This window comes from Rattus rattus, chromosome 4 (assembly GCF_011064425.1).
Source record: "Rattus rattus isolate New Zealand chromosome 4, Rrattus_CSIRO_v1, whole genome shotgun sequence".
NCBI classification, from domain to species: domain Eukaryota; kingdom Metazoa; phylum Chordata; class Mammalia; order Rodentia; family Muridae; genus Rattus; species Rattus rattus.
Window position 1 is genome coordinate 86085502 of NC_046157.1, and position 125051 is coordinate 86210552.

Here is a 125051-nt window from a genome sequence, read left to right on the forward strand (position 1 = left end):
AATGTGCTCGTTTTCAAATGAAGACAACGCATCCTGACTAATGAGTAAACAGGACGGTGGTTTCTGTCAAAGGAAGAGTTTTCATACTGTATAGGTAGGAAGGAGGGCTAATCAGGCCCGAGACTAGGTTAGGATTTGAACATGATCCCCCATTCTTTGAGGACGTACCTGTCTTACTCCTGCGTGGGTCCCCCTTGGAAAACTGTTCTCAGCTCCAGTTGAAATTGCAGAACCCGACAAGACCTCATCGATGTCTTTCTCTTCCTTTCATATTGTGGCCCTCAGTGCACCTCTGTCCATCCATCCACACACCTGCCCGAGTTTTCTCTGCAAGCTTTCCTACAACCAAACTCCATCTATCATCAGTGTTTCCGTACTGAATTGGGTTTATGCATTTCCTTTCTTCCTGTTTCCTATAGCAGAAGCCACAAGAGAAAAAGGAAAGAAAACCTATTATGGAATTCCAAACATGAATTCCTCCTTGTTTGTTCAGATCCCTTCCTGGCTTTGGTTTTAAAAGCTCGAATTTGTGTTATTAATTGATGGATACCTGACATCCACCAAACATTCTGGATTAAATGCAAAACTGATTTCTGTGGGAATTCAGAATCACAAAACAAGCTCCATACAAAACTCGTGAGGACTCACAAATAGGACAGGAAACCTTGAGATAGGTATCAAAATATTCCAACACATTTCATCTATTGATTGATAAATCATGTTAGATAAATTCCTAATCCCGTATAAATTAATTTGGTAGTACTTTAGTTTTCTTCAAGACCATGGAAATAGTTTTCAAGTGATGTTAGCGTTTCCTCTTAAGATTTTTAATCTTTAAAATCTTTAGATTTTTAATCTTTAATTTTTAGGTGTATGAGTGTATGCATGTATATGACCATGTGCATTCAGTGCCCACAGAGGCCAGAGGAGGACATCGGATACCCTGGAACTGGAGAGGCACAGGGGTGGGTGTTGGGAATTGCATCCAGGTCCCCTGGAAGACATACCAGTGCTCGTAACTGCTGAGCCATCTCTCCAGACCTGAAATTGACACTTATTTACATCTGATCCAAAGGACAACACATTTAAATTTTGTTCATAACTCTAATACAAACACACACGACGCATCATCTGCTGCTACTAAATACGCCCAACTTTATTTGCTTAACAATGCAAAAGTCTACATTGTGTTTCTGTAGTGTAGTGGTCCTCATGGCTGCCTAACAGTGTATAAGTGTATTGCTTGTTATGCTTGTTGCAACGTAGGCTCTGGTTCAAGGAACCCCTCTCTATGTGGTCATTCAGAATCCAATCTTCTTCTGTTTAGGGCTACTCTATAGCTAGCCACATCCCAGAACACTCACTCCTTGAATCCTGCTGGCAGAGAGAGGAAGGACGCTGAGTTGGGATACACAAAGTCTGCTGTAGGCCTATGCTTGGAGGCATGGACATTATCAATGTGTTCGCGTCCCATTGCTCAGTCACTGGTTATGCTGAGCTACAAAGGAATCTGGGAAACCCACTCATGCCACATTTCCAAGAGGTGAAAGGCATTCAGTTGGTAGGAGCATTTGGGAGACCCTGAGTGATAGGGAAAGGTACCTCGCTCTGCAGAGGAAAAACAGGTATAGAAAAAAGTGGCTCCATATGAGAGGCACAGAGGGTCTCCAGCTTGAAATGTTTTCTGGGTTAAAAGATGCAGTGGAGATATACACATATACATACACACACTCTTACACATACACATACACATACACATGCACGCACACATACACACACATACACTTACACTTACACATACACAAATGTACATGCACACTTACACACCCACATACACATACATGTACACTTACACATCCACATCCATGTACATGCACACTTACACATATACTTACATGTACACTTACACATACATGTACACATACACATACACGTACACATACATGTACATGCACACATACACATAGACTTACATGTACACTTACACACACACTTACACTTACACATACACTTACATGTACACATACACATATACACACATACATGTACACATACATATACACATAGACTTACATGTACACTTACACATATACATACACATACATGCACACTTAGACATATACTTACACGTACACATACACTTATACATAAACATACACATATACATACACATATGCATACACATATACATATATGTGTGTATACATATACATGCATGTATCTGACTGCAAATACCCCATTGGTTAGAGAATCTCCTACAGATTCAGGAAGTCATGGCTGTGACACTGACCACTGAAAGGGACACAACTGTCGAGCCACTCTTCTGCACAGCAACAGTTCCTTAAACATCCCCATATGCACACAGATGTCTGCATTCTATTGCTGTCTACATTGAGAAAGGACAAAACTGACTCATATATCTTTAGGATTCATACTAATATTTCAAAAACATCTCAGGGCTGGGATAGAGAGAGAGAGTATGAGAGAGAGAGTACACACATAGCAGGAAGTAACAGATGGCTATTGTAGAGGCAAGCAGAGAGCTGGGCTAGACTAGCGAGGAATAATCGCAAGAATGAATTGTCTAGGAGGATTTCTGGAAGGCGAAAAGGCCATTCACTTCCCCTGCAACTATACCGTCAGGTAGCAGCAGCTTATGGAACGTAGAAAGTTTTGGGTATGTTTGTGATTTTCGTGGTGCTTGTGATTGATTACTTAGTCTTTAGAAGTGTGGGGATGTGAGGGCTCTGACCAAGGTGTCTGAATGTCCCTGTGACTCATTCTTTGGGGGTTCAGTGCTGACAGTAAGTATAGATGAGGAAAAAGAGGTAAAGCTAATCGGTGTTTACATTGGATCCTGATTCTCCATCTGCTGCCTGATCTTAGCCATTTGACTTCGCTGTGCGTCACTCTCTTCTGAAAATGCAGAGAAAGTAAGTGCCTCAGCTTTCACAGGTATATGTCATGCTGGCAGGAGACATGCACTCTCTCTCTCTCTCTCTCTCTCTCTCTCTCTCTCTCTCTCTCTCTCTCTGTGTGTATGTGTGTGTGTGTGTGCATGTGTGTGTGTCCCTTTCTCTCTCCCTCTCCCTCTCTGCTTATTTCTGGCACTGACTATCTTGCCCCATTCTAAGTGATGTACCAGCACTTGATGTACAAGTGTAAGGGTGTGAGCTTGAACCCCAGAACCTACATAGAAATTGAGAACTGGAAGGTAAGGCATGGAGGCTTGTAATTCAGTTTTGGTACAGATGAAGTAACAGGTGTTTCCCCAGAACTTGCTAACCAGCCAGCCTGGCCTCGGAGAGTCCCAGGTCTGTCTCCAAAACCAAGGATTTTGCACACAGGTGCACACACACACACACACACACACACACACACACACACACACACACACACACACACAGAGAGAGAGAGAGAGAGAGAGAGAGAGAGAGAGAGAGAGAGAGCATGCACCACCCCTGCATAGCACAGAGCAAATCACTAATCCATTCTCTTAACAGCTGCATGTCCTGCATGGTCCGTGTCCTACGCAGTACCTTGTAACTAGCTTCTTTCGCTTAGCAGGATGTTTTCAAAGCCAAGTATTTAATCATTTCTTTCTTTTCTTCTGCTGACGTTTTTTCCCTGACCACTTCGAAATTCATAATGCAATTGAAGTGACATGAAAGTTTTATATGCCCTTCTTTATTGCCAAGTGTTATTTAGTGTGTGAGGAAACTGGCACTCGGCGATACAATGTTATCAGCTCACTCTCCTGCAGAACTGTGTGGCCACATGGAATCTATGTCTCTGCAACAGATTTCTCATCAACAGAACCCGTACATCCCGCTTTTGAATGGCTTGCTTTATTTAAGGAGTGGATGGAGATAGACCCCCGCTAGATTACTTTCTCCATAGTAGGTATATGAAGAATAGATGGGAAAACTTCATTAACCGTGATGGACATGATTTATGCAATGCACGGACCAAATCAATAAAACACACTGGGAAAACAAGTTGAGAGAAGAAAAAATTAAGCACTTTGGTTTGGGCCAAGGAGATTTGAGATCTATCGAGTGGGTTTGATGCAGAGAGAGCTGGAGAGACAAAGTGTCCCTGGTTGTCAGGTAGGAAGATGTCTTCGATCTTACAATGTGCTAACAGAGTGGTACTTTATCTTTACTTACGACAAGAAACTGTGGGGTAATTCCAGCCAGGCTTCCTTATAAAACAGAAGTATAGTTTCCATTAGAAGGCAGAGGGGGCTGAAACTACCCAGTCCATAAGAATGCTTTGTTTTACACTGATTGTGAGTGTTGTTTTATGTACCAACTCAAGCCACAGCAAGTGGTCCCATGCCGGGCTCAAATCAGGGAGGCTGAGGGACTTGCAGACTTCCTCACATGCAGAAAATGATAAAGTTAAGTTGAACACAACAAGGGACCCAGGTGCATATTTTACATATCAAAGCAGCCAGCCCTGGCCTCCAGGTTCTCCCAGCATCCCTCAGTCCTTACCTGGATTACCTTGCTCCCAACTTTGAACTTTCCAGCCCAGGGGGCTATGTAGCTGCTTACATTACAAATGTTAATCATGTTTCCTCAAAACTGTTTGCACTAGAGTGGCTGCATTTAGATTCTGGGACCCTGCCCCCAGTTGGTTCTGATTGGTAAATAAAGATGCCAGCAGCCAATGGATGAGCAGGGAAGGGGAATTTCCTGGCTTGGGAGTGGATGAGAGAAGGAAGGAGATTTGCCTTGGTGGGAGAGTGTGAAGGAGACAGGAGAGGCCAGCCTGAGAAGGTACAGGACAGGGCAGCATGACAACCATGTGAAGGAGCCGGGAGAGTGCAGCCCAGAGAGTGGTCCAGTTGGGCAGCACTCTGTGTCCACAAGAGCCAAGGTACAATGTAGATAGAGTTTAGTAAATGATAACTCGGGATTATTGGAGGGAGGTGGGTGAACTACATTGAGGTTAGGCAGTGGCCTCACTATTGCATATTAAGGCATATTAAAATATAAAGGCCGTGTGTGTGTGTGTGTGTGTGTGTGTGTGTGTGTGTGTGTGTGTGTGTGTGTGTTTCATTCAGGAACCCAAAATACTGGGATGGGTAGCATGGAACCCACTGCTGGGATTTATCATTTAAAAATACTACTACAGGCCTGGGCTGCCCTTCCCCCAGAGGCTTTTTCTTATGTAACCTAGACATTTGGTCTCTCTCACTCTCTTCCTTCTCTTCTCTCCCTGTGCACACCCTTTTTCCAACCTTACCTCCTCCTCCCCCATGGTGACTTCCCTGGTCTAGGTCCTTGGGGGTCATTGGCTTGCCTGCTTGAGAGCGGCTCTTCAATAAACCCGCCTTAACTATAATCTAATCTGGTTTGAATTGACTCATTTCACCATCCGCGGAAAAATATCCTATCATGTTCTACTCTCTGAGTGTAAGAACATGCATGATCCTGTTACACGTTCAATGAACCTGTTGTTAAATGTCCATGACAAGAGTTAGTAGCCTGAGTGACTCATGGATTAATCTGCGTAGAAATTATTTTCTAAGTAGTAAGCCAACTAAATGCTTAGAAAATGAAGTAAAATACCGAACATATAATTTTGGTTGCAAATGTTATGATTTAAAAAAAAATAGATCCCTGGTAGCATATCCATGATAACAATTTGATACAAACGTGCTGATTCTTTTGATGAGAGCACATGACCTCTATAAGCAGCTCAGCATACCCTACCCATACATTGTAGATGACGTCATTCCCCAAAATCAAAAGATTGATCTAAATGAAACCAGATTAGATAAAAGAGGATTAAAACCATAAGGAAGGAATGCGCTTTTCAACTCCCAGACTGCCCAGGTAGGTTCTGATATCACACCCTGTGTCTCAGTGCAGGCTGGGAGATTTCCCCTTCTCAATGGTACCAGGAGCAAGCAGAGGAACGATCTGCTGGGTTGCTCCCCCACCATGTCAGAGGAGAAAGGAAGAGGTCAACTTATACCCACATGGCATTGAAACATGTGCCACAGTTGGGCAGTGGCCCTGTAGATATTCTTAAAGCCAAACAGAACGTCTGTACTGCTAGCCTGTGTCTGCATAAGGAACTTACCCAATATCTGGAAGCCCCCAAGGTTTGCCAGGTTTTGTTGTTTGGTTTGGTTTGTTTTATGTACAAACAACGACATCCTGGTTGGCACACCTTGGTAAGCAAAAAACAATTACCAAGAAACAAAACTAAAACAGCCAAAAAAAAAAAAAAAAAAAAAGCAAGGTTAAGTCAGTACATTTTGGGACATTCCTGGATCCCAGATATGGACTAGGTTTTCCATGGCTTAGGTCTTTGTGTTTATTTTGGCAGGTGTTGATGGCTACGTGCTGGGTTCTAAGGTCAGAATGGTACCTCGAACATGGAGTCACTTGTGCTAAGGTCTGGGGGGACCTGTTATACCACCACAGACATTTCTATTTTTATCATTTTGAAAGGAAAAAAAAATAGTGATCTGACAGCCTCCTGGGCACAGTTCACACCTATCCTGTGTGAACAGGGGGTGAATAATGGCTGCCATCCCAGGGTTGCTTGGAGCTCAGTTCCCCGTGAGAGGAGTAGGTTCTAGATACACTACAAGTTAGTTCTCGGCTCACCCTTGAGTTCAACTTAAAATAGGTATGGGAGCAGTTTCAGGCCAACCTGAACGACTTCTTTTGGTCATCGTCTAAAACCCGAAAGATAAAAGCAGATGTGGGACATCATATCACCCATTGCAAACAGCAAATAGCAGAGCAAAAGGGGGCTGCAAGGTGGGAAGAAGGAAAAAGAAAAGAGTAGGTAAAACCATCACAAAACAAATAAACTTAGAAAAACTCCCCTAAAACAAACTGGATAACTTTAAGCTATATCTGCCTTGGTTTTTCTTTTGTTTTGTTTTGTTTCTTCTCTCTCCCTGCCTTCCTTCCCTCCCTTACTCCTTCCCTCCTGTCCTTTGTCCTGAATGTCCTTTCAGGACTATGGCAGGGGAGATTTCCATACTAGGCTGACTTGGTTCGGTTGAAAGTTTTCTGGTTTTAGATGAAAGGTCTTTTGGGAAGATTTGAATGTTTGCATTGACCGTGCATCTTGGTTCTTTACTGCCTTGATGAGACACTTTGGCCAAGACACCTTATGTGAGAAAGCATTTAAAATTGTGAGCTTGCTTATAGTTTCAGAGGGTGAGGCCACACCCATGACAGCGGGAAGGCAAGCATGAAGCTGGAGCAGTGGCTGAGAGCTTACATCTGATCCAGAAGCAGGAGACAGAGAGAGAGACTCAAAGCCCAGTCAACCCATAGGGACACACCTCCTAATCGTCCTCAATCAGTACACCAACTAGGAACCACACATTAAACTATATGAGCCTGCTGGGGCCATTTTCATTCAAACCACCATGCTGGATGACATTGCAGTGCAAGGCATTCGAGTATGGCTTGGCTAGTTTATTGGAGCCGAATCGAGCAGCTCAAATCAGTCAGATTCTTTGATTTGAAGGACCTTCCACTTTGGGGGAAGAACATGACAGGGACATTGTATATTATCCTCAACATACCCTTTATATATTATGGGATATGCCATGCATTCTTTGCATGTGGATGTTTGAAACTTGAGAAGATGGCACACAATAACGCTGCTGTGGTTGCCATCAGAAATTCATTACCATTGGCTTAACAATAAGAAGCGTGCTCTTTAGGAAGGAACCCCACAGGCCTCACCAATCCAAAAGGATTCAAGAGCGAGCTAGATGAAGAAGGATCTGTTACTTCAACCTGCAAGGGAGTCTGTCAAATTCCACCTGCACCAAGAAATGCCAATCACTGTCAACCCAGGTCCTTCCACGTGTTCCAGTAGGCAATCGACAGCCTATTATTGAAAACAATTTTAGCATGAGGATTTTTTTTTTTTTTACAAAATGTCTATTGTGCAACCAAAGCCTCAGTAGTAGTCTGTTATAGGGCCTGTTGGGGTGTGGATCAATCCCTCTTGTCATAGATCAGGCACTCTCCCAGCCTGCCTTCAGGCTGGCTCAATGCCAGCACCTTACATCATCACCCACTGCTGCTAGGTGGCATGCATTTCCACTGTCACTAAAAGTTGCATATTTTCCTTTGCAATACATACACCCTTCAAAAGACCCCTCTCAACATCATGGCCCCTCTCTCATTCTCTGCCCATCTCTCTGTCTTTCATTCGCTGTCTCCTGGTCTCTCTGTCTGCTTCTATCTTTCTCATGTCCCCATTCTGAGATGGTGTCTCACTCCTCCCCTCCTCAATAACGCTCTTGCATTAGGTCTGTTGCATGGTATAATCTCTTAGTGCCACACCTTGTCCATGGTCCATCAAGATACCTTACACTGATTAATCCCAACACCTACAACCTCACTTATTTACTTCAAGGCATGGAAGATATGACAGGCTATCTAGAAGGGATAATGCTTTTCCTCTGTGTTCTCTACCATGTAACACATAGATAAAGGGAAGTGTTTCTGGAACAACCAATTTACCATTAAATTGCATAACCAATACTTGTACTTAATCTTATATCTCTCAAAGTATGAGATTGCAGGTGTAAGGTACGCTACGAAATCTTCCATGCTCTAGTGGTGAACACAAGACTACCACACCAGCTCCTTTCTTCACAGACACGTTGCTTGGAGAGGTATTGTTAGTATCATTGAGCTAGGAATCTGAGATGATGATCATGTGGGCTAAGGGGCAAATAAGACCATTTGCTTTGGGGTCCAAACATGTCTTGAGAAATCCTCATTGGACCTGGTCTTTGTATCCCAGTTTGTGAGTTAACATAAAAACCTGGAGGTCTGTAAATTGCATCACAGAAAGTGGGGGAGACTGTACTTCCTCAAAGCTCACACTCAGTAATACACCTCCTCCAGGAAGGCTACACCTCCTTAGGTTCCATGGTCACTAAGAACAGAGGCATCTGCTAGGGAATCAAATACTCAGATACACGAGTCTGTGAGAACAGAGACTCTCAATATAGTCCCTCAACAGTCTCTCAAGCCAAGCCACCACAGCCTTCCTACGTGGAAAATACTATAAATTTAGAAATCCAATTTTGAGGTAATTTTTAGGAGTATGTTTTCACATAAAACAACTTTTGTTTTATTATTATTCTTATTTGAGGATCTCATACACAAAGAGAATACATTCTGATCCTATCCCATTTCTCACTTCCCCTGCCTCCAGCTCTTTTCAGGGCTCCAAGGTATCTCTCCTCTCAAATTTACATCTTCTGTTGCTTTTGAACACTTAGCACTGCTCACACGTACATGGGTGTAGGGCTGACCACTAGAGCATGAGCCATCCAACAATGGCCATGCCCCTGAAGAACACTGACCGCCCCTACTGCGGCTACCAACTGTCTGTGGCTCCCCATCCAGGTTTAGGGTCTTGCAATCCCTTCCCCATCCTGGCTGGAATGCTGACTGGTTTTATCTTGTGCAAGTCTTGTACAGTCAACCGCAGCCTTTGAGAGTCCTGGGTACAGCATCCTGGTCAGATCAAGAAGGCACTGTTTGCAGTAGTGTACCTGGTCCTGTGTCAGTCTTTCAATCTTTCAATGTCTCCTGAACCTTGAGGGGAAGAGGTATGTTATAGATATCCCATTGAAGATGGTCTGTACTCCATAATCATTATCTATGCACTTTGACCTACTTTAACAACCCTAAGTACATTTAGCGACTTTCAACCATATAAAAGCAAAATGCCAAAATACATAAACTTTTGAGTTATATTTAATAATTAACATCTTAATAGTTTTTAATTTGGTGGGAAATAACCCCGATACCAAATGGACATCTATTATTTCACTTTGTGTCAAGGCCTTAAGTTACCACACGGATTTCTGGAATATGAAATGATTATTTATAAATGTTTATGTCATTTATAGTTACCCAGTTTAGTCAATTTTTCTGAGTGTTAAATTTGAATTGCTTGTGGTAAACAATGCTCATCTTAGTTATTAAATTTCATCTCATTTTATTCTTTTCAAATAGCAAAGTCAAGCTAAAACTCCATTAGCCAGCTCTATGCTCTTGAGAAAAGAGATACAGACACCTAGTGATTATGACACCCTCCACGGTTGTTCTGGGTCATGAGTCCCTATATGCTATCCTCCTCCTCTTCCTCCTCCTCCTCCTCCTCCTCCTCCTCTTTCTTCTTCTTCTTCCTCTTCCTCTTCCTCTTCCTCTTCCTCTTCTTCTTCTTCTTCTTCTTCTTCTTCTTCTTCTTCTCCTTCTCCTCCTTCTCCTTCTCCTCCTCCTTCTTCTTCCTCTCTCTCTCTCTCTCTCTCTCTCTCTCTCTCTCTCTCACACACACACACACACACACACGCACACACTCCCTCCCTCCTCTACCCTCTTCCCTCTTTTCCCCATGATGACTTCCCTGGCCTCCTTGGGAATAGTTTATACACAAGGTGATAAACCCATAATAACTAGGGACAAGAAACTGTGGTGATGATGTCTAGAGAATCTAACCCAACAGTTTCCAGCAAGGGCAGCAAGGAGGCAATTCTAGGCAGAAAAACATAGAAGCAGCTACAGCTGGCCTGGTTCACTTGGTAGCTGGCAGCCAGGTACTACAGAAACATCCATATCCCAAGACCTCACACTGATCACCTCCCCAGATCCCAGGACCTCCCAACCATATATGCAAACTTGTATACAATTCATCCAAGGACTGAGGAAGCCCTGTGGCTGGTCCTACCTTTGTAGGTCTCAGCTCATTAAGAAATTAAGGGAGTATCAAAAACTCCATAAATGGAGTCAGCCATGTTTGTGCATGCCTGTAATATCTGGATTTGGGATGCGGGCACAAGGAGGATCAGTAGTTCAAAGACAGCATTATCAGATAGTAAGTTTCATGCCAGACTGGACAACAGGAAGCCCTATCTAACAATGATCAAATACAAACCTCACAGAGGTAAAGAGACTCAACCCCAAGAGTCAAACACAAATCCCTTTCCTCTTTCCATTCTCACAGATTGTATGTATGAAAGAATTCCTCCCTGCACATTGTAGTCCATGGCTAAACCCTCATCTTCGTGGCCTAATATATAAAGGGTATAATACAGTTTGTTTAACTAGTAAATTGATCTGTAATTAGGAGCTGAAGAGATGGCTCATTGGTTAAGATTCTCTTCCAAAGGACAGGAATTCACACTCACACAGCAGCTCAAAACTGTAACTCTAGTTTTAGTGACTCTCTCTCTCTCTCTCTCTCTCTCTCTCTCTCTCTCTCTCACACACACACACACACACACACACACACACACACACACACACCTAAGAAGTACACCAAAGTACATAAAATAAAAATAAGTCATTAAAGATCATTTTGAAAACCTGTAATTAACAACTAGCTTTGAACACCTTTTCCCCTTTACTTCAGTTAAGCAGAGCTCTAGGATGGTTTGAAAGAGAATTATCTTCCATGGGCTCAGGTATTTGAATATGGTCACCAGTCGGCACTGCATGGGAAGTAGTGCAGCATTTGCAGGAAGAAGTATGTTACCTGGGATGGACTTTTATAGTTCATAGCCTCACCCTTCTTCCGGTGCATGCTCTCTGTTTTCTCTCTGCTGTTTAACTAGAGCTCTGAGCTTCCTACTCCTGCCGCCATGGTTCCCGGTCATGATGGAGTCTAATCCCTCTGGAACCATAAGTAGAAATAAACTCCTCTGTGTATAATTTGCTTTGGTTATGGTGTCTTATCACAGCAAGAGAAATAATATAATAAGCTTTTCATATATTTTTGTAAGTTCACACATACACATCCCACATGTTAGTGTACATAACCCAGAAATGCAGACAGATGCAGATCTGATAGTTCCCCCTTTCCATCCTCAATTTGCGAGGGTTTAAGAAGCCTGTCATATTCCTCCGTAGGCAAGAAAAACAGAGGCTAGAACACGAAGTCCCTGCAAATTCTGGAAAGCCAGGATTCCCATTTCCCTCAGTAAGTGCACTTACCGTCAGTGTCTGTCGCAACCAGTTAGATAGCTGAGACCTCCAATTGGATCCAATCCAATTACTCATAGGACCCAGTGCAATCCAGGAGCTACTCCAGTTTTTAACAGGGGCCTCCAATGCTCGCCAGTCTCAAGGGAGCAGCAGACTCAAAAGCCAAAAGACAGAAGCCAAAAAGATTTGGTGCTTAATGCACAGCACGAATGCTAAGAGGAAAACAACTCCTTAAGACAGAGGGACCCCCAAAGGGATTGGAAGAGCCTCACCTGCATCCCTCAGGATGCTTGGGAGTTCCCAGCACTTCTTTCTCGCTCCTCATCTGCTCTAAGGTCTCTGAGACTGTCAGGAGATTACAACAAGCATGATGCTGCAGGCTTCGGTTTGACTTGCAATGCTGCAAGCAGATAGAAGTCTGGATTGAAAACTGTAGAGGCGGCTGTACCCCACCACCTCACAGCTCATGCCTGTCTTATCTGGCCACTATAAAGTTTGGCTTAGACTCAGCAACACATTCTAAGGGTGAGTTATGGTGGGTCTTCATCATGAGTGGAGAAACTTAGGCCCATCTTAAAACACTATGAAGGCCACATTAGCCAAACCTAACGAGTCTCCCTTTGGCAGCCACCATGTTGACTACGGTGTAGCGGATCTAAGCAAGGCAGTAACAGATCTGAGAAAGGAAAGGAGGAGAAAACATCAGATGTCACTGTACCTTTATGCCAGGTCTCCTCAGCCCAAGCCCAGTTCACAGAGCTCAGCAAATCCAGGCTCATTTGCTCACTTCGCTGGAGAGTATCCCATCATGCAAAGCTGTAGGGCCTGCAGGCTCCTGACCTCAGAGCATAGCTTAACATCTTCAGCGCAGTCACCTTGCCTCATACCCTTCAGCTGAACAATGGCTGGAGGCTTCTCATATGGTCCCAAAAGGAACCCTTGAGGCTACAACACACAGCCTGCTAATACAGCCTTTGGGCTTATCAGCTCCCTGCCCTTTGTCTCCTGCCTCCCAAGTAAGCCATCTTCATACAAGTCTGCCTCAGGATTTGCCTCCAGGAAACTCCAGTTAATACAAGAATATTACATATGATATAAATACCCAGTGAGATATATATTTTAAAAAGCATGGGATCTCCAAATATTAACTTCATTATTCTAAACACCAACAGACTTCCTTTTCTACAATGGTTCTTAGAGTACATAGACAGATTAGCACACAATGACCCTTATGAAGGAAGAATAAGCCAACATCAGTCTGTGAAATTTAGTTCAGCTGTATGCAAATATATGCAAATATATGCAAATATATGCAAACACAGCATCTTATTGTGGGCCTTGGCTGTTGGACAGTGAATACACCTTCCCTCAGAACACAACTGTTACTGCAGCAGAACCTCCCAGGCTGGGCTGCAAAGCTGAGCTGCTGTGGACTTCCGGCACTGCCTTCTCCCGACCGCTGAGCCTGCTGAGGGAAGCTGTGAGCAGCTGGGTGAGCTTCAAATTCAATCACTCCCTGCAGAGAGTGAGCACTCTTGAAAGCACCCACCAGTCTTCTGGAGACCTGTGTCCTTGTTGGTGAAGGAAAGAAGAGTCAACAATTTCCAACTTCCGGAGCTGGGGCTGGGACAGGTAAGGGAAGAAGCCTAAGAAGAGCTATACAGCCACCATGCAACATCAGAAATGAACTCGGTTTTGGATTCTGGCGGGTAAAGGATGACACCATTGTTAGGAAAACCATAGGTTCCCGTGGACCCACTGGGTTTTCTCTCCAGAACTTAATGGCAAATATCCCACTGTCCTAAGACTCGAAAAACAGACTCATGTGCAGCTATTTACCTGGCACAAAACCAGATGTGTATTTTATTCATCCATTCATTTACTCATCTCTCATACAATACATTCCGACCCCAGTTTTCCCTCCCTCTGCTCCCCTCCCCACCTTCTCTCTCCCACAGATCCACTGCTCCTCTGTTTCACTTCTGAATAAAGCAGGTCTCCCAGGGATATCACAAAAACATAAGATATAATAAGACTGTGCATTTTACACAGGAGTAAAAAATATTATCTCTGTCAAAGGATAAGTAAAGATACTTTGAGTCAAAAGAGTGCTTCCCCCTTAACTAAAATACAAATCGATACTTCAGTCAATGTGTACTGATTAGTATCCCCAAGTGGAAGATACTACCCTGGACATAAGAGAGTGCAGGAATGAACGCAGCATGGGGACCCATTCCCAGCGTCATAAACCATGGTTTTATTCAAATTTTGAGCACTAGGCATTCTGCAATGATTGGTATCAATAAGCCTAACATGTCCAAGGTCTAGTTAAATATCACATTTTTAAACTACAAAATATCTAGAAATGATCTAATTTTTCAGTGTCCTGCACTGTAGTTATTTTGCGAAAGGGAAATTGTAAGTATGTTGTCTTCACAGGGAACTTAACATACCAATAGTTCGATTAAAGCGACAATTCTACTTGAGGTTTTGATACGCCTATGTATGGAGCCAAATTCTAACGTTTTATCAACTTTTCCAAATCATCTGAACCCTTTCTGTAAACCTTGAATTGGGGTTTCTGTGTTCCTGAGAGTGAACCACGGTGCACGGTCTTCAGATTTGAAATGCGTGTGCCACAAGGATGTCTTCAGGTCAAGATGCTGGGAGGACTGTAGCTCTGTAGATGACTTCACTCCTCTGGAAGGTTCTGAATCTCTTGAGTCCCAATGAAGGTCATACTCTTTGTTTATATTCAATTCGGCATTTCCCTGCTGGCTGGGGGACACCCACCAAATGAAGAGAACTCTAAAAGCAGAGACGCAGAAGAGACACAGAAACTCAGACACAGAAGTCAACAGTTTTAGACCTAAGTCTCCCCTGACTGATTTCTTCTAAAAGGTGCAGAGGGGAGGCAGAAAGGCTGGGGAATGTTCCTATGGCCGAGATCCAAAACATCAAGCATCCACTTTACCATCTGCAGAGCAGAGAAGTGATAGAGACCTTATTCTAATAATCTCTTGGCTCCATAACACTCACCAGGGCCTACAGGCTTGCCAGCTCCCTACCCTTTACTTTATCGGACTGACGAAGATGCCATAAATAAACTCATGTCCCTTCAGGAACTACTGCATCTACATTGAGTTAAGCCTGAGTGATATCCTTTTCCTTTCTGTTTACTGTCTTTAGTAGGAGGATTGGTTGTCCTGCACCATTTCAAATGGATCAATGACAACATCCAAAACAAAGAGTTCATTTCTAGACCCACAGAAGTCCTCTCTGGATAGAGTTAAGGTCAAATGTAAGGAAATCTCTCAACACATGGCCAGTATTGAAAGCCACATGTTTAGAGTTTTGTGTCATATCTGAGGTCATAGTAATGTTTAAAGTTCTAAAAGCACTTGCCTGCTTTGGTAATGGATCCAGAAGACTGCACTCATACTTATAAAGCACTAAGATAATACACAGTTGAATCTCTAAGAGAGCAAACCACCTGAAAGGAAAACATAAAATGATTACTTGTCCATAAAAGATGCATGAATACATAACTCTATTTTCTAATACCACATACTCCCCTGAGTGAGTGGCATAGCTCAGATGCTTTTGATGTAAAAAATGCTTAGTCAGGAGACCAGCACAGTAAGTGTAAGTCTATGTTTTTAAAGATTTATTTTATCTTTATTTGTACATATCGGTATATCTCTGTGTCTGTGTGTGCAATGCACATGTGCATAAGAGTGTGTGTGCATGTACATGTGTGTGCGTGCCCTGAGAGACCAGAAGATAAGCAGACACACAGACCCATGCACGTATGTATAAAGAAAAGCAGATCAAAAATTTTACATTGTTATTTTAGCTAAAGATAAGAAAATATGATATTACCCAAATTTAAATATTTAAAATTTCTAGTAGAATTTTTCTCAAGTATCCACTGAAGGCAAATTTTTGGCAACGGCTAAATAAAACTTTTGGGCATTTAATGTTGAGTTTTCTTCCATGGATGAGTCTAGAATCTTACCAATTGTGGCACTTCAGGAAAGAAACTTCTTCCTAAGTCTGTTTTCTTCCCCAGAGTTCCTCAGAAGCCAGCTGAGCTATGCTCATACTAAGAATACTTGCCCAACACTTCCAATGTCAAAACAGTGAAAATAATGAGGTGTACTGTTTATAACAGATTCAGTTTTTACACTAAAAGGAAGAAGAATGCACAACTAGAAAGAAAATTCATTAAAGTACAAACATGTTGAAAATTCCTCAAATACTTAGCACTTGTAGATTTCCCAATTGTAAATACTTGTCTGGACATAGCTGCAGGGGCTTAGAGAAACATGATGTCCCAGCAAACACAATGCCAGGTCTGAATGGAGGGAAATGGAAATGGTAACAACCAGGGTGAGGGGAGAAGGCAAAGGCAGTCACAAAGATGCTGCAGAAACCTAGTGTCTGGAGAGCACACTGACCTGGATATTCCTGAAGGCGAAACTTGAGACAGACCTTGAGGAAGGACAGGCTTTAAATAAGCAGGGATGGCATCTGAGGGCATTTTAGAGCCAGTGTACCAGGACAGAGAGCACAGGGGTCTGGGAACAGCAGGATAACCCTTCAGAGTTGGGGAGGTAACCAGGACCTTACAGAGGTACAGCTGGGGTCAGATTATGGAGAGCCAGGGTTCCTGACAGGATAAGGGGGTCTGACTGGCAGCTATGGTGTCAGGCTCTGAATGAGAGAGTGGTATTCATAGGCTTGTTCCAAGAAAAGTCATCAGTGCACAGTAGTAAAGACGGAGGAAAAAAAGAGAGTGAGTGGGGGGGCTGGGTGAGAGGCAGTAGACCATCACCTGGGATGCCAGAGTGGGGGTGGGGTGTATAAAAGACACCCCCAACCATCAGGTATCTCGGAGGATAGCCATATATATCAAAGAAACAGAATGCCTAAGGGATGCTAGGATCAGATGGAATTACTAACTTCCATTTCAGACTTTTTGGTTTTGAGTTGACATTTATTGTTGTTGCTGTTGTTTTTTCTTGCTGCTCCTGTTGGTCTGAAGCCCCAGGGGTCCTAGAACACCATATGTAAGCCTAGGATGCCCTCAAACCTCCTCAGTCTCCTGAGTACGTGAACTACAAATGTGAACCATCACATCTGCCTTCCCTCTGACTTTTGTAGAGGGGAAAAAAAAAACCTTTCTTTTTCCCTCCTAGAAGTCATTACAGGCCATGCCAGCGCAGGCTGGAAAACTGTGCCCGTTGCCAGGAGCAGGAGCTCTGCCGTGTATTCCTGGTTGCTATCAGCTGCAGCTCATGAAAATAGAATGCTCTCGCCCTGGAATTTGGAGAACGCAGCAGGCGGGCATAGCTTCAGAGACACTATGCATTGAAGCATGGCTATTCAAGTTCAAGGTGAGGTGGTTTTCCCATAATCTCACTCTCCTTAGAAATTGTTGAGAAAGATCAAAATCAACTATGTGGCAGGAACACAGATTCAATGGTTGGAAACTTTAGGGCCTATCAGGATACCCTGTGGGAATTGGGAAGGCACAGCTCATTGCACTTTATCCTCTGGGTTGATGACTCCAGAGATCTGGGTCAAGACACATGTATCTGAGTTTTGTGCAGATTTCTGGGTAGTATTTCCACTGGTGGTGAACCCCAACAATGTGGAAATTGAAAGTCTAGATAAATTTAGTGAAGAGAAGGAAAAAAATACATACTAGGAGTTTTAAATTTATCATTCTTCTTAATATTATTACACAAAAATAATTCAGTGGCCATATGAATCAGTAATGGATATGGCACCAAGCTTTTGACTGGAGATAACAGTAAGCACAAACAGGAAGGATGAAAGGATGAAAGGATGAAAGGTAGATGCTTTGTACTGCGTAAGGAAACTCAAATGAAAGAAAAACACAGAGACAAGAATGGGGTAGGAGTAAGGTTGAAGGGGTAAGAAATAGTGAAAAGGGTAAGAATGCTTGCTGCTCTGGCAGAGAACTGGCCTTTGGTGCCTGCTGAGTGTACTTTTACTCAGTGAGCCATCTTGTTGCCCTTATTTTTTGAGACAAGTTATTATGTAGAGCAGGGTAGCCTGGAACTCACAGAGGTCTATCTGTCTCTGCCTCCCTCCTGACTGCTGGGGTAAAAGCATGGGCCACCATGTCCAGCCAATCTGAAAGGGATGCTGCCGAATGCTGTTCTGAGCATCTGGTTAAGATGTATTTTTAAAAATGTGATTTTTTTAAAAAAATTTTCATTATTTTTATTTTTGTGTATGGATGTTTTGCCTGCATATATGCAGTGCCAGCTGAGGGCAGAAGAAAGCATAGATAGGGTCCTCTCTAAGTAGTTATTACTATCTATGTGGGTGCTGGGCACTGAACATGAGTCCTCCTCAGGAATAGCAAATACCCTTAACCTCTGAGCTGTCACTCAGATTTTTTCACATCAATTATTCATAAAAATGTTGATCTGTCTGCTGCTTGTTTTGTAGTGTCCTTGTGTGGCGTGGAGGGTAGAAATGCTGACTTGTCAAATGAATTAGGAAATTTTCTCTCCGTGTTTTGAAAGAGCGGATACTACTTAACCATGCACCAGAAGGCTTTGGGTAAAGGAGAATAAACATCACCTGAAAGCAGTTGATGGAAAGAGAGATTCAGAATCAGGGACAAAATTAATAAAATAGAAATGAAAAATACAAATTATCAATTAAACAAAGAGTTGGATCTTTAAAGAAAGATGAAGAAACTTTTAGCCAAATTAGAGAGAAAAGACCAAAATTAATAAAATCAGAAATGAACAGGGAGAGATTACCACAGACATTGAGAAAATTCAGAGAATCATAAAGACAAACTTGGGACACAAAATAATATCAAGTACCTACAATATATAAGACTTAGAACATTAAGGGAACACACCATACCCTCCTGAATTCTGTGCTATGGCCCTGATCAGTCTTGGGGTGTGCATTAAATAAACCATCTCTGTCTGACTGAGATTGGTGTTTGTGGGGTAACTCCTGGACCCCAACATTCTTAACAATTTTCAAAAATTAATGGAGGATATTAATTGGCTATAGTCTACCACTGGATTAACTACTTAAAGGTAAGCAATTTGTTTCAAATGTTACAAGGAAATCCAGACTTAAACAGTCCAAGATGGTTAACAGCAAAGAGAGACTTAACAGCAAAGAAAAAAGACTTAAGAGATGGCTTAGTGGTTAAGAGCACTGACTGCTCTTCCAGAGGTCCTGAGTTCAATTCCCAGCAACCACATGGTGGCTCACAACCATCTGTAATGGAATCTGATGCCCTCATCTGGTGTGTCTGAAGACAGTCACAGTGTACTTATATACATGAAATAAATAATTCTTTTTAAAAATTTTCTGATTTAATCATAAAAGGTAGACTAAGACCATGTCAACTGTCAGGAACAGACCTGGCAGAAGTCATACCTTATACTAATGCTGAGATTATGTCATTATGGGTAATCAATGAAGATTGACAATGAGATTGTAAGCAACTATTTGGGAGAACTTAAGAGCAAATATCCCAAAAGCAAATGTATTCAGTTTATAAAAAGAACTATTAGGGTTGGGGATTTAGCTCAGTGGTAGAGCACTTGCCTAGCAAGCACAAGGCCCTAGGTTCGGTCCCCAGCTCCGGAAAAAAAAAATTAAAAAGAACTATTTGGATTCTTCCATGTATTGTAAAAGGAATGCCAACCCCTGAGGCACCTACATTTTATACTGATGCAAAGAATTTGGGAATGGCAGACTATAAGTCATACGAAAAAATAAAATAAAAGTAATTAATTCAAAGCCCATATATTTCCGATAAAAAATCAGAGCTGTATGCAATTCTTATGGTATTATTAGATTTTCCTGAATCCTTTAATATAATTACTCGCTCTCAACATAAAGAAATAGTTGTTCTGCATATAGAAACTGCTGAATTTGTTCCAGATAATTCAAAATCAACTTTGTTATTTATATAGCTGCAATAGGCAATTAGAAAAGGAAACTATCCACTATATATCACTCATAGTTGGTTTCATACATGTTTGGCAGGTCTATTAGCCCAAGGAAATGAAGAAATTGGTCAATTATTAATAGAAAATGTGTTGGAAGCCTAAAATTTTGATGAAAAACACCCCTGTTAACAGGAGAGGTTTAAAGAAAATCCTATCACCTGGCAACAAGTCAAAGAAACTGTAAGAAAAGAATGAGTAGACTCATTCACTGTGTAGCCAAACTCCATTGCCTACTGGAACTAACTCTAGGGGTACAAAAAGAAATGAAATATGGCGAATAGGTGTGTTTCGCTTTGCAGAATTTGGACAGCTAAGGTACATATACCATATGATACATATTCAGGATGTCAATGGGCCACTGCTTTGAGTTCTGAGAAGGCTGAATCTGTAATGGCTGGAAGTAATGGTTATTATGGGCATGCCTGAACAATAAAGACTGACATATATGTCATGAAGTATCTCTTTGAGTATTATAATATAAAGCACGTTGCAGGTACACTACACAATCCTACAGGACAAGCAGAAAGATCTAATTGAACCTTAAAGGAAATGCGTATTTGTAATAGCCTGAAACTGGAAACAGCCTAAATGTCCCTCAACTGAAGAATGGACACAGAAAATGTGGTTCATTTACATAATGGAGTACTATTTAGCTATTAAAAAATAAAGACATCACGAATTTTGCAGGCAAATGGATGGAACTAGAAAATATCATCCTGAGTGACCCAAAAGGACATGCATAAGTGGATACTAGTCATAAAGTACAGGATACCCATAATATACCCCACAGACCCAAAGAAGTTAAACAAGAAAGGCTAAAGCAAAGATGTGAGAGTCTCACTTAGAACAGGGAATAAAATAGGAGGTAGAAGGAGGGAGGGAATTGGGTGGGATAGGGGAAGGGGATGGGGGGCAGGAGCAGGTATGAGGAGAGACGGGAGAGAATGCTAGAGGGGCAGGAGAATGAATGGAAACCTGCAGTTTCTGTGTGTGTGAAGGTGGGAGGAATCTCTATGCTGTGTGTGGGGAGGTGGGAGGAATCTCTATGCTGTGTGTGGGGAGGTGGGGGGAATCTCTATGCTGTGTGTGGGGAGGTGGGGGGAATCTCTATGCTGTGTGTGGGGGAGGTGGGGGAATCTCTATGCTGTGTGTGGGGTGGTGGGAGGAATCTCTATGCTGTGTGTGGGGAGGTGGGAGGTGGGAGGAATCTCTATGCTGTGTGTGGGGAGGTGGGAGGAATCTCTATGCTGTGTGTGGGGAGGTGGGGGGAATCTCTGTGTGTGTGGGGGAGGTGGGAGGAATCTCTATGCTGTGTGTGGGAGGTGGGGGGAATCTCTATGCTGTGTGTGGGGAGTGGGGGAATCTCTGCTGTGTGTGGGGGAGGTGGGGGAATCTCTATGCTGTGTGTGGGGGTGGGAGGAATCTCTATGCTGTGTGGGGGGAGGTGGGAGGAATCTATGCTGTGTGTGGGAGGTGGGGGAATCTCTATGCTGTGTGTGGGGAGGTGGGGGGAATCTCTATGCTGTGGGTGGGGAGGTGGGAGGAATCTCTATGCTGTGTGTGGGGAGGTGGGGGGAATCTCTATGCTGTGTGTGGGGAGGTGGGAGGAATCTCTATGCTGTGTGTGGGAAGGTGAGAGGAATCTCTAGGAACCTCCAGAGGCCTGGAATTGGGGAGGCTCCCAAGAGTCAATGTAGATGGCCTTAGCCTAGATGGGGACATGGAACCTGAAAAAGCCACCTCCTGTCGTCAAGCAGGATCCCCAGTGGAGGGATAAAGACACCAACCCATGCACAAAACTTCTGACCCCAAATTAGTCTTGTCTAAAAGAAATGCAAGGACAAAGAATTGAGCAGACTGAGGGAATGGCCATCCAATAACTGGCCCAACTTGAGACCCATTCCATGGGCCAACATCAACCTCTGACACTAATAATTATACTCTATTACACTTGTAGATAGAAACCTAGCATAACTGTCCTCTGAGAGGTTCTACCCAGCAGCTGACTGAAACAGATACCAACAGTCAAACATTGGAGAGAGGTTGGGGATTCTTATAGAAGAGATGGGGGAAAGATTGGAGGCCATGAAGGAGACAGGAACTCCACAGGAAGACCAATAGACTTAAGTAACCTGGACCCCTGGGAGCTCTCAGAGACCGAGCCACCAACCAAAGAGCTTATACGGGCTGGACTGAGGCCCCCAGCACATAGGTAACAGACATGCAGCTCAGTCTCCATGGCTGCCTTGTCTGGTCTCAGTGGGAGGGGCTGTGCCTAATCCTGCAAAGACTTGATGCACCAGGGTGCTGATATACCCTGGGGTGGGGCTGCCCACTCAGAGGTGAAGTTCAGGAGGATGAAGGAAGGGACACTACTGTGAGGGGGACTGGGAGAGGAGCAGTGTGTTTGGATACAAATAAAGTAATTAGTTTTCAAAATGAAAATGCATATAAAACAAAAAGGAAGAATAAAGACCCCCAGAGATAGGTTAAACAGTGCTCTGTTAACTTTAAATTTTCTGAATGTTAATGAAAAAGGAACAACAGCAGTTGAGACACACACAGGGTTATAGGGAAGAAACTGTGTAATTAAATCAACTTATATACGATTAGGATGTGTTAATATCAGAATGGAAGGCATGGAAAGTTTTGTGTTGAAGACACAGATGTGTTTATATTTCCACAGGAAATTGAAAACTGTGGATACCCTCAGACTTATAAAGACTAGAATTGGGCAGCAGGGGTCTCCTGAAAACCTTGCCCTCTGACCCAAAAAGTGCTTAGTTGGTTGAAAAATGCATCTGTTTATAATTTCCCACTACATCCATCACAATTAGTGACTTAAAACAGAAAAGGGAAAACAAAGTGAGGATTTTGGAATTCTGGTTTCTTTATAAAACACAGAAATATTATCATAAGAGTATGTTTTCGTTTCAATCCCAAGTGTGGGGGTCTAGAGTCGCTTCGAAGCAGCTGATTATGATTTGACCCATGCTGTAGCAGAGGCATGTTTTTTCCAGCTGCAGAGTTTCTGCAATTGTGTGACAGGAATTCTGGGAATTTTTCATAGGGTATATAAATGCCAGAGTCCTAATAGGTGGATTGGGTGCTTGTTGGTCATTCAGTGGGGCTGGTTGTGATTTGTTAGTAGTCATGCTCAAGAGAGAAACAGGAAGAAAGAAATTAGATTTAGAGATCTCTATGCTTCCACAGACAGTGGGAGCTGGAGCATTGGTTTTGTTTGCTACTCCTCGATATTCTTCACTAACGACACACATGTATTGGTTCGCTTTACACAGCATTATTGAGCTCTGCTTTTGATAACACTTCCAGTGAGAAAAACTTGCCAAAGAACTGCTACTGAGGTTCCTGTAGCTTTTTGCCTTGGTGGCCTTGGGCTGGTTGGGTGTTTCTTCAGGATTGAACTACAGCTGCTGGTTCATGTGTGATGTCTGCCTGCTGAGAGGACTGCACTATAGCTGCTGGTTCGTAGTTGGTGTTTGCTATGGGACTGGGCTGATAATGAACTAATAACTTTTCTTTTCTACTACCTCTGATGGGTAGCGGGCAAGAGGAGAGGCTGAATGTTCATTAAAGTGGTCTGGAAAAATGCATCACCATATCTGTCTCTAAAAGCCTCTCTCTGAACAGGAGAGATACACAAATAACAAAAGAACTTCAGTAGCTCAGTTAAATGACAGGAGACATCCACACACCCCACCAGAACTGTCTCCTTTCTCTCCATAGACAAAAACACCGCATTGCACCACAAAGGGTCCAGGTTCTATTTTGCATACGAAGAGAGAAAAAGATCTTTTCTGAAAATTTTGCTCAGAAAAGTACATGTCTTGCCTTGGGAGCATCCTCCTCTCAGTGCTGGAAGGCCACCCATGCAGCAGAGCTCTCAACAGACTTAAATTTCAGCCTCCTGATGAAGTAGCAGAATTAAGTGGCCAGGAGAATAATGACTGCCATTCTGCTAGTGGCTTCTATGCTCTTTTCAGTGAGGCACTGATCCTTGGCAAGACACTGACAAAAGAGAAGCATAGCTTAAAATTAATAAGGCGCTCTGGCAGCCCGGCTCAGAGCTTTGGCCTTAATGGCACATGAATATCTTCTGCCCTCATTCCTAATCCATTTTTATAGACCCTAGCAGACATACTCATGCTTTGTGAAAATATTAGAATGCATTTCTAAATGTTAGGGAAATGTTAAAAATTATATATGAGTGAATGCTTCCGTTTTATTGTATTTACCTAATGGCATTTAAGGAACATTTTTATTTACAGAACACATTACTCAGAATAACAGGTAATTTCATTCTTTGCCCATTAAATCCATGGGGATTTGAATTTGCTCATTCTTTAAAAGCAATGTGCCATTTCTATGCATAAAAGGGTAAAAGCTATTCATGACCCTTCTCGAATGTGGTATTATGCAAAACTAATTTACTAATATATAACCATAAAATAATATTATGTAAATTATAAATATATAGAAACAAATGTGTCTAGAGCTTCACAAATCCTAAATATATAATAGATTTGATATTAACATCAGGTACATTGAACTCCTGTGGGTGCTTTTTAATTTTTTTAATTGCTTTGTAGATTGACAGGAAGACAGATCTTTATTGAATATTTTTAAAAGAATATTTTTATTGATTAAAAAAGCCTTTCCTAACTCCACACTGATATAGAAATTATTTGACATGTAAGTCCCCTATCTTTTACCATGTGCCATCTCCCTTTAAGTAGCGCTAATGTTTTATTTATGTTTGTCTGTGCACACATGCATGTAGAAAAACAGAAACATGTGAAAGTCAGACTCAGTCTTTGGTAGCCAGTCCTGCCCTTCCACCGGTGTATGGGTTCTAGGAATTGAGCTCAGATGATCAAGCTGGCATAGCAGGTTTGAGCCTGGAGAGGACCAGGACTATCTTTGTATCTTGTCACATCTAATCTCACCAACCACAATAAAGTATTCAGGAACATTTGGTACCTTTATGTGCAGTGTTTAAGAAAGTGACCTGAGTTAGGACACAGACAGTTCTAGGGAGGAAGGGCTTTCATCTGACTTGTTTTCAATGGTAGCATTAGTTCAGAACCCTACAATGAGACATAGCATATATTCAGAGAGTAGTTAATCAGTGAGTGGTCGTGTTGATGTTGGTTACTCAAGAGCTATTTTATTGGTTGACTAACAGTACTTCTAATCAATATTAACTAGGTTCTAACAGTACTTCTAATCTATATTACTTGGGTCCTAACAGTACTTTTAATTAACTGCGTCCAGACTTTTAAGTCATTTTTTCAATAGTTGCATGGTTTCCATTAGTAATGCAACATACATCAATGACTTTGTAGCTTAGCATTGTCCTGGGATACATGAACAGACCTCCCCACCCACCCTGTGTGCAACACCCCCCAACACACACACACACACACACACACACACACACACACACACTATTAAATATTTTATGTGCCTGACCCTTTAAATCATTCTATTTTCTCCAGTGTCAGTTGCCCCTTGGACTTCTGGGAACAAGAGAGGAAAAAGCCAGCAGAGGCTGAGAGTAGGAGACAGTAGAAAGATTAGGGAGTAAGTAGGAGTAGGGTTCAGGAGACAGAAGAGTAGGGTTGGAGAAGACAGCTGATGCAGGAAGAAAGAAGAGAAGAGAAGAGAGGAGGGGAGGAGAGGGGAGGGGAGGGAAGGGAAAGGAAGAGAAGAGATGGGAAGAGGAGATGGATCACAGTGAAAATAAAAGACAGTAGAAAGTGAATTGGGTTAGTAGACTGAGAAGACAGTTGGTGGCCGTTGAGTCAAGAGAAGCTGAGCTGAGCCGGAGAAGATATTGTTAGGAGACAGATAAAAGAAGATTCCATGAAGAACCCACAAACAACGTAGCTAAAAATAAAAAAAATCAGTAAAAACTACACCCCTCAAAGTGCAACCAATTCCCATCCTTGAAAGATAAATTCCTGGTTTTTATATTTCAAATATTAAGATCTTTCTATTATCACCCCATCTTATCCAAGTATTTATTTCTTGCTTGCTGTAGGTCAGTTTAATTCTTGCTAAAGATCGGCATCTTTAAAAGCATTATTTATGGCTTGTGTATCTTCATGAGTTTATATGAGCCACATATATGCAGTTACTCTTGGGGGCCCGGATTCCAGGAAACTCAGTTACAGGCAATTGTGAACCACCTGTGGTGGGTGCTGGGCACTGAACCTATATCTGCTGGAGGAATGGGAAGCACTCTTAACTGCTCAGCCAACTCTTCAGCCCCAGGTTTACCCTGGAATTTACCCATATCATTGTGTACAACCAAGCAGTTATCTTCTCGTAAATGTGGGGACCAAGTAAAGCCAGCTTTTGATGAACATCCCATGGAGCAAATAGAGAAATCATGGCCCCTTGCAAGATCACCAGCTCCCAGAGAGTCCCATGCAAGAAAAATTCTCAACAAATAATTCCACCTTTCTCTTCAAGAGGAGCCTGTCTATTTTGATGGGGCCCTCCATTTTGCATCTTATTATTTCTGAAGAAATTTGACCGGTTCACACTGCTTCCTCCTGCTTATTTGTGTATGGAAGCCTGGACTTTATTAGTAATAGAATTAAGTGAAAATTTTAATTAGTGATTTTTAAAAAAAAATTAAGTCAGACATAGTCAACATTTGTATTTGTAGGTCTGGTTATATGATAGATACTTCCTTTCTTCACTTCCTATGATGCTATAGGGAAGTGCCTAGAAAGGGGTTCTTCTGCAAAACCTTTTAGACTTTCAAAGAAGGGCTCCAGTTCTGTCATTGTGTCTGTTAGTTGCTGATGGCTGTACCAAATACATCGGCAAGTTTTTCTGTTTACCCAAAAATTTCTGTTACTTTCTTGGGCCCATGCCCACTGGCATATACTCCATAAAACAACAGCTGCAAGCCCATAAGAGCATGTGTTTATGATGAACTTTGAAGGCCAGCTACATTGCAGACAACTTTCTTTGACTCACTGAGTGTTTTGTGCATGAGAAAATCAGTTGGCCCCTGCTATACCAATTAGGAATGGGTGTCATTCGCTCTTGTTTATACTAAGGATTCATAGGATTAAGTTTCCAGTAGAAAGCTCTCTTGGTGTACTGTTGCCCAAATGAAGTCATTTGTTCGCCTGAACAATTTAAAAACAAAATGGTTCATGAGTTGTCTGTTTAGAATAAGGGACAGGGTGGAAACAAAGATGTTTTGAAACAGACACTTAGTAGAAAAGTAGAGTTAATGAGATTTTTTTAAAAACATGTAAGGCATAGTCAACATTTGTGTTCAACCTATGAATTCTGGTTATAAGATATTTTGCCACATTTGATAGTCAGAATTCCCAAAGGAATGCTTAATGTCTTGCCTCTAAATTCCCTCCTGCTTCTAATTTAGCTATGTTCACCATATATGACAGCCATTTATATTCAAAGTGTGCTAATTTTGACTTCCAGAGGCAATGTGGGGAGGAGCTTACTTCATTCTACAGACTACAGTCGATCATTAAGGGATAGATGTCAAGGCAGGTTCTCAAGGCATGGAACCTGGAGGCAGGAACTGAAGCAGAGACCATAAAGAAATACTGCTTGCTCCCCCCTAGCTTGTTCAGCTACTTTGCTTATACAGACCAGACCCATCTGCCTAGGGAGTGCACTGCCAACAGTGGACTGGGCCTTCCCACATTGATCGACAATCACAGAAAAGCCTTCAGACATGCACAGGACAATCTGATGGGGGTGATTCCTCTTTGAGGACTTCCCCAGATGTGTCACGTTGACAACCAAGATAAGCCAGGACACCAAGTCAACATTCATAGCCAACCTTTTCCCTAACCCATCCTGATTCAATGTGGCCCAAACATCAGTAAAACCATAAACTCAGAGCTTCTCTGTGTAAGTATCTCTTTTATTAATTTTGCCTTCTTAACCTACAAAAAGTTCTGGGTTTCCTTCAAGGGACACATTCTATGAAATCAGCAAGATTCTCCTAACCAGTCATATCCTCTTGAAGCTTCAGTACCATATCAGACATTGCTGTTCTCCATTCTTGGAAGCAATGTATGAATACCGTGTCCTTCTTGTCAACACAGTGTTCACCTCATGACAGTTAAGGATATGACTTTCTCATATCCAAGTCTTCTGAGGTACATAGAACACTGCTTTACATATAGGAAGAACTCGATACATTCTGAAAGCACAATCTTTGTTCAAATGAGATACTATTGATTGCTTGAGCTACAGTTTCATGGTCCTCTTTATTGTAACCTTTACCTTCATACTGAAAGAGCTGTCTCTCAGCCTTAAGAGCTATCAGGGAAGGTGGTAATCGTTCTTCTTCGAAATAATGCTCGTCAGGAAATTTGTCCACCACTGCCCCATGCCTCATGCTTTGCTTAAGTATTACAGTCCTTAGTTTTAATATTATGGTCAAAGCCAAAGATGATCGGAATAAGAAGTTGCTATTAAGTGTTTATTGAAAGAGACTTGAAAACAAAAAGCACCACATCTAGGATGATGACTTACAAGGTGATTAAAAAAATGATGAACTCATCTAAGAACTGCTTTCTGGGGCTGGAGAGATGGCTTAGCAGCCAAGAGAACATATTGCTCTTGCAAAGAAGACAAGCTCAAGCACTCACATTGCCAGGTCACCTCTACTGGTTAATACTAGTTCTGTAGGTTTTGGTGCCCTCTTCTGTTTTACACACACACACACACACACACACACACACACACACACACACACACACACACACACACACAGGTACATACCCACAGACGTAATTCTGAAAGTGACATAAATCTTTTTCTCTCTAATGCACTTGCTTTCTAACACAGGAGTAAGGAGAGTCAGACTGGAAGAGACGAGTTTCACTGTAGCTGCACTGTCTGGACTCGCCTCCTGAAATAGCTGACGTGCACTTATTGTATGTAAGTGAGCACATAGGACACATACAGTATACAATATGCGCCTTTAATCCTCGTGTTGAGGAGATGGGCAGGAGCAGATCCTCAGGACTCACTGAGTTACAGGCATAGTCTGCTTGGCCCAGTTGCAGACCAGTGAAAGACCCAGAGAATATGAAATACCAGAGGAACCACCCCTAACCTTGCGCCCTCTTTCTCTACGCCCGCATATACATATGTACCTGCACACACGCATCACACACCCCTCCGATGACATACATGTGCACACGCAGGTGGGTGGTACTTCAGACTGCCTGTGCATGAGCTACAGAAGACCCACTATGCTGCACCAGCAAGCACAGTGTCTTCCTGTGAGATCTGCTGTGAGAAGTCACCACAGACCTTCCTACAAAAACATCCCACGCCAGCACTGACCAAAAAAACAAACTGCATCCTCCTGGGTTTCCCTGTAAGTTGACAATAAAAGACGTCATGGTGAGTGTCCCCTGAGTCTCTCTTCCACACTTGCTGCCCCGATGCTACTCAGTTACGGCACTGACCTTCCAGGACACTGAAACTTCCCGCCTCCGAAAGCCATGAAGTAGTCCAAGAAAATGTACTTATCTAAATTTGCCTCTTTCCAGCGTTCCTGTGGGAAGAAAACGCTTTTTTTTTATCAGCCTTATATAAATAAGCTTAACTCTACTTCTCTGGTCTAAAAATGATGCTGTAGAGCTAATTCTTGCATACAGAGCTGCGGACTTGGAGCCTGTTATTAACATCAGACACAATTGCGACTTTGGAACGCAAACTTATAAACAAAAAAAGGCTTAACAAGAATCCTATTAAGTGGCAAAAGTAAATGACAAAGTAAATCACCTACAAAATCAACCTAAGAAGAGGAAGGCATTTATGAAAAGGCCTCTCGGGCTTTATCTTGAAATTACTCATAATAATAAATCTCGTAACGAGATGCTGACAGAAGGGCAGGCTGGAGGAAGCCTGGGATGTGGCGTGGCTACATCTGGAGCGAGTGCTGCAGACTCACTGAAAGGCAAGGCATGAACTAGATGAACTCTTGGGCCTGCGTAGGCCTGTCGGCTCCTCAAGCCCATGAAGTAACGTATCACTAATTTAATTTGCTGTGTTTTTATTTTGTGGGCTCCTTGGAAACCAGTAACAGAAACGGTTGCCTAAGGAATACAAAATAAGGCTTCCAGCAGAAGCAGGGGCATTGGCTTTGATGTTCTTTCCTGGTTTTCTATAAAAACTCATCTCTGAGGATGCTCCTTCCACACTCCTCTACCCGATCTGTAAACATTGCGACATCTTCATTGGAAATTCTACTGGTCTGTTGTTGGCAATCGGAGCAGTTACTAGAAAAATACGGCTGCTTGCTGATACAGATTCAGTTAACTTATGCATCCACATTTTTTACAAGAAACATAGAAATGATAATGAAATATACACTGAGAGAGAGAACTTACAGGTTTGAATGACTCTGGTTCAGGGAAATATTTTGGATTTCTGTGTAGCCAGAACGGAGACAGCATCAGCAGATCTCCAGAAGGAACTGTGTGATTCTAAAACAGAAAAATCAGCTTCAAATAATTTATTTTAAAATACATTTTAGGGAGATTTTTCAGTTATTAAAAACAAAGCTATAACCATACTGTGAAAAAAAAAGAGACATTTATAATAAGTGTGAAAAAACCCTAACTTTCCTGACTAGGTCATATCCCCCCCCTTCTCTCTCTCTTTCCCTCTTTCTGCACGTGCATGTGTCCACCCATGTGTGTGCGCGTACACACGTGTGTAGACGCATGTGTGTGTATTCATGTGGATGTGTGTGTTCATGTGCATGCTTGCATACGTGTGTGTGTGTGTGTGTGTGTTCACGCGTGTGCACGCATCTGTCTCTTTTCCCTGGCACTGTAATAATGAGTGGTCACTGTAATAATGAATGGTCACTGTCATACCTGGCTTTGTCTATAGATGCTGGGGATCTGAACTCAGGTCCTCATGCTTGCAAAACAAGTCCTTTTACAAACCAAGCAACTCCTTACTCCCTGAAAAGATCACTTCTACGATCCATTTGGGAGATGACTAGTTTGTAATTCTGCTTACTAGCCACATGTACATACATGCTTGACTATACAGGAGGAAGATGCTAGTTAAGGGTCAGCATTTCATTTCTTAAAGATTTTATTTTGACTCTGTGTCTATGTATGTGTGTATTTGTGTACATGAGCACAATACTGGGGAGTCCAGAGAAGGGCATCACCTTCACTGGAGCAGAAGCCACAGACAGTTTAGAGCTGCCATAGGGTGCTGGGAACCAAACTTGGGTCTTCTGAAAAAGCAGTGCATGCTCTTAACCACTGAGCCATCTTCGCAACCCTGATTAATTTTAGTTATACGTATGTTCTGTGTGTATATGCATGTGAGTGCTAGTGACTACGGAGGCCAGAAGAGGGTACCATATTCTCTACCCGGCATTGCAGGCAGCTGTGAACCACCCCACATGGGTGCTACATGTGTGTATACTTATGTATTTATGGATGTATATAATTATGTATGTACAATATATAATAATGGATATCCAAACAAGTTTGACCACACTCCTCTTAGTATTATTAGCAATTACTAAAATTGAACAGCCATTGTTTTCTCTTGTGCTTAATTTTTCAATAAAAGTATTTTAAAATTTAAAAAAAAATCAGTCAAACAAATCCAATAAGGAAAAAGAATAAGAGTGGTTGAGGAGACATCCTATGTCAATCTCTGTGCATACACATACAACATATGAAACATATATACCACACATATAGCACATGCACACACACATGCAGCACACACACAACACACACACAGCATACACACATTCATCATATACACACACAAACAGCACACACATATAGCATACACATACAGCACACATACACATCCAGCATATACACAACACATACAGCACACACACACACACACACACACACACACACACACACACACGCAGTACACACACACTATGGTCACATGATTTATCTGAGAAATGAAAGGCTGATTCCATATTTGATTGTTAATAAACAAACCCATATCAATAGGACAAAGAAGGAAAAGCATATGGTGATATCAGTTGATACAGAAAGGCAAGAAAGAAAATTCAGCACCAGTTTATGATGAAAAAAGTTACCAGTGAAGTAGAAATAAAATGTCTTGAACTTGATAAAGAGCATCAAAAAATGTCTATATCCAGCATGGTACTTGATGGAGAAAATGCACAGCTTTCCCTTTAAGACCAGAACAAAGCACTGTCAGACAACACTGATAGTCAACAGAGAGCTGGAGACTACAGCCAGTGTGGAAATATAAGAAAAAAGGAGAGGAGGAGAAGGAGGAAGAGGAAGAGGGGGAGGAAGAGGAGGAAGGGAGGAGGAAGAAGAGGAAGAGGGGGAGGAAGAGGAGGAAGGGAGGAGGAAGAAGAGGAAGAGGGGGAGGAAGAAGAGGAAGAGGAGGAGGAGGAGGAGGAGAAATATTGCCCGTATCAAAAAAATCACCCAAATCTACAAATACTCTAGATGTTGGGACTGTGAACGTAGCTTGGTGGTAGAGGGTTTGCAAAGCATGCACAAGGCCCTGTTACCACAGAGACAAAAAGGATCAATTGTATTTCTACAGACAGGTTGTTTAAAATTGAAACCAAAACGTTAAGCAATAATGAAAGATCATCTATATAAGCCAGACAGAGTAGATCACACCTATAATCTTAGCCCTTTAGAGGGTGAGGCAGGGGGATCATTACAAGTTCCAGGCCTGCTGGAGAACACGTGTTCTCTTCAGACTAAGATCCTGGTCAAAATGATCATCTACAAAAGTTCTAAAACAAATGAAATATTAGGAAATAAATCTCTCCTTTAAAAAAAATCTGATTTTCCAAAAAAGCGACCATGAAACCCAGTGAGACAGAAACATCTATACCAAGTCTGATATTTATTTTTTTTAACCAGAATACAAATGGTGCTTAATGAAAGCTCAACCAAGATTATAGCAACATTCAGAGGAAGACACACACACACACACACACACACACACACACACACACACCCCTTTGCTTCATTGTAACAAGCAGACCATTTCCTCTGAGTCCATTCACAGCTTGAAGTAATCAATATATTATGAAAAGTAAAACTACTCTAAAGCCCAATAAGACAAAATGCTGTAACTTATGTAAGATTGGTGAAACCAGCTTTGTCTTCACAGGGGTCCAAATCCTTTAACTGTTACAAATTGGGATTTTTATCTCTTTTGTGTTCTACCCAAATCCCTTGGTATCAATCCCCAAACTCTCAAACTCTGTATAAAAAAGGAAAAAGAGAACGGAGAGATCCAGTGTGCTCGCCCTGGGTAATGCAGGCTCTTGAGGCAAACCACTGTGAAATGTTGGTTCTGGTGAATGATTCTGTAATATTTCACCACCCTGCCATTGACCACATGCACAGACTTCACATGGTGAACTGGAGAATTCACCCCATCTTGTCCTCACTGCCCTGCCATCCCTATGCCAAGCTGACCCATGTCATTCTCGCTGTCTTCTCGTGCTTGCCTGCATCTAGAAACTTCTTCCTGCCATTCAGAGGAGCTTCTCTCCCTTCCTGACTCTGCTCAAAAATACCTGAGCATCACAGTGCAGAAAACAGGTGTCAATAGGAGCATACAGAAATGGTACATCTTTGTGGTGGTTTGGATATGCTTGGCCAAGGGCGTGGCACTATGAGGAAGAGTGGCCTCGTTGGAGGAAGTCTGTCACGGTGGGGTGTGGGCTTTGAGACTCCTCTGAGCTGCCTGTAAGCCACTCTTCTGGTTCCCTTAGGAACAAGATGTAGAACTCTCAGTTCCTTCTCCAGCACCATGTCTGCTTGCGTGCTGCCGTGCTTCCTGCCTTAATGATAATGAATTGGACTCAACCTATAAACCAGCCCCGATTAAATCCTGGCCTTTATAAGAGTTGCCATGGTCACGGTGTCTCTTCACAGCAATGGAAACCCTAACTAAGACAACCTCTATTATAGCTCCCTGCTATGAAGCTCAGAGAATATGAAGGAACAGGGAGTGACAGATTCTGAGAAACTAAAGAAGAGTACTGTGTCACCTGCCCAAGACCTATGGACATCCTTTCTCCCTAGGGGCTCTTGGCCACCAGCCTAAGAGGACAAAGGGAGCAGAGTCGAAGGACAGGGTTTGACTGGTCCATGAGTACAATGGAAATGACTACCAGGATCAGCTTCAGGGAGGCTGCTCGATTTTATTGAGGTGAATCCGGGGCTATATTTTTAGGAAGAGGGTAAAGATTACTAGGGTGGGTCCATATCATTGGATAGAACCTAGGGTACAGGAATGCTTCATTTGCATGGAAAGGCATTCCAGGAAATCTCGGGGCTGGCTGGACAGGTTCTTCTGAGGAGAAAGGAAGTTGAACCTGTGATCTCACCCAGGTTACCTAAGGTAGAGGATATGGGGTCAGGCTCCCCAGACCAGGCAGAGAAGAGGAAGCTCTGCTAAGAAAAGGGAGTCCTCCATCTTGCACCAAGCTCAAGAGAGCTGTCCAGACCTGGAGGACTTGGCCCTTTAAATAGCAGGATCCAACAAAGCTCTACATAGGCCAACACAATGGGGGTAGACACGTAAGTTCCTACTCCTAGTTGAGGAGCTGTGTACAACTGATGGCTGCTAGGAGAGGCAGAGTCTACTTTCTTTAGAATATAGCCTCTGGTGGGTTAGCCAGGCCCCATATTCATGTCTGTATGAGCAACATTAACTAGACTCAGTGGGTGCTGAGTGCAAGAGAGGACGCCATGTTTGAAGGGAGACATGGAAAGGGATCTGAGAGGAGCTGCAGGAAAGGGTGAATATGTACACAGGCAATAAACCATACAGATATATAAAAGTTCTCAAAAAATAAATAAAGTTTTAGAAAAGCAAGATGTGTTGAGTCATCTGACAAGAGCCCACCTGCTTGATTTAAACAACATTACATAACTCTGATAGGGGATCGCACGGCTAAATTTCTATTTGTAAGGTTATCTCTTAGCTAAAATATTTTCCAAAAGACAAATCTCTTGAGTGAGATGGTGCTACTTTTGTGTCAAACTGTTCTAGGGTCACTTAGTTCTCAAGGGAACTTAAGGACTCATATAATATTGTACGATAATAAGTTATCAAAATTCCAAAGGCATTTTCCATTGGAAAAATTGAAACTTAGCCTTCATATGGAATCCCAGGGTCCCCACATAGCCAAAGCGATCTTGACTCTGAAATTAACAAAGCTGGAGACAACACATCACATGACCTGAAAGGTACTACACATCTACAGGAATCAAAACAGCACAGGGCCAGACACACGAACCAATATAATAGAATAGAGAGACCTAAAGTAAGCCGACTCATTTACGGTGAACTGACTTTTTATAAAGGTGCCAAGAGTATCCGGTGGGAAGATGACAGTTTCTTAATCAACAGTGTTGGGAATCATAGGATATCTATATGCAGAGGAGAGAACGTGGGTTTTTATCTCACGCAGTATTCAGTTGTAATAACTCACCTGGGTTAAGCTTGAGAGCATAAAACTACCAGAGAAAACAGAGGGGAGCCTCCCAGATACTGACCTAGTAAATGAGGATTTGGGGATCACTGTTGTGAGCAGACATCATGACCAAGGCAACTCTTACAAGGACAACATTTAATTGGGGCTGCCTTACAGGTTCAGAGGTTCATCTATTCTCCTCATGGTAAGAGCATGGCAGCATCCAGGCAGGCATGGTGCAGGAGGAGCTGGGAGTTCTACATCTTCGTCTGAAGGCTGCTAGCAGAATACAGGCTTCTAGGCAGCTAGGATGAGGGTCTTCAAGCCCACACCCACAGTGACACACCTACTCCCACAGGGCCCCACCTTCTAATGGTGCCACTCCCAGGGTCGAGTATAGGCAAACCATCACAGACAACAAAAGTAAAATCAGACAAACGGGAATACTCTAAACTAAAATCCTTCTGTACAACTAAGGAGGCTCAGTTGAGTGAGCAGACGTTCTGTCAGACTGGATGTGGTGGCTATAAAAGGTCCATGTTCCCAGTACAAGCAATTCCAACAACTTCATGGTGAGCACAAAATTGGATCTAAAAAGCAGACAAAAATCTAAACAGAGATTTCTTAAAAGAAGACCCGGAAGTTGGCAGGAGAGATGACTCAGCATTTGGGAGGGCCCCTTCTCCTTCCACAGGACCTGAGTTTGGTTCCCAGCACCCACATGGAGTCGCTTACCACTGCCGATAACAGCAGCTTCTGGGAGTCCAACAGACCCTGGTACTGATCTTACACCCAGTATTACCACCATCCCATAACACATGCACACACGCACAGGCACAGGCATAGAGGTAAAAATACCTACTGATGAAGACCTGCAGAATATTCAACAAGTATAGGGGGAAAATGTAAAATATCACTGTCAGGGAAATGGGAATCCAAACCATCGTGAGCTATTACCTCATTCCTGTTAGAATTTGTATTATTAAAAACAAACAAACAAAAAAAAAAAACAAAACAAAACAAAGAACCCCAGAAGTGTCAGAGGACACAGACAACATGGCATCCTGGGAGACTTGTTTTGGAAGGCACGTTAGTATAGTCACATAGAAAATAACACGGGAGGCTCCTCAGAAGTCGAATAGTCGATTTCCTGCGGGATCAAGCTATCCGGCTGAGCGCGTGGCCAAAGGACGTGGAATTAACATGTCCAGAAGATGACTACACCTTCTTGTTTACTGCCGCATGCTTTCCAGGGACGGCGACACGGAGTCAAGTGTGTCTGTCTCCAGATGGAAGGGGAGAATCTAATACAAATGTGCACTGTGAGATACCCTCCAGCCTTCTGAAAGATGGAAATTCTACACCAGTGTGGAAAGAAGCATGAGGACAGGTAAGCAGGGCACGGAGAGACAAGAACCTGATGATCTCAAACGCAAAACTTCAGCTCCCAGAAGTAGAGTTTGGAGACGTTACTGAGAGCTGGGAGGTAAGTGGAGATTTGAGGAATGCCGGCAAATGATACAAAATTCCACTTCAACAGTGGAATAGGTTAAAGAGCTATGCACACAGTGTTGTCCCTAAACTTAGAGATAATGTAGCAACTGCTGATAGAGTGCACAAGTATTTTCATGCGAGAATTACGTGTGTGAAACAATACACAGATTAATGACTTTATTTAGCCTTTATTAAAATGTGCACACATTTCAAAGCATGCTATATATGACAAATATATATATACAAATGTATGTATGAATATATAATTTATATTCAGTTCTAATAAAATGAGGAAATCAAAACCATATCAATCTAGGAAATGTCTGAACAGTGCACATGCTTTCTCTAGAAAGCTCATTATTTTCGAACAAAACCAGTACTTACCAGAATTTTAACTGGCTTCACTACCTTCCTGGTAATGACCCCAGGGGCTCTCAAGCGGATGGATTCCAGAATACACCACTTAATTAGAAGGAGCTTCTTCAAGTCATCTTCAGACACTTGAATCTTGTCTTTACCTGTAAAGAGATTTTAAAGATTAACGAAGAGATGGGCTCGAGAGACCAGAAGCTGGGTTCGCGCTGCAGGCTCGTCAATGCGGGGTAAAAGTTTTCACCAACGAGAAAAGTACTGCTGTGATGTATTGATCTTGCTGCTTTTATCTGACAAGATGGACTGGCATCCAACCTGGCTGTAACAGTCCTGTGGCTACAGAATGGCTGAGGGTCCCTGTTTGGGAAAGGATTCAGGTTTTCCTTGCCTCGTCCTTCCTTGGCAAAATCCTCATTGCGTTTAAAGAAATAGCAGTGCAAGAAGAAAGAAAACTGGCCAGTAAATTAAATGTTTCCAAAAAGTCCTGAACATGCTTAGCCACTGGAGGATGCAAGCAACATTTTCTTAAAGGGGCTGGCAGAAGGCTCAGTCGGTAAAGATTTGCCATGCAAACCTGGGGACCTACATTCAGATCTCCGGCACCTGAGTGAGGGAAAAGGTAGGTGAAGCTCAATGTCAAGCATTCGGAAAGCAGAGATGGAGGGTCCGTGGGGCTTGCAGGCCAGCCAGCCTAGCCGAATCAGTGAGCTCCAGATTAGCTGAGATACCCTGTCTCAAAAATTAAGGCGGGAAAAGCAACTGCAGAAGACATCCTCTGGCCTCCATAAGCAGATGTACAGAATGGTCCAGGAATTCTGCTGCCCTCTTTTGGCCTCCATAGGCACTGCATGCCATGGTGCACATACATGCAGGGAAAACACTGCAACGCTAAAAATTAACTTCTTTTTTAAGTTCTGGAGATCATCATATTGCAAAGTAAGTCTAACTGTGGAAGATAAACATCATCTTCTCTCTTTATGCACTCACATATCCATATAACACACATACACATGCACACAGGCGTGCACACACAACTTTCAGATTCCACCTCACTCCAGTAAGAATGGCTATTATCAGGCAAGCAAATGAGAACAAATCTTGCGTATAGACAGAGTAAACAGAGCTCCTGCACACTGCTGGTGGGTGGGACAGTTTACTGGTGTAGACACTGAAGAGATCAGTATTGAAAGTCCTGGAAAACAGAAACTCGATGCAGCCATGTGACTCCTGGGTACATTCCCAAGGAACTCTAAGCCAGAACACCACAGAGACACTCATATGTCTGTGTTTGTTGTTGCTCTGCTCACAACGATCAAGATACAGAAACGGCCTAGGCAGTTATTCCTAGGATAAAGAATGTGGTACGTACACATAGTGGAATCTTATTCAGGTGTAAGAGGACTGACCAGAGGTCAGTCTTTACACTGCCTTAAGCATGGTCGTAAATTTTCAGTCAAATCACACACACACAACTTAATGGTGACTATTTCAAGGAAAATGTGCATTTCTTGAAAATAACTCAGAATACTGCTGCTTTCAATCTGGTCTTGACAGCACTTATTTACTAAGTCACCATGATCGATCCCAAATGGATCCCCAGGTCCCTTTCTGTTTGTTTCCCCCCACAGGACCAGAGACAATGAACCAGTCAACCATGGACAAATTCTAAGGAACCCTGAGCTAAAAAGAAGTCTTTACCCCTTTAAATTGATTTACTCAGTTATCTGCAGCAGTCACAAAAGTTGATTTAAAACATCAGTGGACCAGGATAGAGGACATAGGTCTTTAAATCCCATTGCCCAGGAGACAGAAGCAGGTGGTTGTGTCTTTGAGGCCAACCGGGTCTACATATTAAGTTTCAAGCCATGTGGTGCTACATAGGGAGACCCTGTCTCAAACCAAAAAAATAAAAAATAAAAAATAAAAAAAAAAAAATAAAAAATCAGTTGCTGTCAGAGGTCATGGTAAGAGGTTCTTTTCCCTCAGTAAAACATCAGGTGCTGTGTGTGTGTGTGTGTGTGTGTGTGTGTGTGTGTGTGTGTGTGTGTGTGTGTGTGTGTGTCTGTCCATTTGTCTCTGTGCACCTCTCTCTCTCTCTCTCTCTCTCTCTCTCTCTGTGTGTGTGTGTGTCTGTCCATCTGTCTCTGTGCGTCTCTCTCTCTCTCTCTCTCTCTCTCTCTCTCTCTCTGTGTGTGTGTCTGTCCATCTGTCTCTGTGTGTGTCTCTCTCTCTCTCTCTCTTTCTCTGTGTGTGTGTGTGTGTGTCTGTCCATCTGTCTCTGTGCATCTCTCTCTCTCTCTCTCTCTCTCTCTCTCTCTCTCTCTGTGTGTGTGTGTGTGTGTGTGTGTGTGTGTGTATTTACATGTACCCACCTGCTTGTCTGTGCACACACATATGGTGGCCAGACACTGATGCTAGGTGTCTTTCTATACTGCTCTCCAATGTATTTTTGGAGTCTCTCACTAAACCTGGAGCTTAGCATGAGGAGAGGAGCCCTAGATCCATCTGTCTCCACTGCAGCCCCAGCACTGGAGTTACAGTCAGGCATGTGTGCCCATGCCAGAGTTCCTGTGTGGGTGCTGGGAAGCCCGCTTCGATCATCATACTCAAGCACTGGGCGTTTTACCTGCTGAGCCATCTCCCCATCCCCACTGTGTCTTAACCCCTTCCCTCAGCCCAGCCTGTCCTGTGTCTGGGTACAACAGGAGATTGAGAACCACAGCATCTGTCCCAGACCTCACTGTTTCATGTTCAAGGGAAACAGTCAGCGGGGCTCAGGCGAGGCAGACATGTAGCCAGACAAAAGCATTTCTCTGAATTTCTGTGAGTTATTAGGACAAATCACTGAAGCTTGAGGATGGTTGTAGAACTCCCCAATTTGCAGCTAAGATAGAGTATGAATGGCGTGGGACCTACTTCTTTTCCCGGTTAGTTAAAACAGGTGGCACTGTGGGGTAAGTCCTGAACTTTCAGGGTCTACATTAAATTTAAGGAGCAAGTATCTGTGGTTTGTGTAGTGGGGGACCTCTGCTTCCCCCTCCCTCCTCCCTCCCTCCCTCTCTCTCTCCCTCTCTCCCTCCCTGCCTCCCTCTCTCTCTCTCTCTCTCTCTCTCTCTCTCTCTCTCTCTCTCTCTCTCTCTCTCTCTCTCTCTCTCTCTCTGAGTATCTAGACAATGCTGGGAATTTCAGAGGGATGGGGAATGGTGTGGATAGGAAAGATGATCTTCTCTGGGAAATCTTAGTGTTACACATCTTGTAGAGGAAGGCTTTCCCCAATGATCTTCAATGGAACAGCTCTCTTAAGACGATCTTAGCTTGTGCACATACCTTTATTGGCGTGGTTTTGTATGCATATACTTTATTTGGGGCAAGCCATGGGTATATATGGATCTTGGGGAATTTTCAGAGTAAATGAAAATCACTGGCCAGTGTTTAAAGTTCTGTGAATGCCTCATTGGCACAGAGAGGCATGCCAGGAATTCCGGGTACATGCTGGGGGAAAGAGGAAGTTGAACTTGTATGTCTACCAAGGACTACTTGACCTTCCCCAGGCAGAGTGTGTGGGGGTTCAGGCTCCCCAGACAAGGTCAGAGAGGGGGAAGCCCTCCTAGTAAAGAACATCCATTTTGCATCAAGCTCAGAGAAGCGATCTGGTCATGGCAGGCTTCGACCTTAATTAGCAGGGTTCTCCCACAGTATCGGAACTGAATCGAGTTCTGCGTTGCCCGGTTGGTGTCTGAGGAGCATGTCTTGGGGCAGAAAGATAACGCCAGTGTTTTCCCTCTGGCAAATACAGTCTGTGTGTCCCTCTTCTCGCACCCCACGCTGGATCTTGGAGACAGTGTGACCTTTGTTCCAGTACTGAGCCTGTTTGCCCGACCCAGCTGGCTTCCATAATATAAACCTGGAATGTTGACTGTATCTGCCTTATAGGGTTGCCGTCAGGGTTGGTAAACGTAAGCGTAAATCTCTCAGAATCAATGCTGCCAGACAGCAAGAGCTCAGCAAATGTTACGCCATCCTTGTGATTCCCTCTGCCCTTTACAACTGTTTGGAAAGCAGTCTCCGGCTCATCCTTCAAGCCACAGGTAAAACAGCCCTCAGAGAACCTTTCCCCGGCTACCCCAGTTCTTTCCCCGATTCGGCGCCATGCCATGTCATCTTCATAGGTTTGATACAGGAATTGATTCATCTCATATTTTTACACTGGGGTTCCCTGGGTACAATAACATTTCATTTCCTTCTGAATCTCATCCATTAGTGTACTGATTATCTAACACAATGGCTTGTTCATGGGAAGCATTCTGTATGTTATTACTGGTGGGATAAATGAATGGACCAATGGGCTGCAGCTTGAAACGGTGGAAGAGAAGACCCGTTTGAAAAAGCAGTAGCTTTGTGTGAGTGTAATGGGAAAGATTTAGAAACAATTCTGAGGCAGAATGAGGGGAATGTTCAAGTGAGATAGAATTTAACGAAAACCTTGCATATTGTGGACCCAAGAATTGACAGTTCTGGGAAATTCTCCAATGGTGCTACACTGCTGGTCTGGGGACCACAGTTTAAGGAAAGACAAAACAAAACACAGTGACAGATTAAAAGAAAATGAAGGGAAGTATGGATATCCCTCAGTGGGAGAGCATTGACCTACACGTCAAAGGCAATTGAATTCCTAGTACAGTAAATCAGTAAATAAGCAAATGCTTCTCTTGTACTTTGTTTATTAAATATTGCCGTTTTAAGCTGCTCTTATTACTATACTAACTTTAAAATTACCACTCCTCTTTAAAAACAGAGGTAAACAAACCTAAAGGGTGAAAATTATGATTGGGCAGCAATCCCCGTGTCGTCAGCAAACATCACTCACCCAGCTCTGATTACCATCGACGTGTAAGAAAGGACTTTTAGTTCCTATGCCATAAAACCAGGCCGTGCCTTCGCTGAGTCTGACCAATTTTAATCCAGACATTTTCTCCATTTTAAAATCTCATTCTAATTTTTGTATTGGGGTGCTGGGCATAAGACTCGTGTCTTTAGGCTTGCGATCAGGAGCAAGTACCCTGTGTAAGCCATCTTACCATTTCATCATTTTTTATAAAGGTGTCAGCTTCCTCTAAGCAGTGGTGCCTAGGAGGTCACTGGCTCAGTTTATGTACCTACCCACCCACCTACCTACATGCCTACCTACCTATGTCTGTCTGTCAATCTATCTACCCTCCATCTGTCTGTATGTCTGTCTGTATGTCCGTCCATCCATCCATCATCCATCCATCCATCCATCCATCCATCCATCCATCCATCCATCCATCCATCCATCCATCTATCTATCTATCTATCTATCTATCTATCTATCTATCTATCTATCTGTCTTACCTATCTACCCACCTACCTATACCTACCTCCCTTCCTCCCTCCCTCCCTCCCTTGCTCCCTCCCTTACTCAATCTCATGTTTCTCTCTTATGAAGCCGCAGATAAGGACGTGGTTCATTAACCATGACAACAGGCCAGATCCAGCTCACTGCTTTATTCTGTAAAGTTTTGCCTTCCAATATAAACATCAACACTCATCTGTAGCTGGTTTTCCACTACAATGGCAGGTCGGAGAAGGCCACAGCAGACATTTTATGGTCCATAAAAATCTAAAGTACAAGGCCTGGTACAGAAAAAGTTTACTCCTGTGCACAGGGCAAGAGGAGGATGAGCTATTATTGGGTTTGCCCAAAAGGACAAGTTGTACTCCAGCCCCTGAGTTTACAGGTGACATAAATTCTGTGTGGTCTTCACTGCCCTTACCCCTCCTATATCCAGGTCAGATGCATGAGGCTCGGTGTACTATTTTAATAACCATGTAAAATACATTTTATTAAGAAAATGATAGACTCCATGACCAGGGGAGAAATACCCTTATTTAGAATGTCTGCTGCAATGGTCATGTTACTTCCTCAGAGAGCACACGCCAGCAGAGGTGTCGGGGAACTCTGTTTCCTGACACTTAGTTTCTACATGCTCTCTTTTCCAAAGGAGATCTCAAAAGTTGAGTCCTCCCAGCCTACCCCACCCTCCCACGCCCACCCCACAGTAGCCATTTCCTTATCATAGAGAGAGAGCCTCCCTCTTGGGCATCCTGTTGATCAGTCAGCTCCATTTTCCCTGTGGTACAAACATCTCCTGGGTACCAAACAGAAATGGCAAATAGGTAACATATGGTACCTAAGGGGAAAATCCCTTGGAATTGAAGTAAAGCACTGAAAAAAATCCTGACAGCAGATGTGTGCCTTTCTGCCTGTTTGTAAACCCGCCTAGCTCGAGAACCACCCATCTACTCCCACGGATGTCTTCCTATGTTATTCAAGGAATTAAACTTCACGTGAGATGTGGGTCGTGGCCACCTATATGAACTGGAAAATAATAAAGACACAGGTTTTTTTTTTTCCATTAGAAATGAGTTAGGTTGGCTGAGAACTTTGATAGCGAGGACTGGCTTTGGGGATTCGATAATAGGTCAGCCATTTTTCATAACTGAATGGACCAAATGCAATTTCTGGCATCTCAATAGTTTACACAGAACAAGAAAACACAGAGAGCTTAGAGAGAGCTACATCAACCTGAGAGTGTGTGTGTTGAGGGGGGAGGGGACAAAACTTCTAAGATGTACTGAAGGGAAAAGAACATGAGGGAAGGAAGAAACGGTGGGAAGGAAAGCCCTTGGATCCTATGGAATAAGAGATGAACGCCTGCCTATAGAAAGGCTGCAGTGGGGGCGGGGAGGCGGTAGCAAGAAGGAAAAGGTATTGGACCTGCTGCGGTATGTATGACAGGTTACGGTAACTGGAGATTTGGAGGAAGAGAGAGTGGCTGGGAGAAGCAGCAGGAGATGGGGGTGCCCCACTGTCCCTGGAACCATTGTTCCTGGACTGGCCCTCTCAGCATCCGGTCTCTGCCTCCTTTTCCGCACTGCGCTGCCTTAGGACATACCACCCAGATCACGCCTGTCCCGAGCATCAACTCCACGTGTCGGCTGACTTTATCAAAACGTTAAAAGCATGAGACAAGGGAAAGGCAAAGCTAGACTGTAGCTGGAAACGACTTACACCGAAAGGTCTTGTCTGCCATTCAGGCTCCCAGAGATTCTGCCTCAACTACGAGGTTGTTAGTCACTGACTGGGCACTGCATCTAAGGTTCATGCAGAAGCCCACAGCCATGGCAAACTGAAACAGGATGCTGATGACCAATTCTAGAAATCAGAGATCAGAGACAGGCTCTAGACTGGTTTCTTCCTGATCCTGAAAGTCGTGGAAGACCTGGTCAGCATGGACCCTTAATAAACAAACAGACACTGCAACAAGTTAGCAGGATCCTCTGATTATAAGCTTAAAGCTGACTGCCCCAGGTGACTTGTTTCTCCTAAGATAACTATTTATAGAAATATTTGAACAAATTAAAAACTCACCAAACACTCCTTCCCCCCCCTTTTTTTTTGCTGTTGTTTTAGTTCACCATTGCTATAGCGTAACAGATAATAAAATTTTTCTACTAGACCAAAGGAGGTGATGACCAATAGTCAGGATTAATGCTCTAAATCAGAAGGGATAACTTCCAATGGGAACCACTCTGGCCATCCATCTTCACTGTCTGTCTGACAGGAATTACCAAGGAGACACTCCCCTGTTCCTGACTTCGACAGAACTTCCACAGAGGTTTAACTGAGGAAGAAAGACAGGTCGCCGTTGTGGGTGGCATCCCTCAGACTGGAATTCCAGAACTAATAACAAAGGGAGGAAAGAGGAAGCCAGCTGAGCTCGAGAATTCATCTTTCCCTGCTTCCTCACTGCAGAGAGGATGTGACCAGAAACAGTCTCTGCTACCACACTTTCCCTGCCATGGATGGGCTGATCCCTTCAAACCTCATCCAGAATAAATCCTTCCTCACTGAAGTTGCTTTAGTCTAATATTTTGTCACAGCAATGAGAAAACAATAATTACCACATCTCCCTGTTCTAGCACATGGTATGTTTCTGACCTTGAAGTTTGAACTTGGTTATAGTGAAGTTTCTGATCTCCTTTAGAGTATTAAAAAAAACAACAACAACAACAAAAAAAAAAACAAGTTTTTAGACCTAAGTGTTGCTATTAGACTATTGTGGCTACATTTTATATCACATTATGCAATGTAGAACTGAAAGTTTGTGTCTACTGGAAAATAGCTAACGGTGTAGTGTGTAACTGTGTACATGTGAAAACAAGTATTTTAATTGAATACTTTTAGTTTCTCAAACCCCAGAGTGATGTGGAAGGTATAAAGTAGCATTCCTGGACAAGACAAAAGAAATAAAAGAAACATTCTGTTTTCAAACATCTTTCTGCTAAAAGACCATATTTGTTAGAACTCTCAGAAAGGGCTTTGCACCGGTACCGTTGGGATTTTTGGTGCTCATCCGTGGTTAGTCCAGTCCTGAGGCTCTAAATTTAGAAAGCTCCGCTTGGGAGAGTTCCAAGAGAATCACCAGAAGAAGGGCTGGATCCCAACAGAGACCAAGACCACTCCAGAGAGCCCAGGGAAGGGGCCAAGGGGAATCTCGGGCAAAATTTAGAAACCATCTGTTTAACTCTTGGCATAAATGCAATAAAAACCAAACCTTAGGTTATTTGAAACGAGATAAAAAAAAAGGATGATTCTTATTCTCAGAAAGTAAAAAGGAAAGGAAGAAAGAAAGAAAAGCAGAAGCTTCTAATGTATCCATTTGGTTATTACATGAAAGTCATAATTACATAAAGACTATAAGCTACATTTGTTAAGTATAAATGGTAGATTTAAAGGTTGTTATTTCAGTTACTAACAGACTACAGATGTGCAATGTATCTGCTAAGTCTGTGCTCTGCCCAAATTTACGTCACATTTTATAAAATACTCATTTTTCAGACTATGCCTTTCCTCAAGAGATTCCATTTTACAAGCAAATTCCTACTCCCTTTTGACATACACAACTATCCCTGGGTGGATATCTGAAGAGGTATCTATCTGCCATCACTCACACTGTATACTCTGACAAATGGCTTATTTCTGGGAGTTGAAAGGGTGCCACCCTATGCCTTAGTTACTTTTTATTTCTGATATAATACCATGCAAGATTGAGGTGACTTATGAAAGGAACAGTTTACCTAGGACCTGTGGTTCCAGAAGGCTATTCCATGATAGCAGAAGAAGGATGTGCATCACAAAGCCAGCTGAGGGGTCACATCTGGATCCACAAGTAGAAGGCAAAGAGCACGTTTGGAATGGCATGAATCTTTTGAAACCTTAAAGCCCACTGCCAGTGCTACACATTCTCCAACAAGACCACACCTCCTAATCCTTCCCAAAGAGTTCTACTAACTGGAGACCAAGTATTCAAATACATGAACCTATGGGCACCATTCTGTTTCAAACCACCATATGCTACAAATTTATTGAGGTGAACTGAGACTGTTGGGTCAGAAAAACATATTAAAATCATATTAAGGAAACTAGGTCCAAGAACTTGCCAGAAGAACCAGACCAACGAAAGGATGCAACTCTCTCACCTAGACTCCATTAAGAGGGGACACACAGAACTGTGGGCACTTGGCCCCACCCACCGGTCACGTGACCACCCATGTCAAGGACCAATAGTTAGAGGACTCCCAATTGCCCCCAGGGCTTCAGCTTAGCTCTGCCCTCACTGTTCAGACAGCCCATCCATCTGTTTGCCTGTCTAGACCAGCAGGTGACCCATCTGTCTGCTCATTCCTTCACCTGGACCTGGTTCTGACAGCTCTGAAGTTAAATCCAATCACGCAGTTTCATGTCCAGCCTGTGCGCTGCCGAAGCCTGACCTATAATAACAGCTAATTCCCAACTGTTATGCTCAGTTACTGTTTCATCTTATTTAGATTGCTATTGGCGTCCTGGCTTCTCCAGACTTCTGAAACATCTTGAGTTCTGTGGTGGGCATTCTGCAACCTATACATGAACATAAAATATGTATAGATACAGATATCTATAGAGACAGATGATACAAAAGATTGTGTGGTACATAATATGTGCTCTGAGAATATTGTTAGTAATTAAACCTGGAATAAAAGTGAATCTTTTTCACCTAAGCCAAGATTACCAAGGGAAGAGGGAATGTCTGGCAAACGGCCACCGTGAAATTGGTATGCCCTGTAATTTATTGTTAGTCAAGGATTCTGGCATTGAGCAAAGACACGAACATGATCCTGTGCTTCTGACATTGAACACTCACAACTTATCTGTGTTACATGTAGCCCAAGCAGATGCTGTAGGAGCTGATGCAGTGTTAACAATAGATTGGCTACTTAACATCGAAAAAAAGATTATGGTCCTTCATATACTCCAGTACCCTCCAGTCTCAGACAAGTTAATGTGTCCAATTGTGAGGCAGACTTTTCCATCAAAGATGGCTGTGTGAACAAAGGCTATAACCCTCTTCCATCTAGTGAAACTCTCATGCATATGCTTGTTTGCTGAAACCTGAGACAAGAAGATATTCCCGAAACTTCACTCTGTATCACACCCTTCCCCTTCCTGATGATTACAAATTAGCCGATCCCATCAGACCGTGAGGTCAAGCTCCCAACAATGGAGTAAGCCACAGGTCCCACACCACATTAGAATAAAGCCCAAGTGAACTTCCCAACCTGGTGTGCTTGCTCTCCCAGCTTTAGTCATTATGCAGCTTTTTGCAAAAGTAAAGATCTTCTGGAACAACACCCTTGATGCTGTCTGTACATCTATCTGTGGGACATCATAAATATTCTAATATTCCCTCCCAACCAAGGGAGCCATGTCAATGGTAGCACAACAGTCTTTAAGGATGACAGGAAGCCACACACGTGCTCATATCCCACAGTTTTCCAAAGAAGAGCATGGAGTCAAAAATGACAAAAGCCATAGCCTTACAGGACCTTGGACACTAGAGCACAGGACAATTTGTGAGGCTATAAACAACTATAATACACGTCTCAGAGCAGAGGATTCAGGCATCAGTGGAATTCATCTCCTCTCGCTTGTGGCTGGAATTCATATAAGCCTAGAAGGGTGGGTAGGAGTCACCCAGGCAGGAAGAAAAGGAACAGACTCTAAAATAAATCACGAAACTATAATTTCTTGGACTTAAGAAGGAACATGAGTCAACCAGAACACCAAAAGAGGACTTCAGAATAATTCCACTGCTTTTTCTTTTCATATTTTAAGCCCCTTTCCTCACCCAAATAGATACACACACACACACACACACATATATATAACAAATATGTAGAAGAAATCTTTCTTTAGTCCTAATATTAGGTAGCTAAATAGACATCAGCCGTCTTGGAGTACCTTAACCTCCCGTTTCCCTGGTAACAGGAGAAAAGGAAGCACCACATTTTCCCTCTTTAAGATTGAAAAATATCATGTGAGGGGGTGTGCTTTGATGAGGTCTATTGGTCAGAAAAAAATGGATCTGGGTGGAGACATGCCATTATGATCCATCTCAAAGTCTAGAATTTCACATACCATGGTCCCTTTCTCTTAGAGCTCATTTAACAACACCTGTCAATCACCTGGTCAGGAGACCATGCCTCAAAAAAACAAAAGGAAAACAAAACAAAACAACAGAGGATTTACTGGAAGATAATAAGCCAATGGAATGGGAGGGATAATTACCCCTTAAGGAGAAAATACTCTTTACCCCACAGAAGCCCTCCCTCGAGGAAGTTGCATCTAGCACATTATTGCTATGTGTGCAAATAAATAGTGTCCCCTCTTTTTTCTCTTTGGTTTTTATAGACTGTTCCAAATCTTAAGCACAATTCCCTTGACAGTGTGAGCTTTCTCAACTCTTGCTCTCAACCCCCTGCAACTTCTGCAGCTGCCCTCACCTGCCCAGCTCCCAGTCGAACCCAGGCCCAGGAGGCAGGACATAATTCCTTCCTCTTACCCTTCCTCCTCCTCTCAGCTGTTGCCAGGGCTTCTATAAAGCTTGCCCTCTGGGTTTCTCTCAAACTCTAATAAAAGACGGTCCTCAGTGTTCTCTCTGATTCTGTTTTAAATTCCTTTTATCAGTTCTCCAAAAGGGTACCCCGGTTGTCTAGTGACACTAGAATAATAGTCTATAAGAACCTAACTAATAACTTCGGAAAGAGCCTGTGTTTAGGCAGAAGGTGGGGAAAATGGCAGACAGGGCTGAGTCATTCATGTTTGCGAGATGTGATTCAAAGAGACTATAGATCAGAAAGTTGGTTGTGAGGACAGGTTGGGCAGTGAGGTATTCCCCTGTTCCAGGCTCTCTGTATTCTAAGACAGGTGTCACTGTACTGTCAAGAGACTTGGGGAAGGAAGAAGAAAGGCACAAAACAAATTCCTTGGAAAACTAAAACTACACAGCCCACAGGTTCCTTTTTGACTTTCGAAATCCTGGGTGCTCACTTGTTTGCTCACTTGTTAAACCACAATCCAGAAACACAGGCTTTTGATCCAGATCATGAGGAATAGGGGCCATGAACAGCTTAGGTCCAGGCATGCGGTACACACCTTTAATCCCAGGAGACAGAAGCAAGCAGATAGATGTCTGAGTTCAAGGCCAGGCTAGGATAGAGAAAGTCCCAAGTAGAGAAAGGCTTAGATCCAGGCGTGGTGGTTTGCTATTTTAAATCCAGAATTCAGGACACAGAGCCATGTGGATCTCTTGAGTTCAACCTACAGAGTAGGTTCCTGGATAGCCAAGTTTAGGCAGTGAAGATGTTGGGAAACAGAAAGCTGGTGATAATGTAATAGAACAAGGGGGCCATGTTCCAGCCCCAGCAAGCAGCAGAAGTTAGTAACTTCAGCCACGTGGCTCTGGCTTTAGAGTGTGGCAGGGACAACTGGGACAATTGATGCTGGTAAGCTGGAGCTAAGAAATAAGCGGTGATTAAGAAGAGACCAGCATCACTGAGGTGAAATCTTCTGGGAAGTGTTTTGTGAGAACAAAGAAGCTGTGTTCCAGAGATAGCCAGAGATACCTCATGCTGCAGCTGGACTTGGTAATGTGTATGAATCACCCAGGTGGTACTGGTTTTGAAGGCATGAGGAGGTCATGGAGAGCAGCTCAGGTTCAGCACTGTGAGAGGTCAGTGAAAGGGCAGCCATATTGGCAATTGACAGCACAGTACTGAGAGGGGTCATGCAAAGAAGCTGAGGCTTGACACCATGAAAGGAACCTACTGGTGGCCATTGTGAAGTGTAGTTGCAGCAGCAGAAGACCCCAGTGTACTGAAGATGCCAGTACCACGAAATGATCACCAAGAATAGCAGCAGCAGTGGAATGGAGTCTTCTCTGGTCTGCCTTGAGATCAAGACATAGAACTCTCAGCTCCTCCAGCACCATGTCTGCCTGGATGCTGCCATGCTTCCCTCCCTGATGATAATGGACTGAACCTCTGAAACTGTAGCCCAGCCCCAAATAAACATTGTCCTTTAAAAGAGTTGCCTTGGACATAGTGTCTCTTCACAGCAATGGAAACCCTACCTAAGCCAGTCCGTTATCATGCATGGATGTTTGCAGGGCTGGAGTTGTGGGCTGGAGTTCTCAGGTTGTGTGTTCCAAAATGACTGCATCTTAGCCCTAGGGCTAAGAAGGAGAAAAAGATAAATTATGTATGTGGGTTGGAAAAGTTGAAATTTAGGGTAGGCCAGGTGAAACCTCTTGCTTTTGTAAATAGATACAGTGTTCAAGGCTGGCGAATGAGAAACATTGTTGCAATGAACTTCCTTCCCGTGTGATTTATTGTATCCTAGGCCCAACCCAGCCTACACAGGCCAGGCTAGCAAAGGAAAATGAGCCTTAGGAAATATTTCCTGTGTGATATGCATTAGCCTCTAAATCCCCACATTAGATTCAGGCTATCAGATTTCAAGTGGGAATGGAGACTTTTAATAAACTAAGTGTCCTGTGTCCATAACTCCACTGCAGTAATCTTGGCTCTATTACTTGACTTTTTTCTTTGTTATTTGGGGCAACTTGTCACATAAAGAACCAAAAGGATCCATTACAGCTATCACACTGATTATCAGCCAGAGAGCTCTGGCTAACTGGGGGGACAATAATGAGTAAGCTTATTAAGTCAGCTGAAGTGGCACGATGGAATCTTTCAAGAATGCTGTTATTGGCTCGCAAGAGCATACAGAGAATGCATCCAAGGTGAGAGAAACAGAGTTAGAGTGCAAGTGACGTTGGACCACTGAACTCGGAGTTAGTGCGAATGTTGGGATGTACTAAAACAGGACTGGTGAGCCAATGAAGCCAGTGAGGGCAGTGCCATGGCCACCTAGAGTGTCACCCTGGGGCTAGGATTCATTTGGATTTTGCCAGTTTGCAGACATGTTTATATTTATTATCAAAGTTGGGATCATTCTGTATTGGCACCTGGTCACCCTACAGTGTCCGTATGTTCCATCGGGATTGCTGTTCCATCGAATGTAATGCTATCCAAAACAAAAACAAAACAAACAAGAATAAAAATATTATTGGCTGTGGATAAGATTTTTCTTGTTTTCTTCGAAGTCACAAGATTTATGATTAACAGGATGAAAATGCACAGCTCTACTTCTGATTTGAAACCAACTCTTTTTTAAAGGTTTCTTTTTTAGTCTCATGTTTGTGTATGGATGTGTGCTCATGAATGCAGGTACCCACAGAGTCCAGAAGAGGGCAGCAGTGTTGCACACCCGGAGTTAAAAGGAGCCTGTGGATCACCTGATGTGGTACTGGGAATGGTACTCTCGACTTCTGTAAGAGCAGGGAGGGCTCTTAACCACTGAGATTTCTCTCCAGCCCCCAAGCGGACATTTCTGCATGCACATTCTATGACTTGTCCTTCAAGGAATCAATCCTACCTGGGTGTATTTGTGTTTATGAATCCTATTCCTTGTAAATTGATGGGGTAGGGTCAAAAATCTCATCTTGAAATGAAGCATAGTAAGATTATAGGTAGAAAAAGGAGGTGCTGTGAATGCATAGGCCCATGGTTAAAAAGTGAAGCAAATACATAAAAATGTTGATAAAATCAACACTAGTGATTTTTACCTGCCCGCTCTCTGCTTGTTAAGATTGAGCGAGCATTGCCAATGGGCAAATTCCCAGTAAGGAACTCCTAAATGAGGAAAGAGAATGGCCCCTAACACAGTGGACACAGCACAGAATCTAAATATTAAAAGCACAGGTGGTTTTAGGTTGCAGGCCAAGGAACAGGAGTGCCCCTGCTGAATTGGCTAGGCTTTTGTGGTCCAGGGTTACTTCACTGTTATCTTGAGAAATGTGAAATGAATAGATGCTTCGAGAAGCATCTAAACATGGACGTCAGTGTTCCGCCAGGATGAAGAAAGAAAACCCTAATGGTGGGTGAGTGTGATGCTACTTAAACAAACCTACAGACACCGGGGTGGTATGGTCTGTGCTCCCAGCACTTGGAAGGATTCCTGTAAATCAAAAGTGGACTTCTCTGTGAGTTCAAGGCTAGCCTGGGATATACTGAAAACCCTATCTCGAAGACAAAATAAAAACATATGTTTAAAAGAATAAATAATAACTAAGACAAAATTTAATATACAGCTTGATTTAAAGCCAAGAGATAAGTAATTTAATTTTATTCTTCAGTTCTGTGGGCATAGCAATGCTCACCCTTCTGAGAATAGATGAAATTTCATAGGAGATAGATATTTGGAGGGAACCTCATTAGAACAGAGAATCCAAGTCTCTTTAAACAATCAGTTTATGCATTCTTTAACTAAAAAAGTAAAGGGAATAAACATTTGTTTCTGGCTAGCACACAGAGACTTCAGGTAGGCATTGCACTGTGGTTTAAAATTGCCAGAGTTCGTCTAAGCCAAGAGAGCTTGCTGTGCAAGTACGAGGCTTCAAGTTTGGATTCCAGGACCACGGTAAGCCAGAAGTTCAGCGAATGCCTGCCACTCCAGCCCCAAAATGGGTGGAGACAGGGGATCCTTGAGAACTACAGGCTTCCAGTCTAGCTGAGAAAACAAACAGGTACAGCCAGATGGAGAACACCTGACACCCTCCTTTGGCCCCCCTGCATGTGTTCTCTGTAGAGCGACTAGTACACACACACACACACACACACACACACACACACACACACACACACACACACACACACACACACACATGTGCACACATACATACACACACACTTGGACACATATTTACACATGAATAAAAAAAATAAAATAAGAAGCAGGAGGGGGAAGAAACAGCTAGTGATATAAAGGAAAGGAGACTAAGATTTTGATTTGCTGGGCACCAATTTCAGATTTCACAGGCTGAAGTTCCCAGGGACACAATGTCATTTAGTGTTCCCTGCCAGTGTCACCGTGTGCTTGGCATTAGTGGGTGAACTGGGCTTGCCAGACAGTCTGCGGCCTGGCTGGGAGCACAGTCTCTGGCTATGCCTTCCCGGGCACAGCATGTCCAGCCCTCCTGGAAATTCCACAACATTTTAACAAATTTATTAAGATTAAAACAAACAAACAAACAAACAAAACAGTCTAGATCTGCAGGAGTGAGCTCCTGCTAGAAACCCTGCTGACAGTACAGAGACAAGCAGAACCAGAGATCTGGAAAAGGAAGCAGGGCCAGGTTCTGGGAAATGAGCGGAGGAGTCATGGGACAGAAAGGAACATGGTCACCACGGCATCAGAAAAGGGAGAGAGGGAAAGGGTGGGACAGGATACATCTCCTCAGAGTGTCTGCCGTGATATCATCAGTAGGCTCTTCATATTAGAAATTTCTAGAAATGACTCGGGAGTAGATGGCCAAGTAAAATGAAAAGTTAAAGTCATGAGCTAGGCAAGTTCTTGTGGTAAGAAAGAGGGGCTTGGGCGTAGAGCATATGCGCTCATCAGCGGGAAGAGAAAGCCCTTGGTAGAGGTGGACGGTACCTTAGAACTCCTCTCTCTACATAGTGAACCCATTTCCTACCCATTCTGCTGTGGAATAGATGACAAGGCCTTTTTAACGTAACTGTAGAACCTGTGGGGACACAGTGTGGTCACACCAGCTGTCTCTCCCTCCAGATTCCTACCTGTCTGACCCCAAACTGATTCAAGTCCTTGCTCAAATCTGTCTTGCCATTATGGCCAAAGCTGATGGCCTAACCAGCACACCTTCCCATCTTAGCACTGGTGGTTGCCCATACTCAACTCTGTTGTATTCTTTGCATGGCATTTGGCACCTGCTGATAGTCTTGGTTTATTCATGTATTACAGTGACCATTGTCTTTCCTCCCCGAAGATAGGCACCAAGAAGAATATAACCGTTGTTAGAGTCTTCCACACTTCTAAAGCAGAAAAGGTAGGGATTCTCGTCCTGAGGGGTGCTGGGAGAAACATCTTTAAAGGTTCCCTTTTGCAGCTACCTGAGGCCATAGACAGTAGATGGGACACACAACAGATAAGCTACAAGGAAGAGACTCAAAGTGTAGGGAGTGAGGTGTCTGTGATGGCTTTGACAAGGTCTGTATTCCTATACAAGCAAAGGCCACTCATTTGTCCAGGGCTGCACTCACAGTCAAGAAAGCTCTGAAAACACGCTAAGCTCCCTATGAGGCTGCCCAGGAGGCTCTGCATAAGTAGAGAGCAGGAGCTGGGCAGGGGTCTCAATGCTGAAAACACCTGACATGCACATAGTAGGAGGTACACAGATTCATAGTGTAAGTGAATCTGTGCTGTTTCGAAGAACCCACTAAACTCACTGAACCGACTTCCAGGAGCACACAAGCCAAGTACCATAATGTTAGGATCTGAAGTCGCGTCTGCTGGGCCAGCTCCAGTGGTGCCTGTCTGACAGGAAGCAATCATGGTCAGCAGGCCTGAGATGTGTGTTCCTCGGAACTTGGTCTCCTGGAGACACTTGGCCACTTCCTCCTCGACTTTCTGCCTAGCTGATTCGAATGGGTACGATAGGGAGCTACATCCTGGCTCTTTTGTTTCTTTTTCTACTAACAGGAACGTCAAGACCTTTATGGGCCATGCCACTAGCAAAAATTAAGTAGAAACAGAATGAAACTCTAAGAGTTGTGATCAATAACTTACAACAGGAAGAATCAACTGTGGATAATTCAGACCTCCTAGATAGTGAAAGAATTAAGGCACTAGCTATTAGAGGGGGAAGTCCCATCAATTATAAAAAAAAATCCAAATATTTATGAATTCCTGTCAAGTAGTTACATGGAAGAAAACATTATTTAATTAGAGGAAGGTGGTGGGCCCTTCCTTTAGGTAAAAACAGCATGAGTAGATACAGGACCACTGCAGAGTCATTGCCCTACACAGGGACATATGATGAAGAAGGTGATAGATGAGTTAATACTGAAGAAAAAAGAGTATTATATTATTCTTTAAATTTTATAGAACACTTGGCCAGATAACGTCCCTGTGCTTGCCTATTATCAAAAGTAACTTTCCTATCTTTAAAAAGACGATTACATAAATTTTGGCTGAGAGAGTAAAAGACTAAAGATTCCTTACAGCCGGCTGTCCTGTTGTTATCCGAGAGATGATATTTAGAGATTGAGGTAAATGAGGTTTATGACACCAGTCCGATTCTCAGGGAAATTTATTTCCTGTCTTGCTTTCTGTTCTGAACTTCATATAAACCATTAAACTTTTTCTTGGTTATTGTTTGAGTGTACCCCGGCAAGGGGCCAAAAAATTAGCTCCTGTTCAAGTATTGTATATAACTGCAAAGCAGATTTCAGTAAAATCGCATCAGATTCTAACCACCTGAGTGTGTCATGTCTGTCTGTCATTGCACCGAACCTGTGCCTTCCTGAGTACCAGAGCCCTGCTTCTCCCGCGGTGTCCTCTGTCTGAGTGGTTCGTGGCACGCATCAACCAATTTCTCACAGCACATCTCCTACTGGGGGCTGGAGAGATGGCTCTGTGGTTAGGAGCTCCTGCTGCTGCTCTTGCAAAGGACCCCGGTTCAGCTCCCAGCACCCACGTCAGATGGCTCACAAATGCCTATAACTCCAGCTACAGGAGAGGTGACTCCCAACTGTGGGCCCCTGCTCTCACGTGCAGATACATGAATAGCCATATGTTTAAAAGTGAAAACAAGTTTTAAAAATATAAACTAAATATCTTTCCAGATCTATCCGTTTACCATCTAATTATATACGTAATAACCTATCATCTATCCGTCTATCCAACCATTTATTGGTTCTGTTTTTCTGAATAATACTTGATAATTCAGCACACTCTAATAGTCCTCCTTTGACATCCTCCTTTGTGCAGATTCACGGATGTTGTTCTCAATATCCTGGCCTTGTGTCCTCCCCACACCTAAATTTCTGAGCCATCACTACAACTTAGCCATGGATGGTTCTGGAACCATTTTATTTACTCAGAGGTCCCTGAGCTACCTCCACATACATATTTGTTTTAAGTTTTATATTCCTATGAGTTATTTTCTATTCTACAGTAATGACTTAAAATGGAAATCATCAATACAGCGAAAGCTATGACCATGAAACCCTGTTTAAGGGAATGACTTCCCATTAAGAGAGAGTAACGGGTTTTGAGAATAAGTCAGGGTACAAAGGAGAAAATGGGTTTTGTCTCCTTACACTGGAGCCGTATCTAAGAGCTCCAAATTCAAACACTGCGGACAGTCAAGATTAATGTCACAATCCAGTTGTGACCTCTGGGTCCCTTGGGCTCTCCATATTAGACCTACCACTCTCATTCTGGCTTCATATTCTCCAAAGACCAGGAATCTAGAGAACTTGATGTCAGGAAAGACCTCAGTAAATGCAGACAGAGTGTGTGAGTCAGTGTGCTTGATGTTCATTTATTTGTAGGGGTGCACTCACCTGTAGATGCACGCCCACCTGCAGACCCACCCACCTGCAGACATATGCTCACCTGTAGACACATGCTCACCTGTAGACACACACTCACCTGCAGACATATAACCACCTGCGGACACATGCTCACCTGTAGACACATGCCCACCTATAGACACATGCTCACCTGCGGACACATGCTCACCTGTAGAGGCATCCTCACCTGCTGATGCTCGCCCACCTGCAGAAGCACACCTTTGCAAACATGAAGCTCTGTGTAGGGCAATGGCCTTTCCTCATGCTCACCAGAGTGTTTCTGGAATCCCACCTGTGAGCATTGCTAGTTCCCAATGTTCCCAACGCTCACATCTCCACATGATAAAAGCGTAGCACTGCTGGAGTTACCTTCCAGGCTGGCGTGACCAGGGCATTGCTTAAGTACCCATGCTAGTCAAGTTCATTTGGCTTTGGGAAAAACTCCAAAGTGACGTTTTTAGCCATTATGCAGAAGGCAGGGGACAACTTTAACTGGCATCATATCTTATACAATAATATACGTTTGAACAAAAAATTTGATTTTTCATATCACAGCCCATGATTTTATATGTTAAGCACTAGGATGACAACCGTGCACCACAATTCCATGGTTTTTTTTTTTTTTTAAATGTGTGCGGGAGACTGGATAAGTGTAGGTCCTCTTGCTGGTGTAGCCATCATCTTATCAACTGAGCCATGTGCCTGGTCCTGTTCCCTGATTTTAAAACACGGTAGGCATTCCAGGTCAAACCCATACATACTAAACGCGTCCTTGATTATGTAAATTAATTTGGTACCTGCAGTGCCAATCACAGAAGATATGCTTTCTACAATCGTCCTGTGCAGATCGGGATGAGACAGGATATATGCAAGAGTCCAGAAGGCGATCTGCAAAAGAGGAACGTAGACAACGTGAAACCGTCGAACAAGGTAAGCGCAGGCAGAGTCAGTGTTAGCCAGAGACGGCTGAAAGAAGCAAGACGGTGTTCTAGTCAACCTCAAATGCACACTACTGTGAGCTGGAGAGACGGCTTAGCACTCAAGGGCGCTGGCTGCCCTTCTGACGGACACAGGTTCCACTCTCAAAGCCTAGATCACAGCTCAAGGCCGTCTGTCATTTCAGTTCTGAAGGATGTGACGCCCTCTTCTGGTCTCTGTGGGCATTGCACACAGGTGGTGCTGAGACACATATGCCAATCAAACATGAAATAAAAGTAAATGGGAAAAAAATTTTTTTTAAAGTATGCTACTAAATATCACCACTCAAAATGACTAGATTTTATAAACGAGACCAATGTCATATTCTTCTTAGAGGTCAAGTCTGTAATTGACTTGCTGCAGATCAGCTGTAGTATTGATAGAGAGTTCTTTGCTGAACAAGAGAAGGTCCGGGATTGTGTTTACTAACAAGCAACACAAGATGTCATGTAGGCATGCATTAAATATTCAGCAAATCAGAATACTTAAGAATGTCAATACAAGTGAAAATAACGTCATGATTTCATTTCCTTAAAATACAAAGGAAGCAGCAGAGAGTGGTAGCATATGGTTACAGTCTCAGCACTAGGGAAGGAGAGGCAGGGGGATGGCCGCGAGTTTGAGGACAACTTGGCTTGCGTGTGAATGTCATAGTAGCCAGGCCTATACAGCAAAACTATGTGGAGAGCGAGAGAGAGTGTGTGAGAATGAACCAGGAAAGTTTCTTCTCGCACATAAAGCATATTAATTTTAAATAATCCTAGGAAGTCACACTGAAACCCCATTAAGTAACTTATGAGGAGCTGGAGAGATAGCTGAATAGTAAGACACTTGTGTGGTATGGACAAACAAGGTCATGGGTTCAGTATCCATCACTTCCCCCTAATTAAAATAAAATTAAAATAGGGCAAAGTATGAGAGATCACTACAGGAAAAAGAAAGTCACATCTCACCCAAGTACATCTGTAAATTCCTTCTTTTGGCCTATTAGGATTATCTGGAATAAAGTGTAAGTTTTAATGCCCAGTGGGAACTCAAGGTAATATATGAATGGCTTCCTACTTGCTACTCGTAGGAGCTTGAAACCTCAGCCTAGGTTTTCCAAACCAAGCTGAATGCCGATGCTTCCAGTGCAGATTGGACAGCAAAGATCTCTATTGGAACCATAATAAATTACAAACGTCTCCTACTGCGGATCCTACATCCATCTTTTCCATGGGCTAAGAATCCTGCTTCCACCCTGGATCACTCAGCCAGCCAGCTTCTAATGCTTCTGCGAATTAGCTTTTCTGCCTGCACTTCTGTCCCCCAAATAAGTGCCCTATAACAGTCTTCACACTTATGATTTTATTCAAGGGCTAGTGTATGTATTTTTGGAGATTTTCTTTCCTCATTCCTAATACTTATCAAAATAAATCAGTTTGCATAAAAAAGAGTCTTTCATATCTTCCCTATATATAAGATGCGTAAGCTAAAAACCGTTCATCTTAAAAATGAGCTTCCTGCTGAAGTGTAAGTTTTTGCTTCTAAGGCTAGACAACATGGGAATGCATAAAATCCTGAGAGGCTTGGATTTTCCTTTTGCTTTTTATCCTATAAGCATCTACTGTATTAACAAAGAGACCATGAACTTGAGAGGTAATGGAGGTGGGTACTGGAGGAATCGGGGGACAGGGGCTGGGTAGAAACAATGCAAATACAGTACTCATGTATGAAATTCTGAAAAATGAAAAACGTAAAGAAAAATAAATAACTGTAATTGGTTAAAACAACCTATTCTTTAAATCAATTCTGAGGTGATGGAAGTAACACTTTGTATAACTTCATTCTTTTTTTCCGTTTCTTTGTTGCATTAGTAAAACAGGATGTCCCTTGAAATGACCGACTCCTCCCCCATGTGGCCAAAAGAGGAAGTGCAGCATTGAAGGGTGCATTAAGCCGGAAACAGGCATGGGTGTGCAGCCGGGACAGTGATAGGAAAAAGAAGACCATGGCGACTGAAATGCAGACATTCTAGGGCAGCATCTGGATTAGGAAGGACTCAGCATGGGGATTATCTGGCCCATCTTCACACAATGCCTGTGAGCTCCCAGCGGAAGTGCTAAGCTATTGGATTTGATCAATAATCACTCCACACTCAGTTCATCATATTTGAAGTCAGAGTCCTCACTGGGGAAAGAACTCCCATAATTCTCCTAGATCTTCAGCAACACAAGAAAGGCTCAGGGTCCTCTGTGCCTGGCTGGTTTTGAGAACCACAAAAAAAACTGAGTACCATTTATTTTTATGTCAAACACTAGAATTCAGGTCAGTAACAAATGCCTGCATATCAGGTGCCTTTTTCCCTTCACAAATTTTTAAAGTCTGCTGTTTTCTACCTTTTGGATGGAACGTTTGAGGGCCGGTGAGCCAGCTAAGAGGCTAACAGTACTTGTTACTCTCACAGAGGACCTGGGTTTGTTTTCTAGTACCCATGGAGCAGATCACAATACCCAGTCTAGTTCTAACAGGAACCTGATCTCAGCTGACCATATACATGCATGTACGGGTAAAACATTCAGACATAAAGTAAAATAAATAAATCAAAAGAAAACAATGTACTTTTTATACAGTGGTCCAGGGTGGTAATCCCAGCACCTGGCATGTGGAAACAAGAGGTCAGGAGTTCAAGGCCATCATCATTCCTGATGTAGCCAGTGTGAGGCCAGCCTGGGCTAGGTGACGACACGAGACTCTGCCTCCCTCTACAATAAAGGATAGGAAGTACTTCTTTCTTTCAGAAGTCCCTCAAGAGGAGTTCCCCAGTGTTGCTGCATGGGGTGATCAGAGAAAGCTTCCACTCTGTCTAGCTCCAAAAGTCCACTTAGTATGTTGTCCTCAAATAGACCACGTACCTGACATTAAACTGAGAAGAAAAGGTAACACACTTCACCTTAGCCAAAAGGACAAGAAGTGATTTCTTTCCTTCTTTAAAAAAAAGAAAGGTGTCAGGCAATGCGGTACATGCCTATAATCCTAGACTCTACTTGGAAAACTGAAGCAAAAGGATCATGAGTTCAAGGCCAGCTTGGGACATGGTCTCAATAAAGAGAAAAATAAAAACAAGAAAGGATAGGAAAGAGTTAATTAAAATGTTTCTATGCAACACTGGGTCAAAAAGCAATAGTAGCCCTAAGGTCATTTGACACATTTGGAAAAGGATTTCAAAAGTACTGCCCAATGGAGCAACAATATTATGCCAAAAGGGCCAAGCTCATTGTCACAGTGCAGAAAGGCGAGCCACTGGTCACTAGAATACAGAGAACCAACACAAAGCCACTTATTGATGGGTTGGGGACAAAACCCAGAAGAGATGGCCAAGGAGGCTCTAAGGCTGGCTGCATGTCAGGGAATGAGTTGTGAGCATTTCTTCAACAGCATCCAAGAGGAGATGTAGCAGATGCTGAGGGGGTCTTGGAAGAACTCCTATAAGCTAATTGCTACACGCTGCGTAAGCTCTCTGAGTAGGTAGACCTGGAAGTGGGGTAGGTCCTCCTAGTGTGTTAATGTCAGGAGTGCTCCAAGGCCCCATGTGTGAGGAACAGGACCTCTCACTCGGTGACAGGGAAGAAAGACAGCAGACAGCAAAATAGCTCAAGGCATCACTGTGGCCTTGGGAACAGCGGGAAGGTACATGGTTTCTAACAGGTCCTACCACAATTTATCACATAACATGAAGGTTTATACGGCAAGAAAGAGAAGAGGGAAGCAGAGCCACAGCAGTTGAACTTGGAAAGCAAGCGGGGAACTCCGGCTGCTGTAACTTCCCCAGTTGGTTTCTGAGAGGTGCTGTGAGTGCCTAATTTGATGTTGTCATCTCTCTAGGTTTCTGTTCTTTTACTTGGATGCCTCGCCTAAGAGAACAGTGCTCTGGTTGAGACTCTTTCTGTGGGGAATTGGCTTAAAGTGCTTCCCAGTTGATTTCTGCTGGGTGTTTTGACTGCCTGACTTGATGTTTTCCTAAGTATCTGTCCACCCATCCATCCATCATCTATTCATCATTGGCTATTTGTTCTTTTACTTTGGCTTGTTATATACTTAAGAAATGAAATCATTTAAAGTTCAAAGTGATGGCTATCCTAGATCGTTTTCTGAACCAAATAAAGAGCAAATCTCCATAACATTCTGGATAATCTCCTGTCAATCACATATGGGTCACTGTGCCATTAACACTGAGAAGAATGAGGGCCAGCCTGGCTGCTGAGCGTAGTTAGAACTTCAGAGAAGCAGCAGATAAAACTGGCCAAAGTCAGCTTTGGTATTGTTGACTTTTTATTGAGAAACGTTCTCGAAAGTTCATTTTCTAGCCAGGAACATCTTAGACCTAGGAAATGGCCCTCCCATCAAGATGATCTCATAAGGTATGGCCAATACCTTGAGATGGTCTATCAAAGCACACCTAGGCCACAATAAAGCCTCCTGGCGGGCTGGTAGCAATCCCATCTAAAGAACAGGCTGTGAGTCCTATGGGCTTCAAGGCAAGAGAGAGGAAATACTGATCTCATCTGAGCCCAGGAAATGACGTACCCAGTACTTACAGCTTTTCGGGCTTCTTTAGCAATAGGTGATCCTAAAAGTAAAGATTGTAGACTCATGCCCCTCTTGGCCATTGATGGTGGCTCATGGGAATGGCTCTAATAGGTGGTGTGACCTTGTTAGAGCAGGTGTGGTGTTGTTGGAGGAAATGTGTCACTGGGGTGGGTATTGAGGTCTCAGATGCTTGAGCCAGGCCCAGTGTGGCATCTCTCCCTTCCTGTTGCCTACCGATTCAGATGTAGAACTCTCAGCTACCTCTCAGCACCATGTCTGCCTACACACCATCATGCTTCCCACCATGATGACAATGGACTAAACCTCTAACCTATAAGCCAGCCTCAGAAGAGTTTTCCATCTAAGAGTTGCCATGATCATGGCATTCTTCACAAAAATAAAATACTAACTAAGACAGAAGTTGATACCAGAAGTGGGGTATTACTGTGATAGGCCTGACCATGCTTCTGTTTAGAGAAATATGGGCTTTGGGACTTTGAATTCAAAACTCAATTGAGCCTTTTAAGTAGGGCTTTATTATCATCCTAGTAGGAGCATAGAAGACAGTGGTGTGGAGGATGATTTGAACTGTGGGGCCCTGGCTAAAGATGTTTCAGAGGAGAAGAGTATTTGTCTGTGGCCTGGAGACAGTTCTTGTAATATTTTGGTGGAAAATGTTGCTCTCTGCCCTAATTCCCTTACCCCAAAAGTGCCTGGGGTTGAATTGAAGAGTTTGGAATTAATTGCCTTAGCCTAGTATCAACTCTTGTCGTGTGGTTATTATGACTCATTCTTATGAAGATCTGTAATGAAAAGGAGCAAGCTGAACAAGCTAAAATACAAAACTCATAACTGAAGGAAAAAAGAGGTACCAGGAAAAAGAATAGAACAAAATCCTGTGTTGAAGGGGGGAAAAGAGATAAAAGAAAGTCCTGATGTTAAACAGAGTAAAGGGAGCCATGACCTTAGGGTGAGATCCCACCCAGCTAGGCTTCCAACTTGTGAAAAGGAATTAAAGAAAAGTGTGGGTCCTGATGTGGTGGTTGATGCCTTTCATCCTGGCAGTCTGGATCTTTGAGTCTGAGGCCAGCCTGGTCTACAGGTCAAGTTTCAAGACATCCAAGGTTAGGCAATAAAGGAAACCATCAAAAGCAGAAAGCTAGTGAAGACATAATTGAACAAGGAGACCATGCCTTAACCCCAGTAAGCAGCTTTGGCCACACGGTTTTGACTTAAGAGTCAAGGATAGAAGAAAAGAGCTCTGGAATCTCCCTCCATGACTAAGGAAACCCAGTGAGGTGTGTTTCAAGGGTACCCTTGCCTGAATGCCTACAGAGGCCACTGTGTGGATTGCCTTGAAGACCCCAACATGTTGGAGATGCCAGAGTCATGGGATACCTAGTGAAGAAAGCTGCTAACGAGGAGCGGAACCAGCCCAAGAGAGAGAAGTGGGATCTGGAGAACTGAAGAGTTCTTTCAAACCAGATATGGAAATGAGAGTCTGGAATTCGCCCAGTTGGTTTTTCAGTCTTGCATTTGCTCCAGTATTTCCTCACTATGATTCCTTTTGAAGTGGTGATGTATATCCTGCGCCATTGTATGTTGAAAGTATGTGATCTGTTTTTCATGTTGCTTTCACAGGGAATTGCAGTTATAAGAGATTGCTATGGGTCTCAGAAGAGACTTTGAACTTTCATGGGGTGGAGACTAATATGGGAACTTTTAAAGTTGGACTGAATGCATTTCTGCATTTTGATACGGCTACAATGGCAGAGTGTGGAATGTGGTGGTTTGAAAGAAAATGGCCGCCATAAGTTTATAGGGAATGGCACTCTTAGGAGGTGTGGCCTTGTTGGAGGAAGTGTGGCATTTTTTCTCTTCCTGCTATCTACTGACCCGGTATAAAACTCTCAGCTCCTTTCCCTAGCACTATGTCTGCCTCCACACCACCATGATGACAACGGATTAAACCTCTGAACTATGAGCTATCCCTAGATAAATGATTTCCTTTATAGGAGTTGCCATGGTCACGGTGTCTCTTCACAGCAATAAAACCCTACTGTGGTGGTCTGAATATGCTTGGCCCAGGTGGTGGCACTATGAGGAGGTCTAGCCTTGATGGAGGAAGTGTGTCACTGTCAGGGTGGGCTTTGAGATCCTCCTCCTAGGACAGTCCGATCCTGGCTTCCTGTGGATGAAGATGTAGAACTCTCAGCTCCTCCAGTGCCACGCCTGTCTAGACACCGCTGTGCCTCCTGTCATGATGATAATGGACTGAACCTCTGAACCTGTAAGCCAGCCCCAATTAAATGTTGTCCTTTATAAGAGTTGCCTTGGTCACGGTGTCTCTTCACAAAGGTGGAAAAAGTCTAAGACACCTACTTAAGACACAGCACTTGGGACCCATAGCAGTCTATATTCATTATTAATGGACCACTGAAAGAAGGCTTTGATTTCAATGAGGGTGGCATTTTTATGTACAGCCCACTTATTATTTAATGAGCACCAATGTTGTTAAGCACTTTTTATTATTTCCAGTAAAATCCTCTCAACCATCCTTGGAGGCAGTTCAGATGAGGACACCGATGCAGGCTGGGAGAGGTTAAAGGAGTATGTGGCCCACTGTCACCCAGCTATGGGAACTGGCTTCCGATCTGATGCAAAGGCCTTTCCAAGGTCTCTGCTCATGCCTCTGGGAGATGCCAACAAGGAAGGTCCAGCAAGATGAAACTCTCCGTCATCATCAGACACGTCCTTTCAGACCAGTGCCAGGTCCAACTCAAAGGACAGAACTCTGTGTCCGATCAATAGCGCTTTGTGTGGCTTTCTGCAGGGGGACCTTTCTGGTGAGATCCTGAGAACGAAACCTTTGACTGTGGCTGTTGTGTGCATGTTTGGGAAGTTGCTCTTTAGTTCTGATGTCGCTCGGTCAGTTAGTTGACAAAAGTCAAAGAAGAATATCAGAGCATATAGACTAGGGGGAAGCACGGGCCCTTCACTTGACTGGCACTGAAGAAATATGTATTCTTATGGGTGGCACGTGTTTGAGTAGCAATGTTGGAATGTCTGCCTCCGTGCTCTGTTCTTCACAATGGGTTAAAAGAAGTAAGAGTTATTGGAACCTAGAAATCCCCTTCAGAAACAGGAAGGAGAAATGTGTAATGCTTACACATTGGCTTTATTTCTAGTTGATAAAGAAAAGGGGGTTGGGTGGGGTGACCACGGTTACCAGAGATGGACTGAGTGTTCCTATATCCTCAAATATAAATACACAGGCAGCCATTCTTATACTGCAGCCAGCATAAGGAATGGGAGCAGACAAAGCAGAGGGTTGCAGATGGATCTCCTAGTGTTAACCTAGTTCATAGTAGCTTTAAAATAAAACACACACACACACACACACACACACACACACACACAGAGAGAGAGAGAGAGAGAGAGAGAGAGACAGAGACAGAGACAGAGACAGAGACAGAGACACAGACAGACAGACAGAGAGACAGAGAGGAACAGAGACACAGAGAGAGACAGAGACAGAGAGACAGAGACAGAGAGACAGAGGGAAATGCAGATAGGAAACTCTTAGGGAATAAGGGAGGAAATAATAGAAATGAGGTCAAGAGGAGGTAATGAGGGTGGCTGCAAGCCATGGTCAGTGGTATACATAGATAAAGATGTCCTAAGGAACTCCATTATTTTGTTCACTTATTAAAAGAAAAATAATAATCAGAAATGGTTGCCCAATACTTGTGTGTCCTGTCTATAATCTTAGGCCTAGAGACTGCAAATTCAAGGGCAGGCTGGGGCCACACAGCAAGACTTTGTATTTTTTTAGTCAAAACCAAGACTAAATTCGTCAATTAAAACAAGTACAAAAAACAAATGGTTTTTATGGGTCCCTGTTATCTTTGTATGGGTAGTGAAGTTCAAGGTGAATGTGAACAGGCGTCATTCATAGAGAAGCTTATCGAACCGGGGGCTGGCAAGAAATGCAGACAGTGTTAGCACTCAGGAGGAGAGGGAAACGCACACTCAGGGACATGGCTAGCAGCACATCTTTAGAGCCTCTTGTTGGATGCTCACTGAGGCTGTGTAGGCAAATGAGCAGCCGCTCTCCCTTTCTTCCCCCTTCTCTCCACTCTTCCTGTAAAGGAAATGGAGACACAGAGACTTTCCATAGCTACCGCTGTGGAGATCAGCAATCCCGTAGGAAACCATCGCCTTGGTTCAAAGCTGGTGCCAGCTGCACAGCACACGACCACACAGTCTAACAGAGTCAGGGCTTCTTACACAGTACACAGAGGACCACAAAGGACAAGCTTTCCCTGGGCAAGTCGCATGCCAGAGGGAAGAATTCCCTCTGGATGTACACTTTGTCCCCTTAGTATTTGAGGGTGGGTTTGAGGAGATATGGGGGGGTTGATGTGCCTATGTGAGTGCTGTACATGCTGGGGGGGGGCAGGTACGTGCCTGGTGTATTTGCATGTGTGTCTGTGCATAAGTGTGTGCACACGTATACTCTTGTCTGTAGAAGCCAAGGGTTGATGCCTTCCTCACTGAGACAGGCTTGAGCCCACAGTTCACTGAGCAGGCTTGGTTAGCTGGTCAACTTGTCCCAGGGATCCCACGTCTCAACCTCTCAAGCACTGAGATAACGGCCTGCCAAACCCACCAGGCTTCATGAACTCTGGTTCTGCAGCTCATGAGGCAAGCACTTCACCCACTGAACCACCTAGTCATCTTCTTCTAAGCGTTCACTTTAAAAAAAAAGATCTTATCCCAATCCAACAACATATATTTGTTCCCCAATGTTAGTGAAGGACCGAAGAGCAAGAGAAAAAGAAAATAATGCAAAACAACAGCCAAAAAACAACACAACAACAAAAAGCCAAACTGATGAAAGAGAGCCTCGTTGTCTCCCAAGTACTTACAGGAGCAGCATTGGCCAGAGAAGCCCAAAGCATGACCAGTCCGTAATTTGGACTGTGTTGACGTGTCTCCGTCTCCACCATTCCCAGCACGGCATGCAAAAGGGTCTGTGAGGGAAATGACGATTGTTAGACCACGGCTGTGTGACGAAGACCGATGCCACAAACAAGACATCATTCTATTATCTTTCCTCTGGGGGGTGTTCCATATAGTGTGCAGGGGGATGTGTGTGCAAGCGCATGTGCACAGGGAGGTCAGAGATCAACACTGTCTTTCCTCCAATATGTTCCACATTTGTTTTTGAGACAGAGTCTCTCCTTGAACCAGAAGCTCCTTAGTCCTGCTGGCCAATGAGCTTTAGGAATCTACCAATGTCTACTCAGGGATAGGGGTACCGGCATGTGTCTCTACACACAGATTTTTTTTAACGTGCATTCTGGGGATCCCAAACTCAGATCCTCATTAAGCACTTTGCCTAGACTGAGCCATGACCCTGAAATCTTTCAGTTGTCATTAGTCCAGTAGATACTGCATCTGCATTCTAAGGCACGTGTATGCTGGGTGGTATCATGGGAATGGGGAAGAGGATCTCCAGTGGAGTTTAGCTGTATTTCTGCCTTTTGGCTTCACTATGACAATGAATGATCTTGTATAAATCACTTCAATATTCCACTGACTGCATTTCCTCACCCATAACATGACTTGGTTATTACATCAGATGGTTCTTACATCATAAAAATTTGAGAATTAAATTAGTATAGTTGCCAATAAAATACTTGAAAGAAAATTAACTTTCTCCGTAGCTGACTGTGACCTTGAGCTCCTGATCTTTCTGCCTCTTGCTCCTTAGTGCTGAGATTACAAGAGTGCAGCATCGTACCTATTTTATTCAGGATGAACCTGGGGCTTTCGGCATGCTAGGCCATCGCTGTCCTGATTGAGCTACACCCTTAGCCCCAGTTCTGTTCCTGCACCCCCAGGATTGCTTGGTTAGTTGTGAAATTTCCATTTTCAAAAACATGATGTTTGGTTTTTTGGGACAAGGTCTCACTAAGCAGCTCTGGCTAACCAGGAATTCACTATGTAGTCAAGGCTGGCTTAGAACCCACAGAGATCTTCCTGTTTCTACCTTCCAAAAGCTAGGATTAAGGGCATGTGACACCACATCCAGCTTTTACTGTGGTGATGGTGGTGGTAGTGGTGGTGGTGGTGGTATTGGTAGTGGTGGCAGTGGTGGTGATGGTGGTGGTGGTGGTGATGGTGATAGTGGTGGTGATGGTGATAGAGGAGGAGGAGAAGAGGACGAGGAAGAAGAAGAAGGGGAGGAGGAAGAAGAAGGGGAAGAAGAAGGGGAAGAAAGGGAAGAAGAAAGAGAAGAAGAAGAAGAAGAAGAAGAAGAAGAAGAAGAAGAAGAAGAAGAAGAAAGAGAAGAAGAAGAAGAAGAAGAAGAAGAAGAAGAAGAAGAAGAAGAAGAAAAGGAGGAGGAGGAAGGGGGAAGGAGAAGAAGAAGGGGAAGAAGAAGAAGATGATGATGATATAGTTGAGATTGAAACTGGGTCTTCCTGCCTACCAGGCAAACACTCCACTAGAAGAACTTCAGACTCATTCTAAATGTTACCCTTCTAAAACAAGCCAAACTCCACTCACAGGAAAATTAAGGAGGCAGACCTGGTAGTTCAGGGCTGTAACCATGAGACTTAGAAGGTCAGAGCAGGAGGATTTTAAGTTCAAAGTCTGTTTGGGCTACAGCCTGAGTTCAGGGTGAACTTAGTAAACTTCTTTCTCAAATTAAATGAGAAAAGGATAACTTTGTGGAGAGGGGTGAGGAGGAGGAAAAGGAGAAGGAAGAGGAAGAGGGAGAGGAGAAGGAGGAGGAGGAAGAAGAGGGGGAGAAGGGGGAGAAGGAGGAGGGAAAGGAGGAGGAGGGAGAGGAGGAGGAGGGAGAGGAGGAAGAAGAGGAGGGAGAGGAGGGGGGAGGAAGAGGAGAAGGAAGAGGAGGAGGAGGGGGAGGAGGGAGAGAAGGAGGAGGAGGATGAGGAGGAGGTGGTTAACCTCCTGGGGAAACAAACAGATAAGTTTTGATTTACATGGAACCAACTCAGAGCAGAACCTCACCCAGCTACTCTGGTTGTTCCCGGGCAGCTGCAGAAATCCTATGACCTGACTTTATTCCTCTCTGATTTGCTTTTGCCCTCCGTTGCTTCTCCACCAGAGGGCTGAAACCTGGACGTGAGATGTGCTTTTCATCTTTATTTACTCAGTAGGGAGAAACGAAAACAGTCCGGGAGCTCTGACCTGCCCCCTCCTTGCCTGGGAACAGTGCAGTTTTAAGGTCTCTCCAGGTGTTGAGCTCATGCGTTTGTCAGCCGTGGCTCTGAGAAGCAGCTTCTATTGTTCACAGTATTCAGTATTTCATGAGAGGGAACAAGCCCATTAAAGTCAGTGTGAAAGGAATGCACACATAGGCAGCGTCAAACGGAGCTGCTTCTGTCTCTTGTTGTTAACAAGGGTGGCAAGTTTTCCAGATTGATTAGCATCGCCAGTTCATCTTCTCGGCATTGGAGTTGTTATAAGAAACGAAGAACGGCTTGTAAGATGGGTGACTATGCCTGGCGTTTAGTAGCCGGCCTCAGAATATTAGCTGGTATATTGTTTTTGAGTCCATGATGACGGAAGAGTAGAACTGATCATTTTAGTGATGGCTTTCACTTCCTGCTACTCTCTATTCACATCCAGCTATTTCGAGTGTCTAAGCCTTGACTGTGTTAACGTGTATAGGAGGACCCAGCCCATTTAGAATGAAGCACATGCCTGTGAAAGACTCGAGCCTTCAGCAGGCAACAGTTCTTCAATGGTTCCTGCCTCCAGTGTCCTGCCTTGAGTTTCTGCCCTGACCTCCCTCAATGATATGACCTGGAAGTATAAGAGGAAATAAAACCTTCCCTCCCCTAAGTTCCTTTGGCCATGATGTTTATCACAGCAACAGAGAGGGATACACAGGCAAGGAGAAAGATGTTTGTGTTGGTTTCATTCCCTGTAGCTGTGATTTAAACAGAAAGAGACAAAGGCATCTTCGGGAAGAAAAGATTTAAGCTCATAATTCCAGACTGAGGTCCATCACTTTGGGCAAGTCAAGTCAACAATAACTTTAAACAGCTAATTGCAGCCATAATGAACAACAAAGCACAATGGATGCACATGGGCTAGTCCTTAGCTGGCTCTCTTCCCTGTAATGCAATCCAGAATCCTCTGCCTAGGGAATGGTGCCACCCACAGTGCACTCAAGACAATTCCTGGGAGGCACGCCCACCATACCATCCCTCATTCAGTAAGGCGCTCTTTCCAGGTGATTGGAGGTTATGTCAGCTTGAAAATGAAAAGTCACCGTTAAAAACACAAACCCTTTACACATTTCTTTTTCCTGAAGGCCGTCTTCCTCTCCAGAGTTAAGTAGCCATGTTAGTGGTACAACTAAGATCAGATACTTTCTGTATCATCTGAAATACTTGAAATGTCTTGTTGTTGATTTGTTTTTCAGTACTAGAGATTAGAAGTCTCCGCATGCTGACAAATCACTCTATCGTTGAGCACGCCCACAGTCTTCTCTTTTTATTTTGAGACAATCTCCCACTAGATTGCCCACGCAAGGCTTGAACCTGCCATCCTCCTGCCTCAGCCTTCTGAGAAGCTGGGATTACAGATCTTCAGGCCCGGTTTTTAAATGACTATGTATGTATTCTCTGCATGTGTATTTATGGATGTGCAGGTACATACATATATAATGTGCGTGTGCGTGTGTGTTTGCACACACAAGTGTCATATGTAATGTACGTGGATGTCAGAAGACAGCAGCATGTGCTGTCACTCATCAGGAGCCATCTCCTACCCTTTTAAAAAAATGGACTCTTGCGTTGGCCTGAAGATAGAGGATTAGGCTAGTCTGTATGACCAGTGAGCTCCAGGGTCCCACCTATCTCTAACAGTGTGGGATTATAAACACTGGACTCCATGCCCAATTTTATTACATAGGTTCTGCAGATAATACTCTGGTCCTAATTTTGGCAAGGGTCATACCTAAATATAATAAAGAAGGTTTTCGGCAAGCCTACAGCCAACATCAAATTAAACAGAGAAAAACTCAAATCAATTCTACCAAAACAAGGGACAAGATAAGGCTGCCCACTGTCTCCATGTTTATTCAACATAACACTTGAAGTTCTAGCTAGAGCAGTTAGACAAAGAAAGGAGATCAAGGGGATACAAGTTGGAAAGGAGGAAGTCGGAGTACTGCAATTTGCAAATGATATGATAAGTATACCTGGGTGACCGCAAATGTTCTATAGGGCAACTCTTATAGTTGGGTACAAGAAACAAATCAGGGAAACAACATCGTTTATAAGAGCCACAAATAATACAAAATTTCTCCCTGTAACTCGAACAAGTGGAAGGTCTGTATGACAGGAACTTCAAGTCTTTGAAGGAACTGGAGAAGGCCTCAAGATTGAGAGATGAGTTCTTAAATGGTGACTAAAAACGAGCTCTAATCTCCTCCTTACTAGGTCCTAAGCCCTTTGCAAAAATTAACCAACTTAACCACCACAGTGCTCTACAGGGCACACTAGGAAAGTGAGGCCTAGACATTAGGTCCTGTGTGTAAAGTCACATACCTGGTGACTGAATCAGAAACCTAGCAACCCAGAGCAAATGGAAACCAGGCTCTGAGGGCATAGGGCCCAGCAATTAGATCTAATTTTTAAAACACCAATCCCATGAAGTGACTCTAATCACAGCCAAGGGTTAAAAACCTCACATTGCAAGCATCAGGATGGCCTTTTAAGCTTTGGACCCAGGTCACTGGGCTCCACCCTCCGTGTGCATGGTCCCCAAGTGATGCAGGTAGACTAAGGACCACACTGGAAGAATCAGGGCTACTGAAAAACCCACAGGGACCACTCCTCCAGCTTCAGGCTTTAAGGCTGCACATGGGATCAGTTCCTTGCATCCATAGAGGGAAGCAACTTGTCGGAAGTGGAGTCAGGAACAGAGGCTGTTTTCTAGAGCTTTGTTTGCTCACGCCTACGTCTCACTGTCCACACAGGTGTTGACAGTATAGGAGCTCTCCTAGTGAGGGTTTTATTGCTGGGAAGAGACGCCATGACCACGGCAGCTCTAATAAAGGAAAACATTGAAGTGAAGCGGCTTACACTTTCAGAGGTTTAGTTCATTATTATCATGGCAGAAATCGTGGCAGCAGGCAGGCAGAAATGGTGCTGGAGAAAGAGCAGAGAGTTCTACACTTTGATCCGCAGGCAGCAGAAGGAGACTGCTACACTAGGCCTAACTTAAGCATAGGAGACTAAAAAGCCCACCTTCACGGTGAGGAACTTCCTTCAACAAGGCCACACCTCCTCTAACAAGGCCACACCTCCTCCGACAAGACCACACCTCTTCCAACAAGACCACACCTCCTCCAACAAGGCCACACCTCCTAATAGTGCCGCCTCTTATGGGCCAAGCATTCACACTGAGTCTATGGGAAGCCAAATCTATTCAAAACATCACAGGAACCCACTGTTTTTATTCCAGTGGACAAGACTAAAACTCAGTAATGCCAAGCATGGCAGCCCATCCCTACAGTCCCAATACTCAGGAAGCTGAGGAAGAAGGATCAGGAATTTGTGGGTTATATCTTGGCTACATGGTCGCCATAGTGATATACTCTATCTCAAAAATAAAATAAAACCAAGCAACAATTTTTTTTAAAAAATCAATATTGAGTTGCTCAAAACAAAGTCTCACTGTAATTGGATGGAAGCGAAGTTACTACGTGACCTTCTTAGAAATCAGGAGGGGAGTGAGAGGTGGGCATTACCTAAACAGGCCAAGACTAATGGTAGGGAAGCCGCATCCAATGTGCTCCGTACCTCCTTAGGTAACCAGAATAATCCAGTTTTAGCAAGTCACTCATTGCTCTGCTGCTCTGTCCTCGGTTTTAAAAGTTGTTTTTGTCTGTTTCTGAGTTTCACATTTCTGTAGCTCTGATCTATTAAAACAACCAGTTCTGCTCAGCCTATAAGAATATTTCGTCTGTGTATAGAATGGGGAGTTGCCTAACTCGAGAATTACACTGTACAGCAACAAAGACCGTCCGATTGTAATTGTGTCCTTTGACGCAGCCAACTGTGAGAATAAACTTAAAAATCCCCAAGTTTCATTTTTGTTGTTTGTAGCATGTTTTGCTATTCTATAGAATAGAATGCCTTTATGTTGTGAGGTTATAATATTAAAATAATGTATGTTAGCATGCCTAGTGTATCATGTGGTAACGACATTATACCCAATCCCACAATTCCTAGGAAAAGTGGTTTTGTAATAATCACTGTTCATTCCCACGTTCAGCACATACATCTTAGTGAAGGAAGAGGATACTTACTTCGGAATGACCTGCAGATCCATGAGTTTTTATGTCTCCAATATTTTTCTCAAACAGTGCCAAGAGCCATCTTTTGGATTTTGACCAGTTTCTGCATAAGGAAAAGAAATCATATAAGCAGTGACTTGCAAGGGTGTTTAGGGTGACAGGCCAGAACATTTATGGTCAGAAGGTCTCTGAGAGCAGAATAACTCCCTCAAATTTCTTCTTGGCCTCTGGTTAGAATTTCCAAAGAGGCCCACTCCTGAATTATGAGACTACAGGTTAAGACTGGGAGGCAAGACAATACATTTCACTGGCTTTGTAAGTAGTTACTGGGATTCCTAGTGGACTCCTGTTAATGGAGAAAATGGTTGGTGTATGTTTAGTGTGCCTGTCCCAGGAGAGACAGGGTGGAGGTCAGATCCTGACTAAGCTGAGCCAAGTCCATGAATGACCATCATTTTATTCCTGTTCTGGCTATTACCACCACCTACTGCAGGTGACCGGAGTCCTCAGCAAAATCAAAGGCCGAAAATCTCAACACTCTGGTGACGGTATCAGGGAACACAGAGCTGAGCACAGTGATTTCATGATAGGGTGAACCCCTTATCAATGGGATTAGTGCCTTTATAGAACACCAGAAAACACTCGATTGCCTCTCGTACCCTGAAGACACAGTCAGAAGTTGACAGTCTGCCACCAAAAACAAAAACAAACAAACAAAAAACCTCTCCAGAGACCACCCTGCTGGTAGTCCCAGATTGGACATCACAGCCTCCAAAATTATGGTAAATAAATTTTTATTGCTTTTAAGTTACCCGTCCATGTCACCTTTGACTTGACTATCCAAATAGGATAAAACATAGAGTGATTACCAAATACTTTTTAAAATGCAGTTACTTTTCATAACAAGTTACAAATGTTTCTGTGAGCCAATGGTACCAAATACATTGGGTGGGGCCTAATGTGACCTTACAGAGGAGGGGCTGACTTAGTAAGGATTCAAACTGAATCAAGTCAGTAATGGTATACACTGTACACTGGAGAGGCTTCAGATGCATTCATCACGCCATCTTCTCTCTGCCTGTCTCTCTGTGTGTATCTCTCCGTGTCTCTGTATCTCTATGTCTCTGTGTCTCTATGTCTTTGTCTCTCTGTGTCTCTTTCTCCCTGTGTCTCTGTCTTTCTCTGTGTATGTATCTGAGTGTCTCCCTGTGTATCTCTCTCTGTCTCTGCCTCTCTGTGTATCTCTCTCTGTGTCTCTGTCTCTCCATGTCTCTGTCCCTCTGTGTCTCTCTCTGTGTATGTCTCTGTGTGTCTCCCTGTGTGTCTCTGTCTTGCTGTTTCTGTCTCCTCTGTTTCTTTTTTTGTCTCTCTGTGTCTCTGTCTCTCTCTCTGTCTCTCTGTGTGTGTGTGTCTCTGTGTGTCTCCCTGTGTGTCTCTGTCTCTCTCTGTCTCTCTGTGTATCTCTCTGTGTCTCTGTGTATCTCTCTGTGTCTCTGTCTCTCCACATCTCTGTGTCTCTCTGTGTCTCCCTGTGTGTCTCTGTCTTTCTGTCTCTGTCTCTCTCTGTGTGTGTCTCTGTCTCTGTCTCTCTGTGTGTGTGTCTCTGTCTCTGTCTCTCTCTCACATACACACTTGTTTTCAGGAAGGAAGGGAGACGGAAGATAGGGAGGGAGACAGGAAAGAGGAAAGAGAGTAGAGTGAGAGAAAGAAATATATTTCTTTTTGTTCCTCCCTCCCTTCACACATGCGCACTAAACACAGGCTATAGAGTCTGGTGAGACAGTGCACTCCCGCAAAACCAGCACCCCGCTTAGGCCGTGCAGTGCACTGCTGCACCCCCCCACATCCACACCACCATTAAAAAGAAGAAGTCAGAGAAACAGCCTCTTTCCACCTCAGCCAATGCTATTCTACTTCAGAGAAAGAAGTATGACTGGGACCAGGAATTAGTGGGTAAAGCACTTGCCACACAGTATTGAGGACCAGAGGAGTTTGCTTCTCCAGAACCTACAAAAGCCTGGCTGTCTGGTAGCATTCACGTATAATCCTTGCATTCCTGCAGAGGGATGGGAGGTGGACACAGCAGAACCCCTAGCAGCCTGGCCAGCTACCCTGAATAATGCTGAGACATTTAGACCCTGTCTAGACCAAGCCGGGAGGCAAGCACCAAAGCCCAGCATCCCCTCCTCCGACTCTCACACATGCACTCCAGCAAGTGCAGTATAGCCACCCCCACAAGTATATCATACACACGTACTTATGTTAAAATAAAAATAAAGTAGAAAATAAATAAAGGAAATGAAAGCTAGAAAGGCAGCTTAGAAAGTAAAAGGTTGGATATGCAAGCTTAAGGACCTGGGTTCAAATCCCCAGCATGATGTAAAAGCCGGCATGGGGATGGGGAATGCGGGGCACCAGCCCATCTAGCCAAAATGGTGAGTTCTGAGTTTGGTCAGTGGCCCTATCTCAGAAAACGACAGGCAAGGATGAAAAACAGGACAGCCGATGTCCTCCTCTGGCCTCCACACCCATGCTCAAAGGTGGGCACCCCTGTGCACACATACTTCAGAGGAGGGGAGAACAGTACAAGTGAGTGGCTGGAAAGAAAGAACCAATCACAGAAGGTCACCTTACCTCAGAAGCCATTCAGGTAGCTGGGAGCCATACTCAAAGCCCTCATCATAGGTTTTAAAATGCTGGTAGAACTCCTTGATCTTCCTCTTGTCTGTGAGAAACAGCCCTTTCATAAAGAGAGTATTGAGTGTGGCTGGATAAAGTAGATACCTGCAAAGACAGGAACATTCGGGAGGTCAACCTAGCAGCCAATGGGAAAAGCGCTACGATAGTGGTTCTCAACCTGTGGGTCGCGACCCCTTCGGGGAGTTCAACTATCCTCTTTACGTTATGATTCATAACCATAGAGAAATTATAGCTATGAGGTAGCAACAAAGTAATTTTTATGGCTGGGGGTCACCACAACATAGGTTGAGAACACTGCTCTAGATACAAAGGCGGTGTTTTTTCCTAAAATGACAATTGAGCAGGGGGTCATGTGACATAGGACACAGTTTTGGGAGCAAGGTATTCTCAGGTTTTCACATTTGCTGGTGGAAGTCAAGCTGTGCTTCAAGGGTGACTGAAAACGCTAAGAGTTATAAGTCCTTTTTAAAAAAAAAAAAAGAAACTGCTTTTAAGTATACATATGCGTATGTTTCTCTGGATTTCAAAATTCACCTGGTGGATTAATGCACTCTAACTAGCCCACTATGAGGCTTAAAAAAAACCCTCATTTAGATTCTAATTAATGGACACTTTCTAGTTGAGCATATATAGAGATATGTGCATGTGAATACGGGTGCCTCAGAAAATCAGGTGGGTCGGTTCCCCTTGGTGCTGGTTATAGGCAATTGTGAGCTGTGTGATCTAGGTGTTGGGAACCAAACCTGATCCTTGGGAAGAGCGTGTGTGCTCTTAGCTCATGAGCCCTCTATCCAGCCCCGAAGATTTAAAAATCCATTCTAAGGAAGCATCTTAGGCTCAGACAAATACAGGACAAAAATCCATAAATAGGCTGGCTGGCTGGAATTCAGGAGTATATTTAGAAAATAGTAACAACTAGGATTCCACTGTCTTTGGATAAATCAGTAAATACACTAGCAAAAAGGTAATCACCAATTACCTAATTTCTCACAAAATTCTGCATATTCAAACTATTACCTACTGAAATATCTGTTGATGTCATCGGCCATGGCATGAAGAAAATGAGAAATGTCCCCTACAGGCTTCTGTACTTGAAGCCTTGATCTCACTGGTGGCACAACTTGGGAAGGCTATGGACTTCTTAGGAGGTGGAGCCTTGCTGCAGGAAGTACATCACTGTGGGGCGGGGCTTTGAGAGTTTATATCCTCCTACCAGTTTATTCTCTCTACCTTAAAGTCTTGGGATTCTACTGGAGTGAGAAAGGACTTTGATAATTCAGTTTTTCATGTGGAGAGTTGATAGGCATGTGGGGAAATTGTGCATGTGGAGAACTCTTTATGCACATGGAGAATGTGTGTGGGGACTTTTTTTATATATGTGGAAAAGTTCTGTACATGTGGAGTGCCTTTATACACGTGAAAATATTTACACATGTGGAGAACTTTTACACAAGTGGAGAATGTTCACACAAATGGAGAATGGCTATGTATGTAGAAAATGTTTCTTATGGATCCCATATCCAACCTTCACTTTTTCCAGGGAGTTTGTTAACACGTCTAACTCCCTGCTTCACCCCTCCCTGTCTCTCTTGTCTCTTACACCCTCACTTTTCTTTCTCAGAAACCCCCAAGGCCCTGATACCCACACTCACTCTCCCTGGAGTTCTTTCTTATGTCTCACAGAGAGCTCCTGGGTCCCTCACTTCTAACTCCATCTTCTCCTCTGTTCTCTCAAGTCTTCCTATCCTAATAACACAATAAGCAGTGAATCGTGGATTCATGGCAATTACGAGCAGGAATTCTATATGGTAAATATATAATTGTTACAACCACTAAGGAAAAATTAGTTTTCATGTGTCAAATGACTGCTGGCTGATTTGCTCACCATCAACTGTGACTGCTCAATTATAATTAATTGCCCATTAATTATAAAAAATTTAACTTTTTTTAAATTCTCATAGTGTCCTAGTTAGAGTACATTAATCCACGAGGTGAATTTTGAAATCCAACATGCTTGTTCCAGGTTTTTATCTGAAGATTAGAAGGACCACTGTTTACCGTACAAAGTCATTCAGGTCCATAGTCCCATGAGTGCCTAAACCTTCCAGTTGATCATGAAATTCTTCAGTCAGCTGCCCAGTAAAGTGATGTGTGTTGAAAGTTCCCATCTTCCCTTTCATCAAGACATACAGTTTTTCATGCAGTGCGAAGAAGATATTCTTTGGGATCCATGCTAAAGACAAAGGGAAAGGTTTTCAAAAGAGGCAACAATCCCTCCTGGCATATAATCTGTATGTCTCTGCTACAGACACTGGCAGCATCCTCGTTAAATCTGTGCAAGGTCATCTATGAGTGAATGAGAGGACTGATCTTTCTAACTTCTTCTTCCTCCAGATCTATATTCAAGGTATATCTAAGGTGAACTCGGAGTGGGGGCCAGTAGGGAATGGGTATTGGGACAGGAGGGATCAGGGAGGGGGACATGGAGGGAGAGAGTGCTGGAAGAGAAAAGTGGAATTGGGGGGCATTTTAGGGCAAGGTAGAAACCTAGTGCAATGGAAACTTCCAGGATTCTATGAGCATGACCCTAATTAAGACTCCTGAACCAGACATTTCCTGTATTCAGACAAGACTTCCAGTGGAGGAACTGGGATACCATCAAAACCATCAACCTACAATTTGTCCTGCCTGCACGATGTGCCAGGGTAAAGGTGGTGCAGAAATTGTGGAAGTGGTCAACTCTAGTGGTCAACTCTAGTGGTCAACTCTAGTAGTCAACTCTAGTGGTCAACTCTAGTTGTATGCTCCAATACAAGACCTACGACACATGAGGAAGCCCACCCAGGACATTGCCTGGAGGGCCAGGAACCCAAGGATGAGTAGCCAGAGTTCAAGGATAGAACAAACACAAACAGAAAAAAAAAAAGGTCAGGGTTATAAGATGGCTCAGTGCTTAAGAGCATAGGCTGCTCTTCCAGAGGTCCTGAGTCCAATTCCCAGCAACCACACGGTAGCTCATGCTCTTTTGGCATGCAGTAGTGTATGTGGCGTACTCATACATTTTTAAAAAGACATAAAATAAATAAATGTATTTAAAAAGTCAATGAAATAATTCTTGATGATATATAGATTGGTGCCGATTGCAGAGAAGCCTCTCCAGCAACTAAAGGAAACAGATGTGGAGACTCACAGCCAAACGCTGGGCAGACCTTGGGGAGTCCTGCTGAGGAGGAGGAAGGCAGATTGTAGGAGCCAGGGTGTCAAGAATACCACAAGAAAACCCATAGAATCAACTAACCTGGGGCCTGTGGGCCTCACAGAGAGTGAACGGACAATCCACGAGCCTACATGGGTCTGACCTAGACTCTGCATATATGTCACGGTTGTGCAGCTTGTTCTTATGGAACTCCTAACAGTGGGAGTGGGGGCTGTCTCCAACTCTTGCCTGCTATGGAGACGCTTTTCCTCCTACCGGTTTCCTTCTCCAGCCTTAATGTGGAGAGAGGTGCCTAGTCTTGATACGCCATGATTGGTTGATACTCCTAGGAGGTCTGCCCTTTTCTGGGGGAGGGATCGAGGAGGAGTAGATTGGGATTGGAGGAGAGACCAAGGTTGGGATGCCATATAGAACAGAATAAATCTTAAAAGAGAAAAAGAAAATGCCGAGTATCTTAAAATTCTCAGAATTCTGAATGCTCTTATTTACCATAAGCACATTCACTACTCCCCGCACAAACCTCCATTTTTCTACACACACACCAAAATCCCCGAATTTCTCACTTCCAGCTCCCTTCTTGAATATTTCTTCCAACAGAGTGACCCTGACCTCTCTCTAAAACACTTCCTTACAGAAGTATTCCTCTTCCTTCTACAATATCAACTTGACGTTAGGTCAGGACAGGGTCTAGAGTTTTGGTTTTTATTTTGTTGTTGTTGTTTTGTTGTTGTTGTTGTTGTTGCTGCTGCTGCTGCTGCTGTTGTTGGCTACTTTATAAAACATTTTTATCTAGTTTATCTACTTTGATTGACTTTAAAGCATCTTTTAAATAATTTGCATTTTAAGATTCTGCAATGCTCAGGTTATATTTTGTATGAATTAAATTGAGATCTTCTGATCATGGTGGTGGAATGTTTGGTAGGAATGAGATGAGAAGCCGGCTCAAGAGTAAATTTGAACAGATTTTATCTGTTCAACGGAAATGATCAAACGTGAGAGGCCACAGGGGAGGCCCAGGAGGACGCTCTGATAAGATCCATATTCCTCTAGCACGTAAGTTAGTGTCTTTCACTGAAGAAGTGTTAGCGCATAGAAAACTAGCCTTCAAAACGTGTATGTTCACCAATCAGGTGTTCCATAGCTCACTTACCAACAAACACTAGAGAGCAGTGAATTCAGCCAATATACTGGGGGCTTTCAAGGAGAAATTAGCTAGACTTTTAATCACTCAGAGGCTTTAATAGATTTTTGTCTTAATGCCAAGAAATGCATGACCGGGTACAATATTAAAGGATTCTAAGAAAGAAAGAGAAGAGAGAGAGAGAGAGAAGAGAGAAGAGAAAAAGACAGGCAGACAGACAGACAGAAGAAGGAAGGGAAGGGAAGGGAAGAAGGAAGGGAAGGAAGGGAAGGGGAAGAAGGAAGGAAGGAAGGAAGGAAGGAAGGAAGGAAGGGAAGAAGGGAAGGAAGGGAAGAAGGAAGGAAGGAAGAAGGAAGGGAAGGAAGGGGAAGGGAAGGAAGAAGGGAAGAGAAGGAAGGAAGGAAGGGAAGGGAAGGGAAGGAAGGGAAGGGGAAGGGAAGAAGGAAGGAAGGAAGGAAGAAAGGAAGGGAAGGGAAGGGAAGGGAAGGGAAGAAGGGAAGGGAAGGGAAGGGAAGGGAAGGGAAGGGAAGGGAAGGGAAGGGAAGAAGGGAAGGGAAGGGAAGGGAAGGGAGAGAAGGAGGCATGCAGGCAGAAGAAGGACACTACCTTTGGGGCAAGAAGAAGCCAGGGCAGATATTCTGGGAGGGATGCATGGTACATGCACAGAAACTTGCACCCTGGGGAGAAAAAGCTACACCAGGAACAAATTCTCCAGTAACAGCAAGCAGGCTCAAAGACAGATGGCGGCTGGACGAGGGGAGACATCAACCCGGATAGCCTTATTGACCCTTTGGGCACTATCAGGAGAGGTCATAATGATGGTTTGCTGATTAAGCAGAGGAAGTCTACTCTGAAGAAGCAGAGTGCAATCAAGCTAAGAGCTGAAGCCGGCCGAACATTGTGTGCATGGTTAATAACACCTAGGTTCTGTAATACACTAAGAGTTCAGTCTCTAAAATGCACCACTGAGGGAAGTCTGACTCATTCACATGTCTAAATGAAACCTGAAGATCTTAGACACCCAATATGACCCAGTTTATCATGAGTACTTTTCTCCCCCTCTAGCCCTACTTTAAAAACAATTACCCATCACTATTCTCAATAGAAGACTAGGGATGTGATCTTACTTAAAATTACTCTTGGGTTTCAATGCTACAGCTCAAAGGATCTATCAAAAATATCAGTTACCTGTGTGGTAGAGAGGGCGTTGCACTGCTAACTCAAAATCTACATGCTTAGACTTTAGAAGCACGTCGATTCCTTCTTCTTCAGTAACAAAGGTCATTCGTTTTCCCACAGCAAAGACAGTAAACACTGGTCCATACTATAATAAAACACAAAAATACAGCTGTATCAGTAAGCATCTGTAAATCATGGGTTGTGTATAACACAGTCTTCCTCCAGAACATTAATACTTAGACTGGAGCAATGGCTCAGTGATTAAGGGCGTGTACTCTTCTTGTAGAGGACCTAAGTTCAGTTTTTAGCACTCACATTGGACAGTTCAACAGTCATCTGTATATAACTCCAGGGGATCTGATGCCCTTTTCTGGCCCCTCACAGGCACCTACACACAAGTTCACATTCACGAGTGCACAAGCACACATGGACACCTCTCCCTCCCCTCCCTCTCTCCCTTTCCCTCCTTCCCTCCTTCTCCCTCCTCTCCCTTCCCCTCCTCCCTCCCCTCCTCTCTCCCCCTCTCTCTCTCTCTCTCTCTCTCTCTCTCTCTCTCTCTCTCTCTCACATTCTCTCTCTCATCCTTAAAAACAAAATAAAAAATACCAATGGTAACAGCCAAGATTTGAAAATACGGTTACAGTTCATGTGGTATTACTAGAAATTTTGTTTTGGTCACATGTGAATCTTAATTCATTCTGTCCTAACATGTGCACAATAAGATAACTATCCTAGGCCTCACCCTCTCAGAGGCAAAGGGTAGGGGGGATGGGGGAAGAGACTCTGTAAGGGGGGGACCCAGAGGGGGAAAGCACTTGGGGTGTAAATAAATAAATCAATTTTTAAAAAGATATCTGTCCTATCTTCCTTTCTTATTAGCAAAATAAACAATTATAAATATATACCACCATAGAGATCTTTCAATCTCATATTCAAAATATAAAGAACCTTGTAAGCAACATACAGCTCAATACGTCTCAAGGACGCATACGAAGCTTAAGGGGACAGAAGGCCTTAGAGGCCCGTCCATGTTGAGACATCAGGGTACTGACATGGATACCAGGCCTGAGCCAAGATGGCCTATGAGTCAGCAGAAATTGACTGACACTAGATGTTTAGAGAAGCCAAAAAGTAAGCAATAATGTAGTCTGTTATGTAATCATTGTAGAAAGATTTTCAACACTGTCTGGCTTTGGGGTCACTGGCAAGCCATCTTTTGCCTTTGCCAGACCCTGTGCAGGTCCCGGTGCCTACCTGTAAGCTGCGTGCTGGTGTGTGTGTACATGCCTGCATAAGCCTCATATTTACATGTGCTAGCATTCGCCTGGGTGTCTGCCTGCCCAGCAGCCTGTTTCTGATGCATATCACATGTCTTGTCCCTCTAGGACTGCTAGTGGTCCCTCAGCCTTTGTCTTCCTGGCTTTCTGTGACCCTCCTCTCTCCTGGCATCAGAGCTCAGACTTCTCAAATTTCACAATTTCCTGATACGGTAGCAACTTATTTTTCATTTCCTCTCATGTTCTTCCCTGCATGAGGTCTGCCGTCCTGCAGTCTGCCCTAGTTAGCTTCAACTGTTGACTTGATGAAAGCCCAGCATCAACTGAGTCTCAGTGGAGAGACTGTTTAGATCATAATGGCCTGTGGGCATTTGGGGGGGAAGAGCTGTCTCGTTTTTTATTCGTGTAGGGAGACCCGGACCACTATGGGCGGCACCATTCCCTGGCCAGGTGGTCCTAAACTGTACAGGATGAGCATGACTGTGCAAGCAGTGTTCCTTCAGACTTTCCACCTGTGAGTTCCGACCTTGACTTCACTCAGTGATGAACTGTGATCTAGAAGTAGAAGCCAAAAAGTCCATTCCTCCTCTGACTTACTGCTGGTCGGTGTTTGATCACAGGGAAAAAAAAAAGGAGACTCTTACACAATTTATGACCTTATTGGAGGAAACGGACACCATTTTCAGAGTTCTAATTATGCTCTAGCATCCATTGCAGATGTTGGCAACAAACCACCCATCATGAAAATGAGCCATTGCGGATTTATGGCCCATTTTAAGCCTCATAATTATCTAAAGATGTCATTTACTCCAATCACTATTTCACTGTTACTCATTTTCAGTCTAATCATGAGACTGGCACTGTTACAGTCTTGGTAAGTGCTGGGTGCTACGAGTGAGGCCCACACATAAACACCCCCTCCCAGTATTACCTGCCTACGGTTGTTTACTAGTCAATGTTTAAAGGAAAGCAGATTACTCTAATTGTCAAGGCTGTGTTTAAATGTTCATCCTTAACCTGCTACTAATAAAACGGATTTCTGTAACATGGTTAGTTAGGGACTTCAAGTAGAGACCAAGCTCAAACCCAGTGAGCCTCAGAGATCACCGCTGACCCAAGCTAGTGCCGTTTAAAAGAATTCTTTCTAGTATTCTGTACGGTGAAAATCATTCCGTGTACAGCCACAAGCTCTACAGCAGTGGTTTTCTGTTTTATTTGTTTCTCCTTTGTTCTCCTGTTCTTAATTTAAGGGCAGCAGGTTTAGCATTGGGAGGCAAAGACAAGTGCATTTAGTAAGTTATAAAAGTTTTTTTACGCATTTTTTTTTCCGGAGCTGGGGACCAAACCCAGGGCCTTGCACTTGCTAGTCAAGCGCTCTACCACTGAGCTAAATCCTCAACCCTTCTTATGCATTTTAAATTCAGTTTGTAACATGGGATACACACAAACAAGGAGGTATAAGAAACACTGCAGAGACCTCACAGTTCTCAGGACTTTCTTGTCCCTGATGTTAACATCTTGAAAAACATCCAGGCTATAGGCATAGATGCAGTCAAGATACCCCCACCACCCCCACCACGTCCTGCCTTGTCACCATTCTACACTGGCAATAGCTCCTCTCTCACCCCGGGCTCTGCCCTAAGTCTTAGGGACTTTGCATCTACTTCATTCTGTAACTTAATTTCAAGATCCTATATACATGGAGTCAGATGGCAGACAAACGGTTGAGAGTAGCTTTTACCATTCATTCCCCTCTCCAGGGCCATCTAGATTCTACCTGTTGCCAAGGCTTCACCTCAATACCTTTCTAGACAGGATTCCACAGAACACTGAAGGACATTCCCGGGCCCTAATTCAAGGGGATTATGAACAAATCTTAGGCCAGGTTACAGTGCAAACTGAGTTTCCATTTCTGCATGAGAAACGTTAGTGCCGAGTTACATGATTAGCTGCGTGCATGTTCTGCTAATAAACAGCTCACGTGTTTTCCAGAGTGGTCAGACCGTTAGGCATCTTCAGGAGATCATTTTTCTCTTTATCAGCAGCTGTGACTGTCACTGTCCTTGTATATTTGCCATCTGGAAGTCCTCATCATAACATCCGTTTTCGAACTGGTCCGTACTTTGCCTTTGAACGTCTGTGGTTCTTTATACGCACCAGACACTGGTCCACCATGGGTTTTATATACAGGCAGTTTCTTTCCTAAGCCCACATCTGCCTCTCTTCAAGTGTGCTTTGTCTTCTCTGCTTTATTTATTATTATTTACTCTGCTTTCTTTGCTGATTGAGAGAACACTGCCTCGCTACCTTTTACCTCACCCTGTATCACCCTGACATTCATTTTCAATGGGGGACTTGAAAGACTGTGGTACACCAGCGTAAAGTCCCACCATGGCACCCAGGAGTCCTTGGTCTACTGGCAATCACGGTGAACTGCATTTCCAGCTACTGACGACCAGTAAGAGAAGAACCATGTTACAGAGCATGGGAATGACAGTTGAGAAGTAAGCTGGAACGGGCACAGAGTCAGCAGCCTTTTCCACTAGAGTCGTGTCTACTTGCTTGCATGTACATGTGTGTGGAGGTATATGCATATAGAGGACAGAGGTTAACAAGGGTGTTTTCCTCGTTGGCTCCCATCTGATTTCTTGAGGCAGGGTCTCTGCCTGAACCAGGACCTCAGGGACAGGCTTAAATGGCTGTCCTGCAAGTCCTAGTGACCTTGTTTCCTCGACCTGGGATCACATGTGCGTGGAAGGGTCTCGTGCTTGCACATCTGGTACTTTACTGACTGAGCCATCCTCTACGCCTGTCCTGACAGTTAATACTTTAAACTGTTGAACAACACTAATACATCATCTGTTCACAGATCAAACTACATGGAAGACTTTTGCAGCCCCCAAAGCTGAATCTCTTCCCGGATTTCTGGAATTCCTACCCTGAAGGTCCGACAAGCCATGTTTCCCATACCGTTCTCAGATGAATAAGACTCCCCATCAAAATTAGGACGGACTGCAGATATCATGAAATGGTAAGCTACTCTCTTCCAAAGTTGCATTCTAAGGCTAAGACTGATGACGTCAAGAGCACGCAAAAAGGCTGCGTGAAGATTCGCACTTCTGCGGTGGGAGTTTTTCTTGACTAGTGTGAGAAAGCAAATGGTGTGTAGGTAGCCTGAGAGAACTGACTGAGAGCAAGGCATGGCCTTGCACACCTGAATCCCCGTCACCAGTGGGCGGAGTACTCAGACAAGGTCGGGCCAGCCTACTAATGCCAACCAACCAGAGCTTCCAGGGACTAAGCCACTACCCAAACACTATACATGGACTGACCCTGGGCTCCAACCTCACAGGTAGCAATGAATATCCTAGTAAGAGCACCAGTGGAAGGGGAAGCCCTTGGTCCTGCCAAGACTGAACCCCCAGTGAATGTGATTGTTGGGGGGAGGGCGGTAATGGGGGAGGATGGGGAGGGGAACACCCATAGAGAAGGGGAGGGGAGAGGTTAGGGGGATGTTGGCCCAGAAACCGGGAAAGGGAATAACATTCGAAATGTAAATAAGAAATACTCAAGTAAATAAAGAAAAAAAAAGGAAAAAAAAAGAACTTGTATAAAACAAAGAAGCAAAAAACAAAACAAAACAAAACAAAAAAAAAAAAACGCTGGCTCGGGTCTTTTTTTCCTTCTGTGCTTTGTTTGTGTGTTGGTTAGGGTGTGGGTGGGCGGCTGATCATTTCTGCTATGAGTCTTTCAGCTCACATGGCTTAAAGGTCTCTGATGCACTTTTCGTTATCCTGACAATGGAATAAGAATAAGTCTTAAAAGTTACTTTCTGGGATTCAAACATCAATGGTGCTATAGCTTTTGAATATGAGAAAAAGAACACACACACACACACCACTCACAAGCACGTGCACACGTGCAGTCACAGAACATAATCATAGTCTTTTATTGTTTCATTTGACCCAGAAAACTACAGAACCCTCATGTTTGATCTGAGACAGCCTTCTCAAACATTCCTTAAAAATTACTAAACTTATATGCCCATGGCGGGCTGTGGAAAACAAAGAAGTACTTTTAGGAAAGATCCTTTTCGACCTTTCATGTACTAGACTAGCAAACATTTCACCTGATTGTGGTATCCAGTATGGTGCAGAATTTAATATGGTAAGCAAATCTATATGTTTAAGCAAAGATTAAAACCATATGTTACAGCCTTTTCAAAGCAGCACAGCAATAGCACAATACAATCACAAAAAAAAATTAGATTGTGCATTTCCCCATTGGCAAATGGATCATTGGAGTTTATCCTGAGGTAAACAGTCAAATTGTTAGGGTCCAAGAGTCGACCCGCAAACCACACGGACACTGACTGATCTCAGTTAAACAGAGATGGTGTCCTGAACACCACCCCGGCTGATCAACCAGAGCAACCGCTCAGGTTCGAGAGCTGAAAGCTTTGCTCTGAGCGTTTCCCAGGGCCAGTTCATAAAGGCTAAAACCAGAAGAACCATAATGAGCTCCTGCTCAGGTCCTGGAAGTAACTGCCCAGCCTTCGGCCCTGACTCAAGCCATTTTAAATATAACGGTTCACATTGACCTTTAATTCCATGGGCCCTGAGTGAAGCTTCTAGGGGTGAATTTCTTAGGATCAACAAACCTCATACAGTTAACCTCATGTTTGTATTACAGGCCCCATGGGGAGGTCTAAGAACAATCAGAAAGAGTTCATTCTCTCCTTCCACCATGTGGATGCTGGGATTCAATCTCAAGGTGTCAGACTTGGGAGCAGACACCTTTACCCACGGAGCCATCTTGCAGGCCCTCCACCTTACTTTTTTGAGGCAAAGTCTCTCATGCTGAACCTGGAGGGGTTGGGGAGTGAACTCAGTCTCTTGTGCTTGTTGCAGAAAGCACTTCATCCACCAAGCCATCTTACCAACAGAAAACACAGTAAGATCTTGGCAGCCAAAAGATGAATAAACATTAAAAGGCCAGTCAGTAAAGGTGTCTTCTCTAAAATGCTCAACATTCAGTAACTGCTTTAAGGACAAAAACCCTTACTTATCTCCCCAGGGCAGGGAGTAAGGGAGGTAGGGTCTCACCAACAAAACCAGTATTTGGTGGTAGGGGTGGGGAGAGAAAGAAAGAAAAGTGGAGAGCCTTCAATCTGTAAAGATAAATTTAGCAAAACAAATTTTATAAAATTGGAGAGTTACCTCTGCTTGTAATACAAATTTATTACTCATTTTCACAAACTGAAATCATGGAAACTCTTTTACTCCCACCCAGCCACCCCACAAAAAACAAAACAAAAACAAAAACAACAACAACAAAAAACCCAAACAAACAACCCCACAAGCTTATATCTGCATGCTAATAAACACACACTTAGAATTAATTGCAGGGAATTACTAACAGTCAAAAGACATATCTACTTCCAACAAGCTGTGTAGAGAAATAGAGGAGAGGAATTGCCGGAAGTAAGTGTATGTCCAATAATCCAACATTGCGTTTAATAAAAGAAAAAGATTTTAAAGGAAATACTACCTCCCTCCAAACTCCCTGTCACAGCTATATACCATACCTTGATTCTTGCTTTTTCTATAAATTCAAGAGGGGCTTTCCCAAACTCAAATCCAGCTCCGATCCAGGGAATCCAGCCCTGGATGCACGGGGGTCCACGCAAATTCTTCCACCGAGAGAATAAGAAAAGAACGCAGCTTCCTAGGACGGCGATTGCTATTGGTGAGAATAACTCCATAATGCCCATCTTCCAGAATCAACAGACGTTTGAAAACGTCCTTCTCCAGGGGCAATTCCTGCTCCCCTGCCGACTGAGGAAAATGCACCCGGTCCTCCAAACTTTGAGCCGAGAAACTTTGGAAACAAATTCTCTTGCGTAACTGTAGCTCCTTTGCCCCGCCCCAGTGTTTGTGTGATTTTTGCATTGTGGCTGCCTTCCACCTTCGCATTGCTTTCAAATTCTGACTGAGGAAAAAAAAAAAAAGCAATGAGTTGAACTGGGCTGGCCTGGGCTGGGACGGGTGGGCGGGAACACGCCCTGTGGCGGTGGAGCCCGAGTAAACTAGCAGTTTGCAGTGGGCGCCTAGCTACCAGCCAATCAGAGAAGTCGCTGCGCCCCAAGAACTACATTTCCCAGAAGCCTTTTGGGTACGGCTTTGTTTTTTTTTCCCCCAGCACCTGAAGCCGCTGGACCGGTCCAGCTACCAGGCGGGCGGCGCCTTTGCTGAGCGTAATAGAGGCACATGGTCCTTCCTTGACCTCTCTTGGGCTGAAAAGGGGCGGCGCCGGCAGGGTGGCAGGTTCCCAGGCGACTAGCGGTGCCCACTGGTCCTGACCTGCTGCTGAATGCCTTTCCCTGAGGAGGAGTCGCTACAGCCACTCACGCAGAGATGGCCCCGGACCAGCAAGTTCCTACTGTCCGGCTGCGCCGCAACCGTGGCCGAGCTAGGTACCGGCCGCCCCGGCCTCGGCCTCCCCAGCGAGTGGCCGCGGCATCGTGCTGGGGGAGGGATGGGCGGGCAGCCTCACTCCAGGCTGGAGCATCTTCAGAGGTTGGACCTCGCAAGGATGTGGTCAGGTGCCCAGTAGGCCAGCTTCGGGAGAAGCATGGATTGGAGGTGTCCAGGGTCCTTGTCTTCCCATCCCCAGGGATGTTACCTTTTGCCTGAGTGAGTACTCTTGGGCTCTTCATGAGCCCTATACCTCTCTAGGAAACATTTCCCCTTTCATAAGGATGACCTTTTTAGAACCATAATCCATTTGTTCACAGGTTTTGGTTTTTTTTCTTCATCCTCCCTGGGACCTTTTTTTATGGTTTATATAGTCCTATGCAGCCTCAGAGTCTTTTAAGATTCAAGTTGTGGAAGTGTGTGTGTGTGTGTGTGTGTGTGTGTGTGTGTGTGGTGTGTGTGTGGGGTGGTAGCGGGTCCTGGATATACGGTGGCAAAGACCCCAGTGTGGTCTTCTTCCAGGCTGGTGGGGGCACATGCTGAGAAAGACATTTGCAGCTGCTGCCTGTTGCAGAGAAGCTATTTCTGTGTGTCACAAGAACATCATAGAAAACAAACAAACAAACAAGATCCATCTGCCTAAGGGAGGCCAAAGAAACAACAACAACAAAAATAAATAAATAAATAAACAGACCACTCAGAGTGGATTACGATACCATGGCTGGAGCAGATGGTGTGGGTTTTTTTTTTTTTCCCAAGAAGGGGGCAGGGAGGTTTTTGTACAACCTGTGGTCTCTGTGAAGCTATTTCAGATTACCCTTACATTTTCTTGTCCATTAAAACAAGAAAGAAAGGAGAATGTCTCTGGTGCATTAGTCATTGAAAACGTTACTCAGCCCTCTCTATCGGAGGTCTGTTTCTTTTTATACCTAGTATAGCCAGCACACTGCCTACTGCTTTGCCCTTTACACTCTTCCCTTTGTGCCCTTTAGCCCAGCTATTTGTCTTCTTTCTAATCAAAGTTAACAGAACTTTTTTACAAAAAAAAAATCATTGATTGTCCAAAATAAAATTCACCAGCGTCTAAAGACATCTAAAATGTGTCAGCTGAGGGATGAGCCACATTAACGGTCCCTGAAGCTCAGTGGCTTGTGCAGAAGCACTCTTGGGAGATGTGTTGGAGAGAATTGGGTGAAGAATAGGGATCAAAGGCCAAGGAATCAAAGTGAATTGGTAAAGGGAAGTACACACTGGAGCATGAGGGCCTCAACCATGAATTAACTGAAACAAAAATGAAACAAAAGATGTGTTTTGAGAAGCAGAATTTGAGGCTACTACTTCTTCATACTCTGTTTAGTTTCACATGTTGATAAGACACTTTTAAAGGTATATATGTATATATATATATATATATATATATATATATATATCCCACTGGGGTCTTTTTAAGATATATACACTAGATAGATAGATACATACATACATACATACATACATACATACATACATAGATGATAGATAGATACATAGATAGATGATAGATAGATACATAGATAGATGATATATGGATAGATGATAGATAGATAGATAGATAGATAGATAGATAGACAGACAGACAGATGGTAGATAATATATTAAATGACAGATAGGTGATAGATGATAAATAGATGATAGATATAGATAGACAGATGATAGATAGATGATAGATAGATAGATGATAGATAGACAGACAGATGATAGATGATAGATAGACAGACAGACAGATACATAGACACAAGATAAGGTAACATCTCTCACATCTGTCATCTGTTTAGGGACATTATTGGTCAGTTACTAACTTTTTTAGAACCTAATGGATATATGTAATATCTCTCTCTCTCTCTCTCTCTCTCTCTCTCTCTCTCTCTCTCTCTCTCTCTCTCTCTCTCATCTTAGAAAAGGTATTCACGGAGTGTGGATCAGGCAGTGGTCAATGACAACTTTTTATATACTGTGAACAATGTTCATGAGCTTAACTCCATATCTCTCTCAAGAGTTATTCAGGACACTGTGTGTATGAAGTGTCCTATGGGTCAGGTAGCTAAAATAGGCTTTCAGATCAAAATAAACTGTCTCGAATTCAACATATTCAACATACAAACAAATTTTCCAGTTAACTAAAGTTGACACTCAGAAAGAACTCATGAATAGGCCATGTATGGAACTTCTCAGTTCAGAAAAAAAAATGGGATATTTGCCTCAGTTTGAAGAAATTTGCTACCCCTGTATACAGAAGGCATTCCAACTTCATTTCATCTTCTGCATCTCAATCGTCCGTTCTGTGATTCATTCTCATGGAAGAAGAACCTATGAAATCACAGAATTCTGCTTCAAGTTCGTTCTAAATTTGTATTGGATCTCAAATGATAGTGGCTGTGGTCAAAGGACAGAACGAGATACTGTTTTGGATTGGGAAAATTCAAGTGGTTTCACATGTTGATGATAAAAGAGATCCAGGGTCAGCCTACTTTTGTGGAATTGTTTTGCTTTGGCTTTGTATCTGGGGACACGTTGGGGCAAGGAGTCTTAGATTTGGGAAGACAAGAGAATGTACTTTCCACATTGTCAATCTACAAGGTCAGAGTGTGTGGGGATGGGTTCAGAAGTGTGTGTTTTCCACAGGTTCCCTAGCTGATGCTGCTATATTCTCCTACTCCAGAGTCTCCAGATCTTGGGGGAATGCTAATCCTATGGATTTAGAGGGTTTTGTTGGCTTGTCTGAATGTTTTGGGGGGTTTCCTCCCCTTCGTCTGTTTTCTATTTCATTAGCAACCTTTCCCCTCGATCTCACAAAAACCCGACTCCAGATGCAAGGAGAAGCTGCCCTTGCTAAGTTGGGAGATGGTGCGATGGAATCCACCCCTTACAGGGGCATGATGCGCACGGCCCTGGGGATTGTCCAGGAGGAAGGCTTCCTAAAGTTGTGGCAAGGAGTGACGCCCGCCATTTACAGACACGTAGGTATTTATCTTGATTCTAGCTGGTAAGTTTGTTATGGGTTCTGTATTCTTTGCTCTTTACTGTATCCAAAATCCAGCAAAGGCATTACCCCTCCCCGCCCCCCCCCGCCACTGATACAATAAATCAGTAGAAGAAAATCTTTTCAAGTGTTACTAAGGAGTTACTGCCCTGAATTTCTGAGAGTAGCATATGGAAGTATTTAACTTCCATATTCTGCAACACCCTGGGAATTGCCTGGGAGATCCTTGGGACTAGATGGCCACCTAGGCTAGCTGGAAGTGGTGAGCAATATATAACTTGGAAAGTGATAGAGGAAGATGACTGGTCTCAACTTCCGGCCTCTGCACGTGCTTGCATAATCCACACGCTGATATGGTTCTACACGTGTGCGGGCAGAGTTACACACCATCCTCACTACACGCACACACACACCCATGAAAAGAGAAAGATAATTCAACAAGTGTCATCACTTAAGGGATCCTGACGTAAAGGGAGTCATAAATGTTTCTACTTGGCGGTATGTTTGAAACGTTTCCCTGTGAGTTCTTTAATGGTACAAGACAGGCAGGCGAATGATTTACATCCTTTCCCCTTATTTAGGAGCCTTAAATACAGTGAATTAAAGTTGATTTGAAATGGAAAGTTCCGTATGAGCTTTCAGCCAACTATTTTCACGGTCTTTGAAAGTAAAACATATTTACCCTTGCCGTGTACATTGAAGACCAGCTAAGCTGACACAGCGGAGGGTAAGGAGCCGTGCTTCATCCGGCTGTGGCACTAGATCGTAGCAGTGGTTGGTGGTGTGGCAGAGGAGCACCGGTGAACTTGCCTTTGTCTCTGTCCCCAGGTGGACTACTTGTGTGGGTCACTTGTATGTGGTCACTGTCACAGAGAAAAACGAAACCTTTCCAACCGTGCTTTCAAGGAAGCACTCACAGAAATGGGTGTCGTTGCCGTGTTAGCTTGTAGAGAGGAGACCCTGAAGTTGGTTCCAGAGAGACACGGATAAGTGTGGCCCTCTGCCCCTCCCACCTCCCAGCTGTTTCCTTGGCCCAGAAAGCATCGGTTCTAATGTTCGGATTTACCCTGTGAGCAAGTTAGCGCATGGTTTTTAAAGGGGTCAGAATTATGCACACAAACTTGCACTGTATTCTCCAATTCGTATTTATTTTTACGATATACCAAGTCAAACTGCCTGAAATATCAAGACAATCTCTCACATGGGCGCCGTGGACTGATTTTAATGGTGCCGCTTTGCCCCTTTTAAAAGGTTTCTCTTTTGGATCCTGTTTTCGTTCTGTGCTTTGACTTTTCTCCATGGTGTTAGCCAGTTTGTTGTCCTTCGGCTAAGATCTTTCTTGTGTGCTGTAAACCTGAAAGAGGAGAACTGTTCCTGGATTCCCCAGCGCAGTTACAGATGCTGACCCAAAGAGATATCCTTCATACACCAAGCACCAGAGCTGCGTGTTTGAGTTAAAATCAACTCACAGAGCTCTTTTATGAGGCTGTTTCCCCCTCTCTTTCACCTCCTTTTTCTGTGGTTGTCTCAGGATTTTATTGCTATGAAGAGACACCGTGACTGTAGCGCTTCAGAAAGGCAAACATTTCATTGGGGCTGGTTTACAGTTTCAGAGGTTTAGTCCATTGTCATCATGGCAGGAAGCACAGTGGCATGCAGGCAGATATGTTGCTAGAGAAGGAACTGAGAGTTCTACATCTTGATCTGCAGGCAGCAGGAGACTGCCACACTAGGTCCACCTCAAAGCCCACCTCCACAGTGACACACTTCCTCCAACAATGCTACACCTACTCCAACAAGGCCACACCTCCTAATAGTGCCACTCCCTATGGGCCAAGCATTCAAACACATAAGTCTGTGGGGGCCATTCCTATTCAAGCCACCACAATGGTGGTTCTCAAGATGGTCAGAACCGAAACAAGAAGGCAACTGTAGATCTCTTCTTCCCTAGCCTCACTTCAAGTTACGTAACTCAGAGACCCTTAAAACCTCAAGTTGTGTGTAAGTTAACTAAATGGACTCACGCTTAGTGAATTAATGTCTGTCAAAAATAAACAAACAAACAAACAAACAAACAAACAAATAAGCAAGCAAGCACTCAGAACCTGTGTGGAGAAGCTCTGAAGGGAAGATTGAGATCTAATTGCTAAAGAATTTGATAACTGCTGTGTCAGAACATGCAGTGTGGGACGAGGACACTGAGAGAAAGGTCAAAGAGCAACTTTCTGAAAAAACATATTGAGTCCTTAAAGAGACTAATCGAAGCAGAGAAGGGGTGATCAGACAAGAAATGAGGATTCTTCCTTTGGAAGATGGATGAGGTCAGGTCAGAAAGCTCCTTCCTTAGACAAGGGACTGAATCTCCGTTTCTGTGGTCTGTTCCACACAGTGTACTCTGGAGGTCGGATGGTCACCTACGAACATCTCCGGGAAGTTGTGTTTGGCAAAAGTGAAGATGAACATTATCCCCTCTGGTAAGTTTAGCTTTGAAAACAAGATGTTGTGACCCCAAAGGCTTTATTGATTCTATTATATGTAAAATTATCCATTTCTGCTAAAACTGCTTCTGGTAACAGACATAATCAATAATAGAAATTCCTTTACATATTACATACAGACATCATAGAGGTGTATGTGTGCACTGTTCTCATATGTTATTTATTTAATCATTTTAATGAGTTCAAAGGCTGTGGGGAGGGTACATGCCTATAACTCCAGCCCTTGAGAAACAGGGGCAGGAAGATAGGAGAGTTTGAGGCCAGCCTCTGTTACAGGCAGCCTGTCTCAAAAACAAATGTTAATAATAAAAATAATTCTATTGGAGCATCTTCTCTTGGAGCTGCCTTTTTTGATTGTCATCGCCTTAGTTAGCTTTCTATTGTGGTGTTAAAACATCATGCGCAGATGTAACCTGAGGAGGAAAGGCTTTTGTTTTTGTTTTTCACTTACAATCCCAGTCCATCACAGAGGGTCATCAGCATAGGAGCTCAGATAGGAACCTGGAGGCAGGAACTGAAGCAGAGGCTACAGAGTCAGGCGGCTTATTCTTGTCCAGCCTGCTTGCTGCCCATGGCTTGCTCAGGAGGACCCCCTGCCCAGGGGCGGTCCTACCCACCATGCGATGGGCCCCCTCAAAACATCAGATATTCGTCAAGAAAATGCCCCACAGACTTGCCTGTGGACCAATCCGATGGGAGGCATCTTCTCAATTAAGGAGCCCTCTTCTCAATGACTCTAGGATGTGTCAAGCTGATACAAGACTAGCCAGCACACGATTTTTATTATAGCCGGTCCGTTTAAAAAAAAAAAAAAATATATATATATATATATATATGTATGTATGTATGTATGTAGAGGGGGGAGAGAGAGTAACATATTAAATCATCTCATTATTGTATGCTTTTGTGATTATAATTAAAAGACACCAATCTCAGTTGCACAAATGCTTTGGTTAATTCAAGGCGCCGGGTAGCTGATGAAAGACTTTAAAGGCTTACATCTTAACGCACTGCCTGCGTGCCTTTTATTTAGTTTCCATTCATCAAAAAATATTTAGTTTTCTGAACGAAAATATATTCTCTTAGAAAAATGTCTCCCAAGAATAAGCAAACCAGCATCTCTCTCTAGAGTCTCTAGAGGGGAGCTAACTGTGATTAATTCATGTTTTCTTTGTGCTTTTCTTTTTCTTTTCTTTTTTTATTTCAGGTTCTGGCTTTTATATTATTAGAAACTTTTATGTGGTCCAGTTTTTTGCCTTTGGGTTTTTTTGTTTGTTTGTTTTTTGTTGTTTTTGTTTTTTGTTTTTGTTTGTTTGTTTATTTTGGTCTTTTTGTTACTTAGTCTTTTTTTTTTCCTGAGTTGAGGACCGAACCTAGGGCCTTGTGCTTGCTAAGCAAGCGCTCTACCACTGAGCTAAATCCCCAACCCCTGTGGTCCAGTTTTTTAAAGCCTGTGTCCAGGAAGCAAACCATGGCTCCCATTTTTTTTAATCAGTCCTAATTAATAAATCCCTAACAGTAAAGTTTGCCACCTTCTACTCTAGGGAACTTACTGTTTTCAGTCAGAGGTTATCATAGCCTCCCTTATAATTTACTTGAAATTTCCATAAGAAAAAAATAGCTGGAGGTGGATTTCACAGTTCTATAAAGGACAGTGGACTTCCTGCGGGAACTTGTTTGGTGTTGTTTGGACACTTTTTATAACAGAAGGAAGACACAGAAAGGAAGATACAGTTTGCCAGCTCTTCCAAAGCATGCTTAGCAAACGGTTTTATGTTCCAAGCATCGAATTCCCCGAAGTTTAGGTTGGCACTTAGTTTTCTTTCTACTGTGATTTTTCTTCCTACTTTTATATTTTTTTCTTTCTTTTGTTTTTAGCTTGTAAATGTAGAAGTTTAGAAAAGAGCGTTAACAGTTGTGGGATTTGAACCCATAAGCTAATGCCCTCCATTCCCAAGATGTAAGAATGTTGAGTGCATTCGATGGACTGTAGATCAAACCTCATTATCCGGGTGCTTAGGTGCCTCTGAACCCCTTAACTTCCTGGACACTGTGCTTTGTCCCTGTCCTTTGTCCCTCTTTGGTTTTCCTTCTTACATGGGCATGGAAGTCAGTAGCTAAGGTCCAAGACAAGGACCAAACAAACCATAGCCATGGGTGTTTCACAGGGGAGGACCCCATGCTGGGAGACGAGCTGTTTTACCCTTGAATGTTGAGGAGTTTTGTTCTCTCTTTTCTGCACACCGGGTGTGTTCTCCCATCCCTGTAGCCTTGGCTGCAAGTGCAGGCTGAGGTCCCAGTCAACATGTATAGAGCTGACGCTTGACTTCTGGTTGTCGCTGTGATGCACGGAACACTAACATGTCGTTAATGCCAATGACTCCTATTTCCACCATGACGCTGCTTATTAAGACCACAGTAGTGAGCTAAAGAGATGGTGGCTGCTGCCAAGACTGATGACCTGAATTAATCTTGGGGACTTAAATGTTGGAAAGAGAGAAATGATTCCCAGAAGTTCTCTTCTGATTCTCTCTCTCTCTCTCTCTCTCTCTCTCTCTCTCTCTCTCTCTCTCCCTCCCTCCCACCTCCGTGTCTCTCTCTATTTCTTTCCCTCTCCCTCTCTCTCACACACATGTACACACTCAACTCAAAAATTTTTTTTAAGAACCATAGTAGCTTCGTACCATCAGAAGGAACCTGTCAATACAACCCTGTGTATTTTTCTTCCTTTCGAAAAGCTCTGGGCTTTTAAGTCGGAGAGGGGTTTGGGTCCCTTTCTACTGCCTTAATGAGTGTCGCAGACAAACTGCCTTCCCCTTTCCACCTCCAGTCTCTCTGCTGCAGAGGCAATGCCACCTTTAGGCTTCTGTTTCCGTAGGACTGGATGAGACCATGTACAAGTGCCTGCTGATTTAAAATCTAAAATGTATAGCAGAAATATAGAGAGGAGTTTGTAGGGGCTGGAGAGATGCTCAGCAGTTAAGAGCACTTCCTGTTCTAGAGGACCAGAGTCCAGTTCTCAGCACCCATATTGCACAGTTCATATCCGCCTGTAACTCCAGCTCCAAGAGAGCCCAAGCCTTCTTCTAGCCCCGCTCATGCACTATGTGTGAATGCTGTGAGCACATGCTTGTGTGCGTACATGCACAAGCACACACACACACACACACACACAGAGAGAGAGAGAGAGAGAGAGAGAGAGAGAGAGAGAGAGAGAGAGAGAGAATATATTAAAGTATTTCATCATAAACATGCATCTGGCACCATCAGAACAACTTTAAAGAAAAAAATCTAGCACCCTGGAGAAATAAGGAAAAGGTGTCTAGAGACACAGCTCCCAAAAGAAGTGTAAGTGTTCACTACACACACATGGGAAAGGAGCATTAATTTAAAGGGAGAGATTAATTCAAGCTCCCTTCAAACTGTCATGAATTGTAAAATAATAGAGCCGTTTATAACACACACTCACGTGCAAGTGTGACTTGGAGATACAGCTCTGTAATTGTTATGGTTGAGTCCTGCTCACCGTTGGCTGAGAGGAGAGGAGCTGCAGCCCACGAAACGAAGAGAGAATGCTGTCAAGCCTGTCATCTGGAAAACCAGTGCAGTCCTGGGTTAAAATTATGCTTTCCCAGCCCCTGCATCCTAGGCTGATTGCTTCTCTGCTGTTTCGTTACCCTGCAGGAGATGCTGGCTGTAGAGAAATAGTCGCTGCAAACGTCCACACTTAGGAAGCCATTTTCCTTTCCTTTGGATTCAAATGGGAGAGTTTTAGATTTTCCCTGTAAGTCCTATTGATCCCTGGACCGGCCCACCAGTAAACAGTCAAACTGCTTTTCTCTCCTATGTGTCCGTCCTTTATCCTTCTACCCAGGGCCTATACAAGTGTTGTGTGGTTCCCTTACACAATCTGTGAAACTAGCGGCAATTCGTAAAAAAAATGAAACAAACTATCTCCTTTTGTGCAATTAGGAAGTCCGTCATTGGAGGGATGATGGCTGGCGTCATCGGACAGTTTTTAGCCAACCCCACTGACCTCGTGAAGGTCCAGATGCAAATGGAAGGGAAACGTAGACTGGAAGGGAAACCCCTGAGGTGAGTCACTCAGGAAACTGATGCTTTCCCTTCCCCGTTTCCAGCCACCTGTTTCTTGGACATTTACCTCAGGCACTCAAGTTCGTAACCTAATCTTTAGGAAAGGAAATAACACTAATTCTTTTCCTTTGAAGCTACATTTGTGAGGAGGTGAGAGCCCCAGTTGTCCTCGTACACAATGACATGTTGGGCGTCTGACACATCTTCATCAGACAAACTACATGTGTTGCTAACTCTTTGCTCCTCCTCCTAATAAAAGACAGGCTAGCCCCACCCCCTTCCAAGCTGCCTTAAAGAATTTAGAAAGCCGAGCATTGCAGTTCAGGTCTGTCAGCTCAGTGCATGGGAGGCTGGGCAGAATTGCTAAGGGTATGAGGCCAACCAGGAGTATGGTGAACTCAAGGCTAGCCTGGTCTATAAGTGATACTATGTTTCAAATGGAGAGAGAAGGGGGGGGGGAGATGGAAGGGGAAAGGAAAGGGGGAAAGAGAATGAATCATGTGCCCTGGTATGAGCCCTAACTTTGTCACTAGGTCTGCTATCCTGGAAGTCACTTACCACCCAGTCTCTGTATCTTCATTTTTAAAGGAGATTCTTGGTGGTTAACACTACCGGCTTGGAGAATCTCGGTTTTCCTCTTGACAAGAATATAGAAAGGTCAGGTTTGCTAATTTCTTGTAGCCTGTTTCTACTGGGAAAGGGTGAGCTCTGTCAGATGGACCCTTCCCAGGAAAGAGGTAAAGCCTCCCAGGAAAGAGGGAAAGCCCAGCACAGAGTTGAACTGACCCTGAGGACATCTGCTCCTGGGAACACTGGCTCTAGCTGAACTATACTTGAATGAGGACGGCTGGTCCCTTCCTTAGCTGGTCCCTTCCTTGGCTGGTCACCATTGAGTGCTGCTCTCATGCCCTCTCTAGCCTTCCCTGCTGTAGCCTAGGTTCCCTCCAGACTTTAAAAAGTGTGTGGGGTGCACACTGGGCCAAGAGACTGCACTCTGACTTAGCAAGTGGGTTGTAGTTTCCCAGGGCCAATCCTGATACTTTTCTAGCATCTAATACCCATGACTCAGCAAAAGAGTCATGTTTGTCTGGAGAAGGAAAAGCAGCCACAGATACCTGTTGTCAGCTGGGCTCTAGTGGGGTTTGGTTTTTTATGTTGGCTGCTTGACTTTCTTTTGTTCCTAAGGTTGACAAGTTCTGGTTGATGCCATTGTAAAAGAGAAGGAGGAGGAAGAGGAGGATGGAAGGAAGGAAGGAGAGAGGGAAATGAAGGAAGGGAAAGAGGAATGAAGGAGAGAGAGAGAGAGAGAGAGAGAGAGAGAGAGAGAGAGAGAGAGAGAGAGAGAGAGAGAGAGAGAGAGAGAGAGAGGAGAGAGAGAATCCCAGAACCATGAGCACCTACACAGACAAAGCACAGAGCGATTTTGCATGTCAAAATGGCACTACGTTGTCCTTTGGTGAGGTTCAGAACAGTAATGCCTACATGAAAGCCATGCGGCTAGGAAGTGAACAGCAGGGAATTCCAATCCACATCCCCAGGGTCCGCATAAGCCTGGGTGTTTCTTCCGTAACAGACACTGGTATTGTCTCAAGTTCAGATTCGGCCTCGGTTTACACCTGCATACAGAAGTAAGAGCGAAATCAAGACAGGATGGTAATTCTCCCAAGGATTGTATCATTTAATTTTAAGACTTCTCAGATTGTCTTTTCTGTTCTCTAACCTAGAACGTCATCTTGCTCACGAGATAAAAGATTTTTAATTTTCTGTTTATTGTCATTATCATTATGTTATGTGCATGGGTGTTTTGCCTGCATGTGAGTCTGTACACCACGTGTGGAGGGAGCAGAGAAGGACGTTGGATCCCCTGACACTGGAGTTAAAGACTGTGGTGAGCTGCCTAGTGGGTGGACTGAACCCAGGGCCTCTGGAAGAGCAGCCAATGCTCTTCTTAAGCACGGAGCCATCTCTCCAGCCCAAGCTGATAGAGGAGTATGCGAGAGTCAGAGTTTGCTGGGCTTGGGTTTCTTTGTTTTGTTTGATGATGTTAAGGATCAAACCCGGGGGCGCTTGGGCATGTTAGGGAAGTGATCTACCACTGAGTGACACCCCTGCCTCAAGTCACTGACTTTTCAGTATTGTTTGAATATATATGTCCCTGAGTCACCAGTAAAATGAAGGCTAACAGCTATTTCTTCCTTCTGTACTTAATGTAAGAGTGAGCGATATAAAATACCGAAAGCGATATATTGATAATTTTACTAGACTAAGAAGAGAAGGTCATGACAGAATTTATGGTGTGGCCCATTAGAAATGTTTAAATCGTGTCAGGCATAGCAGCACACACCTGTAATCCTAGTATTCCGGAGGTTGAGGCAAGAGATTTACAAGTTTGAGGCCAGCCTGTGCTAAATGAATAGCAAGACTGCAGACTAGAAAAGGAGAAAGAATGAAGACAGAAAGGGAAATGGCTAGAGAGACGCTTCAGCAGTTAGGAGCACTGGCTGCTCTTGCAGAAGGCCCATGCTCAGTGTCTGGTCCCAAATGATGGTTCACAACCACCAGTAGCTCCAGTTCCAGTGGAGTCCAGTGCTCCCTTCTGGCCTCCAGAGGCCCCAGGCATGTGCTGCCCTTACATACATGCAGACAAACTGCCATACACATAAAATAAATAGACTGCTTTTTAAAGGAGAAATGTTTGAACCAAAAGTTGAACTTTTAACAAGTTATGCAGTTATCTGGAAATGAAACTTTTCTTTTTTTTTTTTTTTTTTTTTTTTCGGAGCTGGGGACCAAACCCAGGGCCTTGCACTTGCTAGGCAAGCGCTCTACCACTGAGCTAAATCCCCAACCCCTGGAAATGAAACTTTTATAATCTTTTAATTTATAGCAATTCTGAATAAGTATTATTTCATTCCGAATTGTATTTATTGACTTTTGTCGCCCTGTACAGATCTGTCCATGAGACCTTGGGTCTGAGAACCTTAAAGAGTGAGGCGGACCGCAGTCTATAGCTGCAGACATCCGTACTTCAGTTTCAGTGTGCTCTTACACACAAATGTCACAAACAGCAATGATCCAAGGAAAGTCATTTGAGTTTAGAGAAACACATAAACAGATGCCAGGAAGCTCATACTGCAGATTACAGAGCAGCCCTTTCCCAGAACTTTCTCAACACAGATCAGTTTAAGCACACTTCCCTGGCACCTACCATAGATTGTATCCATGGAAACCATGGAAGCAAGGCAGAAGGCCACGCCCAGATTCACAGTGCATGAAGGACTGCATTCAGAGATCCTTGCACCAGACCGGGTTCTAGAGCTGTGTTCCAACATCCAATAAGAACAGACATGACATGTCTTGTAAGTTGAATGCAAAGGTTTGTCGCAGGAGACACAAAATCACATCCAAGAACAATCGGGAAACAAAACGTGCCCTTTCTCCTGGAGCCTTCCTCACTGCCAGCTCCCCAAGGCATGATTCCTCGTGCATCATTCCTGTGTCCATGTTCTGACAGTATCAGAAGTGAGAATTTTGGCTTCTTTAAAAACACAGAAATATTATAAGAATATTTTGGGTTTTTTAAATTTTAATCTTAGGTATGGGATACGGGGCTGCTTCAAGCTAGACTCGGGAGCCGACTGTGATTTGCCTCACACTCTAGCAGAGCCATGATTTTACCAGCTTCAGACAGGTTTTGCGAGCCTGTAGCACTTGGAATTCTGGGGACTTCTCAGAGGATATATGAATGCTAGAGCCCCGGTAGAAGGGATGGGTTGACCGGTTGATGGTTGGATGAAGTTTGTTGCAGTTTGTTAAGTAGTTCTGTGTAAAGAGAGGAGAAGAAATTAGATATCCTGACAACAAAGATCAAACTTACCCCCAAGGAACTCAGTGCCCCTAATCAGCAGGAAACAGTTTAATGTCACCTCCTTTTCCCTCTATCCTTTTCTTCTCTCCTACCCAGTGACAGGGGGTTGGAAAGGAAGAAGGAAAGAGGTGGAGAAGGGTGACAGAAAAACAGAAGCACAAAGTGGCCAAAAGTCCTGTTACAAGTATCACCTGAAGGGGAAAATTGCACATCTGCCTTCCAAACACAAGAACACATGGAATAACAGGTCTTTGTTATCTTTCTTAGATTCCGTGGAGTACATCACGCGTTTGCAAAAATCTTAGCTGAAGGAGGAATCCGTGGGCTTTGGGCAGGCTGGATACCCAATATTCAGAGAGCAGCGCTTGTGAACATGGGAGGTAACAACTTCTTGGATGTCTAAGCCGTGATCTCCCAGTTGTGAGCACTGGTATCAGGGTATGTGGAAGGTATTGTTTTAGTACAGTAACTGGTGCATTTCCACCTCCGTTGGTGATATATGAAAAGGACCAGAGAGAAAAACTCTCCCTGTAAAGAAAAAAGAAAGATTCATTTCTAAGGCTGCCTACTCTGGTTGAGATCGTCCTTTGAGATGGAAAATGAAATGTGTAACAGTTGGGCAGTCACTCTGCACAGATGCCCAGTTCTCCCAGCCTGAGGCTTCGTCCGTTCCATTGGAAATGTTCCTGGTGGACGTGGCCTGCAGCCTGGAAATAGGAACATTCCTCCCTCCCACAATGCCTCTCTTCCCTTCACTTCTCAGTTTCACCATAACCATGAAGTTTCAATTGGTCAGTTATACATCAAGGAAGCTAGAAAAGACTAAAAACCCCCTCTTTTGGAAGGCTGAGCTGAAAGGATCATGAGTTCAAGGCCAGTCTGAATCATAAAGTTATACCTATGTCAAAAAAAAAAAAGATTAAGTTATGTCAGACAAATGTTCTCATTTAAGAAATGCTATTAATACAGTAATGCTAGTGAAGTTACAAGTTATGCTATTATATAAAAAGGAAAACATTTTAAAATTAAATTATAATTATGTTGACAAATGACAATATAAATATGTTGACATTTATGTTGACAGATATCTTTACTGAGAAGTTACATATAGCAGTCCCTATGAAGATACATTATTTATTTATAACTTTGAACTCTAGAGCATATAAAATTTCATAGCATCAGGGAGCTAATGGCCATTCCACTGCTAGACAGGTAGTCTTTGACATTGGCAGTGTCTGTGTTTTAGACAGACAATGGATATGTCCACGCCATTGTTACCGTAATGCCAGCCATACGTATTTGCTAAAATGAGCATGAACTCTTCATGAGAATTAGCATATAGGAAAGGTCACAAGCAACAGTGAACAGCAAAGAAGCAGCGTGCCTGTTTTGTTAAGAATACAGAATTTGGGGTGAAGAAATGAAAGATGTGTTTCTGGCCTCCTAGATTTGCCTCTCTGAGAATGGTCATTTCGTGTGCATATCCACAGCTTCATTGAAACGTAGATGGCAAAGCTACCAGCTACCTCCATCTTCCAGAATCATCTTAAACCCACCTCCCTACACCCACTCAAACCCCTGCTACTTCAGTATCCCCAGTGACCATCCAACAGGCCACACCATCAGTCTCCCAGCCTGACCTCTGCCACAGCCATCTGACTGGCTTTTCCCCCATCCTCAGAGTTGTACAGCAAGTGTAGCTCTCCAGAGAGATTTATCTAAATCACTGACCCAACATGCTGTGGATGTTCTTATCACCTTCTGCGGGCTTCCCATTAGATAACAAAGTGGAAATTTTGGAACATGATGTAGGATGCTGCAAAACTGGCCAAAAGCTTTCAGCTAGCTTCCTGAGCAGTTCATCTTGTCTGCCTGAAGGAGCACTGCAGAAAGCCACACACCCCCACACCCCACCCCCACCCCTACCACCCGGTGAGCTGAGAGGCCACGCCCCGTGAGCTGAGAGGCTACACCCCTGTGAGCTGAGAGGCCACACCCCCGTGAGCTGAGAGGCCACGCCCCGTGAGCTGAGAGGCCACACCCCCGTGAGCTGAGAGGCCACACCCCTGTGAGCTGAGAGGCCACGTCCCCAGGAGCTGAGATACCACACACCCCACGTCTACAAAGCTGTTCCCACCTCTCTGCTTGAGGTTTTGTCCTGTCTTGTGATGAATTTTCATCTACACATCCCTTTAATACACAGCTAAACCGTTGTCTCTGCCCGTGTATTGGTCCTTAAGCTCTCTCAGGCCCTCCCCAGAGCCGGAGCTGGTCATGAGTTCTCTGAGGTGATTACTGTCCTTGGCCTCTAGTGTGCATCTGTATCTTTGACTACCTGGTGAGCCCCCAAGGCAATGACTGTAGATTGTTTTACTCGGCTCCCCATCCCCCCACCCCCTTCATACTGACTCATCCAGTGCTCAGGGCTTAGTCAGTGAAAGGATCCTTTCTAAGATGGATGATATGATGTTCGGGAATGAATACATAACGTTTATGAGTCCTAGTAACAGGTCACTTATGGGACCGGAGTAGATCTGTTTTCTCTGTCACTCCATGTCTGTCTGCTGTGTCATCGGGAGGTAATTCCCCATCCCCACCCCCCAGGAAATCTCAATTTGTTCCTTCAAGGTTTTCTCAGAGCCACAACCCACCCGAGTTCCAGTTGCTTCCTTTGGCTGTCTCTAGAGTATCACTTCGAATGTGTCTAAACCACACTTCGTTATCAAACCACTTTCCTCTCCACTTTTGTCTCAAAATACCCGAGTCCGTCCTGTTACATGGGTACGAACTCCGTCCTTCTCTGTTCCTTGTGTCCGTTAGCTGCCGAGGGATTAATTCTGTCTTTTCCTGGTCACTGGAGCTGATTCACACGTGACCTATTGCATCCTCCATAGCCACTAGACCTCTTCCCAGGCACCACATAGCCACTGGTCCCACTGTCCCTGACTGTCCCTGAACTGGCTTTACAAAGGTGACCACCACTGTTGCCCTGTTTAAAAAACAAATAAATAAAAGCTGTCTGTTTCCATCTTTATCTCAAAAATAACAGCTCTTCCCCTTAAATTGTCCACACTTTGAACCCTGCCTTCACCTTTCCTTTCTTTCTGTCTTCAATCTGCTGCCTATTTCTGGCCATTTCTGCTCTGGGAATTTATCCAGAAGCTGAGCAGGGCTCCTCAATACCCCGGTCAAGCCAGTTTCATCTCTTATTGGGATTAGCATGGTGGCCTCACATCTAGTCCTCTGGTCTTCGAGCAGCCTGACCTCTGACCCTCTCCTGAGTCACCTGGGCCAGCACAGGCCTGCCGTTCTCCTGTCCCCCCTTGGGTGCTCAGCTCCACCAGCCACAGCCTTCTGCATAGTCATCCACAGCCCAAGACGGCTCCTGCCTCACAGCAAATGCTTTCCTTCCATCTAGAGCTCTTTCTCTCGGCCCTCTAAATGCCCATCCCCCCCTCCCCCCGCCCATGCTTCCTTTGGGTCTCTGGTGTCATTTTAGCCAGAGACCTCCCATTTTACCCAAACTTTAAAACCCATCCGCTGTCTGTTCTTCTGGATCCCTTCCCTCTTCCTGTTTGTTTGCAGAATACTTATTTAAAACCCACTGACATCCAGCCTGCCGGTAGTTTGTTTGGTTTGTTGCATCTGCCATGAGGGAGCAGAATAAAATTCTCATTTTACCAATGACTCTCCCCCCAAGTCTACAAAAGTATCGGTCTCATCCCGTCTCTGCCCTCTGGCACGTCTGCCCACGATCACCATTCGTACTTCAGCATGGGTTATCTTCCTAAAACCCCAGCATTGTGGCACAACTCTCCTTTTTGATGAACCTTTCAATAGCTTTCTATTGACCTTAGAAAAATATACAACAAGCTTAATGTAAAACAGCCGTCCAGATCTGTTGATTATAACTGCCAGGGTCTTGACTAATCTGACCTCAGCTCAGACAGGAATTTCTCAGTCCAAAGACCAAAAGTTGCAGAGAGTGACACAAGCATAACTCGACACAGTGAGTGCCCATTTCTTTCCTACCGTTTATAGCTTTGCCTGCCTCTGCTTGCAAGCAAGAACGGCGCCTTTCATTCTGGCACACGGTCCACCCCCAAGCCTGGCATAATTTTGACACAAAAGACAGTCACTGTTGAGTGAATGAACAGTCAACCCTTTCTCCTTTGCCAGATTTAACCACTTACGACACAGTGAAGCACTACCTGGTATTGAACACAGCACTTGAAGACAATATCGCCACTCACGGCTTATCCAGGTAGGCGGCTGTCTGGGCTTTTCTAATTTTCCATTCCTGTTCGTTTTCAAGATTTAATTTTATTTTTAATTATGTGTACACATTTGGGTCCGTGTGCGGGGATATGGGTGAGAGTCTAGGTGGCCCCTGAAGCCTAGAGAGTTATTATCCCCTTGAGCTGGAGTCACAGGTTCTGGGAACCACGGTCCGGTCCTCTGCAAGAGCTGCAAAGAGCTCTTAACCCCTGCGCCATCTCTCTGGACATATCTGGCCTTGTCTTGAATTGTTGTCATAAATTCGAACCTTGGGAATCTTTTGGGCAAGAATGCCAAGCCATCGTGATGAGGGAAGGATAATGCTATGTCCTCAAAGTGTCATTTTCTTCAAGTTCGTGGCAATTAAAATGTGAAGGGACCGGTAAAACCACAGCACATTTCAGATTAAACTCAGCAAACTTTCGTATCTGATGGGACTGCCCCGGGGGCAGTTTCTCCTTAACTCAATCCAGCAGATATGTGTGTAGCCTTCTGGGCTGATTGTCCCAGTGTCCACCTTGCAGCCGCCCTGCCCAGGGCACTCCCCAGCTGGGAGAACTGGACACTGAAAGTGGAGAACGGTGAGGTGATAGAAGACTCGGTCACTTCAGGGGTCAGAAGACTCAGAAACAACAGAAACAACAACACCAGCAAAGCAAAGGGAAGAGGCGCAGAGGAAGCAGATGAGACATGAGGGTTTGAGGGACTTTGGCTCTTCTGCTGTTCCTTCTCTTTGGCACATCCTTTTCACGGGCTCCATTAGAATGGGTAGCATTTCGGTATCCACTCCCCTTCACATCCCAGTGATGTTTTGTCTGGCTCCTGGTCTTGTTTCTAAATAAATAAAAAACAAACAAACAAACAAAACACAAAGCTTCAATCCCCCTCTGCTACTGAGGTAACCCTAGATATGTGATGTGTGATATAGTATTAATATTCTCAGGTTGATGGTATTACAAATACACACTCCCTTCCACACACACATAAGAATATGTTTTGTGGACATGCCACTCTTTGTCCCTGCCTCCATATCTGTCCCCAGTGCCTGTCCCTACCTGCCTGCCACTCAGTTAATATCTATCACATTTGCCCATTTTAATTTTTTCCTGGCACTGGTCTCTACCTGAAGCTATCTGTTTTTTCTCGGCCTCTCCCTGAGTAGTTTAGACACCTCCAGAACAGGATCTTCTTAAACATTTCTTTTTGTTCTTGGTGGTGGTGGTGGTGGTGATGGTGTGTGTGTGTGAGAGAGACAGAGACAGAGACAGAGAGGGAAGGAGGAACGGAGGGAGGGGGAAGGAGAGGGAGAGGATGTGTTCTGTGACATGTGATTGTGTGTACATTCCACAGCATGCATGTGGAGGTCAGAGGACGACTTTCAGGACCATCAAGCTTTCTGACAAGCACCTTACTTCCCAAGCTATCTCTAAGGAAAGAATCATGTCTCCTGTTCCCTGCATCAAAAGAAGCCTGGCAGCAGGGGGCACATATCTGCTGGCTGGCCCTGCTTTAGAGTTTTCTCCCTTCCTGAACTAAGCATTAATTTTAATCTCAAAGAACATTTAGTGTTCCTTTCTCTTTAAATATCAAATGCCTTTTCTTACAATTTCGAATATTCTCTTTAAATTTTATTTGTTTGTGTCTACAGTTTGTGTTCTGGACTGGTGGCTTCTATTCTGGGAACACCAGCCGATGTCATCAAAAGCCGAATAATGAACCAACCTCGAGACAAACAAGGAAGGTAGGTGAAGCCCTTATGCCCACATGCTGGAATGTCTGCAGCGGTGTTGGTGTTTAAAAGATGCCGTCTTCTAAAGGTCTGTGCGATAGAGATGTATTCAAGGTTTCCTCTTTGAGGCTATTGTTCATGTGGAATTATTTTCTTTGTCTGATGCAAATATACTAAGCCTTTGGGGAATTGAGCTAACAGCCATATTATTTAGACACAGAATAGTTATTGTGACTTTATTGTTTTCAAAAGCATTTTGAAAGCTTTGAAATCACTCTGCTGAGAATTTACAGACCGCTCTGTTCAGAGCGTGTGCCTTTCAGGTAACAGAACTCAATGTGGTATAAAGTGGCGTGCTCTCTTTGGAGGAGGTCTTGCGGAATGAACTCTAGGGAGGACAGAGGGGCTGATGGGAGAGAGTCGGCAGGAAATGCCTGTGAGGAACTGAAGATGCTTATGTATCATATCAATGGAGCACGGATACAGAAAGCATTGAGTTCAGAACGGCGCTCTGAAGACGCGTTATTTACACCTCTGTTTACACAGGAGGGGATGTGACAAAGGTCTCTTTCTCCTTCCAGAGGGCTTTTGTATAAGTCATCTACTGACTGCGTGATCCAGGCTGTTCAAGGAGAGGGCTTCCTGAGCCTGTATAAAGGCTTTCTACCCTCCTGGCTGAGAATGGTAAAGACGGGGAGGTTCTGTTTCTTCCTTTGTTTTCTTTATATTTCACTTACTTGTACTTTGCAGGTATTTTTCATCCTCCTCTCTGATGTGTGGCCACACGAGAGGCCCATCCACCTTCCTTTTAAAAATATTTACTGTAGGGGTTTGTTTTTCTTTCAACCCTTTCTTAGAATCATGTTTCCTTTCTTGACAGACTAAAGCTAAGTGCCCCTGTCACACTAATTAATAAACAGCTTGATAATCTATTGCATAAGTAGATAAAGACAGATTTTTTTTTTTGTTCAAGTGCTATAAAGCTGTTAGTAGTCTTCTTAGCTAAAACAACCTAGGTTGGGATGAATAGAGAGATTTCAGAACTTCTAGGAAATGTTGCTGCTTCTGAACTTGTTTTGATGACAAAGTTATCCAGGTTTGATTAGCAGAGAGACCTGCTTTAGAAGAGTGCTATGGCCCACTGTGCTTCTGCCGTTTACTGCGCTGTACTAGACAGAGTTAGCCATGCGGGAGCTGTCATTCACAGCACGGTTCTTTTGTAAGTGCTTATAAATACTTGAAAATGTGGATGAGTTATGGGGCTAGACATTCAATCAGAAATCAACATAATAACACGTGCGCTCGCGTGCGCGCGCGCACACACACACACACACACACACACACACGAAACTATAAATGGTGACTGTCACAAGAAGACTTTGTAGTGCTTTGGAGATACACAGCGGGTAGGTACAGCCTAAACTGGGTAATCCTGAAGGTCTCTCCCTAGGAGAGACTTGAAGCCTGAATAGGGCTTGGCGAGGCAAGATGATAAAAACAAACAAACAAACAAAGAAACAAAACAACAACAACAAAAATAAAGGTTCTCTGGGGATGGGTGGAAGTGAACTGAGAGCCCAAGGGCAGGGAGTACGGAAGGCGCAGCTGGCCAATATGCAGACAACAAGGCAAAAGGCGAGTCAGTGAGGAGGCAGAAAGCAGATAGGCAGGGTGAACCGTGCACATTGTGGTGTGCTGTGGCTTGGCCAGTTATGTACTTCTAGATTATTCTGTCCTTCTGGTGTTAGAAAAAGGCCTGGAGTGATCAATAAACATAATGGTGGTGCAGAGGGGAGTCTGGCAGTGAGGAAGAGGATACCTTTTAACAGGTATTTGGGGCATAGGAGCCTGACTGGATGAGGGTAGCTGAACGGCCAGAGAAGATAAGGAGAAGAAAAGCCAGGACCTGAACAATGGGCACTGACAACAGTTTGTACAGATGGGCATATTTGCAGGGCAAGAAAATGTAGATTAAATAAATATAGTTTTTGATACAGAAAGTTTAGGAGAGAGATATGCAGAAGACTGTGTTAATATCAGAATTAGATCAGTACCAGAATCTAATGTAGGGGAAATAGGGCTGGAGATACAGGGAGTATAAGAACGTACAGATGGGACAGTAGATGGCTATAATAAGAACAAACAGAAAGCCACAGCCCATAACAACACCTGATATAAAGTGTGTCAGTCAGCCTTCTGTTGCTGTAACCAAATACCCAACACCCGACAACACAACCTGACAGAAGGGTTTATTTGGTCTTCGGGTTTCCGAGGTTTCAGACTGTGGTCAGCTGACTCAATTGCTTTTGTAGGCTGGTGAGGCAGAACACCCTGGCAGGACCAAGTGGCCAGGAAGTACAGAGCTCTTTGCAGGGAGGAGCCAGGGACAGGTGCACCCTGCAGACTCCTCCCATCAGGAGGAGGGGCAAAGGGGATGGATCAGTGGCTAAAGCATCATCAAGCAGGCATCACCACGGTGTGTGGCCATCCTGTTGGTTGTTGCTACGCATGATGGAACCCAGACACCTGCCTCATAAGAACCTGCAGGCACCTGGCTGGCTTCACTGGAGCTGATAATTATAACATGCCTGGTATATTCACACAAACATGTTTGATAAATGACAGGAACCGGGCGCCTCCAGGCCAGCATGTTCTTCAGAAGTGCAAGCCCTACGTGGGCCCAGGTCAGCATCAGAAGGTCACTTGCTAAGCATCACAGCCGGAAGAGCTTCTTTTGTAAACTTAAAACTAAAGATTTAGGACTATGGAGTTATGAGGGCTTTTCAGTAGCCAGCTCTGCAGAAATAGAAATGAGAAAGGCCTGCGGTAGGCTTGAGACAAACCTGAGGCAGCAACATGGGACCAGGCGCACCTGGATTATTTAAAAAGTCTCAACTGTGCTGATGGGGAACTCAGAAAGCACAGACAGCATGGCCACTGACAGGGTTCAGAGGCTCAGTCAATCCCACCCATTAACTCCCCACAGTCTTTAGCTAAATGCTCTCTCTCTCTCTCTCTCTCTCTCTCTCTCTCTCTCTCTCTCTCTCTCTCTCTCTTCTCTCTCTCTCTCTCTAGCTCATTTAACTAAACCCCGCCATACTCCCCATCACTAAGAAAGTCCCTAAATAGAAGAGGCATAGAGTTTCCTCGCCCAGCCCCTGTGGTTGTGAACCTTTAATAACACATTCAGTTGGAGAGCCCACCAGTAGAGCTGCTGCAGGGTCCTTCTTAAGCAGGACTCCCCCCCCCGGTCTCTCTGCAGTTGCCTCCTTGACCGATCCATTCTGATGACACAGGGATGTGGCACATTCACCATTCACGGCCAAGTGTGTGCAGATCAGCTAACCACTACGTAGTGCGTTCTTAGCCTGCCAGTGTAACGTGTTCAGTATTTCCCAGTGCAGGCAGCATCCTTCCCAAGCACAGTTAGCAGATCCAGTTTAGATCCGAACTAGTTAAGTCTCTACTCTAGAATGGAAATCCTCTCTGGTCACTGATCGGAACCAAACTAGAGAGGGACTTGATCCAAGCACCCTTTCCCTGGTCATCCCTACTTCCTAGTGTTCATGACCACATCCTTCCTACTTCCTGTGGGTAGATCCTTTCAGATTAAGGTCAAGCCATTCTAAGGTGGGCTCCTTTTTCTCTTTCGTGTGATTTTGTTTATGCAGATCGCAATACATCTGGGACCGAGATTTTTACGACCCAGATCTTAAAGACTTATCTACATCTTCCTCGCATCTTAAGCATCTAATTAGACAGACGCTTAGTACAGAAGTCAAGGCACCCCAGGTTGTAGCCTTTTAGCCAGAAACGATCCATAGAAAGAGCAGTGTGGTCCGGCACCACACTGTGTCAGTGGGCAGCGGACTCAGGGAGATAAGAAGTGTTTGCTTTTTTTTTTGTAAGTTGTTCTTAGAGAAATCTGTGGCCAATATGACAGGAAAATGCTTTATAAGTTTCAAAGGTAAACTATTAAGATGTTGGTGGGGTTTTTTCTGCTTTGTCTGGTGTGGTTCTTACAAGTGGATTGAAAATGACTGTCACGCAGAGATGTCTATGTAGAGTCTATCATCGCTTTGAAATGTGCACTAACCTCTTTGGTTAATCTTTCAGACCCCTTGGTCAATGGTGTTCTGGCTTACTTATGAAAAAATCAGACAGATGACTGGAGTCAGTCCATTTTAAGCCCCTAAAGCTAGAGTGCTCCTTGTCACTGAGCAAGAGCAACACAGGCCCCTATCATTTCTACCTCTTTAGGAAGATACTTTACTCCACAGAGACTGCGATTTGCAGGGGGCAACACTTTATCCCTCTCTGGAAACCCGAGTTCTCTCTGACTCCTCCTTTTATCTAAGAGCAATCTGTCTGGTCCAGTCTCACGAGACCAACCACTGAGACACAGCCGAGGCATTTGCTGAAGAAGGGAAACCCAGACCACTTTGACCTTGGGCCAGGAGGTTTGGACTCTGAGCCGCTGATCTGTGCAGAAGCATCTGCCTTAGACGAGTTACCAGAGGGAGCCAGCATCTGAGACCCGGATAGACGTCAGCGATGCGGAAGACTGTTGCGCTTAGGGAACGTTTAACTTCTGCGCCAGTATGTATTGTTGCAGTCTGACAACTGCTTTTCAGCCAGCAGCCACTGTAATCTACAGGGAGGCAAACGAGAAGTCACGAATAAACATCTTGAATTTTCCTAGTGCTCCAAGAAGTCGCTTTACCTTTTCACGCAAGGAGGACGGAAATACATAAGAGGCAACTTGAAGTGGTGTTGGATGGCAGGGCAAGAGGCTCCTCGCTGCTGGGTCTGCCTTTGGGGGTGCTCTTATTGGCTACCACTCCTTCATGCATGCTAGAGCCTAGTGATATCCTCTGACGGCCACAGTCTGCCAGTGGAGCAGAACGCTTGCTGCGTAACCCATCCCATTACAACCCACATTTGTCCGTAGCTCTAAGAAGCATAACCAAGGGAACCACAACATACTTGCCTGCGATTCAGCTCCCAGGTGTCCTTAGGAAGCACCTCATACAGTCACCCAGCTCTCCGGGGATGTTTTGGGAGCAAACTCACTCCCTCGGGTCTCCATCTATATCTCTCTGTTACGGAGAGGAGAGGGCAGTGAGAGCTAGAGAGCTCAGATGCCACGCCAAAACTTCCAGAAGCCCGAGTGTTAATCATTGTGAATCTAATCCATCCCTGCCTGAAGTATGGCAAGTGTTCGCCATCCGCGGGTCATGATAATCCCTCCAGTCTTCGCATCCGGTCCTTTTCTCTCTTTGTACAAGGGTTTCTCCAGAGTCACCTGGTACACACCTGCTCCCCCAGCCTCAGATACAGGGCGTTTGGGGATGAATGGCTACAGCTTGAGGGTAACGTCTGGGGCTATTACTAGAGAAACTGTGACCACTCGAGCCCAAGGTGGATCTGAAAGCCAACCAATGATGGATTGATGCTCACTCGTGTGTACAAGCAGCATCCTCGGTGCTGCCTGAATGAGCGGATGGAGAATCACTGCCATTGCAAAGGAGGAAGAAGCACACCTTTAAAGACCTCTCCACGTGCGGACCCGTCTCGCTTTTCTACTTACTGAAGGTGGAGTTTGATCCCTGCACCTCTTCGGGTTTCCCACCTGTCTGTTGCATTCGTTGACCCGCAATTGAGTTGCTAAATATATATATGTAGCCTATATTATGTGCTTAAGTCCCCAAGTGTTCGCTTTGGGGAAATTTTGGTTTTTTTTTTCTATGTTTTCTAATGTGTATGACTAAGTAACAATGAAGTCAAACAATTACATGCAAACTCGACTGTGGAAAATTGGCTCCAGCTTTCTTCTTTTGGGGGCTGGGATCTGGGACAGGGGCACGTTGTTCCTTGGGTTTGGAAACTGAAGCCCAGGGAAAGGTTGCCCATGCTGCACAACGCAAAGACCGTGGTAATTATTTATCTTACAGTGGACCGTAACGCTGCACACTAATGAGGTACCCAAGCAGAACCCTTACATCGGCTGCACAACGCCCCTGTGTGAGACTCTGAGTCATCTCCTAATGTGTCGTCGTTGTTGATGCTGTTGTCGTTTTGTCTCGTAGTTCTCAGTATATCTACGTTGCTTGCAGCACAACGTTTAGGCTGAAATGGACTTGAACACTAAGACTCCTCATGGTAGTGCTTGTCGTGTCTCAGACACATAGCCCCACTACTCCCATGCGAACTCGGCCTCTTGGTACCCACTTGGTACCCACTTGGAATGTGCTAGGTCCTTCTCCAAAGTAAACACATCAGAAAAATCCTGTCTGTAACTTTCTCACTCTCCTACAGTGGAACTCTGTGGGCTTCTCGGCCCTGCAGCCCAATCTTCATAACTCTAGGCGTTTTTCTTTAATTCTGCTTCCTCAGTTTTCCTAGTCAAATAATGCTTTTTTACTTTTTAAAAATCCACGCATAGCTATAATGCATAGATTATGGTTATAATGTGCTCTGACCTTTATAAGCAAATTAACAAGTGTATCTAATTAAAGGGATAGCATCTCTTAAGTCTTACTTTAGTTAGACATAATAAGGGTTTTTAAATCTTTTTATTTTACTTTTGCGTGTGTTTCGCCTGGATGTGCGTCCGTGTTCCATTGCATGTGGTTCCTAAAGAGACCAGGAGAGGGCACTGAATCCCCTGGAACTAGAGATGGTTACGAGCTGCCACGTTGGTGCTGAGAATTAAACCCAGACCTTCTGGAGGAGCAGCCAGTGCTCTTAACCACTAGGCCATTTCTCCAACCCTGGGAATAGTAAATGTTTTTTAAAACTCCAGGCCCTGTTGGATTATAATTCTTCAGGGTTAGGACTGGGTAGGTACTCTGGTTGTACATGAATCACAGCCTTCATTAATAGCTTTCTTTGTTTGGTTGCCTATTTATTCATTTGTCTTGTTTATTTATTTTAGCTACTGGTACCCAAGAAAAACTGTTTATTGCTAACACAATATATATGAATATATAATAAAGTTATATATTGCTAACATAATGTATATTAGTCTTGCTATCATTATTTTAAGAATAGATGCCATATGGGTCTGAAATATATCTCTCTTTCATCTTGTTAATTTAAAAAAGAAACAAATTGAAGAAGATTTAAATGAAAATTTTTATTATTTAAGTTTCAGATTCTTAGCTACATTTATTTGCGATTGAGAAAGTTATACTTTTTTTCTCTCCACAAACAAAAAAACATCTCTGTAAGACCTCTCATGGGGAAAATGCATATTTTTAATATTTGATGATTGAAATATGGGTTTTGACGTGGTATTGTGGCACGTACCTGTAATCTTAGTTCTTGGAAGGTGGGTTCGAGGTCATCTGGACTATTTGGTTGGTTTGAGGCCAGCCTGGGCTACATGAAAGACCGTATATCTCCAAATGAAACAAAAACAGAAACCAAATATTTGGTAAGAAGACCATTCTCTTTTTCCTGGATTAAACCAAAACTCTTCTTCATACCGATTGGCAGACAAACAGGTGCTGTTACTGAGTGCCAGCTAGTGAACATCGAAGGAAGTCTGACCCTGAAATCTGAGGACCCCCCACCACACACTTAACAGAGCAGAACACAGACACTGTGGTCTAGCCCTTCACGTGTCTCTGGATTTCTGTTTCCTTATAGGAAGGAATAGAGAAACCACTGCCGTCAGTATCTTAACCTTCTCTGTATCTGAGAGGGACATTATTTTGATAGTCTGTTTATAATTTTTTTCATTTAGATTTGCTTTTTCCTGAGTATAATTATTTCCTCATGTTCCAAGGTTGGAAAAAGCTCTAATCAAAGCAGATGCTATTCATATAGCATTTGTTAATGTATGCCGTTAACATAAGCACCCGAATCTCATCTATCTCACCGTGAACTTTGTTTTTCTCGGGACAGTCTCGCTCAGTAACTTAGATGCATCATTGCACAGTATTGCCTTCAGTTGCTCCATCATATCCAAAACAGAGTTAAACTCCTTAGTGACGTGCTCAAGGAATGAGCTTAGTGACCCCACCCATTCCCCCCCCTCTTCATCTCCCCTTGTGTTTGCATCGCTTCCTCCTTTCAGATGCACAGCACTCCGTTTATTTCCCTAGAGCTTTGGTCCACCATTCTGTGCTTTGTGAGGCCTTCACTTAACTTCTGTCTGATCACCCCACCCATCCATCTTCATTGAGATTGGCTAATTAGCTCCGGATATTGCCTATCGGAAGCTTTCTGGAGCCATAGCACCAGGGAGTCCCCTTATTTCTCCAACTAAGTGAATAGAAATGTTATTTTTCTCCTACACAAGGGAGCTACCTAAAAGCAAGGATTCTATAATAGTTCTCTGTGAGCTACACAGAGGACATCTGCTAAATCAGGAGGGTTTTCCTTTTTTTGTAAGGAAATGAAGAGAAAAATAAGAACAGATTATTGTATTTTATTTTCTCTCCATCTTCAAAAGAATTATGCTGAGTAGCACCTCTAACATCATTAAGTTATTTATGAGATGCTAAACTTCCCACTGAGAAGATCACTGGTGCTCAAATGCATTATAATTTTTAAGAAATGCCCTCTTCATCAGTTTAAAACCTTCCACAATGGCCACCAAGCTCTCTCAGTGAGTATTGACTGGCACCTGCTACCAAGCTTGACAGCCTGAGTTCTACCCCAGGCTCCACACGGTAGAGCAGACACACACTCATGACACACTCTTGCCCCACCATATACATATCAGACACACAAAGTTTAAAAACAAAATGCCGGTGGGGGAAGGAGTACAGCAGGAGAGGCTGGTGTGTCATGTGATGCAGATTCACATGTCTTGATGAGGTAAGACCTATGGGAAGACACTTGACTCAGGGTTCTTGCATAGCTAGCTGTGCAGCTCTTCATTGGTCTCCAGTCTTCGATGATCTTCATTTTGTTGAGAGTGGCATGGCAGAGAACTCCTGGCATTTCAGCTGGTCCTGGTCAATCCCACTGACTTGTGCCAATTCAGCGGAGGCCTGGCAGTTTCTGCTGGATCTTGCCATCATTGCTGATTCGTGTTTGGTGACACTTTTGAACTGGACTGATGATGTCCTGATACTACTGATCTGGACTGCTGGTATCCTGACAACAGAGATTGGAATCTCTCCAAAGAGCTACTTCTAAACAGGTCCACATCCCCTTGTCCTATTTACCGTCTTTTCTCTCCTACCCTTGGATGTTGATCTAGAAGTATTTGAGAACCCTTTTCAAGTAGGTTTTGACAATCTAAGCCTATGGGTAGGGAGGAGCGATCAGGATCTAAAATGAATAAATAAATTCGTGGAAAAAAATGTCTCCCATATAGGTCACCCGATTGTATTATATTGGGTAGCTTTGCACTTAATAAGTTGGTTGGTAACTAATAAACTGGTATGGTTATGTCTTTTTTCATTTTACAGTGGGTCCGGAATTTTGGCTTTCATTTAATACCTGACAAATGCAGTGTCTTTGCATTTCTGGACTGTGGAGAGCACATGATTGTTTTTCTCACACCCCATCCCCCAAACCCCCCTTAGTTTACCCCCAACTGATTGCTGTTACTGCCAACAGCAGCAGGAGCCACTTGAAAGGTTTGATTAAAGCAAATGAAGGTGTCTGAAGAGATCTGTTTGCTGAAAATATCCGGTAACAAGCAGGAACATAGGTGAGTAAAGTGTGCTATTCTGAATTTTGAAAATAAATGCTTTTAAATGACTGGCTGATGCAGTGGTTATTTTCAATCCTGCTATGTTTTTGAGATAACAATAAAAATTTAGAGATTTTTTTTTTTTAGCTTTCATTGTTCGTCATGGAAACTGAAACTGACTTGTTTTGGGGGTGTTGGGTTTGGGGTATTTAACAGTAGCCAAACTGATAGCTGTATTTCTTGGCTGTAATTTGTTGTTTTATAAGTATTCCCAGTTCACCCAGTTATTCTGTGCACAAGCTTACTGGCAGAGGAATGGCCTTCAGCTGCCATTGTCACCACACCTACTTTAACTCCTACGCTCCTCGATGGCTTCCTTGTGACCCATCCACTGCAGGGTTGGTAGCTCCCAATCCGTCTCTATCACCTTCTCCTCCTTTTGTTCCTTTCACTGCAAAGGAACGTGGTTTCTACAACTTCTACACTGAACCCGGAAATCCCACCCCCATATTAGGCAACCAGTAAGTCTGCATTTCGCCCCTTCACGGGCATCTTTATGTGTTTGAGAGTCAGATGCAGGGGCCGTCCTATGCGATTCGGTCATCTTTGCTTGGCTTCAGTAGCCACTGCCACATTCACAAGTCCAAATGGTGATCTCAACAGTTTCCTCCCTCCGTAGCCATCCCCTGCCTCACTTCCTCACTCACCTCTCTTGTCGGGATCACTGTGTCAATCTAACAATACCATACAATGATAGTTGTACAGCATGTAGTCTGTGGAGTCTTGTTTCCAGTCTCTTAGCTGAAAGGTCTTGGATGGGGATTTAAAAGGGACATTTGTGACCGGGCACCACAGCATAGAGGTTTCTCCATTTCAAGTTGAACCAGACCCCAAGGTTAAAGTGCCCCAGCTAACTTGGCTTCTGTTAAACTGTTTGCTTGCGCAAATCTTCCCTGGTTTTTGCCTTTAAAAGCCTCCTTGATCTAAATGCTCAGGGCTACACTTTGATCGATCCCAAAGGCCTGGATATTGTCTCAGCTGGGTGGAATAAAGATTTTTCAACTGGCTGTAAACTATATCTGAGTGATTGTCTCTGGTAGGCTCCCTGTAAGGCATTGGCTCTCATTCTTAATCTTTAATACAGTTCCTCATGTTGTGGTGACCACCTGTTGAGGCCTGCCCTCCTAGCATAGCTGTAGCCATTTTGTTCCATGCCCACCAGCTATTTCATATTGTTGCTGCCTGTCATATTGTAACACACCTGCCAGTCATCGGTGCATAAAAATAACTTGACTCAGAGCAGGGTCATGCTGACCACACACCCTGTTTTGTTCTGTATTTGTTAATCTTGTGAAAGTCCACAACTGTGGGATTCACATAGGACCCATAAAATTAAAGGTCAGTATGAACTGTTATAGCTAAAATGGCTTGAGCCAGGAACACACTGGGCAGCACTCCCAGATCCTGAATATGAGCTCATTGTGTTTTTGGTTTTAGTTTGATTTGGTTAGGTTTGGCATGCTTTGGTTTGGTTTTGATTTTAGCATTTATACACTGGTCCTTAAGAAATGTCCAAGTGTGCAGCTTTTAACGCTCCAGGCTGAGCTGTTGCCCTGGTTCATCAGTCTTTAGGTGTGTGTTCAATAAACCATCTTGCTTAACTGAGATTGGTGTCTGTGTGGTTAGTGGGATGACTCCTGGACCAACTCTAAAATTATTTCATTGCTACATCAAGACTGTAATTTTGCTACTGTGGTGAACTGTAATGTAAATATCTGATACACAGGATATCTGATATGTGACCCCAATGGGGTCATGACCTACAGATTGAGAACCACTGCCCCAGGTGTTATTATGGATCCTTGGGGAGAAGGGGTTTATTATAAGGGCGCACAGACAGACAAGTGACAGCATACTGGGACTCTGATGAAGAATTCAGACTACAGTGCCAGAGACAGACAGCATGGTGGGGTCTCTCAAGAGGAACCAGAGTCCACATGACAGAAACAGAGATCTCTTCTAATACTTCCTGATGCTGGGCCTGGCTCATGGCACGTGCTTACACCCAGGCTCTGATTTGCAGACAGGAGGCAGGGAAGGGGATAGAGAACAGGAAATGTGGCCACCAGAAGCTCCTTTGATGGCAACTCGATTCCCAGGTAATAGATCTTGGCCTGTGGAAATTAGGGATTCACAGACAAAGCCCTCGGGGTGCTGTCCATCTGTATCTGGAAAAGAAAGGCTGCCCCTGCCTAGGTTTTTTTGGCCCAAGCTTACCGCTCTGAAGAGCCTTCTAAGCCTTTATACCTAACAAGTCATTTCTTTTTCCCTTTTGTTGAGGAATTGGCAAACAACATGAAGGCAAAGCAGTTTTTGTTTAACCATGTGTCTATTGGAAGCTATGTGGGTTATTTATAGTGTGGGGCTATTAGGAATACAACAACTAATAATATTAGCGTGCAGTTTCCTGCATGGACAAGTTTTCACTTCTTCACCTAAATACCTAGTACAGGTCATATAGGAAGCACACATTTAGTCTTTACATTTCAGCCATACTGTTCTTATGAGGACCGCGAGTTTCCCCATGTGCCTGTCATTCTTGACATTACCATTGTTTTAAATTACAAAGAGAAAGTCGGGTCACATTCATTTGTGGTGTATACATGTTGGGAGGTACACATACAACTTATGGGAGTTGACTCTAATTTTCTATGGGTCTTGGGGATTGAACTCAGGTAGCCAGACTTAGCAATCTCCTTTACCCGAAAGGCCTTCTCACCTTCTTGTTATCATCTACCCTAATTTTTAGGGTAGACACTACTGCCCTGTCTAGGGGTCTTGACTGATTTGTTATCTCTGTCAGTTTTTAAAAAGGCAGAAATAATCCTTAGTACGATGGTATGCAGGAAATCTCAGACACAGCAGACTGCACCAACCAGGAGAGAAGGAATTTTATTACAGTGAAGAAAAACACATATCAAAGTACACAGTGCGGACACTCTGCAAGTCAGGGCAGGGGGAGAGGGGGATTGGAAACAAGAACCCTGACTCTCCCAGAGGGCTGGGAGTTTTAAGGGTCTTTGAGAGGGTCTTCCTCCCCCACTTTAGTTCATTTGAGCAAAGACTAGGTGTCTACAGGTTTAGGGTAAACTAGTCAAGGTATGGCCTTGAACTTGTCTACAGGCTGAGGCATCCTACTGGGAAGAAAACACCTGTGGGGCTTTTGTTTTAAGCTGCCAGGCCTTTGTCTCAAGTCCGGAGGGTTAGGAAGAAGCCAGCCATCTTGGAATCTCACCATCTTTATTGTGTAGTCATGTCCCCTCCGTCTACCTGGAAATTTAACGCCTTGTCCTTCAGCTGTTACCATGGATGTGATGTATCATTGTGAGTTTGTTTTCCCCAGCAGCGAATGAGGCTGCAAACATTTTTATGTTCTTTGCCAGCTGTATATTCTCTTTGGTAAAATATCACTCTGAAATTGTAGATTGCTTTCCTGTTACTGTGAGAACCACCATGACCTAAAGCAGCTCCAGAAGAGGAATTATTTGGCCTAGACTTTCCAGTCACAATCTATCATTCAGGGAAGTCAGGGTAGGAACACCAGCAGGAACCTAGAGGCAGGAACCACAGGGCTCACTCTCTGTTTTGCTGTCTGTCTCAAGCTCAGCTAGCTGTCTTTTACCTACCTGCCTGCCAATGAATGGGGAGCCGTCCTGTTGGGTGTTGCTTTGGTGTTGTTATGCATTCAAATGCTAAATACGGGCCCCCAAGATCTGGTGGCCTCTAAGAGGAGATCCTCATGTACACCAAGTGATGCTATGTAAACCCGCTCCCCAGTTTAAAGTTAAATAGGAAGTTACAAGGATGGAAGTTAGAATAGTTTACAACCTCCTTGGTCTAGGCTCACAGCTTGTGAATAAAATACCAGGGTTGTGTGTCTTTTATATGGGCTATCTAGACTACGTAATTGATTTTATTCCTTGCCCCATCAATCAGCAACCGAGTCAGTGTCTCACTGAACTGCCCACGTGCCAGTCTGATCTTAGCAACTGAGGTTTCCTCAGATCTAAGCTGTGTCAAGTTTAGGTTGGCCGTTGAGCTAATTAGACGACGGCTTTTGCCCATTTTCACATCTGATTCTTTGTTTATTTGGTTGTATGTTTTATTTTGGAAGGCGTGCTTGACACAGGGCTTCTCTATGCGGTTTTTGCTATCCAAGAACACACTATGTAGAACAGGCTTAAACTTGGAGATCTGCCTGCCTCTGCCCCCTGAGTAATAGAATTGAAGGCTTGGACCATCGTGCCCTGCCCTGCTTTACACTGGATTCTTTATTCTTGAGTTTTGAATGTCACTTTATGTGTTGTAGATTTATATGAGGGTGTCATTTGCAGAATTTGTCTCAGTCCACGTAGCTCACGGTGTAGACCAGGCTGGCCTCAAATTGACAGAGATCTGCCTGCTTCTGCTTCCCAAGTGCTGGGACTAAAGGCACGCACCACTATACCACTGTTTAAACTCTAATCTCACTTCAGGACCTCGAAAATGGACAGACTTAGGGGACTCATTGGATTTCTTTGTTCTGTTTCCCAATGTGGCCACAGTCCCTTTTCCGCTTTCCACTATTGATTTGACCCTTGTCATTGTCTTCTTGAGGGAGGGTGGCTGAATCTGGCTTAGAGCACAGGCTTTGACACCCCCTCCCCCGCCATGTCTGATATCTTTGGCATGGACAGTTCCAAGGTACGTTCAATGGAAATGAAGGTCTTGGCTGCAGCTCTATGGCTGGGTACTTGCTGAGCAAATGCAAAGCCATAGAGTAAATTTCCAGTACCTATGAGTAAATAAGAACTCATTGCATCTATAAGTTTCCGGTGTATAATATTCAGCTATATTACTTAACATATGCTTGTACCTGATGAACTGAAATCTTGGTAACTCCATGTGATGGTCAAACCATTTCTTAGGGTGAAATCTCCACTCCATCTTCATTCTAGACTCACTCTCTTCCTTAAATCTTTGCTGGGTGTCTGCATTCCAGACCTGTATGAGGCACCAAGAACAGAAAAAAAGAGTAAGAGTCCCCACTTTGATGAAAATCCCACTGTGATAGTAAGGGAAATAGCCAACAGTTTCCAAATACGTGGACAGCATAGTGTAATGGGGCAAGATGACACAGAGGCCCCTCTGGTTTGTATTCCTGCAGAAGCCATTCCAAGCCAAACTAGAACTTGATCTCCTTGATGGAGAACCCCAAGGAGAGTTATCCAGCTCTATTCTAGGAATCCAAGGTGAAGATGTCTAAGCTAACTTGATCTTAGCTCCTGTGGAACTGTTGGCTTGCTTGCAAGAAGTCATTCTCCACCCTTAAAGTGAGATGCCAGAATTTCTGCCTTCAAAAACCTTATGCTCGAGACCCTCCAGGCTACACTTGGGTCTGGAATACCTGAGTGTAATGCCAGATGGCTGGACCAAGGACTTTCAGTTGGCTATAAACTATGTCTGAGTAGTCATGTCTAGTGGGCTCCCTGTACCATTAGCACTGTGCAAAAGGCAGAATAACCAAGTCACCAAGAAGAGACATTCTTGCTAAATACCTTAAAACTCATTTTTTTTTAAACTCATGTTTGGCCTACGTGTATGTGCTCAGTGTGCTTGCCTAGTGCCTTCAGAAGCCTGAAGGTGGCTCCAGATTCCTCAGAACTGGAGTT

General features: G+C 43.8%; 2 protein-coding genes and 1 pseudogene across 12 annotated transcripts; 1 reads left to right on the top strand and 2 right to left on the bottom strand.

The window, feature by feature from the left end:
* Positions 1–13861: 13861 nt before the first annotated feature.
* Positions 13862–89811, bottom strand: LOC116898053 (24-hydroxycholesterol 7-alpha-hydroxylase). 2 transcript variants are annotated; one of them, XM_032899447.1, is made up of 12 exons: positions 89310–89811; positions 82455–82590; positions 78967–79141; positions 76843–76992; positions 74221–74311; positions 67790–67894; positions 58109–58199; positions 37422–37555; positions 30451–30546; positions 29524–29612; positions 15401–15492; positions 13862–14807 (listed from the first exon to the last, which is right to left on the bottom strand). In XM_032899447.1, the coding sequence occupies exons 1-12, from the start codon at positions 89493–89495 to the stop codon at positions 14755–14757; spliced, it is 1398 nt and encodes a 465-aa protein (XP_032755338.1). In that variant the 5' UTR covers positions 89496–89811; the 3' UTR covers positions 13862–14754. The 2 variants fall into 2 exon arrangements, with proteins under 2 accessions (XP_032755338.1, XP_032755336.1); XM_032899445.1 differs by having other exon boundaries at positions 15405–15492; positions 89310–89595.
* Positions 61081–61246, bottom strand: LOC116899941 (annotated as a pseudogene).
* A 121-nt stretch (positions 89812–89932) lies between the features above and the next one.
* On the top strand, positions 89933–116702 carry Slc25a27 (solute carrier family 25 member 27). 10 transcript variants are annotated; one of them, XM_032900698.1, is made up of 11 exons: positions 90131–90197; positions 90721–90830; positions 92425–92439; positions 93007–93198; positions 95607–95691; positions 99688–99810; positions 103946–104058; positions 107858–107942; positions 109605–109697; positions 110267–110369; positions 113802–114063. In XM_032900698.1, the coding sequence occupies exons 1-11, from the start codon at positions 90139–90141 to the stop codon at positions 113871–113873; spliced, it is 1050 nt and encodes a 349-aa protein (XP_032756589.1). In that variant the 5' UTR covers positions 90131–90138; the 3' UTR covers positions 113874–114063. The 10 variants fall into 10 exon arrangements, with proteins under 10 accessions (XP_032756585.1, XP_032756584.1, XP_032756583.1 ...); XM_032900694.1 differs by lacking the exons at positions 90721–90830; positions 92425–92439 and having other exon boundaries at positions 89933–90197; positions 113802–116702; XM_032900693.1 differs by lacking the exons at positions 90721–90830; positions 92425–92439 and having other exon boundaries at positions 89933–90197; positions 113946–116702.
* The last annotated feature ends 8349 nt before the right edge of the window (positions 116703–125051 follow it).

What these genes read in the sequence shown, in the direction of transcription:
- LOC116898053 (XM_032899445.1), bottom strand. Translation starts at nt 89,495, where the DNA reads ATGGGCATTATGGAGTTATTCTCACCAATAGCAATCGCCGTCCTAGGA. An exon ending in ACGCCCTCTCTACCACACAG is followed by an intron (nt 79,142 to 82,454) that starts GTAACTGATATT and finishes CTTTGTCTTTAG; the next exon opens with CATGGATCCCAAAGAATATC. An exon ending in GATCTGCAGGTCATTCCGAA is followed by an intron (nt 67,895 to 74,220) that starts GTAAGTATCCTC and finishes TTTCCCTCACAG; the next exon opens with ACCCTTTTGCATGCCGTGCT.
- Slc25a27 (XM_032900688.1), top strand. Translation starts at nt 92,601, where the DNA reads ATGATAGTGGCTGTGGTCAAAGGACAGAACGAGATACTGTTTTGGATT. An exon ending in GCCACTCACGGCTTATCCAG is followed by an intron (nt 107,943 to 109,604) that starts GTAGGCGGCTGT and finishes TTGTGTCTACAG; the next exon opens with TTTGTGTTCTGGACTGGTGG. An exon ending in CCTCGAGACAAACAAGGAAG is followed by an intron (nt 109,698 to 110,266) that starts GTAGGTGAAGCC and finishes TTCTCCTTCCAG; the next exon opens with AGGGCTTTTGTATAAGTCAT.